At 37.4% G+C, this 144179-nt stretch overlaps 5 protein-coding genes and 1 pseudogene across 17 annotated transcripts in view; 2 read left to right on the forward strand and 4 right to left on the reverse strand.

Moving 5' to 3' along the window:
- The first annotated feature begins 7813 nt into the window (after positions 1-7813).
- On the forward strand, positions 7814-34264 carry LOC122316679 (SWI/SNF-related matrix-associated actin-dependent regulator of chromatin subfamily A-like protein 1). 3 transcript variants are annotated; one of them, XM_043133394.1, is made up of 24 exons: positions 7815-8198; positions 8462-8522; positions 8965-9053; positions 9134-9189; positions 9407-9482; positions 9799-9865; positions 10095-10161; positions 10312-10378; positions 10457-10540; positions 10623-10664; positions 10873-11028; positions 11242-11319; positions 17333-17401; positions 17504-17569; positions 17667-17795; positions 18801-18857; positions 23031-23120; positions 23319-23384; positions 23960-24028; positions 24102-24206; positions 24331-24456; positions 33196-33254; positions 33375-33411; positions 33736-34264. In XM_043133394.1, exons 1-24 carry the CDS (start codon positions 7914-7916, stop codon positions 33886-33888), a joined length of 2154 nt encoding a protein of 717 aa, XP_042989328.1. In that variant the 5' UTR covers positions 7815-7913; the 3' UTR covers positions 33889-34264. The 3 variants fall into 3 exon arrangements, with proteins under 3 accessions (XP_042989336.1, XP_042989344.1, XP_042989328.1); XM_043133402.1 differs by lacking the exons at positions 33196-33254; positions 33375-33411 and having other exon boundaries at positions 7814-8198; XM_043133410.1 differs by lacking the exons at positions 8965-9053; positions 9407-9482 and having other exon boundaries at positions 7814-8198.
- A 101-nt stretch (positions 34265-34365) lies between these two features.
- LOC122316696 (diacylglycerol O-acyltransferase 3) lies at positions 34366-46684 on the reverse strand. The gene is made up of 3 exons (XM_043133424.1): positions 46640-46684; positions 35931-36379; positions 34366-35277 (listed from the first exon to the last, which is right to left on the reverse strand). The coding sequence occupies exons 2-3, from the start codon at positions 36336-36338 to the stop codon at positions 34501-34503; spliced, it is 1185 nt and encodes a 394-aa protein (XP_042989358.1). The 5' UTR covers positions 36339-36379; positions 46640-46684; the 3' UTR covers positions 34366-34500.
- Positions 46685-54315: 7631 nt separating this feature from the next.
- On the reverse strand, positions 54316-65095 carry LOC122316704 (protein CHUP1, chloroplastic). Of its 3 annotated transcripts, XM_043133445.1 has the most exons (9): positions 64841-65095; positions 60769-60827; positions 59126-59716; positions 58485-58892; positions 58259-58390; positions 56760-56941; positions 56554-56665; positions 56176-56319; positions 54316-54932 (listed from the first exon to the last, which is right to left on the reverse strand). In XM_043133445.1, exons 3-9 carry the CDS (start codon positions 59684-59686, stop codon positions 54825-54827), a joined length of 1647 nt encoding a protein of 548 aa, XP_042989379.1. In that variant the 5' UTR covers positions 59687-59716; positions 60769-60827; positions 64841-65095; the 3' UTR covers positions 54316-54824. The 3 variants fall into 3 exon arrangements, with proteins under 3 accessions (XP_042989379.1, XP_042989370.1, XP_042989388.1); XM_043133436.1 differs by lacking the exon at positions 60769-60827; XM_043133454.1 differs by lacking the exons at positions 60769-60827; positions 64841-65095 and having other exon boundaries at positions 58485-58889; positions 59126-59855.
- Positions 65096-66580: 1485 nt separating this feature from the next.
- Positions 66581-74566, reverse strand: LOC122316720 (annotated as a pseudogene).
- Positions 74567-86085: 11519 nt separating this feature from the next.
- Positions 86086-106977, reverse strand: LOC122316729 (ABC transporter B family member 4-like). 8 transcript variants are annotated; one of them, XM_043133494.1, is made up of 14 exons: positions 106938-106977; positions 106563-106735; positions 105628-106038; positions 105257-105311; positions 104972-105147; positions 104640-104861; positions 104319-104557; positions 103254-103779; positions 102757-103030; positions 101555-102438; positions 100994-101260; positions 100613-100876; positions 100187-100480; positions 99536-100081 (listed from the first exon to the last, which is right to left on the reverse strand). In XM_043133494.1, exons 3-14 carry the CDS (start codon positions 105964-105966, stop codon positions 99731-99733), a joined length of 3891 nt encoding a protein of 1296 aa, XP_042989428.1. In that variant the 5' UTR covers positions 105967-106038; positions 106563-106735; positions 106938-106977; the 3' UTR covers positions 99536-99730. The 8 variants fall into 8 exon arrangements, with proteins under 8 accessions (XP_042989463.1, XP_042989428.1, XP_042989438.1 ...); XM_043133504.1 differs by having other exon boundaries at positions 106653-106735; positions 106938-106972; XM_043133486.1 differs by having other exon boundaries at positions 106625-106735; positions 106938-106968.
- Positions 106978-143071: 36094 nt separating this feature from the next.
- Positions 143072-144179, forward strand: part of LOC122316798 (protein TRIGALACTOSYLDIACYLGLYCEROL 4, chloroplastic-like) — a 3056-nt gene continuing 1948 nt past the window's right edge. Inside the window, exons 1-2 of one of the 2 annotated variants that reach the window (XM_043133591.1) lie at positions 143072-143847; positions 144029-144179. The exon at positions 144029-144179 is cut by the window's right edge and continues 207 nt beyond it. In XM_043133591.1, the coding sequence (XP_042989525.1) occupies positions 143305-143847; positions 144029-144179 (694 nt within the window). In that variant the 5' untranslated portion in view covers positions 143072-143304. The remainder of the gene's footprint in view (positions 143848-144028) is intronic. The other variant, XM_043133600.1, reaches the window with a different exon arrangement.

A 144179-nucleotide genomic window follows, 5' to 3' on the forward strand; every position in this document is an offset into this window, starting at 1 on the left:
TTCCTCCTACTAGCCGTGAAATGAGTGAGGAATAAGTAGGTTAATTCGTCGAAATTTTCAATGGAACCAGGTGCCAAAGAACCGAACCACGTCCTCGCTAGCCTCTTTAAAGTTAATGGGAAGGTTTTGTGTGACGCCCCCAAATTCCGTTTGGGATCGGACGGACATTTGAAGCGTCGAGACATGCAACACAAGGTTACCTGCCCCCGTTCATAACATATAAGATGCAATGTTCCTAACATGCATCTAACATTATTTAATATTCGCATCGGATAATTTTTTTTCTTTAGCAATACTATGCACCAAATTGAAAATATCTCAAATGCTTAAAACATACTTTATACATAAAGACCCATTGAATAGATCACAACACTAGTCCAAAATGGTTATGATCCAAAAAGTACTAAAGATGCAACTTCATTGTACAAGTAGTAATTTACGTTAACTACTATATTAACATTGACGTCGCACCGTCGCTTAGTCAACTGTGTCTAGTTGATCAGCTCCTGATTCTCCTTCAGGTCCTGTAACAAGATCTACCATTTGGGGGGAATGGTAGTTGGGACTACCAAAGTGAGATTTGATTACAAATGTCAGTAAGTTAACAAAAAAACTTCCACACAAGCTAATGATGCATGCATGACAGTAAAAGCATAAATGCATAATCAAATTCATAAGTAATTAAAACATAACTTGGCGTACAACATAGCATAATTGACATAACTTAAATTGAAACATGAACTGAACTTAACTTGACATGAACTTGATCTGAAACTTGACTTAACATGAAAAATACATACTCCACAGTTGTTGTGGCCCCATGTATTCTACGTGTAAATACATACTCCACAGTTATTGTGACTCCATGTATTCTACACAAACTTGACTTAACATGAAAAATACATACTCCACAGTTGTTGTGGCCCTATGTATTCTACGTGTAAATACATACTCCACAGTTGTTGTGGCCCCATGTATTCTACACAAACTTGACTTAACATGAAAAATACATACTCCACAGTTATTGTGGCCCCATGTATTCTACGTGTAAATACATACTCCACAGTTGTTGTGGCCCCATGTATTCTACGGAAACTTATTCTTTAACTGCTTAAATACATACTCCACAGTTGTTGTGGCCCCATGTATTCTACGTGTCACAATTGCTGTGTTTCACGTAGTGTATGCGTCAAAATTGCTGTGACCCCATACATAAGTAATCAAGATGAAACGTGACTGGAATACGAAATGACTGAAACTCTGACATAACATAACGTGACTTGAATATAACTTGAAATACATGACCAACTTGAGATAGAAATATTTCGTAACATTGCATAACATATAATAGACAACATATTTAATATGACATACTTGCAACAGTGAATATTACATGACTTAACATACATGTAATAGATGACATACTTAGCATGACGTACTTGTAAGGTACAGTAATACATGACAGAATATATTATGTAACAGATAAAAATTGACGATAGAATAAATTCTGTATAATAGACAATTACGTGATAACTTGGCATGGCATGACATATATGATAACACACATACATACACTGTAGTTCCTTTACTTAGCACACATACACAGTAGACTGCTAGTAAGTTAAAAACTAACTTACCTCGATCTCCACGTTTCTTATAAAACTTCAAGTGCGACCACGAGGAACTGTAATTAGTTATTCTAAAAGTTAGAACTAAATCACTAATAATTTGAAATATGGAAAATACTAACTTAAAGAATAAAATTTTTATTTTACTCTCTACATGTGGGAAAATGACCGTTTTACCCATAACTTAAGGATTTTGCATACTAACTCCAAAAGTTTCCAAAATTTACATTCCTCATATAAATTTTGTCCTAAACTTAAATATCAACTCAGAAAAATTTAAAATAAAACACAATTATGAAGAACACACTATGGCCGAAACATCCATAGGCCATTTCCCTTGATTTTTGTTACAATTCCTTCCAACTTCAAAACTCATGCTTAAACCAAAATTTTGCAACAAATATCTTCCAATCCTAAGTTCAAAACCATACTTAAAACATCCATTTAGAAAAAGCTAATAATTAACACCAAACTTTTTTTTTTGTAAAAAGATCCAAGCACTTGAATCACAAGTTTTGACCTTAAATCAAAACATCTTCAAGAATTTCAAAAATCAAATCTTACTTCTAACATATTCATAATATCATCTTAACATTAACCATGATTTAAATCATCAAACTAAAGTCACAAAAATCACAAAATAACATTTGGAGTTTTTGGTTTTACACTCAGTCCAAAAACAGAAACTTTTTCCTAAACTAGTTTTGATAAATCTCTTGATCTATGACTTATAAATATATTATCTTCAAACCAAACCATCACATGGTTTAAAAAGATGTCCTAAAACATATATAAGCTTCTAATTCAAGATCACATGGTTAGAAATTAACCAAAACATAAATTTAGCCAAGAATATCCACACTTTGGCTTATTTGAATATCTCTTTGCATAAAATTTCATATCTTTGAAACTAATATCAAATATCTTCAAAATAATAATATAACATGTATATAAGATACTTAGGATCCTCCAATAAAATTATTAAAGTCATTAGAATAGGTTTAGACCACCAAAGAGTTAAACTTTCTCAAAACAGAAACTGTTTTTCTTTTTCCAGTTTCTAAGTTTCTAAATCTAAGAAAATCTTTCATCAAAACCTTTAATCATGCAAAAATCCTCAACCAATAGTCACATATACATGTTAACAATACTCCATAAAAATTTCGGACCAATATCTATCCATTAGCTTGGTCAAAAACTCCAAACTATAACATATTCTTCAGTTTATCTCCCAGAATGATCTTTCTATAGTTTACACAATATTTGACTGACCAAATGATCTTCAAATGAGGAAAATAAGATATCCATGTAAACTAGACTAAAAAAGGAACAACTTATATGAAGGAGACTTTATGATAAAACACTTACAAAAGCTTCGAAATGGGTGTGCAAAAGACCTCCTAAAAGCTGTCCGAGAGAGAGTGTTTGATATTTTTTCAATGGAAAGTGTAAATGAAGATAATTTCATGGAGAGAGGTGGCTGGAGATACTTATGGATGAGATATGGAAGAGATGAGGCTGGAGTTGAGAGTTGAGTGTAGTTTTCTCCTACCCAAAATATCTATAAAAGATTATCTCATAATATTCTATCCAATAGTATCTACAAAAAATCAACTTAAGATATTTTTATCTAATAATATCTACAAAAATCAACTCAAAATATTTTTACCCAATAATATTCATGAAAATTACCTCAAGATATTTCTTTTTATCCAATAATATCTACAGTTTTGAACAGACGTTTTGTCCGAAAATATGAAAAAATGTTATTGCGCCATAAGACTTTAAATAACCCTCCGAGTCTAATGGCACAAACCATAATACATTTTGACACTTCTAACTATCTCCAATAATCAAAAACACACTTCTGATACCATAGTAAATAATAACACTAACTATTTAGTTAGACAAAAACCTATACGGTTAATGGATTCGTGAAAACTTATGGGGTTTTCACGAGGTTCCTAAAGTTAATAGAAATTTCACAATTGAATTTCTAGCGGGCTGTTACACTTTGTAAGCCACCCTCTTAAGGAATCCATGGAGTGTCGTGTGGGCTTTTAAAGTTTCAAAGTGCTCCATGGAATCTCAAGTTCCATCATATACCTCCATAGGGGGGACTCGGAATTTTGGTGGTAATGGAACTGCCACTACCTTTGTGCTATTAGGTAAACCCGTGCTAACGAGTAGCTAGTCTACCGTAGACAAGCTCCCCATCTTTCTCATCATTTTCTCGTACTTCCTTTGAGGTTACGTAGCTTGTCTTGTATGCACTTTCTCTCCTCTTGATCATTGTCACCTTTCTCTTCCTGGCTGGACTTTTGGTGCTTGTTGGCACTTGGGTCCCCCTAGTGTGCTGAGTCTTCATTGTTGTCCTTGAGGGCTCAGTTATCCTTGCGGAGAACATTCATCTTGTTGGTAAGTTGATCAATGAGTTGTTCCATGGCTGTTAACCTAGCTTCCATATTGACTGAGGCTTGTTCTACCTAATCTCGCACCAACTGAGAACGTATTCTCGCAGGTATACAAAAGACATGTTTTTTAGAGACTATCGAATCTCACAAACAGTGCCACTATAGACGACATGTTTCTTACGCTTTTGGATTGGGTTTTCAGCGGTCCAGGTTTTCGTGTTCTTGGGCTTGTAATAAGTAAGAGAGAAAGTAGGAACGGTGGCCCTGGGGTGACCCGGAAACCCTCTAATGCCTAAGTTAGTGATGATCATTTCATGTTTTGGAAAACAAAGGATTTAGGAATGAGAATACTTAGTAAGGAGAATCAGGTCAGTGAGAGAAGCCGATCCATTTACCCAAAGGTCGATGGACCTTATATACCCAGCCCCAGGGGTCAGAAGGCCATATCCTGCGACATGGGGGGAAGGGAAATCCTCTCGGAGCTCCATTTGCTATATTGTCATTAATACGGTGTGACCCTATGGGCTTAGTCATTAATATGGTCTGATTTTCTGGTGAACTTGTTAATGCGGCGTGATTTCCCCATGCTGTTTTGGAGTCTCGTCCATTCTCTTTGGCGTGACTCCTTCCCATTCCTTTGGTTTGACTTCCCTCGCTCTATGCAACATCCGACGCAGACGGGCATACCCGATCTCTGTGGGTCGCGGGTCCCATTCAAGTTGTTGAGAGATCCTGTGGATTTGGGCCAGGCCTCTCGAACCCTCTAGGGTGTGGGAGACTTGCCTTATGTTGGGTCTGAGCTGGTCTTGGCCTTAGGCCCTTGGCAAAAATCTCCCAAACAAGTACTGCTTGTAGGAATTAATATAAATGCACTCAATTACAAAGACAACCCAATTAAGGATGACAACCGTAGTCCTCATTATCAAGATAAGAGAGTAAAGAGTTCTACTTAGACACAAGAACACGTACAAGCATGCATGATGAAATAAGTTACGTTTAAATGTTGAGGTGATCTCATATGATTAATAAATAGTAGTAAAAAATAGTGAATAATTTGTGAAAAATAATAAATAGTAATAAGATAATTTGAGGTGATCTCGTACCACCTTATTAACCAAACATAGCCAACTTACATTAGCTGTCAACTTGTATCTTGGTACAATTCTTTCCCCTCTTATCCCGATGATTACGGTTATCATCCCTAATTGGGTTGATGTCTTTGTAATTAAGACATGCCAATGGTTACATAGATGAAATAAAATGAAATAAAAAAAAATTTGTTAATAGTAGTGGAATAATTTGTAAATAATAATGAAATGATTTAACTGAGATATTTTATAAAGCTTTGACAAATAAGAGAGAAAAAATTGAATAAAAATATTATAAAATTAAAATATTATTATAATATAATTTTTTAATATATTATTACTTTAAAATTTGAAAAAGTTAAATTGATTTTTATGTTTTGTTTAGAAGTTTATGAAAATTGTAATGATTAAGTAATGATTAAATGAAAAATTAAAAATTAGAAATTAAAAATTAAAAAATGCTTGTATTTGAATGATATTTAGATGTTGAGATGATATTAGATGAAATGATATGTGTTGAGACCATCTATAAAAATTATATTTGAATGATATATACAATTTTTCCAGGGACATTTTGCACTACTCCCTACTATGGACGGTGGGGCATGCCTTTCATAATATTCACTCTAATTAATTATATATAAGAAAATGCTACTCTTGCCTACCAAACTTATCAACAAAATCTACCAATTGAGTTTTTATTTTTACTTAACGGTTAAAAAAGTAATTGTTAATAAATTTATGATTATTTTAAAAATGTTTATAGGGTTTAAAAAAAGTTTGAAAAATAAGTAAAAAAAAAAAAAAAAAAAACTGTTCGGTGAGAATTTTCTGTGGGTATAGTATCACCCTTATATATATAGTTTTCAATATATATATATACACATATTTATATATATAAATAAATATATATTACCAAAAATTTATATATATAAATATATATTACAAAAAAAAAAAAACACTTATGACTATTTATTTATAACGGAAATTATGATTATTACTTTTATTAAAATGAGGTCATTTTCATTACAAATAGTTATTTTCGTTATTAATAATTGGTAATAAATAATTTTTTTTGCATTAAAAAAGTAATAGTATTCGTCGTGTACAGTGTAATTACATTTTTTCCAAAACTTAAACAGCTTGCATGTGATGTTGGCCATCCATATGATTAGAATTAAATAAATAAAAAGATATTCGATTTACACTCTTAATTTATTAAAAAAAATATCTTTCTAATTTTTCAATTTTCACATTTTCATTTTTTAAATTTCTTGCATTAATCTAGTTGCAAGGCTCGTTAAAATTTATTGCGATGCAATTGTTGCCACGTGACATTAGTACCACGTTTGAATTACAAAAGCAGACGACAAATCACCCCCTAGAAAAATTTAGGAGAGGTTTGAAAGTAGAGATAAAAATTTTAAATTTAAAATGAAAGTTTAAAATATTATTTTTTAGTATTATAATTATTTTGAGATTTGAAAAAATTGAATTGAGATTTGAAAAAGTTAAATTATTTACTATATTTTTTGTGAGAATTTGAGAAAATTATAATGATAAAATGAAAATTTTGAGTTTGAAATGAGATTTTGAGTATTATAATTATTAGTCTATATATAATTTTTATTCAGAGGCTGCTCATTCAAGTTTACGTAAATATGTTTAAAAAAATTTTAAAATCATAATAATATATTTTTTTAAATAATATTTTTTCTCTTTTTATGCTTATTTATCAATTATTAATAAAACTATATACGCAATCTTTCACTCAAGACTACAAATAGAATTTGATTAGAAATATAAATAAAAACAGTTTTTAAATTAAAAATTTTATTGATAATCATTTTTAATATTTTTTTTTAAATAAAAATCTATTATGGTCATTTTAAAAATTATAAAAAAATTAAAAAATGCTAAAAGTATATAAAATATAATCATGTCTTACGGGCTACCAAGGCGAAGGCAAGAGCAGGACGCATAGGGAGAATAATTCTAGTCATTATTTCTTTATTATTTTTTTAATAAATTTATAGTATAAAAATGATGAATTCTTAATTAATTTAACAAAAATATAAATAAAACATCAAGAATGTGCGATAGACATCTGGATAAACAGTAAAAGCACCCCGAGAAGAAATGGGCCAGAAAATCAGATCTGCTGCAATTGCGAATTAAATAAGTATATATCAATTTTAAAATTTAAAAAATCGATATTATATCGATTATATTTTTAAATTATTATTTTCATTTTTATAAATTTTGATTCGATTTGATCTGATTTTTTTTAATATTATATAATATACATAATATAATATATATAATATTAATATAGTAATTGATTATAGTGATAATATATAATTATTTATAAAGACATTAAAATTTAATATTATATTAATTAATAATTTATCATATAATATAAAATTATTTCATATATAATTATATATAAAAATTATATATAATACAAAAAATATTTTACAGAATCGGTTCGGTATTATATATATTATATATAAAAATTATATATAAGATAAAAAATTGCATAATAGAAATTTTATAAAATAGAAAAAATCAATTATATTATATATAACTTTGATTTTGATCGGTTTTGAATCGGTCCGACTCGGTTTACTTGTTGTCCGGATTTTTTAAATTAATTTACTATTTTATTTTTTTCTTTTCAGTTCAAGGAGTTTGCCCCCCGAAAGCCGAAAAGGACCGAACAATCAAAAAGCAAGTGGTAAGCCAACGTACTTGCTTACTGGAGAAGTAAAGCGCGCGCAGAAATGGAATTGGACGACGATGACTGGGGTTTGAGTGTGGAAGAACTGGATTCTCTTGAAAGAGACGCTTTCCAGAAGATCGCTCAACTGGAACGCTACAATCTCAATCCCAGTTCTTCTTCTTCTTCTTCTTCTTCTTCTGCTTCTTCTTTCTTCTCTTCCTCTTCTTCGCTCGCTTGTTCATCCCATACTAGCGTTAAACAACCACCCCCACCGTCACAACATCAGCAAGAGCACCAACAACGGTCTTTTCCATCCAGACCCACCAATGATCCTTCTCCGAAAAAGGTCTTGAAGCCCACATTGGTGGATTTTGTTAAAATCTTTTACTGGTTTCTTTTCTTCGAGTTTCTAGGGTCCAATTCAATACTCGTTGTGAGAAAATATTAAAACTCATATCTGTACCGAGGCTTGACTATGTTTAAATTTCTGTTTTCCTTTAATTAATTGTTTGGATGTCTCTTTGGAAGTTTTTTCCCCTTTATACTTGGCATTGAAACCTATACTCGTGTGTACAAATCATGTGATATATCTTTAACATTGCATTTCAGGTTGAAGTTTTGTCTCCTGGGTCCAGGGGATTACCCTCATCAATCACATCCAAAGACACTGGTTATCTACTCTATTTCTCATCCATACTTTTAATTTGCTTGCTTTATTTTGTTATGTTCCATTTATTTATCTGGCTTTCATTTTCTACAATTTATATGTTTTCCGCCTCCCAGCGGTACTTACTCTTCATGGACCGACTCTGCCTCTCTTTCTCTTGTGTTCAAATTCAAAAAGAGTTTTTTCCAATCACTAAGATATAAACCCAGATCTACTTGTGAAAAAAATATATAAACACAGATTAGAAATTCCTTTTCATATTTGACAACATTGAAATATTGAATTTCTTCTACATTCCAGCCCCCGTCTTAACTGTCTCTTCCTAGTAAATCAAATGGTCTTATTGCCAACTCGGTCACATCTTTATTGTCTTAGTTCATGATTATGATGATTCCAAGTCCATTACTATCTGACTTCCTGAATATGTTACTTGCTGTGCTCAAAGTTAAACCATCAAAGGAACAACCTAAGCTGTCTGTCAAATTTTTTCTTCATGCCAGCGGAAACATTGCATCAAAATTTTTGTATGACCAGGTATTACCTGTATCCACTTGCAGAATATTTTTTCATGTATATGAGTTATTAGGCCTGTGCCATGATGTTTTATTTTGTAGGTACTAGTCTCTGCTTTCCGAAAAATCCCCAAAGCTACTTGGAATGCAAAAGAAAGGTCTCTCTCTCTCTCTCTCTCTCTCTCTCTCTCTCTCTCTCTCTCTCTCTCTCTCTCTCTCTCTCTCTCTCTCTCTCTCTCTCTTTCACGCACAACACACACCCCTTGCATGCATACACGTACACACACTAGCTTTGTAGTTATAATGTTATATCTTATATCATGTCATACCTATGATTGCTTGTTCTGCACATTTGCTTGAACTTTGAATCTGTAGGCTGTGGATGTTCCCAATATCATTTTTGTCAATGGCAGAAAAAGTCCTTGGTGAGATATCTGGTTACAGTGTTGAGGTGATAACTTGTACCCTTTTGAAATAATGTAGAGTTGGGCTGCTGTATTAATGGTTTTTCTAGATCAATATGAATTGTTTTCCTTTTAATTGTATACTCTATAGGCATTTAAAAAAATCCATAACATATAATTATTATTATTATTATAGTTGTAACAACAACAACAACAATAATAATAATTTCCATGTTTTACCTTTTTCGTAACTATCAATGTTTATCGCTTGTTGCGAATATGCTGTTTGTGTTCTTCTATTTTTTGTTTGTGGTTGATACATTGGGTTGTCTTTTTACGTGTGTTAGTGATCTTTTCTCCTAGGTGGAGAAGTTAGATCAGTTGGTACATCGTGCTATTGTTGCTGCCTCTGCTGTTCCAGATCTTCGAGGTAAGCTTAATGTGCATGTATAAAATTGACTTTAAATTTTAAAAGTAGGCAGTGTGTAATAGATGGAATGGTATATAACATTAGCATTCAGAATTTTAGATGTGACGTAATTTTCTTTCAGATCCATAATCTGTATTCTTGTACTTTACTATCATCAATTTCAGTTGAATGTTCATTTCTAACAGTTTCTGAATAGATTCTCTGTTTTTTTTCGGTGCATGATTTCAAGACCTATATGACAGGATGCCTAACCATATTGAATCTAAGCTTTTGCCATTTCAGCGTGATGGAGTTAGGTATGCCGGAGCTGTGGATATTTTTCCTCAATAGACTACTGTTTTTTGACATGCATTGGTTATTTTTTCCAGTAACATGAAGAAGTTTCTCTGTACCTTTGTTATCACTGAACTATGGTTTTGAAACTAATATGCATTTTAATTTCTCAGGTTTATCTTGCAGCATGGAGGGCGTGCTCTTCTTGCTGATGAAATGGGACTGGGAAAGACTTTACAGGTAATTGATTCTCAGTGAACTATTTTGAGTTTTTGATGTGCTATAGTCATGTATATTGACTTCATATGGTTTTTGCAGGCGATTGCTGTAAGTGCCTGTATCCAGGACTCATGGCCTGTTCTTATTCTTACACCTTCTTCCTTACGTCTGCATTGGGCTTCAGTAAGGGTTTTGTTGACTTCACATTTCAGATTAAGAATGTAGCTTTATTCAAAATTGCATTTAATTTTTTCTCTTCTTGCAGATGATTCAGCAATGGCTTGATATTCCTCCATCAGATATTCTTGTATGTTGTCTGAAGTCCCTTTCTAAAATTTTCTGGTTATGTTTTTCTTTTTGTTTTTGCAGCTGCTGCATTTTTTTAGCACTTTTTCCTCCGTTTATGCCCTTTATTTCTGAGAATTTAAATATTGGTTCTTTTCTTCCAGGTTGGCAATTTCTTTATTTTTATCTAAATTATATGTTCTTTTTTTATCAAACGAGTTACTCTCTAGGTTCTTCTACCTCAATGTGGTGGATCAAACAGAGCTGGGTACACGATAGTATCCTCAAATTCAAAGGGCAGCATTCAACTTGATGGTCTATTCAACATCATCTCCTATGACATAGTCCCGAAGCTACAGAATCTACTAATGGCATTAGAGTTTAAGGTATGCGTGATTTATGATTTCCACATCTTCAGTGTTTTTCTTCTTTAATTCATTCTATTTTAGATATTTCCTTATCTTTGATCTTCATAAGTAGGGGACTCTTGGCAATGATATGTTTGTAGCTTGTTCTTGATATCTTCAAGAAATGATCATATGTTTGTGGCATTGCTTCATATGCTCTTGGAAATGATACATATATTCATTTTCATTCAGGTTGTGATTGCAGATGAGTCACATTTTCTGAAAAATGCTCAAGCAAAGAGGACAACTGCTACCCTTCCTGTCATAAAGGTCTTTCTCTATTGATAAAAGATGATTGTATCTTGCACCTGCTAATGCATTCATTGACTATGTTCATGCAAAAATATAAATGATAGTTCCTGCACATTTTTTTGGGAATGCATGACTCTCCTTGAACATCTTCATACTGCTTGTAGATGAGATTTGATGAAATAATACTCTGTTCTTTTATTCATAGTGTACACACAAGTATATATATATACCCTAAATAGAAGAGACCCATATACCCTTATACAAACACATTATAGACAATATATTCTAACACTCCCCCTCAAGCTGGGGCATATACATCATATAAACCCAGCTTGAAACAAATAGGTTTTAATCGACTCCAACACAAGGATTTAGTAAACACATCTGCGAGTTGATCTGCAGACTTCACAAAAGGTGTAGCAATGTCACCACTTAGTATCTTATCTCGAATGAAGTGACAATCAATATCTATATGTTTAGTCCTCTCATGAAACACAGGGTTAGAGGCAATATGCAGTGCAACTTGATTATCACAAAATAGCTGGAGAGGGATAGGAGCTGGAAACCCAATCTCTTGAAAAAAGTGTTGTAACCATGTCAGCTCACTAGTAGTATGTGCCATTGCCCTGTATTAAGCTTCTGCACTAGAATGAGCTACTACTGTTTGTTTATTACTCTTCCATGTAACCAAGTTATCTCCTACAAAGGTACAATATCCCGTAGTAGATCTTCTATCTAAAGGAGATCCTGCTCAATCAGCATCTGAAAATGTTTCAACTCTTGAAAATGCTTCAACTCTAAGATGTCCATTTGGTCGATATAGTATTCCAAGGCCAGGTGCTCGCTTGAGATAACGAAGAATATGAATTACAACATCCAAATGTGAGATCCTAGGTGTTTGTAAAAATTGACTCAGTACATTCACTGAATAAGAGATGTCTGGTCTAGTGATGGTAAGATAGTTCAATTTCCCAACAAGTCTTTGATACATACTTGGATCTCTAAACAACTCTCATTCTTCTTTCAAGAATTTACGATTTGGATCCATAGGGGTGTCAATAGGTCGTGCACCCAACATGTCGATTTCTTCCAAAAGATCAAGTACATATTTCCTCTGAGATAGGTTGATGCTCTCTTTAGATCTACTGACTTCAATTCCAAGGAAATATCTAAGCTTGCCCAAGTCTTTCGTCTGAAACTGATCATGTAAAAATTGTTTTAGTCTAATAATTCCAGCAGTCACTCCCAGTAATTACAATATCATCCACGTATACAACCAACAAAATGTGACCTGCATCACTATGCAAGTGAAATACCGAGTGATCTGTTTGGCATCTGTGAAGACCAAATGTCAATACAGCATCAGAGAACCTTCCAAACCATGCTCGAGGAGATTGTTTCAAACCGTATAATGCCTTTTTCAACCTGCATACAGTACCTCGATACTCCCCCTGAGCAACAAACCCAGGTGGTTGCTCCATATAAACTTTCTCATGCAAGTCGCCATAGAGGAATGCATTTTTTACATCCAACTGAAATAAGGGCCAGTCTAAATTAGCAGCAAGAGAGATTAGCACTCGAACAGAAGAGATTTTGGCAACTGGAGAGAATCTCTCTTCGTAGTCAATGCCATAGGTTTGAGTGTAGCCCTTTGCAACCAAGCGGGCTTTCAGACGTTCTACAGAACCATTAGGATGAAATTTGATAGTGTATACCCATTTACAACCAACAAGTTGTTTACTAGGTGGTAGTGGAATAAGATCCCATGTACCGTTATGATGAAGAGCATCCATTTCATTTTCCATAGCTGTCCTCCATCCCGAATCAGATAATGCATCCTGAAGTGTCTTAGGAATAGAGAGTTTTGAAACTTGAGATGTAAAACATGAGAATGAAGGGGATAAGGCATGATATGAAACAAATTGACTAATAGGATGTTGAGTAACACAAAAACGATTACCTTTGCGAAGAGCAATAGGTAGAGAGTCCGAAGTATTGGGCAACTCAGGATCTGAAGATGGAGGCACGACTAGTTGGGGCATGGGAGCCGGCGACTGCAAGCGACGTGAGTAAACCTATAAAGGAACTGGGGAAGGTTGGGTAAGGTTGGGTGAGTGTGAGGGAGATAATGTAAGAGTAGGTGATGGTAGAGGATCACACTCAACACTCAAAGATATATTTGAAAAATAGGGTATGGACTCAAAGAAGGTAACATCAGCACTCGTGAAATAGCGTCTAAGAGCAGGACTATAGCAGCGATATCCTTTTTGAGTCCGGGAATAACCAACAAAGAGACACTTGGTAGAACGGGGGTCAAGTTTATCAAAGCCTGGACCAAGGTTATGAACAAAGCAAACACATCTAAAGATTTTTGGCGGAAGAGAAAAAGGTGAAGATGATTGAAACAAAACGGAGAAGGGAGATGAACCATTAAGAACTGATGAATGCATACGATTAATAAGATGACAAGTAGTAAGAACACCATCACTCCAAAACCATTTAGGAACATGCATATGTAGCAATAGTGCTCGGGTTACATCTAACAAATGCCGGTTTTTGCATTCAGCCACCCCATTCTGTTGGGGTGTATATGAACATGATGTTTGATGAACAATTCATCTGTCACTTAGGTAAGTAGCAAAGGCACTAGATAGATATTTACTAGCATTATCAAAATGCAAAATCTGAACCTTTTTGTTAAATTGAGTTTTAATTTGTTTCCATAACACTTGAAATATGGAAAGAAGTTCAGATCTGGCCTTTATAAAAAACAACCATGTCACACGAGAGTAGTCATCAACAAATGTAACAAAATATTGAAACTTGTTTGATTCAATGTTGATTGGTCCCCATATATCAGAATGAACCAATTCAAAAGGACTCGATGCTCGTTTATCAATACGAGGAACAAAAGACACACGATGGTGTTTACTAAGTTGACACGCTTCACAAGAAAAGGGAGACACACTTCCCAAGTTCCTAATTTGACACTTCAAAAGAGAAAGTGAGGGGTGACCCAGGCGACAATGCCATTCAAAAGCAGATGATGAGGGGGTTGTAAGGGCTCGAGTGGGTGACTGTTGAACATCAAGGTAATACAGACCACTAGCTTCATGTCCCGTACCAATCTTATTCCCCGTCTTGAGATCCTGAAAAACACATGAAGAGGGATAAAAAGTCACTGAACATTGTAGATTTTGAATAATCTTACTAATAGACAGCAAACTAAAAGGAAAACTCGGAGCATGTAGGACAGATGACAAGGATATGAAGTCAGTGAGTTTAGTGGATCCAATGCATGTAACTTTAGCAAGAGAACCATTAGCAAGAGTGACACTTTTTACAGATGGTACAGTATTTAACTTAGACAGGGCAGAAGACAAATCGGTCAAATGTTTATTAGCTCCTGAATCAATGATCCATGGACCTTGAGTGGATGAGACAAGACATGTGGATGCTATACCTGAGTGGGTAAGAGTAGCTGTGGAAGATGAAGCCCCTGTGTGACCCAAAAACCGCTCATACTCATCCTTTGATATACTAATCATATCTGAAGATGGGTTGGAGCTCGTTGACTGTGGATCATCTTGGAAAGTGGCTTGATTAGCAGACCCAGATGGTCTACCATGTAGATTCCAATAATAATCTACTGAGTGGTTAGTGCGACCACAATGGGTGCACTTACGAGATTCACGACTTCGAGTGATTATCTCTGGTATCACGTCCCCCACGTGCACCTCCACGTGCACCTCTACCACTCCGACTTCCACGCCCAGCAAGAGCAACATAGGAAGCAGTTAAAGCAGATCTCTCATTACTCTAATCAGAAGACAATGTAGCTCGCTGAAGTCGGGAGAATACATCAGGAAATGAGGGAAGCTGTGGACTTGCCAAAATTTGAGAATACACTGACTCATACTCCGATTTTAAGCCAACAAGAAGGCGAACAATATTAAAATCTTCTCATTGTTTTAGCATACTTGGAATATCAGAAGTGATGGGTTGATACATTTTGAGTTCTTCACATATGCCCATCACTTGAGAATAATATTCTTCCAAACCCAAAGCATTCTGTTCCAACACGAAGAATTGTTTACACAACTCATAAATACGAGTTATGTTTCCAGCACCTGAATACATCAGTTTGAGATGTCCCCACACCTCTTGAGTAGTGTCAAAATGTATTAAACTTGAGCAGATACTAGGTTCAATACTAGTCAACATCAGAGATAATATTTGAGCATCTTCCTGCTCCCATCGAGCAAATGTAGAACTAGTCGAAACAGGAATTGGATCAATCAGATGAGTACGACGAAGACCCTTGCCTTTCAAAAACATTTCAACGGATCTTGACCACAACATGTAATTCTTTCCATTTAACTTCACCGAAGTCATAGGCATACTAATATTTGGTGCAAGTGACATTGACTCAAATTTAGTTGCCATGGAAAAGATACCAAGATATCACAACAATCCACTTAGAAACAAAGATTTCACACAAAAAACATGAAATATGGATGAAAAACTGGAAAATACAATCTGGAAAAGTAGAAATCCAGATTAAAAACCCAAATCTCGGGCCTGTATCGGGTGAAACAAGTTTGAACCGGTCAAAAAAGTGTTTTACCGGTTTGGAACCGGAATATATTGGCCTGAAAGTGGCCGGAACCGGACTGTATCAGCTGAAATCGGCTCTGTATCGGCCGGTATATGGCCGATATGGGCTTGTCTCTGATCGGGTCCGGGTCTAGCTCGTTTGGATTTGTCTTGGATAAGCCTATCCTAACCCAGGATAGGTTTAAGCTATCCGTGTTACCAAATGGGTTTTATTCCAACCTGGAATAAAACCTTATACAGGTTCGTGGTTATGCCTACTCCAGAACTGGAATACGAGCTTACCTGCAACCAAACGGTGCTGGATCGGCCACGGTGACCCCTTCCGGCGGTTGAAGACAATGGCAACCAGGCTCGGTACCCACAGAAACTGCAGGCGAGTTCACCCCTGGTGTCCAGTACCGGAGATGATGCCGAAAAGTGGCCGGAAAGCGCTTCAAACCACCACAAGCTGTAGACGAGCACCCAAACCACACGGAAACCACACGGAAACACGCCGGGGAACACGGTGAGCTCACAAACTACACCCGAAAAACACTCTCAAACCATATAGAACTCAGATTCGTGAGAATCGCGCTCTGATACCATGTAGACGAGATTTGATGAAATAATACTCTGTTCTTTTATTCACAGTGTATACACAAGTATATATATACCCTAAATACAAGAGACCCATATACCCTTATACAAACACATTATAGACAATATATTCTAACACATCCTCCATGTTGGATGCTTAGGTTCTGAACTGCTCTGCAGGTACCTTTCTTCCACTTATTGAAGATGTAATCTCCGCGTTCAATTGAGAATGATTTAGTGGCTTTTAAAGTAATCTTTACGGTCTATTTGAATGATTTTTATTCTCCTTCTAAGGAAGCATTTGAAGTTTAAATATGCTGTCTGGCAATTTGTTGTCTATTATATATTTATGTTTCCATGGGACCATGTCCCAAGTACTTGTATGGGTCCGTCCATAACTGTGGAAACAGGTCTTACCGCTTTAGTATATTACTTCAGCAATTGTCTCCGAACACATTGAATTGGCAACTTCACGATGCTCTTGAAGTACATCACATTATAAATCTGGTGCCTATGTAATCTTTCACCAGATGTTCTTCAACTACCTCAACTAGACATGTTTAATAGATATAGCAGATGAACAAACAGCATAGACAATAATATCCATTTTTGATTTGACTTTTTTGAAGTCATCCATCAAAGCTGCAAATAAATTAGGTAGACTCAAACCAAGGGGAAAAATGATAATAGCATACAAACACAATCAGCATACTGCATGTTTTTGTTCATTCTCTTTAATTTGTATTTTGGTCAAAGAATGTGAATAGGGGCAATCAGATGCATCTCTCTGTCTCTCTCTTTCTCTCTTTCGGTGAACTTACCATATCAATGATTTCAGAAAGCACAATATGCAATACTCCTTAGTGGAACTCCTGCTTTATCCCGACCAATTGAGCTATTTAAGCAGGTACTTTTGCATGTCACTTTATAAGTTATATGTCACCGTCAAAAAAGAACAATTGGAAGTTGTATGCTAATCATTCTGTACAAATTGTGCTACATTTCACAGCTGGAAGCATTGTATCCTGATGTATATAAGAATGTTCATGAATATGGTAACCGATATTGCAAAGGTGTAAGTGAAAAGTCCCTTTGAATTAATAACCTGTATTGTATAGTTATTTAGTGTACAGAGGTTATATGCAATGCTGCTTCTTTCATTGATTTTTCAGGGGATCTTTGGAGTTTATCAGGGTGCAAGTAACCATGAAGAATTGCACAATTTGATGAAGGCAACTGTGATGATCCGCAGACTTAAAAAAAATGTTCTTTCTGAGCTTCCTGTGAAGCGCAGGCAGCATGTAGTTTTCTTGTCTTTTATGCACATCTGTGGCTGGCCTTTTTTTCATATGTGGAACTCTACATTTAACCTTTTCCGTTTAGATTGTAGTATGCTAGTATATGATTGCTCTTTTCCCTTGTAGTTACTGAGTGCTTTGAATTTGCTCCAAGAATTTAAAAGAAAAGAAAAAAGGAAGTTTGATCTGGAGCATCAATGGGATGCAAGAACTTGGTCTGAAGTTATAATTTTGGATTTTTTTTTTTAGCAAAATTTTTGGGGCATGTAGTAAGTGAAATGCTGTCTAATTTTTTAGAATTTTTGGAAAAAAAACTTGAGATATGCTTTTTATTGGGTTTTGTGAAAGTGGTTAGGAAGAATAAACACTTGTTCGCATAATAATTTTTTAATGTCTTTTGTATTGGTTTTGTGAAAGTGGTTAGGAAGAATGAACACTTGTTCGCATAATAATTTTTTAATGTCTTTTGTATTGGTTTTGTGAAAGTGGTTAGGAAGAATAAACACTTGTTTGCATAATAATTTTTTAATGTCTTTTGTATTGGTTTTGTGAAAGTGTGTAGGAAGAATGAAAAGCTGTTTGGTTAAAAAAATTTAGATGTTTGTTGAATTGGTTTTGTGAAAGTTGTTTGGATTTTTGTTTTGTTTAACAAAAACTGAGGCAAATGATTGGATGAAGAAAAAAGTGAGGGATGAGTTAAAAGATGTTTGGATTGAAAGGGAAAAATATCTTTAATTATTTAAAAAAAAAACCTTAAATCAATCATACCCTTAGTAATGCTCAATCAGAGTATTTCTCTCTCTACTTGTGTGTGGTGTCTCCTGTGTCCATGGGAGGACGTGTTTGAACAGGTGCACTTGAATGCAATGGTCACACTTAAGTATGTATGTTTTTATGCATTTTGCGAGTACTTGTCCTCGAGATCGTTGTATGGGTGACAAGATGGAAAATGCTCATCTTTGTGGTTCCTGTGTAAGATTTTACCACATCTTCTTAATTGATTATCAGGTCTTCCTTGACGTGGCTGAGAAGGACATGAGACAAATCAATGCTTTATTTCGTGAGGTAATTGAGCTCATTGATGGTTTGGTTTTAACTTGAAATTGATCACTTATGAGTAGCACTGTGGCTGGTTTTGGAAATTTGGTTGATTTTTGCCTAATAGCTACGTTTCACCAGTTGCATGGTAGATGTCAAACAAGTGGAACCAGTTTCAGTAGTTTTTTATTACATTTTCCAGGATCAATTTGATTTATCCAATTTATCTGTTTGCTTCTGGGTTGAGGATACTTTATTTTTGATAAGTAAAAAGATATTTTATTGATATCAAAATAGGCATAGCCCAAGTACACAGGAAGAATACATGTGATTACACCTAGTGAGGAACTAGAAACGGATACAAGGAAACAGATATGCTACACCTAGTTACCCATAAAAAAGATCCATTACGAGCTCTCTCTCCTCCCTCCCCCCCCCCCCCCTTTCTCTCTCTTCAATGATATGTTATCTATAGGAGCTGCTCTCACATGGATACCTATGGGGGTAAGAGTCGACAAAGCTGGTGACTTTCACCATTTTTAAGAGCTTAGGTGAAGGATGGGGTATTTGAAGGTTGTGCTCGTTGAATAAAAAAATATTTGAGATTTCAATTGAAAGTGCTCATTATTACGCGTTATAGAGAGATGTAGGAAGGTGACTAAAGAACTTTTACTGGGCAGACCAATTGTATCCTGGTTGCAGAAACATTAGAACAATGTTCCAGGTCGGATGGTGATAAGGAGTTAATAAGAACATCCAACTTAGGCAGCAGCGCTTTTCTTGTACAGAGATCCTCCAATGCATTTGGTAGATACTTGACTATAGTCGAGAATAGAGGTGGTGGGAGAAACAACCTTATCATCATCCCTGAAGAAGTGGAAGGCAAGGGATGGAGGAAGATGGCTATGGAACTGCGTGGGCTATGTGGCAGTGCACATGCTGTGCAAAAATGAAGCGAAGGAATAAGGAGGGGCTGATATGTCCAAAAGGCAAATGAGTAAGGGGACATGTAGGGGGTTGATGACTAAAACATATGCAGAGGCTGTCTCATACTCAGTGCCAGTCATCAACGGCGACGCATTAAAAATTGAGACATCACACTGAGAAGGGATGAAGCGCCAGGGGAGGAAGTGCAGTATAGGTATATCCAGGAAGGACAAAGATACCGTTGGTGAGACTTGCATAGATAGCACTTTGGCGTCGACAACCACTAGAGGTTATGCAAGAAGGGATGGTGACCCTCCGACAAAGGGGTGCAACGTAGAAAGAGTCACTCTGCACAAACTTAGAACAGAGTTGATAGAATTGAGAGAGACGGTTAGTGACGGGTAAACAAGGAATGGGTTAGGTTATGGGCTGGGGCCAAAGTTTTAAATTTCATACCGTACCTACTGCTATAGCCGGTATTTTTTGTACTAGAATAGTGACCGGTACAGAAAATGCATTTGTTTCGTGCCAGGTCAAATACCGGCGGTATCGGTGCATTTCTGTCAATACCGGCCGGTTTTCAACGTACCGGCCTGTACCGGTATTGGCCGAAATTCTGATTTTTTTCATAATTCTCACTCCAATTCTCACATCTGAAGACTATTTTCTTTACCTTTTTTTTAATTACTTTTTCTTGAGGACTAAAAATCAAATCCCTACTTACCTTTTCGTGATAAAGATGAGTATTTTCTTTAAATAGTTGGATTGAGAACTTACAAGTATTATTGAGTTTTATAAATGTGTTTTAACTTTTTAAAACTTGTATTGATATTATCTTGAAATATAATTTATACATATATAATTAATTTATTATATATAGACTATCTTGAAATGGTACTCGAAACGATATCGGTATCGAAATATTTCGTTCTAGTGCCTTAACCGAAACGACCACTGAGATGGTATTCAAAACTTTGGCCTGGGCTCAAAGCAAGGGAAAAAATTGAAGGAAACTGTGGGAAAGAAATTTGTGGGCCTTGGTGGTACAAGGCCCTCGTGGGTTGAAAAGGGAAGTGGCAAGCCCAAAGTCCTAGGGGCCTTTTGACCCAAAACTTACCAACAGATCTAAGGCCCAAAACTTAAAGGGCCTTAGTGACACAAGACGTTGTGGGCATTTCTTGCTTCGAACCAGGATCATTGTCTGGCGTAGCACACCAAATATCAGAGAAACAGAACTCACCTACGGGGACTATATAGAACTAGGGGTGGCAAATCGTGTTAACGAGTCGTGTCAAGTCCAGTATATTATACGATATGGGTTAACCTGAACACGACCCGTTAAGCTTAACGAGTCAGATTTCTAAATTGTAACACGACCCATTAAAATAACAAGTTGACACAACACGATCAATTTTGACCTATTATGAATTAATTAAAAATATATCGGCACAACACAACCTATTTATGTAAATAGGTTGAATTAACCCAAATAATCCATTTGATCTAATTAACATAATTTCACATAAAAGTTAAAATCACAATATTTTCCAAATATATAAAACTAGCTACATAAGTCCAAGATTACAATCCAAACAATAACACCAAAATTACAATCTAGAGTAAGTGTAGGAGGTGGTCACTTGAAAGAATTAGCTCAACTGAGAATTGAGAGAGAGTGAGGGTCGGTGAGAGAGTTAGGAAATACAAAATAGGGTTAGGGTATTTTTGTTTTTAGGTTAAAAAGGATATAATTATAATTGAGTAAAAAACTTACTGGGTTTAGATGGGTCACTAAGGGGGTCAAGCGGGTTGACTTGTTAGTGACATGTTAATGAATCGTGTCTTAATGTGTCAACTCATTTTGACTAGAACTTGTTAACATCAAACTTAACCCCGCTAATTTTGTATCATATTCGTGTTGAGTTAACAAGTTGTGTCACATATTGCCACCCCTATATAGAACCCACCAATGGATGAAGGCGAGTTGAGGGGTAGTGTCCTGACGACGAAATGGCGGCACCGGCGACAAAACATAATGATGGTGGGGGCTATGGAGCAAAACATAATGACGGTATTTGAAGCAGAAAGTTAAGCTTGGGAGCCGTAGATGGTGAAGAACACCATGAAAATATCGCCGGCAAGTGAAAATATGGGTGTATACAACTCTTAACTCAGACTTGGTTTCTATGATCTGCATGTGAACAACTAGACTCCCACTCTCCAAGGTGTCACAGACTTGTTTGCCGGATGCTATAGAGTCCTTTACTGTCATCACTCCGATGAAAGTGTTGCTGGAGAGCGAGAATGAGGAAGATTTTTCATGGGGAATGCGTGAGGAAGCTAGATTCCAGTTGGATTTCACACTCTTACCAATGGTGATTCCTTGCCATTTTACTCCTTCAATTAGCTTATGGGTTGAGGATACTTACTATATAAAACTACCCATTAGGCTTGGGCCCACAAGGGTAACAAGCGACAAATCCGCTCGTTACCCCGGTCGCGCGGGCGGGTTTCAGTTTAAAATTATTGAAAGCCCAAACTGCCCACCTGCTTATCACCCTAGATACACACCCAAATACACACATGCACACTTAGTAAACAGCCCTAAAGTTCTAAGCTTCAACTGGAATGGGCACTAGAACGGAATTCAAAACTTTGATCCCTACTACCCATTACTTATTTGATAATGTTGAAAAGTGGATTCAAAGACCTTAGAAGACTGAGCGAGCAGAACATTTTATCCTATAATTTTTTTTTTCAGTTCACTTGTTTTCTCCTCAAATATTTAAGAGGTTATGTATTATTTTCTTCTTCTTCTTCTTCTTCTTTTTTTTTTTCACAAATAGACATAGCTTGAGTACACGGGACATATACAAGAGCAACACGTAGGCATGATTGACTAGGGATATTATGTTGGGGAGAAAAAATGAAACTTCTGAAATTTTGTTGTTTGATTTTCACAGTTTGGTTTTCCCTTGCTTGCATGCTTGTTCTTATAAATGGCTCCCATTTTTCTTGAAGTTCTATTAGTATTTAGGATCTGGCTCTAATGGCTAATGTCTTTGCCATATTGTTACACAATAGTATTTTCTGTTTTTCCCTATATATATATATATATATATATTACTATCTCCTAGAGGCAAAGTAACGAAGTATATGCATGGTCTTCATTTATAGTAAGTGGTTTCTTAAGTTACCTTGAAGCTGTAGTTTGTTTGCTGAAGGGAAAAAAGGACAGCAGAACACCACTTGTGTTGACGTTTTGTTTTGTAGCTGGAGGTGCTAAAAGGCAAAATTAAGGCCTGCAAATCACAAGAGGAGGTTGAACCCCTTAAATTTGCTGAGAAGAATCTTATTAACAAGGTATTCATCTCAGATTTGACTGTCACTTAGTTGCGGGGGATAATATGTTGAAAAGGTTGCTAGTATCATATACTTTTATTTTCTTAATTATATGCAAAGGGTGTATCTTTATCTCAATTCTGATCAAATCGTAGTGGCATTTTTTTAATATTTGAATTATCTACTTCTTACATCTGTCACTCTTTTATCGGATTCTAGATATATACTGATTCTGCTGAAGCCAAAATTCCTGCGGTCCTAGATTACCTGGGAACTGTCATTGAGGTACTTATACCTTGACACCGCCCCTTCCTCTATTCACTCGTCTTCTTCCTTTGATTAAAAGTATTTAACTGCATAAATCTAGGAGGATTGAATTTACTCAATGATGACCTAGAAATGGAAGATAGGATCAGATTCTGGTGGCATGGTTAGTCTATGCATGTGTTTTACCTAAATACCAGCGACCTTTTAACATATTATGGTAAATATATTGAAAAGGTCGCTAGTATCATATATTTACCTAGAAAAGGTAAATATGTTGAAAGGGCCTGCATAATATGTTGACTGTCAGTTGCGGGGCATAATATCAGATTTGACTCTCTCTCTCTCTCTCTCTCTCTCTCTCTCTCTCTCTCTCTCTCTCTCTCTCATCAAGTTGTGTAACTGCATGCTTTTAACATGTCTGGCATTCGTACTGAAGTCTATGGGACATATTTGTGCAATTCGTCTTTGCCTGTTTCGCATTTCACTACTTGTGGGAAAGTGCTACAAACAAATGTGGGATTAAGTATTTATCTTATAATTCAGTGAAGGGTATCTTATTATGTGTTTTAACCTTGTCATATAATGACTTGCAGGCAGGGTGTAAGTTCCTAATATTTGCACACCATCAGCCAATGATTGACTCTATACATCAGTTTCTTCTTGTAAGACCACTTATAATTTTATTAAACTTCCCCCATGATTGATCAAGGCTCATAAAATTTGCAAAAACTACAGAAAAAGAAAGTGGGTTGCATTCGAATTGATGGCAGCACCCCCCCAGCATCAAGGCAAGCTTTGGTTACAGATTTTCAGGAGAAAGAGGCTACCAAAGCAGCAGTAGTACGACAATTTGCTTCATTTATTTGTTGAATGTTTTCTCTCTTCAATCTTCTGTTGACATGCAATCTGGTATTAAAGCTATATTTTGATTCCGAAGTTTGAATCTTTAATTACCATTGTGCAGCTATCCATCAGAGCTGGAGGTGTTGGGCTAACTTTGACAGCTGCAAGCACCGTTATTTTTGCAGAGTTGTCTTGGACTCCAGGTGATCTGATTCAAGCTGAAGATCGTGCTCACAGGATTGGCCAGGTAAACTACAGCGAATTGACTCTTAAGAAGCTTTATGCACATTATTTCAGACTTATCATTTGTATATGCTGTGTGTAGTTCAATACAGTTTTTGCTAGACAGGGTGTAAGAATCTCCAGGGGTCCATAAAAATGTGAGGATTATAAGCTCTGTACTGGGAACCAGGATGATATCATATGTCTGTCAATAATGGGCTTATGTTAGTTTTGGTCATTCTGATATTTTTTTTATTTTTTTATTTTTATTTTTTTTATGTCTGGGAACCTCTCCAAGGTAGGGTAAACCGGGGTCCCATACACCACACCCTCAGAAGTTTTCCTACACGGAACTGGTTAAATCACTGGCTTTTCACCTGGGGGTGTGGTTCCAAAGGATTGTTTGCACCCATGAGGTGTTGAAGCTTGGACCTTGAAGGGAGTGAGACCCCAAGACCAAGGCATTCACTACTTGGGCCAACCCTTTGAGGTTATTATAAGAAAGACTAGACATTAGCTCTGAAGAAAAAGTATCATGATTGGATTGTTCTTGTCAATTTGTGCTTAATGGCGCTAATTAAACAGCAGCACTTGCTTCTAATTTAGCAATCCTCCTAGAGCTGTTGCATCCATTGGTGAAATCCAGGATTCAGTTTACAGACATTATGATAGGTGGCTGTGAAACAATGTTGATCAGAACTATTTCTAGGGTTGGGCTTTGACTCTGGCAGGGTCGGAATCCACAACTCTGATCTCCGATTCCGTTTGAAGTCAGAGTCAAGTTTGGACTTCAACTCCACTAGGCATCAGAGTTGGGGTTAGTTCTGTCTTATTGGAGTCGGGCCAACATTGTAGTCCAGCACTGCAGTTGGAAAATGCAAGATCCAAAAAAACCGATCATGGGTAAGTCAAACTCACCCATGGAATCCAAAAACTCATTCATCAGTCTAATTGAGTACTTGAATTACCAAATAGAATACAAATAAAAACCCAATATTCAAGATTTCCTCCAAAGTCTTACAACTGATAAATAAAAACATTACCAAAGAAACTACAAAACCAAACACCAACCTCAATCAAAATCTCCTCTAGAGTTTCACAACTAACAAGTGTAAAAATTTATCAAACCTAAGTGAATAAATAAAAAAAAAAAACTTGAATCGTAACTCAATAGAGCTTTAATCCAAGTTCAAAATCACGAAAATCTAGAAAAATAAAATTGAAAAAAAAAAAAAAAAAAAAAAAAAAACTGAAAAGCTTACAAATCAAGTGGGTGAATGGGTCGGTTCGGCTTTCTTGGCTAGCTTCTTCCTGATCATGAAGGTTTTATGATGGCATTTTCACTGTAGGAAGTGATGGCTGAGATTCATTGGGAGTTCTAGAATAGAGATTTAAAGTAGGACAATGGAGAGATAAGTGAGGCAAATACGTGTTTCCTCTGATTTAGTATTTACACATGCGCAAGTGCAAATATCCAACAACACTTGCTTGATAGTCTCTCGCTTTCCAGATGGAACAGGAAGCATCTTGAGTGTTGGAATTGTGGTCATAGTGCTAATTTTAATTTTTTTTTTTCTCGTGTATTTGATGTTCTCTTTTGATTGTTGTAACACCCGGCTCTCTAGGTTTAAGAATAAAATCATGTTTAAAAATTCTCGGGAGAATGCTCTACTGAATTTTGACTTAAAAATATTTTCTTTTATTATAAAGGAAGCACCAGATACAAAGATTTTATAAATAAAATAATTCTTTATTAAAATATTGAGATCATAAAAGAGAGAGTGTGGAAGCATTTATTAAAATTTCTCAAAATTCGTGCCATAAAAATCATAACTTAAAATCTTTGTACATGGTCTAGGCTACTATGAAGCCTCCCTAGACTTAGTCTTATCCTGTAGCTCTATCGTCATAATTATCCGAACTTAGGGTGGTTTAAAAACATAAAAACAAAATAAAATGAGTCGATGACTCAGTAAGAAATTCATCATAACGTAAACATACTTAACATAAGATTTTTTCATATAACATTTAACGCTGAACTTAAAATCATAATAATTCATGTTGATGCTTATGCTATGTATATGATTGATTTATCTGAATTAACTGAATGATCTGACTTATATAGTTGGCCAACACACTTAACCCTATGTGCAAGGTTGTACACTAACTTCCCCTGTTGCAGTAAAGAAAGCCAACTGTGCAGTACTCTGACGTATTACGGTGGACCACGCTTGAGTCCGTGGCTTGCACGCCCGTCCTAAAACTGCATTGGTACCATACATTTGAATGACCATCTGATTAACTATTTTGAGCTTATCTTACACTTGATTTTATGAAAGCTTACGTGTCTTATGCAACATGATATGCATAATACATACATAACTATAATAAGCAGAATGAAACATGATGAATGACTTTCTTGAAAATATCACATGTATGGTACATAAATATTGGCTCCGAAAGAATTGGCTTTAATAATATCATATACAACTAGCTAACATATGTTAATCTTAATTTATGATCAAACTACTTACCTTGTAGTGTTGCTTCCAAAACTTTCCAACACAATTGACCACGGTGTTGGATTGGAAGGTTTATGGTTATTTTTTTTCAAATAACATGGGGTAAGGTGATAGCTCCTGCTTTAGAACAATGGTCACACTAAGCAGTATTCTCTTCAGGTGAGAATAAACCACAATTGGATAACTGATTTCGATGCCCTTCATTGATAATTCTTGGCTACTTAAATAAGCAAAGCCACGTACAAGAATGCCGAAATAAATGACACATGCAACTGCTAATAGCTAGTAACCGAAAACCCATTACAAGCACAAAGACACTTAACAACAAAAAAATAGAGCATACTAAAATAACGTGCAGAAAATAGAGTACACAAACTAACGAACAAAACAAATATGCAGAGAACATCTAACTGCCGCTAACCCAGTCCATGCAGCATGCATGCGAAATCCTTACATCCAACGATCCTCACGTCCAACCTCATCCCTGATATTTGGGATTTGGCTTTAGGCCTCTCTTCGAACGATGTGGCGTATCAATAACAGCCCCCCCCCCCCCCCCCCCCCCCCCCCCCCCCAACCCAAAAAAAAAAAAAAAAAATCAAGTGGACTCTTGTCCTCAAGGTCCACAGATGGAAATTGCTCATGCAACAGCTGGTTTGTCTCCCAGGTGGCCTCTTTTGCTGGTAGATGCTTCCACTGAACCAAGCTCTCTTCTTCAAATTTATTTCCCCGTTTGACCTAGCGAGTGTCCAATATGTCTTGAGGTTCCAGTATAATTATACCGTCATCTTTCATTGGTGGCAGTTCTTTAGAAGGCACCACCAGATCTCCCATGAATGTTTTTAGCAGTGAAACGTGGAAGACCGGATGAATTCGAGCTCCTTTCGGCAGCTGAAGCTTGTATGCAACCGCTTTGATTTTTTGCACTATTGGATATGGCCCATAAAATCGACTAGCAAGCTTCTAGTGGACTCGTTTGAAAATTGATTGCTGCCTATAGGGATTCAACTTGAGAAACACCATATCACCCACTTCGAAAGTCACATCCCTCTTTTGATCCGCTGTCTGCTTCATGCGATTAATGGTAGTCTCCAAATTCGCTTTTAGTTGACGCAACAACTCATCTCTGGACACGAGACTCTGATCTACCTCATGCATCGAAGAATAACTACTATGGTAATTGGGAAGGAGAGGAGGCAAACGACCATACAATGCTTGGAATGGAGTCATTCCAGTAGATGCATGGTATGTTGTATTATACCATAGTTCAACCCAGGGAATGTAGGTGCTCCATTTGCGTAGCCATTGATGAACAAAGGATCGAAGATATTTCTCGACACAATGATTGACCACTTCCGTTTGTCCATCGATTTGCGGATGATAGGCGGAGTTGAGTTTCAATTGAGTACCTGACATTTGAAAAAATTCCTGCCAAAATCAACTAACAAAGATTGGATCCCGATCACTAACGATCGATTTAGAAAGGCTATGCAACTTGATAACCCCTTCCACAAATTTTTCAGCCATGCCCTTAGCAGTAAATGGATGGGTTAAAGTTAAGAAATGTGCAAATTTACTTAACCTATCAACGACTACTAAGATTGTATCCTTGCTGTGGGATGCCGGCAAACCTTCAACGAAGTTAAGAGTAATATCATCCCAAACTTGGCATGGAATGGGCAAAGGTTGTAGGTATCCAGCAGGAGAAAGTGTCTTAGACTTCATTTTTTGGCATTCCTCACAGTGCTTGACATACTCTTGGACAGCTTGGTGCATTTTAGGCCAATAAAATTGCCGAGCTAGGAATTTGAATGTCCGTAATACTTTTGAGTGCCCCCCAATTTTGGTGTTGTGTGCCTCATGCAGCAACATAGTGCGCAGCGTCTCACATGAAGGGATCACCACCCTTTCTTTAAACATCCAAAGTCCTTGGCGCTGTGAATATGGTCCTTTAGGTTGAGACATGGCCATCCGATCTATAGATTGAATATAAGAATCCCCTTCGTAAGCATCTTTGATCTCATCCCACAAGGTTACAATGGCTATGTGTAGATGATGAAGTATTGGACTGTTTGGCTTGTGTGAGAGGGCGTCTGCAGCTGAGTTCTCGTGGCCCGGGCAGTAAATAATTTCATAGTCGTAGCCCATTAATTTGGCTACCCACTTTTGCTGCTCCGGCGTCGCCACACGTTGATCCAGAAAATACTTCAAGCTGCGCTAGTTGGTTTGGATGAAGAATATCCTTCCCAATAAATAAGGTTGCCACAAGTGTATGGCCTCCACAATTGCAAGCATTTCCTTGGTGTAGGTTGACCACGATTTTTTTGTAACTCCAAGTGAATGACTCATATAGGCAATGGGCTTCCCTTGTTGAGTTAAGACTGCGCCAATCCCCTTTCCTGATGCATCGGTTTCAATGGTGAAAGAATCATTCAAATTAGGCATAGCCATGGTTGGAGTAGTGGTCATTGCTTGCTTAAGAGTCGAGAAGCTCCGAACTTTCCCTTTTTGAGTAGGTTGGTGAGGGGTCGAGCGATGATGTCTTAATTTTGAACGAACTTCCTGTAGTATCCTATTAAGCCTAAAAAACCACATAATTCAGCAATATTGTCATCAACCTTCACCCCTTGAGGCGTGATGATATGCCCCAAGTACTCCAGTTCTTGCTGATCGAAAACACACTTGCTTCCCTTAGCAAAAAATTTATGCTTCCTCAAAATCTCCAAAGTTTGTTCAACGTGCCTCACATGCTTATCCCAAGTAGAACTATATATGAGAATATTGTCAAAGAAAACCAAAATGAACTTTCGAAGGTGAGGTCGGAATATGGAATTCATGATGGCCTGGAATGTAGAGGGTGCATTACAAAGGCCAAAAGGCATTATGAGGTATTCGTAATGGTCATTATGAGTACGAAAAGCAGTTTTAGAAATATCGGGAGAATTTACTCTTGGTGATATCCGGCCTGCAACTCCAGTTTCGTAAAGTATGTGGCACCATATAATTCATCCAACATGTCATCTGCTGTCGGAATGGGGAAACGATCCTTGATGGTGGCATTATTAAGCGAGTGGTAGTCCGTGCAAAATTGCCAACTACCATCTTCTTTTTTTTAACAATTAGTACTGGTGAAGAAAATGGACTAGTGCTAGCATGAATATGCTCGGAATCCAGCATCTCCTTAACCTGCCTTTCGATTTCTTCTTTTTGGAAATGGACATATCTATTGGGGTGTACATTAATTGGTTCGGTGCCTTCTTTAAGTGTAATGCAGTGATCTACCTCGCGCATAGGTGGTACACACGAGGGTTCTTAGAACACTTCCTCGTACTTCTGCAATACCCGTTGCATGTCTTGATGCTTTACGTCAAAAAACTACACTCAGTGAGGTGTCCTCCGTGGTCGACGGAAAGCATACCATAAACAACGTATGGCCCCGTCGGCAATCCTTTGAGATCTCTTTTAACGTAGCCTCCTGAATAGCTTGCTCACCCAGTCCTTGCACCCTTCGGGCTTGATTATTCCAGATGAAGTCCATGGTTAATTGCTTCCAATTATAAACCACGGAACCCAGCATTTCCAACCATTGGATGTCCAGCACTAAATCAAGACCTGATGAGGGCAGAGAGAAGAGGGTGAGGTAAAACTCATTGCCTTGTAAACTAACCAGTACCTTATTAAATCGCCCTTGACACTTCAGCCGTTCGCCATTAGCCACCAAAACAATGAGCGGTTCCGTTGGTACTATTGGTAAACACAGCGTGCTTGCCAAGTGTTCATTGATGAAGTTGTGTGTAGATCCACTGTCAATCAACACCATCACCTCGTGAGAGCCCATCGTTGCTGTCATACGCATTGTTCTCGGGGCAGTCCATCCTGTCGGTGCGTGTAAAGTGATTTCGGGCTCCATTTCAGGTTCTTGCACCGCTCCTGTGTTTCCTTCTTGGTCAAACTCCACTTTTGTTGATCAGCGACGTCCTCACAGACCACATTACCAGCACCTGCGTAACCCTCCAAGAGTAATAGTTGAGGCTTTTGGCATCGATGCCCAGTTGTAAATTGTTCATTGCGGTTAAAGCAGAGGCCTTGCACTCTTCTCCTCTGCATCTCCTCCCAAGATAAACGCTTGATTGGGGCGGTAGGTGTAGCAAGAGTGACACAAGTGGCTTGTGGAAGAGCTAGAGGAGCTCTTGCCAGTGGTGGCCACATGAACCTCCACTGGTGTGTGAGCTGATCATCTCGCATCCTAGCCAAGTTAATGGCATCCTTGAGGGATTGCGGTTTAAACATCCAAATCCCATCATCAATTTTAGTCTTTAGGCCTCCCATGTATGTCCCCTCTAACGCCTTGTGTGTCCATCCTTGAACCCTGTTGCCGAGCTTTTCAAACTCGTGCTGATAGTCTCTCGAGGTTCCTAGTTGCCTGACCTGGGAAAGAGCTTCGTCGAAATCTTCACACTCTAAAGGCCCAAAGCGAGCCCAGAGTTTGTCTTCAAAATTTTCCCACGAGAGTATGCGTCCATCATCTCGAAATGTTCGGCGTATCCACTACCACCATTGGTTGGCCTCTCCTTCTAAGTGGTAAGAGGCCAGTGAAACTTTCTGAGCTTCAGGAGTACCTTGGAACTCGAAAAATTGGTTCACATGATTGAACCACTCCGTCGAATCATCTCCTGAGAATTTAGGAAACTCAAGCTTTGCTGTTTTGGATGGGACAATCTGCTGCCCCCCATTGTGGCCATCATGTTGATGATTGTTGTGGCTTGAAGATTCCTAGTTTGAAAGCAAGACATCAGAGAGGCGATTGAGAGTTTCTTCCAAGTGATGAAGCCTGTTAGTCATGCCTGTGCAATCCATCCTGCACTCCACCAAGCCCTGTCTCCAACTGCTCAATACGCTCCTTATTGGTTCCCATAACCTGGCTCTGAGGCCATTTATAGGTCCCGCTTCAGAACAATGGTCACACTAAGAAGTATTCTCTTCGGGTGAGAATAAACCACAATTGGATAACTGATTTCGATGCCCTTCATTGATAATTCTTGGCTGCTTAAATAAGCAAAGTCACGTACAAGAATGCCGAAATAAATGACACATGCAACTGCTAATAGCTAGTAACCAAAAACCCATTACAAGCACAAAGACACGTAACAACAGAAAAACAGAGCATACTAAAATAGCGTGCAGAAAATAGAGTAGACGAACTAACGAACAAAACAAATATGCAGAAAACATCTAACTGCCGCTGACCCAGTCCACGCAGCATGCATGTGAAATCCTTATGTCCAACGATCCTCACGTCCAACCTCATCCTTGATATTTGGGATTTGGCTTTAGGCCTCTCTTCGAATGACGTGGCGTATCATAAGGAGATATTTATAGAGAGATTTGGGAGAGGGTGACGACCAGTTTGAGTTGGACTCAGTTAAAGAGTTTTAACTTGAAAAATGACTTGTAAAGTTGTAGTCCTGTTGGATTAGGATGCCGATAAGTTCGAGTTCGAGTTGGACTCAGTCACGCTCATTCAAGAAGAGAGTTTGAATTTAAAAACTTGATCTAGTAGTTCATTCAATGTACGATTGGCAATGACTGAACTGGGTAGAGGAGTTCTATTAGTGATAATTTTAAATTGAAATAAATTTCTAATAGCTAATCTTTAAATTCTAAAAGGAGTAACTCGTTTAATAAATAATAAATGAGATTTAACCTAGTTATTTAGTCTAATTAAAACTCCTAATCAACCTCAATAATTTTTCGCTTGTGAGCTTATCGAATATGGCCCATTAAATATAATTTAGACCCAATAAAAATTATTACTATCTCGACCTTATAATTATTGGGCTAGGTCGTTATAGTTGTTTTGTGTATTTCTTATATATTTGTTCATTATTCAGTAACCTAAGAAGTCCTGTGCTACTCATGTTACATTAAGTCGTGTATTACTGAAGTAGGGTGGGTCTTTTTACTTTTGTTTCACCATGACTCTTTTCATCTTTAAGCCTATTAGCAGCACTTCTTTCAGGAAAATAGTATGAAATATGAATAGTTTCCCAGAGTTTGGACTCTCTTTCTGTTCTGAGGCTGATTGGGTTGGCCACTCCGTATAAACACGTGCACCTTGGCATTCCTCTGCATATGCAAGCTGTTTCTCCATTTTGTCATCAGCACTTGCCATTCTTTTGTTTCTGAAAAGGTCCAGCCAGTGTTTGCATTGTTCTTTGACATTTTTTTTTAAATGTTTCTAGGTGTCGTCAGTCAATGTATACTACCTGCTAGCAAATGACACAGTTGATGACATCATTTGGTATGTTCATTTGCAATTTTCCTTACAATGACTTCATTTCTATCTTTGTTGGAGTTTAATGGTCGAACAATGGCGATGAGTATGATCACTTAGTAACTTTGATCTATTAATTTTCCTCAGGGATGTTGTTCAGAGCAAGTTGGAAAATTTAGGACAGGTAATTTTCCCAAGAGCTCTGAGATTTTTTTTTACTGAATGTAGTAATAATAACAAATATTAGTAATAACAATAACATATGCAGTCACGGTACCGTGCTCTGACATGGAGAGGAATGAAGCAGCTCCATTCCTCTCCAGTAGTATTGGCTTGAAGTCATTAAAAAGCTTTAGAGGTCTTTTAGATTTCTAACTCTACCAGTAGTAATAAAGCAGGAGAGAGTGAGGCATATCTTTTGTGATCCGCAGTTGGGGATTAAGTTTAGTACTGGTTTATATAATACCCATATAATATATAAACTGATTTCAGTTCTTTAACAAATTAGATGCTCGATGGCCATGAGAAGACCTTGGAAGTTTCATCCAGCCAACCAAGAAGCAGCCCTGCAAAGCAGAAAACACTAGACTCTTTCATGAAGCGCTGTAATAGCACGGATGACGTGGAGGACTGGTCCAAGCTCAAACGTCCCCGGCACTAAGCTACAAGGCCTTTTTAATCGTGCCAATGTATCCTTGGAAGAACATGCACAGCATCAGATGTATAGGCACGTGCATATCGTCTTTCTGCAATTGCGGCGGTACGGTTCAGTTATCCCTAATGCTTTTGAGGTTGGGGATTACTACTTTTTGGTTCCCTAAAGGAAGAGGAACCCTCAAATTAGATTTAGGAGTCAATTACCAAAGCCATTGACCCGAGGCATGTAGATTTATTTAGTAGAAGCCTCTAAACAGATCAGAGGGTCTTGAAACGATCCTGGGCAGCTTTGTCTTCCATTTTTGTTGTAACTTTATTACGAAAGACTTAAGTATTGCTGATGTGAACATTGTTATTAGTAGTAGTCTATTTGCAGACAAGTATGGTTGTGAATTCTCTTTTATTGCAGACATGCATTTTAACAGAGTTCCACAAGGCAACATTTATAAGAGAATAATGCAAAAGAAAATATTGGAGAAAATTTAATGTCAAATAAACTTCATCACAACTGCAATCTAAGTATTTAGATTTAAACTATAGTATAAAAAGATCTCTATGAATTCAAGTCACAATGCAAACTTGCCATCGCATGCAACTGAATAAATACACACATCACTTATAAAAAGTTCTGTGAAGATGCTGCCGCAACCGCTGCCGGACCAGAGTCTTTCTGTTCATCCCCAAAGAAGTTAGCCACAATCACACCCACATCCTCCAATCCAACTCCGATACACAAGGGATTCAATGAAGTCCTAACAGAAACATCTGCCCCCTCGGCTTCACTGCCATAATCGCTGTTCAAAACCCTCACATTAGGGCCATCTCTACACTTGCCCAAGCATTTACAACCAACAGCAGCACCTTCAACACCGATTACCTTTCCAAATTCTTCCAACAATGCAGCAGCTCCTGATTTTTTACATTTATTACCCATGCAAACCTCAATCCTCTTTGCCGATGATCCAGTCACTGAGCTACATCTGTCATTATGGCCAAAGCTATTGCTGCTAGAACTGGCACCAATTCCAGTGCAGGGTTCTACTTCATTCTCTGATCTGAGATCCCCCAAACCATCTGACAGAACTGCGCTCCCTTCTTGGGTCAGCCTGCTAGGAAGGGTCAACGTTGTTCCATTTTCTTGAGAAACTAATTGAATTTCATCTAATACTGGTAGTGTTGCTTGTGCAAGAGGTTCACTTCTCAGGAAGCTCATGTCAATCACGTCCTCACATTCGCTGTCGCTTGATTCGGATGAAGATGATGATGATTCACAATCAAGCATAATATTCATTTGTCTGTCTTTAAGCTTGGCATTCTCTTGTTTCCTCCTTTCGTTCAATTCTTCCGCCGCTCTCAGATGTTGCAGTTGACTCATCAATACCTCTACTGCATCCTGAATAACACAAAATGGACATCTAAATTATAAAGCCGGTAGGTACAATTATCAGCAACACAAACTATATATTTCCTCTCAGCCCTGTGCAAGAAAAGCCAGATCATCTGGACATTGTTTGTGTGATTCTTCAGTTCCACCAAAACATACATACACAACACCATCGAAAAACGCAGGGGAAAAAAAGCTACTTCCTCCAAAAAAAGAACAAAATAGTTCCAAGAACCATGCCATTAAATTCACTATTAAAAAAAAAAAAAACCCTTAATTTATTTTCTTTTAAGATGTAACCAGTTTAAAATACTTTAAATAATGTAAAGCGGGGCAACCAGTACAACCAATTTGTATGATCAAAGCCGTAATGGAGGACAAGAGTCATAGTTATTAGTTAATTTGTTATAATTTAATCGAGCCGGATAAACTTATGTAAATGCCTCATCACTGAAAGGGATTGACATAAAACTGACGCAAATTCCGGATCAATCAGCAAGTAGCTCATGGGCTTCAAAATATCTCGTCGTACTTCGAGCTAATTAAACATAGAACCACCAAAAATACGATCGCAAAAGATTAAACAGAAGAAATCCCCAAGAAACAGTTCGAATCTAAACACCCAAATAATAAAAAATTAATATGTTATAAAAAATACATACCGCGATGACTTTCTGTTGAACATCAGCAGCCAACCCGTCGTGAGCATCCAAACCAAAGCCCATATCAGAAAACTTAGCCAGGTCCTCGGCCAGCCCCTTGAACAATTTCAACTTTTTCTTAGCAGCGAGCGAAGAACACGAATTCACACTCTTCTCCTTCTTCCCAGAACACATGGGGCTCACGTAATAGTATCGCATATGCCCGTTATCGCAGAACCCAGAATTCATGATCATAGCCCCATGCGCCTTTCTGGGTCTGACGCGAGCTCTAGACTGTTGAAAACCCAGAACCCGAAGCTTCCTGGAACCGACAGAGACGCAGGAGATAGACGGCTTGGAAGAGCGGGTATCGGTCTTACCGCCGGATAAGCACGGAATCCGCCGGAAAGATAAGCCGGAGACCTCCATCGCTTTGGCGGTGTAATCGCAGAGAGAGAGAGAGAGAGAGAGTTTGGAATTTGGAAGGACAAACTTGCGAACGGTGTCCAGTTGGTTTATACGAGTGGGGGAACGTGCGAATATGTTGCAAACGTGGGTGTTTTCTATTGGACAGATAATGACGCGGTTTCGCAATTGGAGGCTTGTGACAATTTTATGTTCGCCACGCCCTTTCGTCGTTTGGATTATGAACGCGGCCAACCTTTCACGTCGTGTAATTCTGTAAGCAAACCCGACGGTTCAGATGTGATCCAAGTGGTGCCACGCGTGGTGCCATGTAGGCACTTGAAAGTTTTGAAGAGGTGAATGGCATAAAGACGGAAATACACTCACCAAAACAGAAAAAAACTATTCATCATTTTCCTTTTTCTCGTCCTTTCAGTGATATTAGATAATAAATTTTTAAATAAAATATAATAATTAATTTCTAATTATCTAATATTATATTACGAGATTATAAAATTTACTCAACTCAAAATAATGAGTCATTTTATTTGTTATTGATAAATTTCAAATGAAAATCCTAGATTTTCATTCACATTCATTTAATTAATATATGATTTATGTTAACGGCCTATGGCTTGGTGTTACAAGAGTTATATCTCCTTAATAGAGATCATGGGTTTGCCCTCATCTCCCAATATATAAAAAAATATATATGTGATTTATTATTGAGCTATTTTATTCAGCATTCTTATACCATATATTACACATAATTTTTAATTTTTTCTATTTTATTTTTGATAAACTAAATGAATTTTTCTACTCATCATCCATACACCATACATTTGATAAGGAAAAAAAATTATATATAGTATATAGTGTAGGGATGGTAACTATAACTTTTCTTTGTTATTTTTATCCTTTTATTTTAATACTTAAATATATGTATATTTAAATAGAAGAGAAAAAAATTAATAAATTATATATTAATTTGATAGAACTGTGTGGTGTTAAGACTTCATCCTAGTATCCCTCTTTGGTCCACTAGAAGTATCAAATAAGAATGAGGGAAAGTCAATCCCCTTCCACGGTTTCAACTGTATTTCCTTGTTATTAAATGTGCAACTGTATTTCATAGTTAGTTGGTATCCACCGTTCAAATCTGTGAACAATTTGTTCACATCTAGGAGTATGACCTCCTATTTAATAAGGTTGGTTGCATATTCTTTCTCAATTATAAAAGCATAGACTTTAATTATAGAGGTGTAAAAAAATATTGGTCAACAGATAAATCGGACAGGACTTAATTGAACCGGTGTGTTTGGTCCAATATTGAGTTTGGTTTAAGTTTAATACTGGTTTTATTTTTTTTTAAATCGGTCAAAATGGGTCCGGTTCCGATTTTTCTTTTTCTAAAATCAGAAAAGATTAGACCAAACCGGCTCATATATATATTTTAATTTTTTATATTATATATAATTTTTATATATAATATATAATTATATATAAAATAGTTTTGTATTATATGATAAATTACTAATTAATATAATATTAAATTTTAAAATCTTATATCACTATAGTTTATTGTATTAATAGTTATACTAATATTATATAGTGCATATCAAAGGTTATATTAATACTATATCAATATATATTATAATATACTATAATATATCACTATAATCCATAATACAATTATAATATATATTATAATATACTACAATATATAATCACTATAGTATTATATACTATAATATAATAAATTAAAACTGAAAAACTAGACTGAAACGGACCGGAACTGGTAAAATCGGAAGAATCGGTTTAGGATGATAATTGGTGCGAAATTAGTTTTTGAAAATGTAAAATCGGTTTATACCGGTTCGGTCCCAAATTTGATCTAAAGTCGGACTAAACCGGACCGGTTACACCCTTATTTAATTGGATTTTTTCTTATGATGCTAATTACATTTATTAATGATACAAAAATTCTATGTGTAGTCACTTTTGCGTACTCTTTTGTGCACTCTACTAATGTGATTTGTTGCACATTTTTTTAATAAAAAATAATTGTTTTGGTCAATCATATCAGTAGAATGTGCAAAGAGTACGTAAAAGTGAGTGTATGTAGCAAAACTTTAACTGATATATAAAATTTTGAGATGTTGTCTATTCAAATGGCAAATATATGACATTGCTTAAAAATTTTCGATTGAAAATAACATAATCGAGAATAAATTCTAACATTACTCATTTTTTAAGAAGTGATACTACTATAATTATTTCACAACTCTATAATAATATTTTTAAAATTTAAAAATATCAAGTCAAAAGTAAAATTCAAAAAATTTTTTTATAAAAAAAATATTTTTATTGTATAGTTGTGTAATAGTAGTAACTTCATTTTCGTATTGTTTTTATTATACTTAAAATGGTTTGGATATCATGTTATTTTACTAATTATTTCATAAGTTTCAAACTGATAATACAAAGTAAGCTTCAGTAAACATGAAGCGGAGACTGAAGTACACTCCCACCGGACATTCTTTGGAGAGAAATACATGATTTACAAAAAATAAATATTATAAAAATAAAATTTACAAAGTAATGTAATTTGATATGGTAAGTTGATCGTAAATTTTTTTTATTGCCAAGTATATTTAATGTATCACACTAAATCACGTCAGTTTGTAAACTTTATTTTATACAATCTTTTTATAGGTTTAACACTTTATTTAAAGCAATAGTTATTTCAGGTAAAAGCTTTCGTTATATAAGGGTACTTATGCATGTGCCAATAATAGCTATGGGTCGTAGTCCCCATTAATTCAATGCAACAATAACTTTCTTTTTTCAACAAACTCACATCGAAATTAAAAGAGAGAATATAAGAGTTGAGATTGGGAGACCTTGAAAACCATTTTTACTGAAATTGCAATACATACAAAAAAAAAAAAAAAAAAAAAAAATTAAATGGGCAATGGGAAAATAAATTGGGTCCAGGCACTTTTTCCTAGGCCAAACCAAGGAGGGGCAACTATAATAGTGGTTATAAAATTCAACTGGTGGATTTGCCAAATGGTGAAAGAGGCACTATAACTATCAAGTCTAGAGTCGTTGAAGAAGATCTTCATGTCCTTTTATCCTAATTTCTCGATTAGGGAAATTTGAAACATAACCAGATAGTTAGAATCGAACTATCAAGGTTGTTGACGGAGTTTTAGAGGAATTCTTGGCAAAGTTAGCATCTGAGCTATACTCACTGATGGAGATAGGGCAAAGGGACCAAGACTTGAAGGATTCAGCAGTGGGGAACTTAGCTGTGCTGCACGTGTGGTAGTCGGAGGCCAAAAAATACATCGACGCGTCAAAAAGTCCCACATCTAGGTGGCGCATGCAATCACGCGACGATCATTTTGCAACTCCACTGGTGTTTTGAAGATCGACGATTGACAAACATAGTGGAAGGCGCATGTGTGGCAATCCTCAAGCTAGAATGCGATGGATCAATCATTTCCAATCTGGTAGAAAGAGAGAAAAAACCAGAGGTAAACTGAAGAGAGAGAAAAAAAAATAATTGGAAAAGGTACTGTAGAGATTGAGGAGAAGAGGGAGGAGCCGTGCTTGTCCCTCGGTGAATGTGTTGGAGACCTCGGTCAAGCCTCCAAACACTAAGGGTTCGATCATCGCTTTGTTGCTCCTTTAGTGACCGATGAGACTCCTTTATTTGGTGTAGATCACGTGTAGCCCAATGGGAGCTTGGGTGAAGTGAGGCTAGGGTTTAATGGTGAAAAGTATGGATGGTGTTTGGGCTAGGTGATCACGGTTTGGGTGATGATGGCGCACGGCTAGTGACCTTGGGTGTGCTAGGCGCCACTTGTGTGCTAAGATTGGATGAAGGGTGATCTTGACTAGGGTTTAGAACTGAGTGAGTGGGGCTAGGTTGGATGAGGGGTTCGGCCAAGGCTTATGGGAGTGTGTTCGGCTAGGGCAAATGGGGTTTGTGAGATCCTAAAAGGTAGGAATTGTGAAATTTCTAAAGAATAGGATTTGAGATCTAGAGATCTAGGATTGCAAGGGTTGGCCGAAAATGGGTAGGATGGATAGAGAAAATGTGTTTTGGTGGGACTATGAGATTTGAGTGAGCCAATTAAGGAAATTGACCAATCAAATGATGAAGGGAAAAATGGAAGTGCGAAATTATAGGATCTAGGGTTTCGGCTAAGCCAAGGAGGCTATGGCCGAATTATGGGATGTGAGATCTAGGGTTTTTGTGGTTTTCTTAGCTATGGGAATTGATGTGGGGCGTGTAAGGCTTGATGGGAGGCTAGGGTTTTATGATTTGAGGCAATTGAAGGTAATGGAAAAGGCAAAGGGATAGACTGGCCGAAATTGATGTTTGAGAGATGGGATTCTTCAAATAACTTCCAAGAAATCTTATGAACATGTGAGAAATCACATGAATACAAGAGATCTAGCAGAACACCACAAATCCGAATTCCCCGATGGAGGATTTGGCCTCCACACTCCAAATCAAGCAACAAAATCTACAAGAATACAAAAAGAGAAAATGAAAATAACAAAGGAACCAAACAATTCTTGATTCATGAATTGCACAAGAAATTGAAAGGAAACCTCAATATATTAAAGGTTAGAATGAACCAACACTGATTCACGAATTGCATGGTGAAGATCTTCTCCTTTGGGATTCACGAATTGCATAGTGAAGATCTTCTCCTTGGGGATTCACGAATTGTATCCCAAAAGAGCCCAAGTGCGTGAAGCACCGAAAATGAAAATTCTCCAACCCTATGGTCGACCACTCAATAATCAAAATGCTAAAAGATCTTAATGAAATGTCTAAAGATCCTATTTATAGAGTTTACAAAGTGGAAACTCCCAAAAGGTCCCTAGGCAAAATAAAATAAAATAAATAAACAAATGAAATAATAATTAATCAAGTCTTTAAATAAAATAAATAAAAATAATAAAAATGATAATTTAGCCATGGTGGTCGTGGCATGCATGGCCCATGGTGGGCTAAGGTGGTGCATGGTCCATGGCTAGGCTAGTCATGGTCTGGTCCGCGACTTGTTGCATGGCGTGGCATAGTGCCATGTGTTGGTTTGGTGGTGGGTACGGCATGGCGCTGTGCATGGCCTGCTAGTGGAGGGCATGGCATGGTGCCAAGCCTAGGCCTGATGATGGGCACAAGGTGATGCCGTGTTGCTGTTGTGGTGCCCAGTCAAGTGGCTTGGGCGGTGGTCTTGCATGGTTCGGGTTGGTGGCCTGGGTGATGAGCATGCATGGCCCAAGCTGACGGTCTGGGCTATGGGGTCACAAGGCACGGGCTGGAGCCGTTCGTTGGTTGGCATTCCTGGTGGGTATGCCACTAGCCTCGCCTGCAACACACGGGCTAGAGCCATGCACTGGATGACATGCCTGTGAGGGCTCGCCACTAGCCTTATCTGCAAAGTACGGGTTGGTGCCTTGCGTTGGATGGCATACCTGTGGGGGCACGCCACTAGCTTTGCTAAGTGATGCAGGGGCACGTATGCATGCGCGCAGGTGCACGCTCAAGGCCACGCGCAAGCCTGCACACATGGTTTGCACACGCCCAGTAGCCTCCACGGTTGCCCGCTGCGTGTCATGGTCTAAGCCAAGGCATGCAAGCAAGCTAGTCATGTGACTTTCTTAACTCTTCATGAGTCGTGTCAAGGTGTGGTCCTGGGCAAATCTCCTGGGGGTTGTGATAGAATGTTTAGGGTGGATGTTGGTTAAAGATGTAGGTTGGGGTCTCAAGCTCTCTCTCTCTCTCTCTCTCTCTCTCTCTCACTCTCTCTCACTTCTTTAATCGCAATAACTGTAATTTATAGTAACCGATTTATACCATCTAGGCACTAGATGGTATAATGCAATAATAACTTCTTTGTTTTCTAAGCAAGTTTGCATATCAAAGATAAAGAAAACAATACAAACGTCTAAGGAGGGTCTTTTTCACTATCAATATACATAATACTAGTCTAAAATAATGCTACCAAACAAAGAGCTGGTAGCGGCCCATTGCACTACTAAGTGCACGAATCGATTTTGGAATCAATCAATTTTTTTGAAACTCCAATCTTTGTGAAATTTCAAAGAGTTTGCAATGTCTTTAGAGATTGGGGAGATTTTCCAAACAGCTTTCTCTTCATAGATAGAAGAAATAACTAACTAAGAGTCTCCGACTAATGAGATGGAAGGAGAATTTAGTTGCTTCACCATTTTGAAAGCCAACTTTGCTGCTAAAACTTCTGCAAACATTGGGGTTGTGGTAGGATTTTTCTCAATCCAAATTTCTATAACCTCCCATTTTGAGTTTCTACTCATTGCTGAAGTCGTTGAGAATGAATTTCTGACAGCAACATCGAAAGATATACAAATTTGATTTGTGAATGGTTTTTGTCATTTTTTCTCAACTTTAGTGTTGATCTTTTCTTGCCATGCCTGTAGATTTTTTTGGTATGAGAGGTTTAACTACTGCAATGCTTTGTGGCGAGAGAGCTTCGTTTGATTATGGACTAGATCGTTCCAGAGCCGCCATATAAAATCTAAAATCAAAACTGCAAAAATTTTGAAAGGTTGTTCTTCTTGGGAACTAAGGCTGAGATTTAGCTTTGGATTTAATATGAAAGGAAACCAGCCATTCATTGAATTTACAGCCAAGGAAGAGAGATTTAATGACCATCTACTTTGGCTCTACAAAATTCTAGTTATAGGGCACTCAATAAAGAGGTGTAGACGGGTATCTTCCTTTTCATCACAAAGAGGGCAATTAAATGAATGGATGCTTGAAATAAATCTTTTTAATCTCTCTCTTGTTGGAAGAATGTCCCAAAAGATTTTCCATAAAAAGAGCTTATGGCAGTCATGGATTCTAAGTTTCCATATCTTTCTCCATGGGATATTTGGAATGGCTATCTAGCTAGTGTTTGCAATATTGGAGGCAAGGTGGTGAGTAGATTTGACTAAGAATCTCCCATTTTGAGTTTTGGTCTAGATGGGACAATCCGATCTTTGAATTGAATGGGGTAAAGGTATTTTTAGAATTTCTTTGATGCTATCTTGTTGGAAAAGAGATAGTAATTTTGGAAGATTCCAAGAACTATTAGCCTAATTAATTAGATATGAGATTTTGAGAGTTGGCAAGATATCAGCTATATGTTTTAGGGGAAGAGGCTTGAAGTTTTTCAGAGTAGGTATCCAGGGATCGAGTCAAGCTCTCACAGACAAGCCATTTGTAATTTGGAAGCACATACCTATTTCCAGCAAGGGTCGGGTCTTAAGAATTCCTTTCAAAGGTTTGAGTCAGTGGCCTTTATAACTGCATTTGCAAAGGCACTTGTATTAAGATATTTCCTTTATAAAAACTTGTGCCAAATACCAGAATATGGTTGCCTAATTTCCCATCCCGTCTTAGCTAACAAAGCTACATTCATGTTTTCCATTAGTCGTAATCCCAAACTACTATCTTTTTTTGGTTGGCAAATAGTTTTCCAGGATTTCAGACAAAACTTGTACTTTTGGTCTTTCAAAGTTCCCCACCAAAAATTCTTGAAACTAGTATTCAGAGACTTATAAATTGACTTTAGAAGCATATGCGTTGACATTTGATATGTGAGAATGGAGCTTGTTACAGTTCTGATGAGCATAGTTCTACAAGATTGAGAGAGCATTTTTGATTTCCAACCTTTAAGTCTTTCGTTTATTTTTCTTAGCATCTCTTTGTAGTCCTATTTTTTGGATCGACTAAAACTTGTCAGAATCCCCAGATATATCATTTTAGATGTCGATTCTTTGTATGATAGATTTGCCAAGATTACCATTATTGTTGCATGACTAGTATTTTGAGTAATGAAAATTGAGGATTTACTTTGGTTTATGCGTTGACTTGACCAAGCTTGATATTTCTCTAAATTATTGTTGATGGCTTGAATCTACTTTTCCTTTACTTTTTCAAAGATAATTAAATCATATGCAAAGAGAAGATGAGAAATTGGAAAACAATCTTTGCTAATTTTAATACCCTCCAATTGTTGTGAAGCTTCTGATCAAGCTAGTAGTATTGAAAGGACCTCCATACACATGATGAAGAGAAAATGTGAAATAGGGTCACCTTGCTGAAAGTCTTTTGGAGCTTTGAAGAGACCTATTGGGGATCCATTAATAAGAATAAAGAAAAAAGCCGTCGATATGCATTCCTTTATGAAATTTATCTCGGTTGAGTTAAAGCCCAAGACTTTCATAACAACAAAAAGAAAGTTCCATTTGATAAACTCGAAAGTTTTTTCCATGTCTAGTTTTAAAGCCACCTGACCCTTTTTCTCTTTGTGATGCTTTAGATGATGGAACATCTCATGGGCGATTATGGAGTTTTCTTTAATATTTCAACCTAGCACAAAGGCTGTTTGAAAAAGGGGAAATAATGCTTGGAAGGGTTTTCTTTAAACGGTTTACAAGGATCTCTGTAATGACTTTATACATCACATTGGTTAGACTTATTGGTTGGAAATTTTGAGGGGAGCTTGGGTTTACTATTTATGGAATGAGAGCAATGTGGGTATGGTTAATTTGTTTCAAAAGTTTTTTGCTTCTAAAAAAAATTTGGACTGATACAATCACATCTCTTTTGATAATTGGCCAGTAATGTTTAAAAAAAGGGTTGTCATTCCACTAGGACTTGGAGCTTTATGGTTTGAGATTTGCTTAAGAGCTCCATAAATCTCAACTTCTGAAGGCAAAGCAGTTAGGAATTCATTTTCGTCCCCTAAGATATGATTCTCAAAAAGATCCTCAAGATTCTTCAAGAATATAAATGGATCTAAAATAGTTTATGAAAGAAGATTCAGTAATATCCTGATCCATTGTCTAGTTACTTGGACTCAGTTTGATGGAATCGATCCAGTTGCTTCTTCGGCGGATTGTCATTGACAAATGGTAGAACTTTATATTCAAATCTGCTGTGGTGAGCCAGTTTATTCTTGACTTTTGCCTCCAAAGAGTTTCCTCATGATTAAGTTGTTCTTGGAGTTTGAGATGAAGGGATTTCTCTCTTTGTAAACTCCATAGGTTGGTGAATTACTCTGAAGTTGGCTTAGCTCCATCTCAATATGCTGGATGTTCGTTTGTATTCTCCCAAAATGGATTTTGTTCCAAAACTTGAGTGCCTTTTTTGTTTCATTGATCTTGCTATAGAGAATAAAGGCAGGATTCTCATTGAATTGTTGGTGCCATGCATCTTAGATTATAACATTGCTGAGAGGTTCTCGATTCCATAATTCTTCAAATTTAAAGGGAGAAGCGTTCTTACTTATCTTCATAGTGTTGAGCAATGGAGGATTATGGTCTGAGGTCAATGATATTATGTACTAAATAGAGGCATCTGGAAAAAATAGGCACCAATGTGCATTTACTATTCCATGGTCCAAACGTTCTCTAATTACTGCACTTACATGACGATTATTTGTCCAAGTGAGAATGGATCTCGAAAAACCAATATCAATGAGCTTCTGTGAATCCATTAAGCATTTTAATCCATTGATGGATGAGAAGGTGACTAGCAGGCCCCCAGCTTTATCTTGTTGGCTTAACAAGTCATTGAAATCGCCAATACAAAGCCATGGGCTTGGAAAGGAACGGTGAGTTGAATCCAAAAGAGTCCAAAAATTTGCTTTGTGTTGCCCTTGAACTGGGGTATAGATGAAAGTAGCTAACCAAAGATGATTAGGGGGATCAGAGTAGACCAAAATAGAAATACCATTAGTATTAGCATGGACCGGTTCAATATCCACTAGGGGTGAAAACTGATCATCACGGTTCGGTTTCGGTCCAAAACTGAAACCTAGCCGACATGATTTTTAGGGGAGGATACCGACCGAAACCGATCGATAAAAAGTGGGAAAACTAGCCGGTGTAGTTTCGGTTGGTTTCCTTCGGTTCATCAGCATTCCATCGGTTCTCAATATTCAACAATAAAATTCAACAAATTTCTTCAATCGGATCAACAAATTTCAGGCAAACAATCGAGAGTCTATGTGTGCATTGTGTGGTGTTATGAACCCTAGAAGGAGATTGGGAATGACGATGGGAACTAAAGGGTAGTGGGAGTGTGGAATTGAAGAAGTGAAATTTGAAATTTTGAAGGCTTATGTTAGAAGTGAAACTTGTCGATGAGAGTGGAGGAGATGGTGGCTGGCAGCGACAAGTGACATTGAGGAGGAGCCGAGAAGGACGTGAGTCCGTGACGATGGTGAGAGAGAACACGAGTTTGCAAGCATAAATGACTACGACATGAGAGAGAGAGAGAGAGAGAGAGAGAGAGAGAGAGAGAGAGAGAGAGAGAGAGAGAGAGAGAGAGAGAGAGAGAGAATGGGGGGCGGCAGAAGAGAGAAAAGGGAAAAGGAGGGGGGGAACTGGGAAGGGGAAGGTAACCCTAACCCCATTCCCAACAAAACAACACCGTTTGGTTGAGACCAAACAATGTCGTTGGCTTTAATTTTGTTTTGCTCACACATTTAAACAAAACGACGCCATTTTATATAAGGTATATAATATATATATATATATATATATATATATATATTAGGTCGGTCGGTTTACTAGTTTTCTGGGTAGTTGAACCAGGACCGAGCCAATTGAAGTCGGTTTTCATTAATTTCTACCGCCAGCTGACCGGTTCTTCGCCGGTTCCGGCTTTCGACGGTTGGTTGCCGTCGGTGGAGGTCAGTTCGCCGATTCTCAATACACCCCTAATATCCACTCCCGGTGGCCATAATAACAAAAGGCCTTCATTTTTTTTTCAAGGCAGGGACATTTATAAAATGGTAGAAATTTAGTCTATTTACAATAGTAGGGGTACTTACATTAGACACCATGGTTTCCAACAAAAAAATAATATCTGGATTATACTTTTTAATAAAGGCCCTTATATTTTTTATTGCATTGGGGTGGGTTAGTCCATTGCAATTCCATACCAAAGACTTCATGGGAAATTTGGAAGCATGTTAGAGCCTATCTCTTCAGCTTTCTTGAGTTTTCCAATCGACGATACCTTTGGTGTTGCCTTGCTATATGGTTTGGATCTTGTAGCTTCCTTAGATTTTTTGACTTTCCCCAAGGGCTTTGAATTGATAAATAAAAGCATGAGAGCTGCCTCTTTCTCTTCATTGTAGATCTCTTGAGCAATAGATGCTAATTGTGGGTTGATTTCCTCTGAAATTTTCTGCATTTTTTGTTTTGGTGGAGCTTCAATGTTTGATAGAGGAACTAGAGTCACCGAACTCTTTGATGGGGTTGGTACTGCAGAATGGGCTTGAAACCCATCCGGGCTAGAGGATTTGTACGTGGCCACGTATCGGATGGTGGGCCCAGGCTTCTTTGTCGATAGAGGTTCGAATTAAGGTTGAGGGCCCGACTTGGGCGAGATCAGGTGGACCATCTGATACAAGATAGTGAGGAGGAGATTTAGGTCATTTTGCTTTTTGTGCGTGTGGATGTGGGCATTGAAAGGAGAGCTGCATTTCCATTGGGTTTGCTGTGCTTGAGCATTCATTTGGGATTGACCAGCTGGTGGGCCATGAGATCCAGTGGGCTTTGTGAAAATATCAAGGTTAGCTAGTAGGGTGGGTCAATGGCCCCTATTGAGAAGGCCCAACCTTTTGCCACTGTAGTGCTTTGAAGCCCATTATCGCCCCTTGGATCTTCATCCTTCGAGAAGACAATGCCTCTGTATTTAAAGCTAAGGGGAAGGTGAAGAGAGGCTGTGTTGTCATCAATTGGGAGATGTGATGATTTTGAGTGACTGATGGGAAAAAGTTTGGTGGGAAGGAGTTAATGCTCAGATTGAATGGGGCTTCTCTGGTAGGTGGTGGGCCATTAATATCTGAAAGGCTACAGTAATCCATAGTGGGCAGCGGGGCCCTGCACCCTGTTGCCCCGCCCCCGCATTGTGGGGCGAGCAATCCTGCACCGTATGGGCAGGGATGGGGACGGTCCAACCCTGCCCCTCACCCCTTATATATTATATATATAAACATAAATATATATATATAATTATATTTTACAAATTGTGTATATGTAAACATATATTATAATTTGTTAGACTTGTTCATAAAGTATGCATTAGCAAATTTAAAATTATATAATTTTTAAATTTAGTCATATTTAGGGCTGAAAGGCGGTCGGTCCGGACTGACTGTTTCGGTCCGGACCGACTGTTTCGGTCCGGACCGACGGACCGACCTTAGAGTCAGTTAGTCTCGATCAATAATGGAAATTTGGTTTTCAGTCCAGTCTCAGTCCGTGGCTTTCCCTGACCGGACCGACCGAATAGATAAATGTGTCTTTTTTTTTATTTTATAAATATATTATATATATTATTTCATATAATAATTGTATAATTAATTATGTAATTTTCATATAAACTATTACCATTAACAATATAAAATTTTAAATTTAAATTAATATTCTAGTAATTAACTAATGTATATTAATTATTATCAATTAATGCAATTCACCATTAACTAATTAGTAGGTGAATTAACTAATTAGTAATTACTAATATCTACATCTATGATCTAATTAAAGTTATTAGATAAATTTTTTTTATACCTAAGTTGTAACTTGTAACTTACTAACTTGTAATTAAATATAAACCAATTATTATTAATGTAAATTTTAATTAACTAATATATGATATCAATTAATCAACCTATCAACAATTCACCATTCACAAATTATTAACATTTGTATATATGATCTAATTAAAATTACTAGATTAAGTATTTGTAAAATATCTAAGTTGTAACTTATAAGTAAATATAAATCAATTATAAATATTAATGTAAATTTTAATTAACTAATATATGATATCAATTAACTAACCTATCACCAATTCACCATTAACTATATTACTATTAATTTTTAACATATACAAGACTACATCTATGATCTAATATTTAAAGTTACTAGATAAATTTTTTGTAAAATACCTAAGTTGAAACTTGTAAGCAAATATAAAGCAATTATAAATATTAATATAAATATATGATATCAATTAACTAACCTATCATCAATTCACCATTAACTGATTATAGTTTATTAACATCTACATCTATGAATCATGTTTCATGATCATATAAAATAATTTGCATGTAAAAGTTTAATATAGCTTATTAATACATTGATATACTATAAGTCTATGTCTCTAAGTTAGTAATAAATTAGCAATTAACATCATCAATATAAGTTTAATTAATTTTTTTAATGAGTTAATGAAATAATCCACATTAATTAGTTTATTTAACCTTAATTTTATTAATTTACATATTTTTTTAAATTTATATACCAAAAAGAAAAGAATTGGAATCATATATTAGGCATTATAGAAAATATCGCCGTTTAGGTCCAGTGGGAAGCAATTATAAAACTGGACTGGTTCGTTGAAGGGGAGGGTTTCAGAAGTTTATGCTTATTATTTGCCCTAAGTGGGTAGGGATTCCACCTCGTATTACAGTTGTGAATGACTATTTTAGTGTGTATATGAGGGAAAAAAAATAAGTTGAGAAGTGCTTTTCAAGGGTAATATATTTCCCTCACCACGGATATATGGATATCCGTATAAAATTTTAATTATATGTGTCTCACTGCACATTTCATTGATGATGGTTGGAATCTACATAAGATAATTCTTTCTTTTTGTTTGGTTGAGAATCATAAGGATGATGCACTTAGTAGGGCCATAGAGATGTGTTTGCATGATTGGGGGCGATCAAAAGTACTTGCAATCACACTTGATAATGCAAGTTTTAATAACAGAGCAATTTCTTATTTGAAGGAAAAAACCAAGTATAAGAGGGATATTATTTTGGAACATGAATTTCTGCATGTTCGATGTAGTGTTCACATTCTAAACTTAATCATCCGTGAGGGGTTGAGGGATTTTGATGAGTCTATTGCGAAGGTAAGAGGTGTTGTGAAATATGTTAAGTCTTCACCTCAAAGGTGGACTACATTTATGAAATGTGTTGGGTTAAAAGAGATTATATGCAAAAGTGGCCTATGCTTAGATGTACTGACTAGGTGGAACTCCACCTATCTTATGTTGGAGAGGGTTTTAAAATTTTAAAAAGCTTTTGAACAGTTGAAAGAAGAAGATTCGGGCTTCCTTAATAGTATTGGAGACGATGATAACGATGATATGGTGAGTAGGAGAACATAAAAAAAATTAGGGCCTCCCAATAATAGCGATTGGGAGAAGGTGATGTTGTTTGTAAGGTTTTTTCAATTATTTTATGATGCAACTTTGAAATTTTGGGGGGGTCAATATGTAACTTGCAACTCCTTTTGTTTGTAGTTAATTACAATAGCCGATGCGATTAATTTGGTGTGTGAAGAAGGAAACCCCATGGTGGGATTAATGACCACAAATATGATAAATAAGTTTGAAAAATATTGGGGTGACATGGATAATATGAATATGTTATTATTTGTTAGGATTATTCTTGATCCTCAGTACAAGATGTGATATTTTGACTTTTCATTAGAATGTATGTATGTCTATGATCCCACAAAAGTGGTTGATTTGAGTTGGAAGTTGAAAAATGTTTTAACCCGCATGTCTGAGGCATACTCTGAAAATGAAGAAGGGAGCAATTCTGGTCTACAACAGTAGCACACAAGTTCCCTACGTGAAGAGTTAAATATTATAGATATTAATAGAGTTAAGGATAGGATAGCACAAAGAATGGCCCGACTTAAGCAACGGTTATAGTTAGAAAACTCTTTGGAAAGTAAGAGTGAGGTTAATAGATACCTAACTGAAAGTTGTGAGAAAGATAATGCAAGTTTTGACATTCTTATTTGGTGGAAGGTTAATTCACCTAGATATCGAATGCTTTCATAAGTTGCACGCGATGTACTGGCAATACCGGTATCTACAGTGGCCTCTAAATTTACATTTAGCATGGCGGGTCGTGTACTTAATCCTTTCCGAAATTGTTTATTTCCGATGATGGTTGAGGGTCTCATTTGTGTACAGAATTGGCTGCGTTCTTCTTCCACTCCAATCAGCCTTAGGACTTTAATGGATGAGGTGGAGGATTTTGAGAGACAGTTTGATATGAGTATATTTCTTATTTATTTAATTTTATAATTTTTATGATCTATAATATTATATGTTATGTAAATTATAATAAAAAGTTTTGTTTCTTTATCATATAGAACTTGTTCGAGAGGGTGAAAATTCTATGGAGGCGTAAAATACAAAGTTTACAACCAGTGCAAGTAAATGAGGTGAATCTGCTTTAGTTTGTTAGTTTTTAGTTTGTGTCTTTCTCTCAAATAGTTTTAAGTTTTTGTTTATGTCCTCACCTCAATTTAATGCATTTTAGTTTTGCATTATGAATTTATAGCTATTTTAGTTTTAACACAGTTATGGAACTTTAGCTCACTACATATAATTCTTTTTTTTTAAATGAATTACTTCAGTTTGCTATTTGCTTTAAGTCTTTGGTGTATTCATGTATATATAACAATTGTGGTGTTAAACTGTGTTTTATTATAGATTAAGTGCATTCTTCACTCTTAAGTCTTAAGTATTTCATCTCTTCAAGCTTACCTTGCTAGAAAAGAAAAAGGTTCTTTGCCTTTTCCCCATAATTTTGTTTTACATATAGAAATGTGACTTTTTAGTTGTATTATAATAATTCCTTTATTTACACTTTACAGAGTATTGTCAAAACTGAAAAGTATGCCAAGATAAAAGACTAAAAAATATGTTAAGATAAAAGATGTAGGAGCTGCCAGCCTGCCAGGAGGATAATTATATAATTTGTATTGATGCAATTTATCATGTAAATGTTTTATGCTACAACTTACAGTTGCTACTTGCTACTATTATTTCATATTTGAGAGCTATGGCTTTTTTTAGAGCTTTTGATGTAAATTATTAAATATCACTTCTAGTCTTCTTGTGTTATTTTTTTTAGACTTTCTTTTAATTTTAAGCTTTTGAGACATGCATAATTTCATTATCTATGCTTGGAAAGTTGGGAATGGTTTTTTTTTTCTGTTTCTTTTTTGAAGGCAAATTTGATTCTCTTAGACTGTTAGTATGTTGCTTAGAGTTAGTAACATATTTATTTTAGAATTAGAGTTAGTAATTACAATTTTATTTTTATTCTGTTGGTGTTGTTTGTTTTATAAGAATATTTTGATATTTTCACTTCTTGCAGTTGATTATAGAATGAATGTTTCTCCAGTGTCTAAATTGAACTTTATTACTTAAGTTGTCACTCCTCCATTAATTATTAGCACTATCTTACATTGATACTCATTCAGCCATGTTCATTTATCATGTTCATTGATACTCTAGGCATGTTCTTTATCATCCAACTATTAGTGTGTTTGGAAATTGGTGTCTAACTTAATGATTTAGTTGATATTAGCCATACTTTAAAATTTTCTATTTATTTGTATGTGCTTAGAATGGCCAATTAGGATTATTGGGCGCTAAAGCATTGCTTTTATAATGTGGTAATCGTGCAACTGGATGATCTATTTGTCAATATTCTAAGAATGTTTATCTAACTGCTTGTGAAGTGATGGCTTCCTATAATATAATATCCTCCATACAAACTACTTTTGGGTCCATTGAATTTATTTATTTTGATTTTAGGCATTATATCTTTTGTTACTTCATGTTAATTGTTGTTATGGACATGTTTGTATCTATACATCTCTTCTAGCTTTTGCTTATTAGTTATTGTATATATAGAGATGCTTATTGTTGTCATGTCAATGTGCTTCATTGTTCATTCTTCTCATTTTAAGTTTTTGATTGATAAACTTGTTTAAATTGTTTGGATGGATATAAAAAAATTTTATTTTTTGTAATAAAATCTTTTATTCAAATTCATTGTAAATTTGTATATAGATAAATTATTTTTTATGATTATTTTTATTTTTCTTTCAAATTCTTTTTTGGTATTTTTTGGCTTAAAATTGGATGGACTTTTACTGTTTAGAAGAAACACATAGATTGGACCATTGGCCCATATGGTACAAAGTTGGACCGATCGGACCTGAATGGGACTGGACCAAACTGGTCCTTATAGTTTTCGGTCAGGTCCAGGGTGGGAAAGCCCTGGATCGAATTGGTCCAGTCTGGTCCATAAAACCTCCTATGGACCAACCGAACCAGACCGAATTCAGCCTTAGTCATATTTATGAAATTTAAATTTACGATTTAAGTCTAAAAATGTATTTTTGATCACTTTTGAAACTATGAATAATTTTTAAACTTAGTGAAATGTGATTTTTTTTTTTTTTTAAGTGGATATGAGGTAGAGCAGCTTGGGAATCCGACTTGCCCCCCGCCTTGCGGGGCAGGGTACCTCACCATGGGATGCGGGGGCAGGAGTGAAAACCCCACTCCCCGCCCTATGTAGGGCGGGGTGTAGGAAACCCCTTAAAGTTTCATAGAATTTGGTTCAATATTCTCTATTTATCACTAGCATTCTAAAACGTAAAGAGAAAAATGTTTACATCTACGTCTTCAATGTGAAACTTTCAGATAAAGTTCCAAGCTGCCCTAAAAGAAGCATGTAAGGAAATCCTGTTGAGAGGTTGAGTTGCAATTATTGTACTAATCAGTGCTAACTCTGAGTTTTTATTTGTTGATTCATTTGCACAAGAAAGATTTAAGTCCTCCCAAGATAGGGCTTTAGTATGGTGGATCAGCTTTTCCATATCCATAGAAGAATAAAAGTACTGGCTGGCAATGTGCTTATTTTATAAAAAAACAGAAGGAATGTAGAAAGAAAAAAGGGGAAGGGTGGCAGGATGAGTGTGTGGTTTTTTTATGGAAATGTGGTAGTTGTATGAGTGGGGTGGAAATCGGCCTTCACTACTAGAAGCTGCAGAGGAGAACTCATGGAGAGAGAGAGAGAGAGCTGGCCGTAGGAGGAGATAAACATCAAGTAGGAAGAAATTAGTTATTCTTAATGCAATAATAACTTGTTTATACCATCTAAGGTCTAATTCTCCCTGAAATTATTGTTGGGTTGGGAGACAGCCTTTAGTCAGAACAAACTTGTGGGCACATCTAATTAAAGTAAGCAGTCCTAATAGGGCTATTAAATGTGTATATATACCCCCCTAGTAACATCAGCCGGACATCTTTTACAGAATTCAGAATTACATCAGTCAGTAAAATGGAGCTTTGAAAGATGAAGAGCCCGTGTTATCTCCAATTTGAACTACCCTCATCTGCTAGAGTATTGCACAAAATTCCTGTGAACATTTCATTCGCTACCAGTTTTTGCGTGTTCGGAACTCGATCTCTTTTCAGCCAGAGGATCCATGGTTTAGTTGTAGCTATTGAAAACGTTCGTGCAAGCATCAACTTGAATTACGAAGGGAAAAAATGCTAATTCTCCTGAGAACTGCACGTGGCAGTATTCCCACAGCTTGTTACGATCAAGGCACACCGGCTAACAATTCTTGAGACCCTCTAAAATGTCTTGGTACTTGCTGCCTTATCTCTTCAAAAGCGCACAATGTTTCTGAATCAAGACCTCCAGCAAACTGCAGACATGCATGCAACAGAACTGAATGAGGAAAGCACTTCCACATCACTAGCCAACATTATAAAAGCATAATTTATGCAGTAAAGTTGGTCAACATTTCAAGCTGAATGGAGATGTTGGAAAAAAATATACGTATGCTTGCAATACAAAGACCCAACTGTGTCTTGTTTTTTTATTTTTTTCACCCAACCCTGTCCTCATCAGCCATGAAAAATGGAACTTGAAATATTAGGAGGGCAGGAACGGATGTTCCCGCATCCATGCAAGCAAACGGATGCATGCTCAATCCGTTGAGATATACTATATCCTTGAGCCCAGCGAATATGCTAGCACAAATTGTGATTTCAAACATTTCAAACGTGGGCTTTGAGAGCTTCCATAAGTTGGATCCATATGGCTTTTCTGGCATCCCTGCCACATTAATGTGGAGATCCTCCATGAAACTAACTGCAGTGTTCATGCCCTAGAGAAGGAACTTACTTGCAAGGGATTGGCATGTTGAGGTCTGACATGTCAACTGGTAAGTAAACAGTTGTGCCTATGGCTAAAGAGGGTGGAGACTTGAGAAAACCTAAGCAAGTGCATTTACAATATCATACTCCTGTGAGATGACATGCAAATGGGAGTGAGCACATAACTGAAACTAAGCGAGTGTATTATTAATGCCCAGCTTTTTGCATCATAATCATTTGGGGGATGAGATGCAAGTGGTGGTGTATAAAATTTGGTATGCCAAGATAATAAAACTTCCCACTTACCACTTTCATCTAAAACAAAAACAATCATAACAGAATACAGCGTCACTTCATAGTTGGTTTTATTATTTTGTGTTTGGTTTCTTACCCAATTTTCAATTCCTACTTTTTAAGAGAAGATTTTAGAGTTATATTCATGTCTTAAAATAAGTGAAAAATAACAAAATATAAAGATAAAAATGAAGGCAGATATCCCAACCCGGTAGAGTTCACCATGCAAAAGATTTCTTCTGTATGGGAAACTAAAATTTGACTTTATAGACAGCCAACCAACTGCAATATAGTAAGGTCTGCTCACCATTCTTTGAGGTATACACCATGTTTCCCAAGTCCGCAAGAAAATCCACAATTAAGAAACACCATCCAATTAGACAGACCTCATTGCCTCACTCATGGGATTACTATGTTTCCCTTTTCGTGCTGAGATGTTACCATTTTACATTTCAAATCATGGAGATCATAGAAACTGATGAACTTGAGGATTACCTGGTGAGCTCTATATGCAAAATGCACGCCCTGGAGCAGAAGAGATTCTTGATTACTTTCCCTATCTGAATTCCGAATGGACTCAAGCTCTAATGTCACTCTTTTCATGTAGATCTTAGCCAAATTCATAGAAGCCTGCTTTATCTGTGCAAAATTTCAAATAAAAATTCAACAAGCCATAATTAGAATCCAAGACGGGCATTACTGTCATATTAAGTGCCGAATGCATAGAGATTTTTTTTTTTTTCAATTTTCTTGGATAATAGGTAAGCATAGAGATAGTAATAATAGCTTCCAAATTTCCCACTTTCTATAGTTGCAAGCAATTAAATACAAAAGAGCACACCTAAAGAAAAGGATGCGTGCCAAAGAGCATACCTTACTCACAATTCCGGAATCAAGCATCCAATCAGTTGGAATTCTAAAGTTCTCATAAGAACGCATAACTGAATTTCGCAGCTTGATCAACCTTTCTATTCTCTGCTCGGACCTTTCAAAATCATAAGAGATTGGAAAAATCAACACAGTGACCAGATAAAAAGGTACCTTCCAAATAATAAGGATGTATTTAACATATTTCTTACTTGTCTAATAAGCTGGCCATCTTCTTTAAGGCAGCTCCACATGGAATGTTCGGGTCATCTTCATAAGAAGAAATATCATTTTCAAACAGTTTAAGGTCACGATATTCAATTGCAGCCTCTCGCATGGCATCAGCTTTCCTCTCAGGCCAGTTAAAATGTTTTAACACAGCCCGCTCATCAGCCTGTAGAAGCAGGATGAGGGACAAATATAGAAAACAGAGAAGGAAGACAGTAAGAGTCAACGACACTACCAATGTAAAATTTTCTCACAATCCCAGAGCACTGCCATAATATCTCCTATAAACCATGCAAATTATTTCATCTATAAAGAGAACTATTTTAGCATTATTCAATTGAAAATAAAAACAAAAAAATTTATCTACCTCCAATAAAGTTTTTTTTGACCATGTCACTAAAATAAAGGAAGCAATCCCACTAATTATATCCTACAATAGCATATCCCATCTGGTTCGACTTGCACAACTAGATCAGCAAACTAGGTTCAACCTAAATGCACCATATCCATCATAAACGGATAAAAAAGATGGATAGCGTACAGAAGCAGTCCTTACAGCCTACAATCAGCACATCCCCATCCTACTGGCTCTGATAAGCATTTCAAGCTTTAAGGAGGAGAATATTAGCTTACAGTTAGTTTGCTTCTAAAATTGGATGAACCACTAAAACTAGCCAAATTAGTATCAATATGTGCCTCCACATAAAATGTCACTTGGATCTAGCACCGTCAATTCCACTTAAGATGATCAAATTGACAACAAATGATCATCACAGAAAGATGTTAAACATTGTCCTTGCACCTATGATATGATTATAATCATATAGTAATATGTCCACAGGGACCACAAAACTAAAGGTTAAAATGCTGATCAGATACATTATGCATGTGCCAATGCACAACAATATATGACGATAACAAAGCAAAAAAGTCAGAATAAATGAGATGCAAATATATAAGTATTGTAACTAAAAATGTAATTGCTTCAAGGATGCCTTCAATAAAGACTAAAAATGCAACAAAACCTAGTAGGGGTGATAACCGCACCATGTAGGGGAAGGGTTTTCAACCTAAAGTGTGGGCCCTCGCTGCCCCACTCCTAGAACCTAGTCTAGACCTAAAATTCTTTAATCAAGTACTCCTAAGGCACGAACCAAACCTGAAGTGTAAAATTATTAATTTCAAGAGAATGATAGATCAACATCTAGAAGTGCCAACATGGCCAGGCATGATGCAAGGTGAGCCTAAAATAGGATGAGACTACCACCCTCATGCTTGGACTTTGGACAAAAGTTTTCTTCATCCAGTTATTTAGAAAATGACTAGCTATCATTTCGATAGCTATTGTGGCAATGGCATCTAAGATAGCTTCAGAATTTAGAGATGGAGTTGTCAGGCATTATAACTAATTTAAGACCAAATATCAATGGTTCTTCTATGATTAAGCAAAATCCTAATTACTAGTAAAATATTTAGAAATTACCAAAGAAGATAGTTCATTGTCAAGCCAGTCAATGAACTTCAGGACATCTTCTATATTTGTATAAGCTGCATCGAGCACCTTCTGGATAAGGCTGTTGATGAACTCGCCTTTAGTTTCAATGTCCGACTTTATCTGGGAAAAACAATCAGTTGTTCATGGTTCAAACCGAGGCAGTATTAGCAGAAATAAATCATCAGTTTATAAGTCATGAAATTCAAATGCTTACAGATAACAAATGAGCCGAACGATTTTGAATTTCTCCAACTATGCTACTATGTACATTAGTAGCTGCTGATTTAGGATGATTTCCAGATCCTGGAGAATCCCTCCTCCTCCCCTCTTGCCTTGATAATAAGTGATAAAATTCTACAAGTGTTGGAGCCCTTTGAGTGGTAGTAGACACTCTGGCTGAGGGCAGAGGTGGTGGTGGTGGTGGAGGTGGGGGCCAGGATGAACAGACTGGAGACTTTCTTTCTACACCTGTGAACTTGGGAACTGGACGTTTTGGTAGTGGTGGTGCTGTTTGAATAGTACTTGCCTCATTGATTGGCTCCTTTTTTACAGTTGAGTATTCCAACTTGCCGGTAATGAGTTTCTGAATATCTCTAAATTTAGGGCTCTGGTACTCCTCCTTCTAATAAAAAAAGAATTAAAAAAAAAAAAAATTGTTAGATTAAATTGATAGCAAGACTCGAACTTCAAAACTTGATTTTGTGTGTGTGTGTGAAACGGGCACCGGATTAACTTCTTTATTTCGTATTCTAATTGATATGTAAAAAATTCACTTATAGGACAAATCCAGTCCACTAGAGCCGTAAAATTATAAATTTCTCGTATAATCTGCGAGATGCTATCAATAACCCTCACCTGGCGGTCACGACAGCTAAGAGCTGCTATCTTTGCTTCCGCAGCTGCAAGATCATGTGTGAGCTTCTTATTCTGCAACTGCAACTCCGCGTTCAAACTCTGCGCCCTATCCAACTCTGCCTTCAAGGCCAACACCTCAGACTGCGAATTCTGCATCGAAGTCTCGCTCTGCAGCAACTCCTTCCTCTTCCCCCCATCTGGGTCATCCTCGTTTTTGTTACTTCTACAGTCGGGATCAGAGGACCGCCGCGGCCGCGGCCGAACAAACTGCTCTACAACCTGGCGGTTGTTTCCGGTCCGACCCACAACAACTTCCTCTCCGGATTTGGATATTTTCAACACAGAATTCCTCCTTGCAGATGTTGATGCTGACTTTGATGCTGCTCTTGCCGAAGATGTACGGTTAGTTTTTTCTTCCGGTGTCGACTTAGGAGAGTTCTTATTGGGTTTAGGGGAAGTTCTGAGGCGAGACGGTGTTGTGGACATGGACATTGCAGTAGGCTTGCACTCGTTTTTTCTTGCTGGCGTTGGTGGCGGTGGCGGTGGCGTCCCTTGCTTCATCGTGGCGAGTATATCAACAAGGGCCTACAACTGTAAGTAAAGCAACGGAGAATTAAATTCTCGAGAGTTTCACAGAGAGAGAGAGAGAGAGAGAGAGAGAGAGAGGCTAGAGGAGAGGGTTTGCGAGTGCTGCACGATCATTGCCTGAAAGACAGAACGAGATCACCTGCACTATAAATTTCTATTATTTATAATGTGCACTGAGTGGGAGTGGTAAATTGGTAATTGTCTGTTGTTAATGCGGGATGAGTTTCATCCAGTCTGTTTCAATTAATCCATTTGTTTCAGATTAACTAATGTTTTTGCTTTTGGGAAGGGCGCAATAGGCATTCAGCAGATAATATATAAATAAATAATTATTAATTAATTTATAAATAACAGTAAAATCATTTAAATTAATAAATTTTATGAAATTTTGAAAAAGAAAAAAAAAAGTTCAATAAAAATATTATAAAGATAAGATTTTGTTATAATATAATTTTTATTTTAGAATTTAAAAAAGTTGATTTAATTTTTGTATTTTATTTAAAAATTTAAAAAATTGTAATGATTAAATAAAAAATTGAATATCTGAAGTTGAATATTTGAAATTGAATATTGTCTGTGAGATTTGTAGTATTTAGATATTAAGATGTAATAGAGTAAGATAATATAAGATGAGATTAATTGAAATGAAATGACTTTACCATCTAAACCAAACTCAAACTTCGACTATACGTTATCCATTTTGAATGGTGCGTGCAACATTAATCAAAAGCTTACAAATAAAAGTGTATAAACTATCCTGATCTTGTATGGTTTGATTATAACTAGATCGAGTTCTTTTGTTAGAAAATACATTTGACATGATATCATAATACGTCACTTGAATTTATAAACTTAATTTTTATTATACTCAACCCTTCTCATCATGTATTGATCTGATCAGGTAGTATTTATTGGGTCTAAGTATTTGAATCATACAAAAGAAGATTTTAGAGATTCTTCAACCCCACAAATAATTATCAGTTACATCGATTGATATGATGCATTTTAATAACTTTTTATGTCAATCACTTAAATAATAAAGTTGCTTCACATACTTCACATCCATCAGCACTGTAATTGAGGATATTGACACATCGTGATGAACAAAATTTTCCTGTGACATAATAGGACCACATGAGAGAACGTGCAATAAACAATCATACAGTAGTTATAGTTATTATTTTGCTTAACGAATGATTTATTTTAGAACAAAATAAAAGGAAAATGCTGCATTTTTCCGTACTAGCTAGCTACTACAAACTCGATCATTAGTTTTTGTTTTTTGGGTGAAACTCGTGAGCTCATTTTCAACGGTTCGTTGGGTCATTTTCAACCTTTCTGTTGCCAAAGGGTGTCCTAAAAGCACCTTATGTTTTTCTATATATTGTCGATGTTGTTCTCATCACAATCATAATCAAATGGTCGGTCAGATGGGCAGCCACACGGCCAATAATATTGAGATGCATGGGTCCATGCTAGCTAGCTATGTATAGATCAAAGACAAATATATATTAATAGAGTTGAGAATGATTGAAGAGATGAGAACCAACTTTAGGTACCGGTACTAGAGCTTTAATTAATGTTTTTGAATATATAGACAGACAGCATACTCCGAAGTTGTTTTCTTAAGCTAGCAAGCCTAATCATTGCTCTCTCTAACAAAAGGATTTTGGACTCTAATAAGTTGTCATGCACAACCAGGCCAAATGGTTGTCTCAAAGTCACGTTAATGAACCCTCAAAAGGCTTTTACTAAGAACAAACTCTCATAGAGTACTATAAGTAGTTGCTAGTGGTGGGCCTCCTCCTCTTGAATGTGATCATGTATCATGTTCAATAATATTGTATACCTCTTAAATAACTAGGAGGTGCTCGGGCAAGGGAGTTACTAAAAAACTACTTCATTTAAGTGAACCGCGCACGCATGCCCTCCCATGGATTAAGTTTGGCATGGGAAGACAGTCGGGGGAGCGGAGCACGCGTGGCCTAGATGGATACCATCCGTATCTAGACATTTTCTTCCTCTACATATACAGGAAAACCTACAAAAGAATAACCACACACTAAAAAGCTATATTTCCTATATATATACACAGAGAACTTGTCAGCTAGTGATCAAGGAGGTCAACTAGAACGTGGGAGGCTCTCTCTCTCCTTCCCTCCACCCCAATTAACAGTTGACCAGAAGTGAGGACAAAAGGCTAGGCTAGGCTAGCTTTTTGGAAAGGGCATTGATAATTTGACAGTGTGCCGCCGAGTTTTAACTGTTGGTTGTCTCAATTAGGATAATTTTTTTCTTTATTTTTTATATATTTTAACATATTTAAATTTTTTAAAAACTAAAAAAATTATATCAACACATAAAAAGTCACTTCCTTAATTATTAAATAAAAAAAATTAAATACATGAAAGGTGAAAATGAGATGACAAATTTAAGAGACATACTAACATTTTCTTTTTAAAACTAAAAAAGTGAAACTCCATAATTTGAAAATTATACAAGTAATAATAGATAGCGATAATAATATATATATATATATATATGTGTGTGTGTGTGTATTTAGGATAGGAAACTTTGCCAGTTGCAATATTCAAACAGTTATAACAATTAAAAAAATTTTATTATCAAGCCAATGTCTAAATCAATACACATAGTAAATATTTATATAATATAATATATTTGATTTAAAAGATAAATTTTAATTTTTTTTAAAAGAATAATACTTCTTATTCATTCAAATCATAACAGGATGAATACAATGAAGAATTTCCTCCAAAGTAATGCTCTTCTCAGAGAGTTTGAAAGCATCCCGTGTAAGATTATGTGCCAATGAATTACAAGATCTAGGAATAAAATTGACAGACCAGCTAGACATCTTCGAAAATAGCTCCTTTATATCCTTCACAATCATACTAGCTGAATTTCAACTCTCTTGATTGCATTGGATAAATTTTAAAATTTGAATCTTATAAATTAAATATCATCATTTTAGTGATATAGATGGTGTGCTGATCTATAGATCGGTAATAGCTAATTATAACAATTAATAATGGGTTCCATGATTTTGATATATATATATATATATTAAATTTCTCAATTAAAAAAAAAAAAAGGTCATATGCTTTTGCACATGGGAGATTAAATAAGCATTAAGATCTAATGGGGCCTGCGTGGATGTAGACCCTCAAACTGTATAAAGAACAAATTAACCATGAAAACACGCCAACAAAATAACAAGAACATGAAAGAAAGGGAGACAAACATTTTGTTGGACAATGATTAATATCTAGCAAACATAAATTCATGTTTGGGGGTTAGAGGATTTCTTGCATCTTACCTAACAATATTCCCATGCAGACACACCAGAAAGTTGGCAACGGCCCGCCATGCATCCTATATAATTATTTACATATACAGTAGAGATCGAAAAAGGACATTCCAAAACGAAATTTCCTGATCACCCTAATTAAAGAAGTTGCCAAGTCATGGAAATAATCCATGCATGCATCATCCAAAGGCAGATCATGGCACGTCCCATGCACATGCATGATCAGCAATTTATACACACACAAACTATATACGTACGTACACAAAAAAAAAAAAAAAAAAAAAGAAAAAAAAAAAGAGAAACTAGATAACGTACGTACTGCGCTCGCTCTGATCAATCCTAGTACCGTAAACGGCAAAGGAATAATACAGTTAGGTAAAACTGAGTTTAAAACACAACAGCTCATGTTGGAATTTGTAATGGAGAAATGATATTATTACTCGTGAAATACCTGAAAAAAATTATTATTTTTATAATAATAGACCTTACTCTATTTCAAAAGAATTATACTGTAACGTTTATGTATTTCATGACTGTAAACAACATCTGTCGTTATAATGTACCGTAAATTTAGAGAGGGGATGTGGTAAACCTTATTAGATAGAGAATTAATAGTTGGTGGTTTGGCTGTGAGAGACATATATATTTGGTATCCAAATTTTACATTTTTTTTTTTTATTATGAATAGTTAATAGACTTAGAAAGGTAAGTCTCCTTATCAGAATAGGATTATCAATCAAATTCAACCATAAAGTAGGACTCTTTATTACAGTATCTTGATAAAAACGTATCCACTAGAATATAATATATAAAAAATATTATTTATACTTATAATTTTATTTATAGAACTCTATGTGTTAATGTGTCAGATATTGAAAATTGTGAAAATTTTAAAACTCATAATTTGAACTTTAAATTAAAAAAAATATTGATAAAATAAGATTATTACTATATATATATAATATTATACATAAAATTATACGTATATATAGTACTACTCATAATATACATACACACACTTAAGAGTCTAACTCCCTCCCTTAACTTTGATTTAAAAAAGCTGTGACTCATATTTATTGGGCTTTAATGTTGGAATATTCATAATTATGGGCTGAAATGGGGCAACTTGAAACTCGGTCTTCGAATACATGGACCACAGATAGGCCCTGAAAGTGAAAGGAGATGATTTTTTCTTATAAAATCTAAGAACCAACAAAACTGAAGTTTTATAATTTTCCCCAAGGCATTGGCTCGACTAAATACGTACGGGTGATCAGCTCAATTCGATTTGAAGTGAGAGGTAGCTTTTGAGAAGCTCGATCGATCGGGTTGCCTGCCTGCGGCATGAAAATGACGCTAGCTAATATGTTCACTATAATCATTTTCGGCCTTTGTAAGAGTTTACAAAAGCCCACACAATTAGAATATCCTACTGGAATCACATGTTATTCATTTCTTGTCGGATGGTCGTAATATATAACAAGCTAGCTAGGTACGTAGCATATATATGTGTGTGTGTGTGTGTGTGTGTGAAGCAAACGTGCTAGTTGTTGGCCTTCAACCATCGGCGGCCGGCCGTGTCATTCAGCGTGTAGACATGTTAAAATTCACATATATATGCAGTCGGTAAATAGTCAGTCAATCTTGTTTTTCTCGTTTTGTATACTTTTAGTAATATTTTTTCCTCCGGATGATCAATCAACCGAGTGCAATTAATCTCCTCATTTTCAGCTGATTCGTTCCTATATAGAAGCTGCTGCTACTTAAAAATAACAGAAAAGGTACAAGATAAGCCATACCTGAAAACACGAACCCGAAATACTACAATCTTCTGCAGAAATATATATAGGTGCGGATTCCTACTGCCCGATGCATCGCCTTCTAGCCGGCCTTTTGCAAAGCACAAGTACAAGCTGCAACATCATTCATTACATGAATGCAAAGTGCTGCAGAAACTAGCAGAAGATTTTAAAGCATCAAAATATGGTAGAAAAGAGAAGGGGGACGGGTGGATATGATGCAGCATGCACCTTGAAATCTTAACATTGAACATAAGTTTATTGTCATATATATATATACATGTTGTATTTTATATAAATATATATATATATATATATATATATATATATATATAAGTGTATGCGTTTTGTATGTGAAAGACTGGTTGATAAGTCTGCAGGTTGGAAAAGAAATTAGATTTGGGGGGTGAGGATTCCCTTTGAAGGAAGCTACTGCTAGCTGGGTTGGTTGCAACTTCACATCATGAAGTTGCGATTTAAAGAGTCGTTGAATTAATATTCTTTAATTGGATATGTCGTAAACACCATCTTCCACTCAATTTCACGTGCTTAAAAAAATCTATTACTTTTATAATGCGCAAAGGTTAATTCACATCCACTTTTCTTTTCAATTTTGAGGTGCCTTCACATAACTGTAGTACTGTTCAAGTGCTTAATTATCCAACTTGTGTGCTAATAAATTCTACCCACTTGCAAGCAAACCTAAGCACAGAAACTACAAATCATGCAGGCATATATATTCTACCACGAATTATTTAAGAGTAAAATGTACTCTACCATCCTCATAAAATGTAAGTCATTATCAATAGTGTATTAATTGTGTCTCAGATTTGTATGTGAATAGTGTATTAATTGTTTGAGATTTCCATATATAATTCTTTTTTTTTTCATTATTAAAACTAATAAGAAAGTGAAGGAAATTAAGAGTTCGCTTGAATTTAGAGAGTGTTTTATCTCATCTCATATAATCATTATAACTTTTCTAAATTCTGATACAAAATATAATAAACAATTCAATTTTTTAAAATTTTAAAATAATAATAATATTAAAAAATTATATTCTAATAATATTTTATTTAATTTTTAATTTTTATTTAAAATTATCTTATCTCATCAAAAAATCTAAATCAGGTTTCTTAATAATAATAATAATAATAATAAAATAAAATGTTGCTGGCGGCGGCGGTGGGATGTCTAGCTAGCCCAATTGGCATCCCCACAAGGGTCTGGATCAAGTACGGCACATCATGATAAGTTCCATTCGTAGACACCTGAAATAAAAATTCTGGATTTTGGGGTGCATTCATTTTGAGAGTTTTTAATGGGTGGTGGGTCTAATCATGATGAGTCAGCTAATTGATCTTTGACGCCAATGGCAGTCCTCATGCTGTGTAAATGGAGAAAGAAGTGGAGTTTAAAATGTTCAAAAAACTTTGATGTGGGCTTGCAAATCAAGAAAGTAGGATTTTTCTTGTATGATTGTTGGAGTAATCTGCACTTCTGATCATCTTTTTGTTATTATGTGAGCCAAAAAAATATATGGTTGTTGAGATGTCAAGGCATTAACGTCTCCTATTCTTTAGTGATCTTTGCAATGTTAAACACAATTAACGAAGTGATGGATCGAGGCCTTCATCTGATTTTGCTGCAACCATATATATCAGATATCTGTAATTCCATCATGCAGATCATGACTAGCAAGTTGGTTCTTTTTTTTTTTTTTTGATAACAAGCCGTAAAGATCATAGAGTATTTTCAACTCTTACATTCTGGCTATCAAGCCAATAAACCTGAGACAAAAAAGCAGGAACTGATCCCATCCAAAGTTCTACATCCGGGATAGACCATGCATGTTTAGCTAGAGTGTGGGCCACCTGATTTCCACTTCTACAAACGTGTTGCACCTTCTTATCTTCAAAACAGTTCATCATGTTCTTAACTTCCTTCAGCAAGTTGGTTCTTAAACTGTCTGGAAAGTTACAAAACCAGTCCACTTTTTTACGACTCACTTATATTCAAAACCTCTTCCAAAATTAGGTAGATTTCTTGTGAAGGGTACGTTTAACAATATATTACAGCTACCCAATCATGCATTTTTTCTGTTCATGTCTGATTGCTCACAAAGACATCATCAGCCTGTACTGTTGGGAAGAAAGAAACAAGTTCAAATGAGAAGTTGGAATTTAATAGCATTTGAAACTTGATATGAAAGTGAGAATCTAATCATGCAAATTTACCTGACATTGAGACTGAATGTCTCCAATTTAAATCCATCCACCGATTCAGAAAGACCCATTAAATACGATATCAACGACCGTTCATATTATGAAGAAGAAACACATTTCTCAACAACTTCATGTAATTCAGGGAGATAGATGCAACATGTATACTTTACAATATTTAATGATGGGGTTTACGCTACTCGTGAGTAACATTAAATGTTGTAGGACCCATATATTGTGTTTAATGAATGTGTAATCACGAGATTAGTTGATCATCACTTAACTTATATACTACGAATTTAAAGCTACTACAACCCCTTTCTTTTTTATAGATGTTTTACAAATTGACATGATGAAAATCTGGCACTTTTCATGAACTGGGAATGGAAGTTTCAACCAACGAGCAGAACAAGCCTTCATTCTTTCTTGCTATTTGCCAAGATTAAGAATCTTTAACATGTAATGCTACCAAGGAAGCATAAATGCCGTCCTTGATATTGATCAAAGTTTGATGTTTTCCTTTTCTGCCACCACCCCATCTTTGAGCACCACAATCAAATCTGCTCCCTTAATTGTAGACAAACCATGAGCCACCACCACCGTGGTCCGGTGTGCCATAACTCGTTCCAATGCATCTTGAACTAGCTGTTCAGACTCAGCATCAAGAGCACTGGTGGCTTCAGCTAGCAGTAATATTTTGGGAGCCTTCAAAGTTGCTCGAGCTATCGCCACTCGTTGTTTTTGTCCCCCAGACAGTTGGACCCCTCGCTCACCCACTGTAGTATCATACCCCTACATTCTCCATTTAAAATCCCACTAACAGTAAATCATCTTGACTGTGCATGGGAATTTGTGATGAAGTATAATGGCAAGCAGTTGCAAACCAGTTTTTCTTGTTGATTCAACTAAGAAATTGTTAGATTCTCCTAAAATAGGGATGACATGGTACTCTCATCCTATCACAATTTTATTTGTATTGCTTATGTAAGCACTAGGTATTAATGATACAGCATACTTATACGATAGGATGAAGGTACCACGTGCCTGTATTCCTAGAAAATCTACTAATTACTATTGATCATATTTCTTTTTTACCTGTTGCAAATTACAAATAAACTCGTTGGCATTTGCTAATTCTGCTACAGCTAAAATTTCTGCTTCTGCTGCATTTCCTTCCTTTCCATAGGCAATGTTGGTCCGGATGGTGTCATTAAATAACACAGGATCCTGACTCACCAATTCCATTTGCTGCCTTAGCCACTTCAGTTGTAGCTTTTGGAGTTCAATTCCATCCAGTGTAATAGGACCAGAATCAGGTTCATAGAACCTCTGCAACAAGGAGATCACTGTTGATTTTCCGCTCCCACTTTCACCAACCAAAGCAACCGTCTAATTAACAATATACATCGACTTTCAGTTTGTGATAATCAATATTAGACAAAGGTAAATAAGCTTTTGCATGGCTTTTTATATTGTACAATATGAGAATGAAACTTGATGCCTACTCCTAACAAATTTACCTTGCCAGAATTAATAGTCAAGCAAAGATCCCGGAATATCTGAACATCAGGTCTCGTGGGATACCTGAAGCTGACATGGTAGATCTCAATATCTCCCTTTAAATTTTCTATCGTCGTTCCAGTGGTATCACTAGAATCTACCTATGATTTCCTGCTAAGAATTGCAAATATAGAAGCAGCAGAACTCTTTGCTTTACTTGCATCAGGGGCCAGGGAACCCGACTACGAAATTCCCTCAGCCATTATGGTGAGAGCAAAGAAAACCTGTAATTCAGTGGACAAAAACATTCAACCAGAGATAACAAACAAAGCAATTTATCTTTAAAAGTCGTGAAAAGTTAGTTAAATACATGTCTAGGTGAACAATTAGACAGGAGGAACTTACACGAGAAAATTCCGAGAACGTTGTCTTGCCATCCTCAACAAGTCGGGCTCCAACATAAAAACTGCATGCATATACTGAAAACAGCAAAAATAAAGACAACCCAAATAATACTCCGTTGATTAACCCTTGCCTTATACCTATCTTAATAGGGCCTTCACATTTTATACAGTACAATTCCATCACCTTCTCTTCGGCACAGAATGAAGAAACTGTTCTTATACTCCTCCCTACTGCATCATTTGCAACTTGACTGGCTTCTTCATACATTTTCTGCAACCATTTAGTCTTTTCAACCAAGCTCGAATGGGGTCATTTTGGTCCATATGTAGTTCATTTGAGATGGTTAAAAGCTATGAACTCCATTAGTGGTTGGGATTATTTTGATTGGTTAAGTTGGGGGAGGGGGAAGAAAAGACAAAAGTGTTTCCATCCATTCACATAGAATCAAAATGGTGACCACCCCCCCCCCCCCCCCCCCAAAAAAAAAAAAAATCGAGTTTGGAACAAACCTTTGCATCTGCACTGAATCCTTTCATAAACTCCATTTGAAGGTATCCATTTACTCCTACGAGAGGCAGCAAAACAAGTATTATCAGAGCCAGTATCCAATTTGCTGTGAAAGCAATAACCAAGCCTGCAATAGCAGTCGCAAGATTTTCAACAAGCAAAGCAAGTGCATCTCCAACTAGGCCTCGCACAGATCTGCAGAGAGTCTTGCACCTAGTGCACCACTTGAGTGCTCAGCTCCATCAAACCAACTTACTTCCATATAAACCACTTTCTCGAAGCACATTAGTCGGATCCGTCTGATCAACTTACATCCCACAACAGCAAAGAAGTATGTTTTTGAAGGTTGAGCCAATAGAGATGCCACACCGAGTAAAACTAAGATTAATGCCCAAAATTGTGAGTTTTACGGAGCTCATCTCCTCGCCTATAGAAAGTGTTGATTATGTGAGAAATTACTATCCTGAAAGAAGGTAAAATTACCCCACTGGCTGCAGCAGCTGTGGTGCCTAGCAGTAATACTGGGACCTCTGGCTTATTAAGATAAGCCAGATGGCAAAGTGAGACTTCAAGAGGCAGTTGGGCTGGTGCTGAAGCAGGAGTACTAGTTTTTCCAGCTTCTGTTTCCAGCACACTTGTTGCAGTGGGCACACCAAATGGAGTTGAGAATGAGTGACAACTCCTATTTCCAATTGCAGGTGATTCCCGACTTATGGATCCTAACAAAGAAAATTGAGGACTTGAAATTCTTCCAGAATTCAAAACAACTTCTGGCCTATCCAGGTCATTTAAAGCATTTTGTTCTGACATTGTGCTAAGATTTTGCAACCGTTTAAGCTGGCTATATGGTCCTTCAGGATCTTTAATCATCTCAGAATGTGTACCTGATTAGTCAGAAGGAATAATTATACCGTATTATGTGTATCCTAAGAATGATGAGATGGCTTTAGGGAGGTCTAATCGTCATAATGGTAAATTAGTGCTTGAATTTGGTATTTAGCTGCAAAAGATTATATCAAGAAAGAATGGACATTCAATAAAAAGATCAAGCAGCATGCAATGGGTGGAGAGATACCATTTCATTTTAAACAAATTAGGAAAACTATACAACTTAAAATAATCCTTAAAAAATGTCCCTTTTCAACAATTTTCCCTTCATGTATGACAGCAATCATATCGGCATTCCTCACTGTACTCAAGCGATGAGAATAATTATGGTTGTTTGGTTGGTCATAATTCTATCCAACGCTTCCTGCACAATTCTCTCAGATTCTGCATCGAGAGCCGTTGTGGCTTCGTCTAGTAATAGAATTCTGGGGTCTTTTAGAATAGCCCTGGCTAAAGCAATTCTCTGTTTTTGACCCTAGACAACTGAGTTCCATTCTCACCAACCCTCGTGTCTAGTCCCTAATTTTATCAGAACACAAAACCACAAAGTAGGAGGTTAGTTATGAAGAAAAGAAATATCGATTACCAGATTACAAAATGCCTTGTATAAAATGAAATGTTAATGCAAATGTGTTCATATCTCAACAAGCAGAGGAACAAAGAGCATAAAAATACAATCATGTATTTCTCAAGACCATTCTGTCATTAGAGTAACATTTTACAGTTCTAAAAGGAGATGCAGAAAAGAAATCATCATAAAACCTGTGGCAGTTTATCAATGAATTTAGCAGCATTGGCCAGCTCAGCAGCAGCTCTTATCTCTTCAGTAGTTGCCCCATCCTTACCATAAGCAATATTATCTTTAATGCTAGAGGTAAACAACAGAGGTTCCTGGCTGACAAGCCCATTTTTTGTCTGATCCATTTTAGTTGGAACTCTCTAAGATTAATGTTGTCAATAAGAACCTCACCAGCTTGTGGATCATAAAATCTTTCAATCAAATTGATAACTGTTGATTTCCAACTTCCACTCTGCCCGACCAAAGTGGCAGTAGTACCACTGGGTATTGAAAATGAAAATCCAGTGAATATATGTTCTTCAGGTCTTGTAGGATAACTAAAATATACATCCCTTAGTTCTATATCTCCACGAATATCATCTAATTGCAGTCCATTAGTGTTGCAAGCATCCATCTGTGGCTTATTGTTAATCATCTCAAACATCTTAAAGGCTGCAGCTTGTCCAGCAGCAAAAGTTCTCATGCATGGAGATGCATGCCCAAGCGATCTGAAATTAATGTTATCAAATTAAATATAAACAAATTATTCTTTTGTATGAAAATCATTACTTATGATGGGGTAGGAGGAGATAATATATTATTAGTATTGGAAACAAGCAGAAACAGACAACAAATAGATTTGGGATCAGGAGTATCACAATATTATAAGATGAGCAAACATATATGTTTTATGGATGATAAATCAAGCAGATTGCAACTTACACGGATCCACTAAGAATAGCAATAACTACATTAATGACACGCCTCCCGTACATGCCTTCTCAAGAATCATTTTCCCACCAAACCACACTGCCAAAGCATAACTGCAACATATAATAAACATAGCTGCACCATGTCCCAACCCAGCAACCAAGCCCTCTTGGACACCAGACACGTAAGCATTGGTTAAAGATTTATTGTACTTAGTTACAGCTTCCCTCTCCCCTGTATAGGATGCAACCTGTATGGGAAATGGTCTGGATGGATATTATTCTACAATAAAAGAATATGAAAATTAGAGATTCCTTATGCCATGTATGCATACAGTTCTGATGGAACCAATTGTTTGCTCTACTACAGTTTCTGCTACTGAATAAGCAGTTTGCCCATTGGATGCCATCTTTCCTATAATTATACTCATGGCAGCAGCAGAGATGACAAGAAGTGGAAAAGAAGATAGCATGACAAGGGCAAGAAGCAATCCCTTGACAAATGCTATAACAAAGCCTCCTATGAATGTTCCTACCAATTGTATGAACTTTCCAACCTGCAGATTCAAACAATAACGAAATGCATGAGTAGGAGTGCTTCTTCAATTCCAATTTTGGATAATTGGAGGAATCAGTCATGGTTTCAGGTTTCTTCATGGTGCATCATTACCTTCTTGCCCAATGCATTCTGAATAAGTACAATGTCTCCAGACATCCTCCCAGCTATTTCCCCTGTTTTAATTTCCTTACCAAAGAAGCTAATATCTTGCCTCAAAATCGTTTTTAAGTATAAACTTCTTATTCTTGCAGCCTGCCTCTCCCCAGTCACCGTCCAACAAGCCACCTCTGGCACATAGCAAATGAGAGTAATTGGGCATCTCAGGTTCAAATAAACCACACAGTTAATGTGTTATCTCAGCAAGAAGGCTCGTATACTTACGAAGAAATGATGCAACACTAGATCCCAAAGCCAAGTATACAAACTTTATAAAGAACACCTGAGAATTGAAGTAATCAAGTCATCACTAATTGTAAAAATTTATTGGGTTAAAGCGTGCCATCATGTTAAGCATAGCATGATGCAACCAACAAGAACTTGACAGAATTTTTTTTCTGGAGTCACTGTGGTTGAGCAAGTATGCTAGGCAGCAGATGACCACTTTAGAACTGTTGAAACATAAAATGGAATCCAAATTTCTGACAAAATCAGATAAAACATAGTATGGAGTAGAATTTTCTTCTCTTCATGTTGCATAGTAAAGACAATCTTAAACTCGAGAAATCCAGCATAGATTTTGCACAAACAAAGATGATTTACAACCTGGTTTTAGTTGCAAAATACCTTGGAAACCTCATGAACTAAGTCTTTTTCTTTTTCCAAAGAATCAGCCGTATCTCTAAAGATTATGGTCATGAAAGGCATAGAGCTTCCACTTCCAACAGCAGCTACTGTGCCCACAAACATTAGTAGATAATCCAGGAAGTCAGCAAAGGAGAAAAGCTTGTAATATGGTACTGTATTGCTTGCCTATTTCTCCTGGGTCATGTTTGAATTTTGCTGATTGTCCGTACTTTCTTTATATTTTCCGGAATCGACCACTTTAATGCTTGTCCATGTTGTGGCCTGTTCCAAGGTTATTTGTCCATGTGAAGTATTTTCCTCAGCCATGTTGCCTTGAGAAATACTTATTTTCTGTATTTTCCGTAATCACCTCGAACAACTTAGGCTATTGGACCAAAGCTGGAAGACAAACGTCACTCGTTTAGATTAGGAACCCCATGGTTGAGGCTGAATGGATGAGTGAAGTTCGACATAATAATGTGAAACAAGATCAGAGAATAATTTCAAGGCTTTTCTCTACATAAGAACAGATCTTTTAAGAAATTGAATGAACATATATATGAAACACCATCATGTTAGCTGGCTTAACGGAGCCTCCAGTGGACTGACTCCAAGGCGAGTTTCACGAACAAAAGTAGGAAAATAAGTAAGAACATTAACAGCTCAATGAATTCTGTACGAGAACGTACATCTCAATACATGCAACAACCAAATCAAGCAGAGAGAGATAAAATAAGGAATGAAGGGAAGCAGTAGGTACCAGAAAAGCCCAAGAATCCTTAGAATTAAGGTGGTGGTGGTACAAAGCCAAAGGACCAACCTATCAAAAACAAGCGTCTTCCTTACCAATGTTGTCATTAGAATAAGAACAAATATTCTGAAGCCTATGCAGAAATTGGGGAAAATAAACTATTCCCGCATTTTCAAATTAAAGATCTAGCATATGTAATAACAATGCAGCAAAGAAACGAACAACGTCTAGAAAACCAAGTTGCCATCTTAGATAAAACTAACTCCTTTAATCTTGATGGATAACGTAAAGAAAGAACGGAATTTAGACCAACAAAGGATTGGAAGGAACATTAAAACCAAAGTGATGAAAGAAAAGCACCCAGAAAGTTACCGCTGTTTAGATACTGAGTTAATGTGGCCGTTGAACTTGAAAGGACAAGCCTTGATTTATTACGGAGTGTAAGATTAGTCAAAATAAATACAACATTGAAATCTAAGCCCAAAACATTGAATTATAATCCATCCTGCTTTCGTTTTCGAGAACGTCCGTAAGTACGTTACTTAAGACCACTAAAGAAGCAAAAGGGGTAAATGCCGCTGTTCTATTTTCATCATCGAAGTTGAGCATTTATCTCTCTCGATCGAGCATGCACTACCATTGCTAAATCAACGAAAAAAACACTTCTTTACCGGTTTCATTTGTCTAGAGCGATTAAAATAACAAGCTCATTTTGGGTTGTACGAGGTCGCTTCCTTAAAAAATTGAGACATTGATTTTGGCAGGTAATGTTTTAATATGAGTCGCTATTTCCAAAATGAAAATGAAAGGCATGGAGAAGGAGGGCAACTTGCATGGACCAATTAATATAAAGGGAAACAACTTTCAAAACCAATCAAATGAGCAATTTCGACCATGTATCAAGTTTTCCCATTGTTAGCCTCGCAACTTTTGGATGTAATTGATTGATTTTGATAACAACAGGCTGCCAAAGCTTTAAGAATATTTGAGGCAATCAGATGTTTTCTTTCATATATATTTTTGAACCAGATCATGTTAGACCTTTGGTTTTTCTGGAAAACCTGTCTTTCCTAAGGTGGTTCACTTCATCTAAGATGATACACTTCATCTATCAAGTATAGGTAATTGACATTCATAAATAAAGTGGTAACCCTTGCTATTTTTTTATGGATGAAATAATGTGGGTAGCCTAAAGGTTGTATGAGTAATAAATGAGGGTCCCTAGTCTTGCCTATATAAAAGAGTTTGTGTTTTCCATTAGAACCACCTATAAAGTTCTAAGGCAAAGGCTAGAAGTCCCTTCCCTACAAAATCTCTAATCTCTTTTGTAGATTTGAAACTTTCCAGTTATCAAGCACAAATGGCTGGAGGTAAAAGATCCTATAGATATTTTTATTCATTAAAGTTATTTTCTTATATTTGGTATCAAAGCAGTTGCATTTCAGCTTTGTGTTTGAATTATTAGCATTTCATTTATTTCATAGAGTGGGCTTTTGAAATCCAGTTTTGTTCTTTGTTTTATTCTCTTGGCATGATCAATGAATTTTGTCATAATCTATGACGTGAGAGAAAAGCCGGGTCATGATTTCAAATATTTGTGGGCTTAATTTCAAGTTTTATTCATATTGTTGGGCCTTTGGACTAATTTACAGTTAATTTTTTTAAGGAGATATCCAGTTGTATTTTTTTTAATAATGAAGGTAATGCTATAGCATCCTTATTATTTAAAAGAATACATAAAAAAAAAATTAGAATCTCATTGTAATTAAATCATAGGTTTTAAGGATTTATGTCTATAGGAAAATCTTTAATTTTTGTGATTTAATTAGTATAAGAAAATGATTTTCGGTATTGACAGTAAAATTTATCTTCTGCCTACAGGAGTGGATAGTTTTATTTGTTAATATTTGGAATAATTTATCTTATAAATAAAGATAAGTAAATTTATGCTGTTATGCAACCTTTTTCTACAAGAAGGTTAAAATTTACTTGAATTCATAGCATTAAAGTTTTTCTTGATTTTGCAGCTGTTATATCATAATCCTTAGCTGATGGTGTTTATTTTATTCCAATGCTTTATGGCACTAATTTTTCTGACTGGAAAGATTCTATTTAATTTACCTTGGGGTATATGGATCTTGACTATGCACTCCGTGTGGAGCAACCACCTGCTGTCACGGATACGGACGCACAGGAAGTTATTGAAAATCGCCAGTGGTGGAAGCAATCTAATTGCTTAAGTCTAATGCTCATAAAGTCTTGCATGAGTAAGAGCATTAGAGGTTCTATTGGTGATTGTGCTACAATTAAGGAATTAATGCAGGCAATTGAGGAACAGTTTGTTCTCTCTGATAAGGCTTTAGCTAGCACTCTTATAAGGCAATTCACTATTAAAACCTTTGACAGTTCTAAGGGTATGCGTGCATACATTACAGAAATGAGAGACATTGTTTCTCAACTTAAGGGCTTAAAGATAGAGATATCTGAGCCATTCTTGGTCCATTTCATCATTGACTCACTGCCATCTGAGTATGGACCTTTCAAGATCTCTTATAACACACATAAAGAAAACTGGTCAGTTACGGATCTTCTGACCATGCGTGTGCAAGAAGAGGAAATGATGAGGCATGATCGGCCTAAAAGTGCAAAATATGGTCGTGAATGATAACTGACTTCAAGAATTGTGTGGACTGCATAAAGGGTAAGTAGACCATAAATAATTCTAAAGGTTCAAGAAGGAGCTCAAGTGTTCTTGAGATTATACACACAGCTATCTGTGGACCATTTTCTACCCCTTGCCTAAATGGTCAAAGATATTTTCTCATTTATTGATGACTATTCTAGGTATATGTATCTTTATCTTCTAAATGAGAATGCTCAAACACTAGATGTTTTCAAAGCCTATAAAGTAGAAGTAGAGAATCAAAGTGAAAAAAAAAAAAAATCAAGATCATAAGATCTGATAGAAGAGGGGAATATTATGGTAGGTATACAGAACATGGACAAATTAAGGGTCCATTTGCAAATTTCCTTTAGGAAGAAGGCATTGTTACCCAATATTCAATGCCTGGCACACCACCACAAAATGATGTTGCAGAAAGAAGGAATAGTACGCTAATGGATATGGTAAGGAGCATGATTAGTAAATCTAATATGAAACTTTCCTTGTGAAGTGAAGCTCTTAAAACTGCAGTGTATATATTGAATAGGGTTCCATCCAAATTTGTCTCTAAGATACCTTTCGAGTTGTGGAAAGGGTAGAAGCCTAGTTTAAATTATATACATATATGGGATTGTCCTTCTGAAGTTAGGATTTATAATCCTAACAAAAAGAAATTAGATCCAAGGACAACTAGCGGTTTCTTTATTAGGTATTCAAAAAACTCCAAAGGATATAGATTTTATTGTCCCAATAATAGCCCTCGAATTGTCGAATCTAAAAATGTAAAATTTCTTGAGGATGTTGAACCTAGTGGGAGTGTGAATCCTCAAGAGGTCACTTTTGAGGAAACACCTGAACATGCTACTTTGCCTTCTTTTGGAGAAAGAATGGTTGTCTTAATGCAATAGATCGCAAGATCATGTAATGACACCAATTCAAGTACAACATGTTCCTGTAAATGAGGTTCAATCTGAAGTTATTCCGCATTTACAGTCTAAGCCAATTGATGAAGTAATGGCTCTAAGAAGATCCTCAAGAATACGTAGGCCTGCTATTCCAGATGATTACATTGTATACCTAACTGAGTCTGATTTTGACATTGGACTTCCGGAAGACCCAATTACATTTTCATAAGCCATGAGTGGAGATAAATCTACATTTTGGTTGGGTGTCATGAAAAATGAATTAGAATCCATTTATAAGAACCAAGTCTGGGATCTCGTCAAATTACCAGAAGGGGCGGCAACAGTTGGCTGCAAATGGGTTTATAAAACCAAACGAGATTCTTTTGGTAATGTCGAACGATATAAGGCTAGACTTGTCGCTAAAAGATTCACTCAGAAGGAAGACATTGATAATTATGAAACCTTCTCTTCGGTTTCTAAGAAGGATTCGTTGAGGATAATCATGACTTTAGTAGCTCATTTTGATTTAGAGTTACATTAAATGGATGTGAAAACAACGTTTTTTAATGAGGATCCTGATGAAGTGGTATATATGAAACAACCTGAAGGTTTCAGTGACGACAGTCAGAAAGTATGTAAATTGAAGAAGCCTCTTTATGGACTAAAACAAGCTTCCCGTCAATGGTATTTAAAGTTTCACAAGATTATTTTCTCATACAGTTTTATCGAGAATCTTGTTGATTAATTTATATACCTTAAAGTCAGTGGGAGCAAATACATTTTCTTAGTCCTATATGTAGACGATATTCTTCTTACAAGCAATGATTTGGGATTGTTATAGGAGATTAAATAATTTCTCTTCCAAAACTTTAAAATGAAGGATATGGGTGAAGCCTCTTATGTCATTGGTATAGAGATTCACTGAGACAGGAAACAAAGAGTCTTAGAACTGTCTCAAAAGGCCTACATTGAAATTTTTTTATAGAGATTCGGTATGAAAGATTGTAAAGCCTCTTTAGCTCCCATAATCAAAGGTGATAAATTTTATAAAGGACAATCACCTGAAAATGCATTGGAACAAGAGCAGATGAAAAGTGTGCCTTATGCATCTACAGTGGGTAGCTTGATGTATGCTCAAGTTTGTACCCATCTAGACATATGTCTAGCAGTTGGATTATTGGGTCGCTATCAAAGTAACTCAGGACTTCAACATTGGATAGCTGCAAAGAAGGTGATGCAGTATTTGTAAGGAACCAAGAATTACATGCTAACCTACAGGCATACAGAAAATTTGCAAGTGGTTGGCTATTCAGATTCAGATTTTGCCAGTTGTGTAGACACCAGAAAGTCTACTTCTGGGTATATCTTTCTTCTTGCTGAAGGAGCTATATCTTGGAAAGCAATCTATAATTGCTACGTCTACTATGGAGGCAGAATTTATTGCGTGCTATGAAGCAACGACACAAGCCATATGGTTGAAGAATTTTATTTCTAGTCTTAAAATTATCGATTTCATTCAAAGACCAATAAAGATTCTTTGTGATAATACCGCTGCAGTGTTCTTCTCAAAGAATAATAAGAGCGGAAGCAGAAGCAGGCATATCGACATAAAGTATTTAAGTGTGAGAGAGAGCATCAAATATAATGTGGTGTATATTGAGTATACTAGTACATATTTGATGTTAGCTGATCCAATGACCAAAGGTTTACAGGTAAAACAACTTCAGAGTCATGTGGATCGTATGGGCCTAACTAAAGTGTAATCTCTCATGTTATTGTATATTTCACAAAGAATAAAGTTGAATTCAGTTTCAATTTTGCGCATAAAGTAACGAATTCGTCATATCCATTGGGTGATTAAGTTGGACCCGAATGACTTTTAATAGTTGTTCATAAAGTATTTTAAGAGATAGTATGTATTGTGACACATGGAAGGAAAATGCTCACTATAAAGAGCAATACCACCATAGTTTATATATAGGATACCTTGACAGAATTAATGGCATTATTTTGGCCATTTTAGTTTTACCTATTAAGTGAATCAAGTGGAAAAATGTTAGACCTTTAGTTTTCCTAGAAAACTTTTGTCTTCCCTAAGGTAGTTCACTTCATCTAAGATGATATACTTCATCTATCAAGTATAGGTAATTGCCATTCATAAATAAAGTGATGACCCTTGCTATTTTTTTATAAATGAAATAATAAGGATAGCGTAAAAGTTGTAGGAGTAATAAATGAGGGTCCCTAGTCTTGCCTATATAAAGGGGCTTGTGTTTTCCATTAGAACCACCCATAAAGTTCTAAGGCAAAGGTTAAAAGTCCCTTCCTTACAAAATCTTTACTATCTTTTGTAGATTTGAAAGTTTCCAGTTATCAAGCACAAATGGCTGGAGGTAAAAGATCCTATATATCTTTTTATTCATTAAAGTTATTTTCTTACATTTGAAATAAAAGATCCTATAGATCTTTTTATTCATTAAAGTTATTTTCTTACAGATCAATCATCTTACCAATCTATAGAATGGTAGGGTCATTTGGAAGCCAAATAAATTATTAATATTGATTACTAATAAGGAAACTGTTACTATATCACAGCCCAAGAATCACGCAATGGCAATAGGCACCCAATCCTTTCTTGTAATGTAATCATTTACGTAAATCTCACACTAGGCTGTTAATGGACTTACCATGTATAGCTAGACCGCCTACTGTAGTTTATGGTCTTACCTTATGTAGCTAGACCACTTGCTGTATATATATATATATATATATATATTCATGTAAAGCTACCTTGTAAAGTGTGAGAAATTATTTTATTCAGATCTCTGTATGGTATTAGAGACAGGTTCGATCCTGTGACCTTTGGGTTATTTGCTTTGTTGCTGAACCTTATAAATCATTTCATCATGCTTCTTATTTCCTACAAAATGTTGTGTTAGTGCAAACGGACTGCAAAAGAAGAAAATAGTTTGCTTCAAGTGCGTTATAATGTCGTTTTCTGGTATGCATATAGATTACAAGCGAATTTGCCTCCATGATATAATGAACAATGAAGCCCAAAAGAAATCTGTTTGTCTAACTTCATTATGCACATACGAAATTAGACTTAAATTCTTTTAGATTTTACTATTCAACCAATAGATTATAAATTTGTTTTCTACAAAATAAACAGATTCTAGTAACAAGTGATTAAAGAAATAAAATATTTTTTGGAGAGAAAGAATTTCCAAATTATATTCTTGACTGTGTTAATTTATAAGCCATTGATTCTATTTACAGATGACTAAAGGATGTAAACAAAAAGTTAAAACTTTTCATTAAACTAAAATATGTTCCAAATAGGTACCTATACCACATCCCTTGATCCCCTTTCAACCATCTATGTATTTTTCGGCTAAACCCATCACATTATCACTAGCTACCCATGGCCCAATGCAAATATTTTCATGGATTTATTTTGTTTCGTTTATACCACAACCCCCATGCTAATGGAGAAGAATCTCTCAACTTCTTCTTGTTAAATAAATTTAATTCGAATTACCTTAAGCAATGTAGAATTCTCACAAGTCTAAATCTTTGCTCATTTTCAGCCCACACCAAAGTTTTGTAATTGTACCTCAGCGTCACTTAAGAGGCTACTAGAGTCTCTAAAAATAATTCCACACTTCAAGATCAAGAGCTTAAAATGGTTGCTTTGGGAGATTGAAGAGAGAAATGAGAGACCTTTGTTTATACATTCACTTTTTACAAAAATAACGTACATAAAACTCTCATTTTAAAGAGTTTTATGATGTGGCAATGTGATGAGGAGTTAATTAACTACTTGTGATGGAGAGTTGAGTTAATTAACTATTGCAATGGAGAGTTAATTAACTGATTATAACTTTTCTACCCATTAGGAGTTAATAGGTCATGAAGTGCCCATTTACTACATGGGAATGTTTTCACGTGAGAAATTGATCTTAAACTGTTACATGTCCCAGCAAAGTAAAATGATGTTTTGGTACTTTGAGGGACCAGTCTTCCACAATGCATGCAAACAAGTAAAAAGGGTTAAGATGATTTCGTTAAACGAAAACTGGATATTTCAATACATGGACTCCACAATAATTAGACTAAAAGAACAAAATTATAACCATGGCCCACTAATTAAGGAACACTAACCCACTACAGATTAGACTTAATAGCAAACCTATACCCTTGGGCCACTAAGTCCTTTTACTCCTAAAGACTAGGACAACAACCCCAAATAGATCCACGTCTGCCAAACCACTAATAACTAACAATACATGGACTAATAAACAAAGAGATAAACAAGACATAAATTGGATCCCTTCCAAGCTAATTGTCATCTCACTTACTGCCCCTAGGAAATCAGACACATTATGGCTTTAAGAGTATACCAACTAAGCTATTGGATTTCTTGGGCAGTTGAGATGGTCCCATGTGCGCAAGGGTCATGATAGACCCCCTTTTTCAAGAACCTTGTATACAAAGGTTCCTTAATTTCTTTCCCTAAAATGGGACAAGTCTTCCCACAATTCATCCTCCATACTCATGCCTACCCATTTGACCAAGACCTTTGTAACCGCCCTATTGTTGCATTGCCTAAGCATTCTCTGCAAGATCTTCTCCTATGTGCCGTGGATTGAATCGTCAGTGTTCATGGGGGCAATTGTTATTATGGATAAACATAACTAGTTAGATATTAATTATTTATAAATTTTTACAGTTTTCTAATTTAATAGAGGTTCTACTTGTTAGTTACAATTTTCATAAGTTGGAATCTTAGCTCACTGAGCCAAGCTCAAATAAAGACTATATAAAAACTCGAGCTTGGGTCGAGCTTGGCAATCCAAAGACCGGATCGACTTGATTACAACCCTACTTATACAACTTGGATTGGGTTTTGTCTAGTGTGTTTTGAAAGAAACGTGGGGGAGGAAACCCGTACACTGCTTCAAATGTAGTTGTTTGGTTGAATAATGTTCACTAGTATTGTACCAAAACTCAATTAACGACAATCACTTGCTCCATTCCTTGGGCTTTTCTCTGGTGAAGCATCGTAGGTACCATTCTAAACTCTGATTGATGACTTTTGTTTGTCCATCTGTTTGAGGATAGTAGGCTGTACTAAGATTTAACTGAGTTCCTTGTAAGTGAAATAGTTTAGACCAAATCTGAGACGTGAAAACTGCATCACGATCATTCATGATGAACTTGGGCATTTATAGAGTCGGACAATGCCTTTCAAAAATTACTTGTAGAGTAAGGGTGGTGGAGGGGAATAAAATGTGAGTATTTGATGATGCGATCGACCACAACTAGGATGACGCTTTTGCTATGTAAGATAGGGAGGCCCTCCACAAAGTCCATACTGAATGCCCAGCTAGTCGAGCCATGGTGTTGCTGGTTGGGAGATTATTGTAGCATAGAGTGGTCCTTCTTTGGTGTTGATTTACAAGTGGGAATTAGCAGCTTTCTTTTCACAACCTGCTTTATATTCCAATGTAAACTCATACCCAATTAATTTAGAAATCTACTTATGTTGGGTAGGTGTGCCAATCCATTGTTCAACTAGATATTTGAGTGCTTGTTAGTCTATAAGAATTTGGAATTTCTAACTCAGTAGATAAGCATGCCATTTTTTTATAGCCATCATAAGAGCAAGAAGCTCATTTTCGTGGGTAGAGAGGTGGAGGTTCTTCCCTCTAGGTCCCTAACTTAGATATGTAGAGGTTGTTCCTTTTGCATAAGTACAACACCAATGCCTTCTTCAGAGGCATCACATTCAATGACAAATGTCTTGGAAAAATTTGGGAGCCCTAAAATAAGAGGTGTAGCCATAGCTTACTTAAGTTTGTTAAATGCTTCAGTAGCTATGTGATTCCAGTGAAAAACATCCTTGCATAGTAGCATTGTGAGGGAGTAGCAATGCATCCATAATATATTATAAACTTGTGGCAGTAGCGAGTGAGACCCAAAAAACCCTCCAAAACCTTGATAGAGGTAGGAACTGACCACCGTAGCATTCTGGAAATCTTGGTAGAATCAGCTTGAACTCCCTGTGAAGAGATAACATGTCCCAAATATTCTATCTCATAACATCCAAACTTACACTTAGTTATTTTGGCATACAAGTGGTGTTGTTGGAGTAGTTTAAGCACAATTTCCAAGTATAAGAGATGATCATTCATGCATTTGTTATAAACTAGGATATCATCAAAAAATACTAGGACAAATATGGGCAAATAATAATATACACAAAGCGTTGGAAGGTTGAGGGTGTGTTAGTGAGGCCAAAGGCATAACTAAAAACTCATAGTGACCTTTGTGCATTTGGAAAGCTGTTTTTGGCGAATCCTTGGGATACATCCGAATATGGTGATACCCCAACCTTAGATCCAATTTAGAAAATATGGAAGTTCCACCTAACTCATCTAAAAATTCATCAATGATAGGAATATGATACTTATCTCTAATGATCACTTGGTTAAGTGCTTGGTAGTCTATACATATGCCAACTACCATCAGCCTTGTGTACTAAGAGTACTGGAGATAAATAAGTGTCTTGACTGAGGCAAATGACACAATTTTCCAGCAACTCATTTACTATACTCTCAATTTCATCCATTTGATAGTAAGGATAAAGGCAAGGCATGATGCTAACAGGCTTGCCTCTATCCATTAAGGGAGTGTTGTGGTCATGACTTTTGTGAGAAGGAAAACCTTGTGGCTCCTTAAAAATTTAGTTGAATTGCTCTAACAATAGTGCAACTCCTTAGGAATGGTAGTTGAGAAACTACCATTAGAAGCATCCATTAATTTCAGAACAAGCCCTTCATGATTCTCCTTAGATTGTAAATAAAAACTTTCAGCAGCTTCCATAGTGAGGTTTGAGGGACTAAGCCTTTGAAGCTGAGTTGCTTGGCCATGTTAGTTAAACTTCATGGTGAGCTAGGTAAAATTCCAGAGAATTGGTCCTTGTAGATAGATCTAATTCACACCTAGAATAAGATCGCATTCCAAAGGCAGTAGGTACATAGTAGTAGAGAAAAAGTAACGTTGTAAATGAAAAGGGACTACCTCACAACAACCAAAATAAGGTAACCAATCCTCATTAGCCACCATCACCATTAGGTTGTGGCTTCCCGTAGTGTATAGCTTAGCCCCTCTTTCCGCAATCAAATCTATAAAGATGTGAGTGCTTCCCCTATCAATTAGGATGACAACTGATTGTTTCCCTAATACGCCCAACAATTGCATCGTTTGAGGGGTTGAGGTTCCTAAAATAGCATCTAGAGAAATTTCCAGCAACTCTCCTTCTTTGGGTGCACTTTGAACCTCTCCCATATCTAGTCCATTGGAAACTTCCTCAAAAATTTATTTTCTATCTCTGGTTCTTCCCTTGAACAATTGTGCTCAACACTTATACCTAGAAGCCCATTTGTATCTAGGCAGTTGTGATATGTTGAACAAAAAGGTTGGTTTTGGGGTTGTTGGTTTGTTGTGGGCATGGGGAAGGGTTATGGGTTGGTGGCCCCATTAGACAATGAGGAGTAATTATGTTAGGTGCTGAGAGTCTAGGAAAATTATTTCTGGGAAGGAGTTGTGAGATTGGGCAAATTAGAAGACCTTTAGAATTTGCACCATACCTCTTCTTCATACAATTGAGCTAGCCTAAAAGCCGTAGGTAGGGTAGTGGGTCAAAAAATAGTGGCTATAATACGGATTTCATTCCTCAACCTGCTAAGAAATGTGCTAATCCTGAAGTCATCCGAGAGACTTGGGATGCAGTTGGAGAGAATCTCAAAGTGTGTTTGGTATTGCTCCACCATAGACATCTATCTTAGCTTAGTGAATTTAGCCATTGGGTCATCAAAGGGTGTGGGTGCAAAGCGTATTTGCAATGGGTGCAAAGTGTATTTGCAAAGCCTGCACAATCTTAGACCAAATGGAAATGGGATGGGAATCGAACAACTGGTAACAAGTTAAAGCCTTGCCCTATATATGGAATGAGGCTAGTCGATTTTTTTAGGTGTTTGGAGTATTATAATATGCAAAGAATTGCTAGGCCCAAAAGACCTAACCGGTGGGATCAGATCCATCAAGTTTGAGAGAGTCAAGTTGCATGGTATGACTATGAATTCTCTTTTGTGCTTCAAAAACAGATTTGACATGGTGGTGGGCTAATCTAGATTGGCTATGTTGATAAGATCAATATTTTGGGTATTTGAAGACTCGTATGGTGAATGGGTTATGGTATGGGAAAGGGATGTGTAGCTAGTAGCAAGATTGCCAACTTGTTGGATGAGTTCTTCTAACAACGTTTACAGTCAGGCCTGAGCATCATTTAAGCCAACATTTTCAGTTTTCAACTAGGTAATAACCTTAGAGAGCTGAGATAGTCAAGTCCCTTCTGCCATGAAACTGGCCTGGCTTTGGATACGAATGGTTACATGTCCCAACCAAAATAAAATGATGTTTTAGTACTTCAGGTGACTAGTCCTCCACAGTGCACGCAAGGCAAAGAAAATGGATTAAGATGATTTTATTAAACGGAAACTAGATATTTAAATACATGGACTCCACAATAACTAGACTAAAATAACAAAATGATAACCATAATTCACTAATTAAGGGACACTGTCACACTAAGCCACTACAAATTGATCTTGATGACAAACCTATCCCCTTTGGCCACTGAGCCCTTTTACTCCTAAAGACTAGGAAAATACCACAAACAGACCCATTCTGCCGGACCACTAATAACAAACAGTACATGAACTAATAAACAATGAAATAAACATGACATAAATCGGATCCCTTCTAAGCTAGTTGCCATCTGACTTGTTGCCCTTGGGAAATTCAGACACATGATGTCTTAAGTGTATACCAACTGAGCAGTTGGATTTCTTGGACAGTTGAGATAGCCCCACGTGCGCAAGGATCATGACGTAAACATTTCATAGCATCTAATGAAAAATCTGAAATTCAAACAATCATGGCATATCATCAATTACGTGTGTTTAAACACATTCCAAAGCATCAACAACATGTGACCATATTAATAGAGGTGAAAATAAGCAGCATAGACTCACAAACCAATCTTATATAAGATTAATTCAAGTTACCTCAAGCAGAGCATAATTCTTACAAGTCTAGATTTTTGCTCGTCTTACAGCCTACTTCAAATTGTTTTGATTGTACCTCTACATCACTTAGGAGGCAAATAGATTCTTCTAAAATAATTTCATACTTCAAGATTAAAAGCTTAAGATAGTTGCTCTAGGAAAGTGTAGAGAGAGAGGAGAGGCATTTGTTTTTATGTTCACAAAACTAACATACTTAAAACTCTCTTTTTAAATAGTTTCTTGATGGGGTGATTAATTAATTTGCCTAAAAGTTAATTAACCGATAGTGGTAGAGAGTTAATTGACTACTTGTAGTGGGGAGTTAACTAACTGCTTGTAACTTCCCCACCTATTTAGACACTACATGGGTTGTAGGGTACCTGTTTACTAACACTTTTGATAAGTATAATGCTTTATCACCCTTGAAATCTACTCAAAACTTCTTTCGTTTTCATCATTTGGAGGCTTTAGTATCTTAGAACTGGATTATCATGGGACAGTAGTAAAGCGCATGTGATACCATATTCCTTACTTGTCTTGCATAAAACTTTAAACTATTCAGATTCCATAACCATTTCCCAAACCTTCTCTTTTCTTCCTTGTTGGAGAATTCGTACTCTACCTTCTCAGGTTTTCTCTTAGTAGTCTGTATGCACTTTTAACATTATATTGTTCATTGCATCCAAATCCTGTGTTTGTTCACAAGATCAAGCATGAGAAAAGTAAGAATTTGCAAATGATCCTAGATAAATAAGAGCTATGTTAGGACATAAGGCAAATAAAGAGAAGACATCTATGGTGTTTAGTCAAAATGTAGATAGAAAATAGCAAGAAGGTTTAATGGTAGTATAGGGGTGAAAAAAGTCCAAAAGTATAAGAAATGCTTGAGATTACCACCTTTCATAAGGAGATCAAAGAACATGAACTTTTTGGAGATTAAGCACAAAGTGTGGAAAAAGCTTTGAAGTTGGAAGTAAAAGATACTCTCAAGCAAGCAAGGACATACTGGTTAAAGCTGTAGCTCTTGCTATTCCTACATATACCATGAGTGTTTTTAAATTGTCATCAAGCTTATGTCACGAATTGGAGATCATGATGGCCAGATTTTGGTAGAGACAAAATGTAGGTGACAAGAATACACTGTGTGAGTTGGGATAAAATGGGTGACTCTAAATTTCAAGAGGGTATTTGCTTCAAAGACCTATGGATTTTCAATGTGGCTCTCCCAGGCTAACAAGGATGGAGAATCATGCAAGAGAGAGAACTTCTATAGTACAAACTTTATAAATCTAGATACTATCCTAAAGAAGAGTTCTTTGAAGCAAAAAATAGGGAAGAATCATCTTATGCATGGAGAGGCATATGAGAAGCAAGGAAAGGACTTCAATTGGGTTGCAGATGAAGGGTTGGAAATGACAGAGACATCAAAGTGTGGACTGGTAACTAGATAACGGTGCACGACAGCAAGTCCTTGAGTGTTACAAACTCAAAGACAGTGGAGTAGGCATTTTTGGCAAATCACAAGATTTTCAAAATTTCTCATAACTTCATTTTAATTTTTCAAACATCACTGAAACACAAAGAGCTTTTTTATTTCAAAACTTCAACTTTTTTTTCTAATCATTACTCAAACACAAAAATCAATACAACTTTTATAAACTTCAAAACAAAAATAATATTAAAATTTATATTCAAACAAATTTTTAACTTTCTTTATCTACTTTCACAAACTGATCTAATACAATACTTATTTTAAAAAATATGTTTATTAAGTTTTTTTCTTTTTCCTTTCTCAAAACCTAATCTCAAACAAATTCTCACAATTCTCAAATATTTCTAAACATTGTTAATATCCAAACATGTCCATGAGACATCAAATGGTGCGATGTAGCCATAAAGTGAGGGCTACCTTTCCTTAAGATCATCTCTTTTGAGTACAAAGGAAATGCTGAAGTTTCTCCAAAAAGAAAAGGTCAGCACCAGAGGAAAATTTATGAGAAATCTTTAGATTTTATAGTTAGTATAGTGTTCTCTTATCCCAAGAGACTTGCTTGGAATTCATTGCTATTGAAAATTATTTTGTACCTAAGACGTACACTAATCCATTTAGTTTTGTTCATTACATCTTTATATACTCAGTGTTGGGGGTATTTTTCCCAGGGCCCTAGGCCCACGAGGACCAGCCAGATCAAGCATCAAAAGGATCCCCCACAGCCAAGAAGGCCTAAAAAGTTGGGTCCTAGCCCACAAATTCCCTTAGCAACCCGACCACGACCAACAACCCATATAAGACGAGTATACAAATCTAGGTCAGGATAAGACATTACATAAGAAGCTTGGAAAGCTGAACCAACGAAAAGGGATTGAAGCACACCAGAGGGAGGGGACTAGACCGAAAGAGCAATACCAGGAGATCACGCCACATTAATTACTTAATCCAAAGGGCCATGCTGCATTAAAGGAAGCATGACGGAGGGGACTCTGGAAGGACATCACTCCACCCAAGCCGTAGGGTATGGTCGTTTGTGGGGTATAAAGAGTCCCCTGGACATCAGGTAAAGCGATTGAGTTCTCAACTAAGAAACTGCTTGCTACATTCTCACTCTCCATATCATCTGAAGGTGACCATTAACTTAGGCATCGGAAGCTTCCCAAGCCACCCTTTGTCAAACTCGATTTCTTAATTACTTGCCTGGACCGCTGAGAGCCTGGCTCTTAGGTATATGAAACATATCGTCAACGGTGGCGGTGCTATATGTAGGATAAAATGTTTTTTAACATGTCCTTCATGACCTATTCTCAATAGGTGTGGGACTAAGAAAAGGCTGCATCAGTGAATATGGAGACTAGAATAGTGGCAATGGAACAACTTGTGAAAAAATTCACCAACGAGGTGAATTTTATCTGTGAGGAAAACCAGGCCCTCAAGGGTGACAATCAAGATTCAGCACACCATGGGGATCTTAGCGCTAGCAAGCACCAAGAATACAGATAGGAAGAAGGAGATGGTAATGAACAAAAGGAAAAGAAGAACATGCAAGACAAGCTCTACAACCTTAAGGGGAAATATGATGAGATGATGAGGAGAATGGGTAGCTTGTCATTGGTGGATCAGTTGCTCATCGGCATGGGCTTGCCATACAGCACGAATGTAATGGCGGTTCCACTACTACCGAAGTTTTGGGTTCCCCCCATGGACGTATATGATAGGACCTGAGAGCCAGTGAAGCATTTCAAAGCTTTCAAGGCTCACATGACCCTGCACAGGTTTTTTGGGGGAGGTGGCTTGCAGGGCCTTCCCATTAACTTTTAGCAGAGCAGCAAGGATATGGTTTAGCTCCTTGATACAAGGCTCCATAGAAAACTTCGATGAGTTGGCCCGCTTGTTCCTTACCCATTTTATGGCCAGCACGAGGAGGAGACGTCCTCCAACATTCCTCCTCACCATCAAGCAAAGGGAAGACAAGAGTCTGAAAGCCTACCTAGCTCAATTCAATAAAGAGGAATGACAGCAGAGGACCAGAATGAGAAAATTACCCTGACAACACTCATGGGAAGAGTATGGCTTCAGTTCGCGTTCATGTCAGAACTGGCAAAGAAAATCCCCTGACACTCTGGGAATTCATGGACCAGGCCAACAACTTTATTAATGTAGAGGACACCCTCCATGTCCTGGCCAAATCGAGAAAAAAAGAGCTAGAGCGAGTGGACCGAAAGGGGAAAGCGCCAACATAAGGTCATGCTCGCGAAAAAGTTGAACGAAAGCCACGAAAAGCAAGGAAGGAGGAGTCTACCTCAAGGAATACTTCATACTGGCACGACTAGTTGAAGTTCACCATCTAAAAGGAAGAGAGACAACCGACCTCGGAGGAATGTCGCTACTGCACCTACCACCAATTAACCACCCACAACATCGATAATTGCCGTTCACACTAGGGGATTGCACGGAACCTAGACACCCCTCATTTTGACAAAAGAAAGACCGTGGAGGGGGTGTTCTCAGAAGAGGAGCCTCGACAGAGGATATCAATAGAGGAGAGCAGAAAGCCCAAGGAGAAGGGAGATCGAACAAGACCCTCCATGCTCTCTCACAAAACCAGCACCAAGAGGCACCCCCATTGGGAGAAGTTCAAACTATAGCGGGGGGCTTGACTAGCGAGGGGGAAACTTCGTCTTAAAGGAAACTACATGCTAGGGAGGCTTGATAGTGGGAAGTCTACTCAGTCTCTTACTGCCCCACCAAGTATAGAAGGGGGGAGCCTACCCCCGTGATTTCCTTCGGAGACACCAACAAGGAAGAAGTCCTCTATCCATATGACGATGCATTGGTGGTAACCATGCAGATCGCCAACTTCACCACAAGGAGGATTCTCATCGACAACTACAGTTTGACTGGCATTTTGTTATGAGAGGCATTTGCCCTTATGGAAATAGACGCAACTTGGCTCCTACTAGCCCCAATGCCACTCAAAAGCTTATTGAGGGAGACAGTTCAACCGACTGGAATGATCACCTTGTCAATCTTTGTACGCAATGCCCCTGTAATGGTCGACTTTTTGGTGGTAAGAGCACCTTCCTTGTACAATGCAGTCATCATCCGACCAACTCTCAACAAGTTAAAGGCAATCACCTCCATCTACCATTTGAAAATGAAATTTTCGATTGAAAGGATAGGGGAAATCTGAGGGGAGTAAGCCTCAGAACGTAAATGTTACATGCAGGAGCTGAAGCCAAAGACATATAGAATGACCCGCAGCGTGAATATGCACCTCTCATGAAGCCTTGACAAGCTCTTGTAAAAAATGCAAACTATCCCAACTGAAAGGTGAAGAGGGGCACATATAAAGAAAATGAAAAGCAATCCGGTTCCTCAAGTAATTATGTAAATTTCATTCCCTACTATATAAACCCTATATTAATGAAAAATGCTAGTCTTTTTCAGGAAAATTAGTGAACATATCTCCATCAACAAAAATCCTCCTCCAACGTCCGAGTTTCACCAACTAATTACCTCCTTGCAAGATAACAAAGGGATGAGTGTAATGCTAAAGATTGCTTTATTCCTCCCACAATAGAGTACAGGCCTATCCTTAAATAGCCCGACACATCTTACATTCCTCGTGGGCGTCAACTGACGACGGTGGATTCAGTCTGACATATTGCTCGAACAGCTTGCCTCCCTCTAGGGTACCAAAGGACTAGATGAGCCAGAGGCTGTCCTGACCCTCCCACAGGGGAGAGTGGGCCCAGCCTTGAGGATGCCAGAACATTACTCCGTTCTATCATGACAAAGAGTGGACATGGCACTATCTCGGCCCTCACCTACCTTCCCTGTAGTATCAACGGATGTGAGCGGGTCCGGTCAGATATATTGTTCGAACAAACTACCTCCACATGAGGGTCAACAGGCGAGACTAGCCTTGGACTAGCCCAGCCTCCCCCATAGAGGAGAGCGGGACCAGCCCTGAGGCTACCAGAATAGATTATCCCATCTTGTCGGGATGAAGCATAATCCAGTTTTAAGGCCATCGACTAATTACCTCCCCCGAAGAATGAATAGGAAGAAAGCAGTTTGAGGCACCTATACCCCTCCCTTGGCAGAGTGCAGACCTGTACTCAACAGCCCGACACACCTTACTTTCATCATGGGCGTCAATCAATGGGAGCGAGTTTAGTTAGACATACTACTTGAACAACTTACCTTCCTCTTGGGTACCAAAGAGCAACATGAGCTAGAGGCGATCCTAACCCTCCTGCGGGAGAGAGCAGGTCCAACCCTGAGGTTGCCCAAACATTATCCCATTCTACCATGAAGAAGAGTGGGCATGGCACCAGCCCTACCTTCCCTGCCGTATCAATGGATGGGAGCGCATTCAATCAGACATACTGCTCAAATAGACTACCTTCATGTGATGGTCAACAGGAGGAAGTAGCCACTAGCTAGCTCGATCTCCCCTGTGGATGAGAGTGGGACCAGCCGTAAGGCTACCCGAACAAATTACCCTATCCTACTACGGCGAAGCATATTTCGGCTTCAAGGCCATCGACTACTTACCTCTCCTTAGGGAATGAATAGGGAGAGAGCAGTTTAAGGAGCCTCTACCCCTCCCTCGGTAGAGTGCGGGTCTATCCTCAAAAGCCTGATGCACCTTACCTTCCTCAGGGGTGTTGACCAAAGGGAGCGGGTTCAGTCAGACATACTATCCGAACAGCTTACCTCCCTCTGGGTTACCAAAGGGTGAGATGAGCAAGAGGCCATCTCGAGCCTCTTGGGGGAAAGAGCGGGTCTAGGCCCAAGGTTGCCCAAACATTACCCCATTCCGTCATGACGAAGAGTGGGCATAACACTAGCTCTGCCCTTACTTACTTTCCTTGTGGTATAAATGGATAAGAGTGGGTTTAGTTAGACATACTGCTCAAACATACTACCTTCATGTGAGGGTCAACGGGTGAGACTAGCCTCAGGCTTGCCCGGCCTCCCTCACGAAGGAGAGCGGGACCAGCCCTAAGACTACCTGAACATTACTCCATCCCACTGCGGCAGAGAGTAATCTGGCTCTAAGGCCATTGACTAATTACCTCCCTTGGGCAGATAAATGGGGAGAGAAGTGGTTTGAGGCGCCTCTACCCCCAACAGAGTGGGATAGTCCTAAGACTACCTGACACAACCTCAGAAGTGACATCCTTTTACGAACGGACAATGGCCTCGTGCTTCATCGCATCAGCCCTGCATGACAGGTTAGTGAAATTTAAGTGACAACCTGTATCATGGTTTGACTTTTGCAATGGGCACAAGAAAGCGGCCCCTCTCGCCAAGTAGAAGGGTGAACTAGGCAGGCCTGGTCTTACATACCGCCCGACCTCCGCAGAGGATTTCTGGGCGAGCCAGGCCTACGCACCACTCGTCCCCCTCTTGCCAAGTGCGAGGGTCAATGAGGCAAGCCCAATCTTACATGCTGCTCGACCTTCGTAGAGGATTTCTAGGTGAGCCAGGCTTACACATCGCTCAACCCCCTTTTGCCAAGCGCGAGAGTCAATAAGGCGAACCCAGTCATACATATTGCTCGACCTCCTCTAAGAATTTATGCGAATATGTGGGCTAGGCTTACGTGCCCCTCAGCCTATTCTCGCCATGTACAAGGGGCAGGGCAAGTTCAGCCTAAGTGTTGCTCGACCCCTACAAAGATTTTTGCAAAGAGTTCAGCCCATATGCAGCCTAACCTCTATGAACTAAGTAATGATCAAACAAACAAAAATTAATGGGCAGAGGAGCCATTCAGCTTGGCAGGGTATCGTGTGCCATCACAACGTGGGAAATTATTTGCACAAGGAAGAGGAATAGTGCCAAGCCTCAGTGAAAAAAAAAAATCAACACATTACAACCCACAAAGGGCTCACACATAATATGGGCAAGCAAAGCTAAAAGGAACAACAATGGTAAAGTCATAAACAAAAAACATTTTATTCATCAACTATCAAAGTCCTTACAAAGAGGAAGCTTACAACATATTTGTAAAGAGACTAACAAAGAGAAAGAAGTAAAAAACTATCCGTAAGCAGGGTCGAACGCACTAGTGCACTACAGCACCGTTGGCGGGAAAGGCAACATCGGCGGGGTCACCAGAGAGGCACCATCCTAGACGTATGGGGGAGGTGAAGAAAAAATGGTGAGAGGTGAAGACAGAAGCGCGAGACCAACCCAAGCACCTGAAACCCACAACCGTCGAGGACAACCATCAGGAAAACTAACCTCATTCAAAACCATCCCCACACGGGCCGGGGCACCATGTGGAAGTAGCAAATAGAGGCTTCACCCCAATGGTCATCGGCTGAGCTGAAAGGGACAAGGCAGTGAGAAGCTTGAATTGAAAGAAGCCACTCACCAGGGTAAGGGCCCCCTCTTTCTCCTCCCTTGGCCGAAGAGGATGCGCTTGAACTAGAACAGGTTCAGACTATCAGAAATCCCCGTCACCCACTAGGACTGGGTGGGAAGCCCAGCTCCATCTTAGTCACGGAAATGAATCAAGATGTAAGGATATAACATGGACTACACAATGAGTCTTGAGATACGGAATATGATTGAACAGAGTGGCTACAAAGCTCAGCATACACCACCTTCACAACACATCTTACGGCAACAAGAGGTAACACGATCTCCGTAAAAGACTCCTTGAAAGCCATAAAAGATCACCAATCACCCGCTTCAACACAAGTCAACGATGGAACACTACATGGAAAGCTTGGCCCTAAGCCAGAAGGAACATCAAAGTTTGAATTGTCCAATGGAACCCAACACCAAGCAAGAGGAAGGCTTAGAGCGCTTGAAGAGCAAGAAAGGAGATTTGATGGCAAATGGCATGGAAGGTAGGGCTTTTATAGGTGAGGAGCGACGGTTAATCCCTCAAGATTTGGGTTGTACGTATCCCATTGCCGGCACGAATCTCGCGGATGGCTCAAAACGAATCCCGTGACACACGTAACGAATACCCTATAGCGCCCTTGATTTGTGGGAAGCGAAACGGATGGGCATTAATGGCCAACTACCCAAATCCCTCGGAGGTTAATGAACGGCACATTAAACTCCAAATTGCTTTTGTTGGGAAACCAAGGAGTGAAGCATCACGACTCTTCCCTCAAGTTAAACAGTATAATGCATCACAACTCTCCACTCAAGAAAAGCAATATAAAGCATCACGAATAACCCTAGCCAATGGGCAGCAAGATGAAAAGAAGTTAAGAATGCGAAGGGACAACCACGGCACAAAACAAGCATGCAGTTACATGGAAAAAGAACAAATGTACATGCAATTGCAAAATACTGGGCACCATAGTTTATGCAAACAAGGGACCAAGGACAAAGAATATACATTACCGAATATACAGAGAGAAGCAAATAAAATCAGTAGCAGGAGGCATTAGGGTCCATCTCAAAGTCGGTGGGGCTCGCCTTAGGGGCGCCTTGAAGTTGACTCCCCCTAGGTCAACACCCATGAAATCTCCAGGAGGACGGTCGGGAGGATCATCATCCTCCAACAAAAACGTGTCCGAAATCATTGTCCATCTAATCTCACCCACATGATTAAGAGCAGCCGGATCAGGCTCAAGCTCTTTAAGATCAATGGCCTGCAAGTGGGCCTCTAACGTCTCCAAACCTTCTTGTGGATTCAAGATCACTTATTCACGCATCCTCTCAAAGCCTTTGAGATACCCGTAGGACCAAGCGTCATCTTGAACATAGAGGGCCCTCCCCAGCTGTTCACTTGAGCGGGCGGCGACCTCTTACACCTGGGACAAGTCGCTCCGTAGATCGCGGATAACCACGTCCTAGGTAGTTATCCTCTTTTGGGCCACTCGTAGTTCAGTAAGCACCTCCTCCTCCCTAATCCTAGCTGTAGACAGCAAGGCTTCCCGATCCTCTACAATGGCCAACAAGGTCCAATGCTCCTTTTCCAGCATCTTGAGCTACTGAGTGTCAAAGTCCTTAAGGCCCTTCAGCCTTTCATTCTCTACTTGCGATAGATCCAACGACTCTTGGAGCTCGCTCAGTGACTCTGCCTTCATGGCCCACTATGGCCATCTCCGCCTCCAAGAGTTTCTCTCCCCTCTCTCCCGGTTGGCATAATGAAGAGTCGTCATCACCATGGACCGAAGCTCCAGGTTTTCCCTCTCAACCGCCTTGTGGCCACTCACAATATGCTCAGCCAGTCATTCAACCCCCTGTAGACTCCGCAACTACAAGAAAGAAGGTGAGAATAAAAGAGAAAGGGAAGAAGTTTAGTTAAGAAAAGAACATGGAATGAGAAAAGAACATGGAATGAGAAAAGACCTCATAGAGAATTCTCCACAACGACTTAGATGCCCACTCTAGGGCCTCCGTTCGCCAAGTTCTGCCCTCAAGGTGGGGAGAAGCACCTGTGATCTCATTCGAATCTTCCGAGAGAGGCGATTTCACCCTAGCCCCATTAGCTTCACTTGGATCCACCTTGTTCTACCTACGACTGGAAGAAGTAAGAGTGCCCTCAGTTGCCAACAGGAGAGCTACTGCAAAGGATGGCAACCCTTATTCTCCACCAGGATTATGCCAACTCCTATCCGGACGTCCAGCAACCCCCACTGTTTCCCCAAGACTTGGCGGGGTGGAAATAGTAGGATCGACAACCACAGTCTCCCTAAGACTTGGCAGGGTGGGAACAATAGGATTGACCGCTGCAGTCTCTCCAAAACTCGACGTGGCAGGAACAATAGGCTCTACCACCAACTAGTCACCTTCGATAGCACTAGCAGACACATCCGCCGATAGGCTGGTAATGGTAGCAATGGACGAGACACCACCAACAAAGACTTCCCTTCGAAAGGGACCTTCGAATTGAAGTGCCCCCCTTGGAGGACTCCACCTCCATCGCAAGATTGCCAATGACTTCCTCAGACTCAAGATCCTAGGTCGAGGATCGAGTGGTGGACACTGACGAAGGAGACATCACCATGTTCATCTTTGGGGGCAATTACACCACCTGGGATTGGCGAGGCGCCCTATCTAGGAGGGCTTCCTAGAAGTGCATTTCAACTAGATTCCCTTTTCGGGAAAAGCATCCAAAGGAGATGGCTCAACAACTAAGGCTACGGAAGAAAGGGACATGGCAAACGTACCAAGATCACAAGACTCTCTCTCCCCAAGACCCCAAGCTGGATTTGTAGGGAGTGCAGATGGAACAAAAGGATGCATAGGCACTAAGAAACCAGGACACTCAGCATCGACTACCCTTGAAGCTGAGGTCATGGGGAACGTAAGGTCTTTCCCATCCCCACTCGGCTCTGAGCGAGCTTTCTTCCCTTTAGCCTCAAGGGGAAAGCTCAGGGCCAGTTTCCTCAACAACTAAAAAGATGGGCAGATGGAGAAGCCACGGGCGGAAGCCATGACATGACTTATCGGAGGGAGGAACACAACATGGTTATCCTCCCCAAGAAGAACCTCTGAGTGGATGAGAAAAGGATGCTAGGTCACCTAATCTCGAACAATCGCGATATGATGCAGCTCGTCAAATGTGGTAGTTGGGCACACGACCCTATCATTGGGAAAAACTCCCTACAAAGCCCTTATCGGGAACTTGGCACGACCAATCCGACCAACCGAGAACTCCTAGCCATGGCCAAACACGAAAAAGAACTTACCAAATCCATTCCAAGACCTTATGGTACCACGGCTTTAGCACATGAGGCTGCTCATTCATCTAAAACTACAGATATCCCCGGCACACCTCTTCAAGTTGTGAGTTAGGAGAAACTCACAATAAGTCAAATCAGGATGCTTTGGATAGGACTTCAGCAGCGCCTGCCACCACAAGATGCAATAACAGATCAGGATCCGTCAGGCATTTGGATGGAGTTGGGCTGGGGCCAACTCGAGGTTGTATAAGACTTCATGGACTGGGAGAGGGAATGGCAGTCTCCGCCCACATGAGAATATACTAGGAAAGAGGATGACCCGAGATGCTAAGCCATCAAGACCGACAGCCATCTCGTAAGATGCCAAGGCCTCAAAAGCCACTATGTCAAGAATGTGATAGGTCGAGACCAGCAATTGGAGGAACTCAGGGGAGGCCTCTGAATGCCAAAAGTGACCAACATAACCTGGCTCCGAGGCGCCTGCCTCAGGATGGCCCTTGAAACTCACAGGTTCGGCAGATCTCTAGGTGGCCATTTGGAGAGTAGGAGCGCAATGAGAAATAAAGAGTAGGGAAAGGTAAAGGAAGAACGAATGAAGTGAGAAGAGAATGGCAAGAGTATGGCAGAAGTTATGTGAGTGACAAACAGTACTCAGTATGCATGAGGTACAAAAGGAAAGAGCTATTTAAAGTCCTGCGCATGCAACACAACCACGAAAGAAAGAAAAATAGCTATCATTGAAAAGATGGAATGATCTTTATTGGGTACCGAGATAAAATCCCTAGAAAGCGCATTACGAATGATTAAGGGAAGGCCGAGATCTTACACGTTGAATAATCATACGACAAGTGTTTTCGCTCAGCCAGCCGGATAGACGCGACAAGTGGCAACATTAGGTAGAAACAAGATAATTCCCATTAGCCTAGTCCAATAAGGACCAGTTCAGGTGTAACTATTGGGGGTATTTTTCCCTTTTTCCCAATGCCCTAGTCCCACGAGGACTAGTTCAAATCAAGCATTAGAGAGATCCCTATACCTCCATAAGGCCTGGAATGCCGGGTCCAGGCCCACAGATTCCTTTAGCGACCCGACCAAGTCCCACATCCCATATAAGATGGGCATACAGATCCAGGTCAAGATGGGACATTACGTAGGGAGCTCAGAAAGTCAAGCCAACGAAAAGGAAGGGAAGCACACTAGAGGGAGAGGACTAAACCGAAAAGCAACACCAGGAGATTATGTCGCATTAAATGAACTCACCTGGAAATCATGCAGCATTAACTACTTCATCCAGAAGGCCACGCCGCATTAAAGGAAGCATGACAGAGGGAACTCCGAGAGGACATCACCCAGACCACAGGGTATGGTAGTCTAACCCTATGGGCTGGGTATAAAGAGTCCCCCAAACATCAGGTAAAGGGATCAAGTTCTCAACTAAGAAACTACTTGCTACATTCCCACTCTCCATATCATCTGAAGATGATCATTGACTTAGGCATCAGAGGCTTCCTAGGCCACCCTAGGGCCGCTCTTTGCCAAACTCTCTCTCTCTTTGTGATTGTAGGCCTACGACACTGAAGACCTGAACTGCTGAGAGCCCGAACCTCAGGTCTATGAAACATGTCGTCAAAACTCAGGCAATGTGTTGCAAATCTAATTCTTTGTAGTTTCAAATTCCATATTCTCTAAGTCCATTCATTGTACTATATAAGCCTTTAAGATCAACTCTTCGTGATAAATGGCTTCACTCATTCATACAACAAATATTCAATGTTGAGTAGCATGACTCATGTTACATAACAAAGGATTGAGACACGACATATAAGGTGCTCTGGTATACATAATTTGCAATAATGATCGGAACTAGGAATATCAACTAACAATTGTGGAAGGATAGATAAATGAAGCCTTCATTCTTCCTTGCTAAGAACCTTTTGTATGTAATGCTACCAAGGAAGCATAAATACCATCCTTGATATTGAGCAAAGTTTGATGTTTTCCTTTCTCCACTACCATCCCATCTTTGAGCACCACAATCAAATCTGCTCCCGTAATTGTAGACAAACGATGAGCCACCACCACCGTTGTCCGGTGTACCATAACTTGTTCCAATGCATCTTGAACCACTTGTTCAGAATCAGCATCAAGAGCACTAGTGGCTTCATCGAGTAGTAATATTTTGGGAGCCTTCAAAGTTGCTCGAGCTATTGCCACTCGTTGTTTTTGTCCCCCAGACAATTGGACCCCACGCTCACCTACTGTTGTATTATACCCCTACATTTTTTATTGGTCATCTTGAATGACATAATTCATAATAGTGTAATGACAAGCAGTTGCAAAGTACTCTTTCTCATTGTTTCAATTAGATTCCCTTTTTACCTGTTGCAAACTACAAATAAACTTGTGGGCGTTTGCTAATTCTGCTGCGGCTAAAATTTCTGCATCTGTTGCATCTCCTTCCTTTCCATAGGCAATGTTGGCCCAGATGGTGTCATTAAATAACACAGGCTCCTGACTCACCAAGCCCATTTGCTGCCTTAGCCACTTTAGCTGTAGCCTTTGAATTTCAATTCCATCCAGTGTAATATGACCAGAATCAGGTTCATAGAACCTTTGCAACAAGGAGATCATTGTTGACTTTCCGCTCCCACTTTCGCCAACCAAAGCAACCATCTAATTAACAATATACATCGATTTTTAACTTTGTGATAATCAATATCAGACAAAGGTAAATAAGCTTTTGTATGGATTTTTTTATTGTAGAATATGAAAATGAAACTTGATGCCTAGTCCTAACAAATTTACCTTGCCAAAATGAATAGCCAAGCAAAGATCCCTGAATATCTGAACTTCAGGTCTCATGGGATACCTGAAGCTGACATGGTGGAGTTCAATATCTCCCTTTAAATTTTCTATCGTCGTCCCAGAGGTATCACTAGAATTTGTCTTTGATTTCCTGTCAAGAATTGCAAATATAGAAGCAGCAGAACTCTTTGCTTTACTTGCATCAGGGGCTAGGGAACTTGATTGAGCAATTCCCACGGCAGCCATTGTAAGAGTAAAGAAAACCTGTAATTTAATGAACAAAGCATTTAACCACCGATAACCAAGAAAGCAATTTATCTTTGGAAGTCATGAAAATTTGGTTAAGTGCTTGTCTAGGTGGAGATGGCAAGAGGAACTTACTCGAAAAACTTCTGAGAATGTTGTCTTGCCATCCTCAACAAGTCGGGCTCCAACATAAAAACTACATGCATATACTGCAAACAGCAAGAAGAATGATAGCCCAAAGCCTACTCCACTGATTAACCCTTGCCTTATACCAGTCTTAATTGGGCCTTCACATTTTCTATGGTACAATTCCATCACCTTCTCTTCAGCACAGAAAGAAGAAACTATTCTTATACTCCCCACTGCATCATTTGCAACTTGACTTGCTTCTTCATACATTTTCTATAACCATTTATGATTTTTAGTCACATTCAAATGGGATCATTTGATTCATATGGGGCTCATTTGATAGGATTAAAAGCTCTTAACTTCATTACTGGTTGGACTTTTTCCCAATAAGTTAAATGGGGGAGGGGGAAGAAAAGAAAAGGCATATTTCCATCCATTCATATGGAATCAAAATGCCCCCCCCCCCCCCCCCCCCCCCCCCCCCCCCCCCCCCAAAAAAAAAAATCAATTAAATGTTTTTCATGCATTGAAGCTAGTTGAATATAATTTATGAAGGTTGGAAATCACCTTTGCATTTGCACTAAATCCTTTCATGAACTCCATTCGAAGGTATCCACTTACTCCAATGAGAGGTAGCAAAACAAAGATTATCAAAGCCAGTATCCAATTTGTTGTGAAAGCAATAACCAAACCAGCAATAGCACTCGCAATATTTTGAACAAGCAAAGCAAGTGCATCTCCAACTAGACCTCGCATAGACTCTGCATCTGCAGAGAGTCTTGCACCTAGTGCACCACTCGAGTGCTCAGGTTCGTCAAACCAACTTACTTCCATATAAACCACTTTCTTGAAGCACATTAATCGGATCCGCCTTATCAACTTACATCCCGCAACAGCAAAGAAGTATGATTTTGAAGGTTGGGCCAATAGAGATGCCACACCAAGTAAAACAAAGATTAATGCCCAAAATTTTGAGTCCTTACGGAGCTCATCTCTTGGTTCATAAAAAGTTTTGATCATTCCGGAGATTACTATCCCTAAAACAGGAAAAATTACCCCATTGGCTACTGCAGCTATACTGCCAAGAAGTAACACTATGATCTCTGGCTTGTTAAGATAAGCAAGACGGCAAAGTGACACTTCTGGAGGTAGTTGGGATGGTGCTAAAGCTTGAGCATTACTTTCTATAGGTTCTGTTTCCAGCATACTTGTAGTTGGCACACCAAATGTAATTGAGAATGAGTGACGACTGCTATTTCCAATTTCAGATGATTTTTGACTTATGGATCGTAACAAAGAAAATTGTTGACTCAAATTTTTCACGGAATTCATAGGTTCTAGCATGTCCTGGTCATCTAAAGCATTTTGTTCTGACACTGTGCTAAGATCTTGCAATCGTATAAGCTGGCTATATGGTCCTTCAGGCTCTTTAGTAAGCTCAGAGTGTGTACCTAATTAGTCACAAGGAATAACAATGCAGTTATATGTGTATCCCAAGAATGATGAAATTGCTTTAGATAGATCTAGATCAACCAAAACTTTATGGTTTCAAGTGAGAGAGGGATAAAGTCATAAAATGGGCACTAGCATTACAACATCTATTGCTGCCCATGGCCCTTTCACTTAGGCCCTCAAGTTCAAGCAAAAACTTGAATTTGATATTTAGCCACAAAATATTATATTTAGAAACAATGGGAATTCAATTAAATAGGACCAATCAGCATGCCATCATTACAGATGTATAACTTGAAATAACCCTAAAAACGTACCCTTTTCAACAATTTTCCCTTGATGTATAACTGCAATCATATCAGCATTCCTCACTGTACTCAAGCGATGAGCAATAATAATGGTTGTTCGATTGGTCATAATTCTATCCAATGCTTCCTGCACAATTCTCTCAGATTCTGCATCGAGAGCACTTGTGGCTTCATCTAGTAGTAGAATTCTTGGGTCTTTTAGAATGGCTCTGGCTATAGCAACTCTCTGCTTTTGACCCCCAGATAACTGAGTTCCATGCTCACCAACCATCGTGTCTAGTCCCTAAATTTTTCAAGACATAACCGCAAAGCAGGACGTCAGTCAACAAGAAAAGAAATCTCGATTACAAGATTAAAAACTACCTTGGACAATGTGAAATCTTAATGCAAATATGTTCGTATCTCTACATACAGGGGAACAAGAGCATATAAGCATATAATCGAGGATTTCTCTAGAGGGTTCTGCCGTACGAGAAACAATTTAAAGTTATGAAAAAATCATAAACCTGAGGGAGTTTATCAATGAATTTAGCAGCATTGGCCAGCTCAACAGCAGCTCTTATCTCTTCCGTAGTTGCCCCATCCTTACCATAAGCAATATTGTCTTTAATGCTAGAAGTAAACAACACAGGTTCTTGGCTGACAAGGCCAATTTTCTTTCTGATCCACTTTAGTTGGAACTCTCTAAGATTAATGTTGTCAATAAGAACCTCACCAGCTTGTGGATCATAAAATCTCTCAATCAAATTGATTACTGTTGATTTCCCACTTCCACTCTGCCCAACCAAAGCAGCTGTTGTACCACTAGGTATTGAAAGAGAAAATCCACTGAATATTTGTTCTTCAGGTCTTGCAGGATAACTAAAATGCACATCCCTTAGTTCTATATCTCCACGAATATCATCTAATTGTAGTCCCTCAGTGTTGTAAGCATCTATCTTTGGCTTCCTGTTAATTGTCTCAAACATCTTAAAGGCTGCAGCTTGTCCAGCAGCAAATGCGCTCATGCATGGAGAGGCCTGACCAAGCGATCTAAAAATAAAATTTGTGAGGCATATTTCTTATAAATCCCACGCCCAAAAAGGGCCCATCGAAAAGGAGATCTGAAAGGAGGAATATTATGAATGGCAGATCCATTACCCTCATGATCATACAACTGCTCGACACCATTAAAAATACCCACTACAAACAAACAGGTCACTTGCTTAGAAGGCATATAAAAAGGAAACCCATAACAGGGAAAAGGTCTTTTGGTACTTGTTTTGTTTTGCTCTCTTGCTATCAATCTACCAAAAAGAACTAACTTGACTGTCGGACTGTCCCCCACAGGGCAGTCTCTGGCAAGGATTATTTGGTTCAATTTGTAGTGCAGGTCTAGGTCGTTAGCTTGGTTATGTGGTGTTTTGGAGAAGCGACGTCAGCAAAATTAATTCAAATTGAATATAACAACCTAATCTTTTGGACAAGAATTAAAAGGGTACCTAGTTTTGGGATAAGGAGTATGACAGATTATAATATGAGCACAATGTATAAGTTTTTATGGAGGATGAATGAAACTGATTGCAACTTACACGGAGCCAGTCAGAACAGCAAAAAGTACATTAATGACATCCCCTCCCGTATATCCCTTCTCAAGAATCATTTTCCCACCAAACCATATCGCCAAAGCATAACTGCAGAACATAATAAACGTAGCTGCACCAAGTCCCAACCCAGCAGCCAAGCCCTCTTGGATACCAGACTTGTAAGCTTTGGTTAAAGACTTTTTGTACTTAGTTATGGCTTCCTTTTCCCCTGTATAGGATGCAACCTGTATGGAAAATGACCAAGATTGATATTATTCTATAATAAAAGAACATGAAAATCAGAGATTCCTTATGCCATATGCATACAGTTCTTATGGAACCAATCGTCTGCTCTACCACGGTCGCTGCCACTGAATAAGCAGTTTGCCCTTGGGATGCCATCTTTCCAATAATGATGCTCATGGCAGCAGCAGAGATGACAAGAGGTGGAAAGGAAGATAGCAAGACAAGGGCAAGAAGCCATCCCTTGACAAATGCTATAACAAAGCCTCCTACGAATGTTGCTACCAACTGTATGAACTTTCCAACCTGGAGATTGCAACAGTAAGAAAATGCATGAATAGGAGAGCATCTTAAACTCCAAATTCAGAAGCTTGGAGGAAATGTTATGGTTAGAGGTTTGAATGGTGGATCAATACCTTCTCGCCCAATGCATCTTGAATAAGTACAGTGTCTCCCGACATCCTCCCAACTATTTCTCCTGTTTTAGCTTCCTTATCAAAGAAGCCAATATCTTGCCTCAAAATAGTTTTCAAGTATAAACTTCTTATACGTGCAGCCTGCCTCTCCCCGGTCACCATCCAACAAGCCATCTCTGGCACATAGCATACAAGCGTAATTGGGCATCTCAGGTTCAAATAAACCAAACTTTTTTATAAGCCAAACTGTATGTGTTATCTCAGCAAGGAGGCTCATGTACTTACGAAAAAACGATGCAACGCCAGATCCCAAAGCCAAGTATACAAAGTTTAGGGACATCTGAGAATTAAATTGATCATGTCATCACAACTTATAGTGTTCTTTCAGGAAAAACATACCATCATGTTAACCATAGCAGCATACAACAAACAACTTTTTTTTTTGGTAGACTTGTCGTTGAGCAAGCATGCTAGACTGGAGAGGACCACTTTAGAACAGCCGTTGAAACATAAATGGAATCCAAGGATTAAACATGGTATGGACTAGAATTTTGTTCCCTTCATATTGCATAATGGAGACAATCTCAAACGAGAAATTCAGCATAGATTTTGCACAAACATAGACAATTTAACACCCAGTTTTAGTTGAAAAATACCTTGGAAACCTTGTGAACTACATCTTTGGTATTTACTGTTCCTCCAAAAGAATCAATCGTATCTCCAAAGATTATGGTCATGAAAGGCATAGATATTCCACTTCCAACAGCAGCAACTGTGCCAACAAACATTAGCAGATAATCCAGGGAGTCAGCAAAGGAGAAAAGTTTATAATATGGTACTCTATTAATGCTTTCCTCTTTCCCCTGGTTCTTGTTTGAATGTTGCTGGTTGTCCGTGATTTCTTGATTTTTTCCTAAATCTATGACTATATTGCTTGTCCATGCTGTGGACTGCTCTGTGATTATTTCTCCAAGGGAAGTATTTTCTTCAGCCATGTTGTCTGGAGAAATACTTATTTCCACTATTTTTCGTAATCACTTCGAACAACCTAAACTATACGACGATAGCTGCAAGACAAACATCATTCTTTTGAATTAGCAACCCCATCGTTAAGGCTGGATGGATGAGTGAGGTTCGACATAATAATCTGAAACATGATCACAGAATAATTTCTAGGCTTTCCTCTATATCAGGTCATAGGAATATTTGCAGTGATTGACAAAGAACCCAAAGAACGGATCTTTTATTATCTTTATTTTTAAATCAAACGTGAACGTTCAGACAACCAATAAAAAAATCTAATCAAATTTTCTTTTCAATCCATGTTGTCAACACCGATAAGTTCTAAGGCAGTTAAGAAATTGAATCAACATATGAAACACCATTAAGGTAGCTGTTTAACCGACCCCCCTTTGAGTTTGCACCAATAGGAAATTTCACAGACAGAACTAGTAAAATAAATAAGAACATCAATTGCTCAATGAATTCAGTACGAGAACATTAATTTCAATACAGGCACCAACAAAATCAAGCAAATAGAGATTAAAAAAAAAAAAAATGAATGAATGAATGAATGGGAAACAGCAGTTACTAGAAAAGCCAAAGAATCCTCAGAAGGTGGTACCAAGACAGTATGTGGGGAGAATGACCAACCTATCAAAAAAGAATTGCCGGAAAATACCTCTTCCTTACTAATGTCGTTATCAGAATAAGAAAAAGTTCTGAAAACATATTCATGCAAACCTCGGGCAAAAGAAGCTTTTCCTGCATTTACAAAAAGACATTATATTTAACAGCAGCAATGCAACAAAGAAACGAACAACATAAAACTAAGTTGCCAACTTAGACAAACCAACACCTCTTCTTTGATCATCATAAAGAAAGTAAAGAAAGAACAGAACTGTAATAACAAATAATTCGAAGGAATATTAAAACCAAAAAAAAAAAAAAGCAGCTAGAAGATCACCTCTGTTTAGATGCTGGGTTAATGTGCCAGTTGAACTGAAAGGACGAGCCTTGCTTTATAAGCAACAGGGTGCAAAATTAGTCAAAAAGTAAAATAGGAATCAGCATCTACTTTTTAGTAATCTAAACCCAAAATTTTGAAACCCAATCCATCCTTGTTTGATTTCATTTATTTCGAGAATCATGTTCCAAACAATTCAGTCATGGAAAATGACAGGTAATATTTTTATATTTATTATGAATGTGGGTCCCGAAACTACATGGAATCTGACATAACTCAAGCCAAAGGCAAACATCTCCTCTGCAGATGTCTGTAGCTTAAACTAAGTTCTTATTTTTTGTCTGTACTGATTCCATATTGTCTGCATTTGGATTGCTGGAAGAAGGGAAAGGTCTAGGCTTGCCAAAGTCCTGCATCAGCAAGTAGTACTTGATAGAGACAAAGGTAAATGACAAGAAAAGAATGCAAAAACTATAACTTGTTAGGTTGCTAGGGATTTATTATATATATATATATATAGGATGAATTCCTACAGTGATTACAGGAGTTTTATTGAATTTCAAATTCTTCGGGGAAAAAGTAAGCATAATCTCATAAAGCTTTAATTTATTAAGGAAAATGTTGATGCACTCGCTTTTCACTTCAAGACTAGATACAACAAGACGTGTTAAAAGTGTTAGAACAAGAATAAAACAACTAGAACGTAAGAGTAGGTTTAGGTGATGAGATCGTGATGAGAAATTATTATAATTCATCTTAATTTTTTTTAAACATCATTTAAATATAATATTTTTTAATTTTAAATTTTTAACTTTTTTATCTAATTCTTACCATTTTTACAAAATTTAAAATAAAACAAATAATCAATACTAACTTTTTCAAGCTTCAAAAACAAAAATAAAATAAAAATTTATATTCAAATATAAAAAAAATATTCACATACAATTTCACTACTATTCACATAACCCTAGATTTTCTTTTGAAAATAAAATAAAATTAGAAAACATAACACTTGAAAAGTGGTATAAAAATAAAAACTTTAACAGAAATAATTTTAGTGACCTATAAAAACTAAAACGAGACAAAAAAAAATATATTTAAATTAGTATAAAAAAATTATAAATTAAAAAATTGGGACTTAAAAAAGTTAAACCATAAACCTATAAAAAAATTTTAAATATAAGATAATTGTTTATATTTTAAAAACTAAAATCTAAAATAAAATAAAATTTAAAACTAAACTTAAAATTAAAAAAAAAAAAAAAAAAAAATTGAAACCGTAAGGAACAAAAAAGTTTCTTTAAGCGGGGATTTCTATTCCCATGAAAACCGTGTTACCGTAGCCCGTAGGGTAGCTCGCAATTCGTTCCCCTGGCCTTCACGGGTGGCTGCTCCCTACGCATCCTGCGTTATTTTTATAAAAAAATTTAATTATAAGTATAATTATGTATTAATATATATATTAATTTATTATAATCAGATAAAATATAAATTTTATTAAATATAGTATTAATTTAAAATTTAAGTATGAAAGAATCAGTATTAATATATAAATTAGAACGTGACTTTGCTTATATGTAACAAAATTCTATTTTTATTTTTCTAATACTTGTATTATTGCACTTACTTGAGTTTAGTTTGAGAATAAATGAGTGCGGGACTATACAAAATTATTTCTACAAATTAACATACTGTAATGTACTTCCTTAATCCTCAACTTCTGTTACGATCAGAATCCTAATCTCTGTTAGAAAAAAGGTCCAAAATGCAATCACTCACAATCATGAACAGACTCGATCACGGAAGAAGAACTCAGACTAGAATCACAAGCTTCTATATTATTCGGAAGAGATTTTCGAGCAATCCCCAAGCTCCTTACAAATCAATATCACAAGTAAAATAGTTGATCCCTTTCTACAACCCTAACTGACTCTATTTATAGGAAGAAGTAACAGAACTAACTAATAGACTACAAAGCTTCCCTAAAATGTAAAACATAAAACGGTGTCGTAATGGCTTATTCCACATAACAATGCAAAACGAATCGTTTTATTAAACTCAACCAATTAATTCGTACGGCAATGCTTTTCCCCCCTGTGCACCATTTCATTAACTCCCATCCCTTGCTGCACACCATTTCACCATATCCAAACACATCATATCACAGTCTATTAAAAATCATTGCCTGCTGATTGTATCTTCAACCCAGATCCACACATAACAATCTCCCCCTCTTAAAGGACTTGCCAACAAGGCCTTCAACCCAGATCCACACATCTACAAGATAGTCCCAACCAAGTGGGAATATAACTGCCTCAATTTCCACAAACACTCCCAAGAGGAATCTTCAGGAGCAAGCCCCACCCAACTCACTAAGACCTCAGTTACAACATGGTTACCTCTCCTTTGCATCCTCCTGTCAAGGATCTCTTGTGGCTCAAGTTGCAATTGGTCATTAGAACCAGTTGGAGGTAAGGTGGGTAAAGGAATGACATGCTGCCCCAGCTTCTTCTTTAAGCAAGAGACATGGAAGATAGGATGGATCTTGGAAGATGATGGCAAATCAAGTTTATAAGCCACTGACCCCACTTTCTGCAGCACTAGAAATGGGCCATAAAACTTTGGAGCTAATTTCATGTTATGACGCATAGCCATTGTCTTCTGCCTATAAGACTGTACTCTTAAGAAGATCCAGTCACCTACCTGAAAAGATCTATCTGTTCTACCCCTATCAGCAAAAAATTTCATCCTGTGCTATGTTATCCCTCAACAACCTTAGTAATTCATCCCTTATTTTTAATTGTTGATCAACAGCATCATTCAAGGAAATGCCAGGCACATAAGAAAGAAGTTAAGGGGGACCATAACCATAAAGGGCTTCAAATGGAGTCATTTTGATGGAAGAGTGTAGAGTAGTGTTGTAACACCACTCAGCCATAGCCAACCATGAAGTCCACTGCTTTGGTTGTTGACTACAATAACATCTCAAATATCCCTCCAAGCATTTATTTAATGCCTCTGTTTGGCCATCAGATTGAGGATGGTATGAAGAAGTAAAATCCAAGGAAACACCTTGTAAGTGAAACAACTGTTTCCAGAAAGAGCTAGTGAAGACTGTATCTCTGTCTGAAACTATTGATCGAGGCAAGCCATGCAATTTCAAGACCCCATTGAAAAAGAATTGAGCTACCTTAACAACTGTGTAGGGATGTGAAAGTGGAAAGAAATGAGCAAATTTAGTCAATCTATCCACCACAGAAAACACTATAGAAAACCCATTATAAAGGGATAACCCTTCAATAAAATCCATGGATATATCCAGCCAAGGGGAATCAAGGACTACTAAAGGTTGTAAGAGGCCAGGGTACTTCACATTTTCACTCATACTGACCAAACAGGTTTCACATTTCTTAACCAACTTCCTGACATCTTTCCTCATACCAGGCCACCAGAAATCTCTTCGAGCCATTTGAAGTGGTTTATGATAACCCACATGACCAGCTTGTGGATTGTCATGGATATATTGCAGTATTTTGGATAAAATAGATGAAGAAGGAACTATCACCAACCTGCTCTTTCTGAGTAACAACCCTTGTTGAGTAGAAAAATGTTTTGGACCTTGCTGACCTTGCTGTAATTTAGGAACCAAATCCACATATTTTGGGCAGAAGGAATAACTATGCTTAAGTTCTTCAATCCACAAAGGAGTGGGAAAAGAAATTATAGCAATTAGAGCTTGTTCTTCTTCATCCTTCCTTGAAAGAGCATCGGTAACCAGATTCTCTTTGCCCTTTTTATAGTCTATTGTGAATTTGTGAAATCATAACCAATGAGCTTGGACACCCATTTGTGTTGTGCCTCCGTACCAATTTTCTGTTCCACCAAGAACTTTAAATCCTACTAATCAGTCTTGATTTTAAAGGGATGGTCCAACAGATAAGGTCTCTATCTCTGAACAGCAGAAACCAAGGCCAACAGCTCCTTTTCATAGGTTGATAATAGCAAAGCTTTTCCCTTCAAAGCTTTACTATAAAAGGCTATTGGTTGAGACACTTGCATCAAGACTGCTTTAAGACCTACCCTATAAGCATCACATTCTATGGTGAAAATTTTAGTGAAATCTGGCAACCTCAACATGGAGGACTGCTAACAGCACTTTTTAATAATTCAAATGCCATAGTAGCCTTATCATTCCAGCAAAAAGAATTTTTTCTTTTAATAAATCTATCAAAGGAGCTGCTATAGAACTATACCCTCGGATGAACTTCCTGTAGTAGCCTGTCAACCCCAAAAAACCTCTCAAAAACTTCAAGGTTTTAGGAACAGGCCAATTAAGCATAGCTGCAGTCTTTGTTGGATCTATTTGTACTTCTTTCCCAGATATAATGTGGCCCAAATACTCAATCTCAAGTACACCAAACTTGCACTTTGACATTTTGGCATACAGAGTATGTTGTTTCAATGTACTCAAAACAGTCTTTACATGCAACAAATGGTCAATAACATTTTTACTATATATGAGGATATCATTAAAAAAAAATAAAAAATAAAAAAAAACCTTTTAAAAAAAGGCTTGAAAATATGATTAATTAAACCTTGAAATGTGGTAGGCGCATCAATGAGTCCAAATGGCATCACTAGAAATTCATAATGGCTCTCATGAGTTCGGAAAGCTGTCTTTGGAATATCCTCATCCCTCACATGAATATGGTGGTAACTAGCTCTTAAATCCAGCTTTGAAAAGATTCTAGTCCCAAACAATTCATAAAGTAATTTATCTATCACAGGAATTAGAAATTTATCTTTTATGGTTTCATGGTTTAGGGATCTATAATCTATGCACATACGCCAAGTGCCATCAGCCTTTTTAACCAACAACACAGGTGAGGAAAATGGACTCTGGCTAGGTCTAACTACACCAGAATGCAACAATTCATGGACAATCTTCTCAATCTCAGATTTCTAGTAATGAGGGTACCTGTATGGCCTTATTGAAACAGGAGAAGCCCCTTCCCTGAGATTAATTGGGTGATTAAAAGCTCTCCTTGGAGGCAGCCTAACAAGTTCAGCAAATACATCACTAAATTGCTTAAGTAAGTCAGCCATTGGACCTTCCACAGAAACTTCAACAGGTTGCTGTTCAACAGGCATCATCTGTAAAAACCAGCCTTGTTTATTCACAAATTGTGACTTAAAGCCCTTAACACCAGACATCATATGTATACTGGCAAAAGTTAAGCCTTGCAAGCTCACCATCTGACCACCCCACTCAAACTGCATAGACATATCTACAAAGTTCCAAGTGATAGAGCCCAAAGTTTTTAACCATTGAACCCCGAGGACTACATCACAACCTCCCAAAGCTAACACATGGAAGGAAATAGAAAACCTCTACCCCACTGCCTTGACTCAAAAGTTTTCCCCATTGGCTACTCTAACTTGCAAACTAGAGTCTTTGTGAACAGTCAATTTATCATCCTGGACCACTAAAGGATCCACAAAATTATGTGTGCACCCAGAATCTACTTGGATTTCAACAGCACAAGAGCCTTCACAACCATGCAATCTCATAGCATTTACACTGATAGACCCAGAAATAGCATTGACAATCACTTCCAAAGTATCAACCTCTATAGGAACAGATTGGCTATCCTCAATACACAAAGGGTCTTCATTATCTGATTTGTCTAATTCCTCAGAATCAGCTTGAATGAAATACACTTTGGTTTTTTCACAAGTGTGATTTGGGTTCCATTTCTCCTCACAATGAAAACATAAACCCTTCCTCATCTTCTCATCAATCTGAGAAGAATTCACCCTCTTTAAGAGAGGAAAATTCTTATTGCCTTCATCAGTGAAATCTTTAAGTCCAACTTGATAAATTGGCCACTTATCAGCATAATGACCATTGGTCCTCTAAGACTTCCTTGAAGATAAAACATACTCTTCTTGCAACTTGGCCAAGCCAAAGGTAGCCCCTAAGTTCAAAGGATTAAACATTTTTATAGGAATTTTTATGTCATCTTTCAACCCACTGATAAAATAGCTCATTTTATTTCTTTCGGACAAGCCTTTTAACCTATTAGACAATGCCTCAAACTGTGTGGTATACAACCCAATAGAACTAGTCTGTTTCAATCTTGTCAAGGCCTCCATTGGATCATCAAATACCGATGGTCCAAATCTATTTTGCATTGTCACCACTAAGGTCTCACACGAATTAAATTTTCCAGAATTCAAGGCATTTTGGTACCAAACCAATGCCTCACCATCCATATGGTGTGATGCCACCATTAATTTTTGATGAAATGGCAAAAGCAATCAAAATATTGATTAGCCCTAAAGATCCATCCCGCAGGATCAGTACCACTGAAATGTGGAAATTTCAACCTAAAACTCTTCTGAAAACCACCTCTATCCTCATGATTTCTAGGCACATGATCTCTTTCTCTAGACACCTCCCTATCATTTCGATATAAAGCATTCACAATCTCAACAACATATCTCAACATGTCAGAAACTTGATCTAACCTTTCTGTTATTCCTGTAATAGTGTGTTGATGATGTTCAAGTTGTTTCTGCACCATCTCTTGGTGTTTCTGAGAGGCATCTTGTTGGCCTTTAAGTGCTCCACGCGTACCTTCAGCCATTACACTTTCTGTGGTAAGGATCACCTACTACTGATACCAATTGTAATGTACCTCCTTAATCCTCAACTTCTGTTACGATTAGAATCCTGATCTCTGCTAGAATAAAGGTTCAGAACACAGTCACTCACAATCATGGAAGAAGAACTTAGACTAGAATCACAAGCTTCTATATTATTCGGAAGAGATTTTCGAGCAATCTCCAAGCTCCTTACAAATCAATATCACAAGTAAAATGGTCGATCTCTTTCTGCAACCATGACTAACTCTATTTATAGGAAGAAGTAACAGAATTAACTAACAGACTACAAAGCTTCCCTAAAACGTAAAACATAAAACGGTGTCGTAATGGCTTATTCCACATAACAATGCAAAACAAATCGTTTTATTAAACTCAACCAATTAATTCGCACGACAATACTTTTCCCCACTGCACACCGTTTCATTACTCCCATCCCTTGCTGCACATCATTTCACCATATCAAAACACACCGTATCACAGTCTGTTAAAAACCATTGCCTGCTGATTGTATCTTCAACCCAGATCCACACATAACACATGCTTTTATATAATCCGTCAGATCTATTTTACAATAAAAATAACTTTATAATTTCTACAAACAACATGTTTTTAAAGTGTACCATGAGTCTTCTCTCTAGTTTCTCTCAAAGTTTCTGTCTTGTGAGAATTTAGAGGTGGTGTGCAATCCTTGCAGGGTTTTTTTGTTTTCACCCTCAGGGGTTTTCATCTATGATGGAAGGGTTGCAACATTTGTGGAGTAATCTTCGATTGAGTGAAGAAGAAGATGCCTCTATTGTGCTGGAGGAGGTGGATGTCTTTGTGGTGAAGAGTAAGGATGATTTGAGTTTGATTGGAAAAACTTGGTGTGATCGACAGTTGGGAAAGCAGGTTGTTGAATAGACTATGGCAAGAATTTGGCACCTTAGTAAACCTATTGTGTTAAAGGAGGTTAGAAGGAATGTGTTTGTGATGAGTTTTGCAACTCATGCCGATATGGAAAGAATAGAAGTAGGAAGGCCATGGTTTTTTTATGGTCAATTATTTGTGATTATTTCATTTGATGGCATTACTCCAGTTCATGCATTGAAGTTTGATGTGGCACCTTTTTGGGTGCAATTCCATAATCTTCCTTTCTTTGGTATAAATAGGGATTATGGTATCAAGTTGGGTGGTTCCATTGGTGAGGTACTGGAAGTGGATGTCGATACTGATAAGGTTGGCTGGGGTAGCTGTCACAGAGTTAAAAAATTATGATTGACTTGAAGAAGCCACTTGCTTGAGGAAGGACATTCACTGTGCAGGGTGCTAAGGTTTGGTGTCCTGTACAATTTGAGAATCTCCCTCATTTCTATTTTACATGTGGTAGAATTATTCATGAAAGTGCTAGTTGCCAAATGGAACCTCAATCTTCACCTCAATTTGGTGCTTGGCTGCAAGCAGAGTCAAATTTTAAAAGGAGTGGGAGCTATCGCATGATCAAAGTTCAAAAGTTGGTGCAGGAGCAGAACATGGTGGCAGTTGGTGGTGCTAAGCACATTAAGATCATAAATGCAACGTATGTCCCTCTTCAATGCTCAATTATGAGGATAGCATACCTTCAGGCACATCTACAACTGTAACTCACGACAGTTTTCAGAATGTATCAGTTACTAACTGTTATGGACAGCAAGGAGTTCCTCATGTTGTAATGGCTGTAATTGATAATATTGGAGCTAAAGGAGTGGTGGAGGTACACGTGAAAAAAAGTGGTGATCTTGGGCTTGATGGACCATCTCATATTGGGCATGTTGTTAGGCCTACTCCTGGGCTTTCTGAGGTTATCGAATGAGCTATTGCTAAGCCTATTCATGGAAATGAAGCTCAGCTGGATGATGTCGTACCTGTACAAACTAAGTCTTTGCAGAGAAGGTACACTAGAAGTATTTGGAAGAAAAGAGCTAGAGCATCCTCCTATGATATACTGGTACAGTCTTCTGTGCAAGTTGATGAGGATGTTAAGAGGAAGAGATCCGTGAAGGAGAGTGCTGGTGGTACTCTACATGTTGGTGAGAATAAAAAGTGTAAGTTGTCAATTTTATCTAATGATGTTGGTGTGCATGTTGAAAAGGAACCTCAAAATAGGAGGGGTAATAAGCAATTGAGATCGACAGTGGTCAATGAGTTTTATAAGCTAGAATTCTTGTGGGCTTGGGAACTCACTGGGAATTCAGATCCTATCTGACTTGGTCAGAAAAGAAGCACCTAAGATTTTATTTTTACAAGAAATAAGGTTACATTCTCGAGCAATAGAAAGATTGAAGTATAAGCTGGCTTTTTTTTGCTGTTTAGCTGTTAGTTGTGATGGGAGGAGTGGGGGGATAGCATTGTATTGGAAGAAGCAATATAGAGTAGAAGTTCAAAGTTTCTCTAAGTCTCATGTTCATGCTAAAGTGATTGAGGAAGGTGTAAATGGTGACTCATGGTGGTTGACTGGGTTTTATGGTCAACCAGAGGTGAGTGAAGAAGTGAATCATGGTATTTGTTGAGGTCTCTAAAGGTTCCTCCTAATATAGGATGGGTTCTTTTGAGAGATTTCAATGAGATTATGAGTAATGATGAAAAGAGTGGTAAAAGAGCTAAACCAGACAGACAACTGAAGGCCTTTCGATATGTCATTGAAGAATGTCAATTGGATGATTTGGGGTTTAGAGGTAATCCATTTACATGGTGTAATGGAAGGGAAGAGAGCCATACGATTAGTGAAAGGCTAGACAGATGCTTTCCTAATTTGTAGTGGCATTCTTTTTATCCAATGGTTATGGTTATCTATGGGGTAGTTGCTCATTCTGACCATATGCCTATAATTTTAAAATTGTCTGAAGAGGTGCAAAAGGGACCAAGAAGGAAATTGTTTCATTTTGAGGCAATGTGGGTGGAAGCTTCTGGCTGTAAACAAGTTGTTGATGAAGCCTGGAAGGAAGTTGAAGGAAGGAGGGAACTGAATACTATAATGAGGAAGATTGAGCTGTAGTGAAAAATTGTCAGTGTGGAATAGATCCAACTTTGGTAATGTGCAGAGGAATCTACATACGGCTAAGGAAAAGCTCAGATTAGCTCATCAGGCTGATCCTCTTTCTCTTAATAGGCAACAAATTCAAATGGCACGACAAAAGGTTCAACAATGGTTGCAAAGAAGTGAGACCATGTGGAAACAAAGATCAAAGGTTCTGTGGTTAGCTGAGGGAGATAAGAATTCATGTTTCTTCCATCATAAAGCATCTCAAAGGAAGAAGAAGAATTAGATAAAAGGGATCAAGGACTCAACTGGAAGATGGCAAACTGATGATGCAAGAGATAGGGTCATTACTGAGTACTTTCAGACTCTTTTTACTACTGCTGGGGAGTTAAGGCAATATGGATTTTCTGTAAGATCCAAATGATAGAGTAGATACCCAAATGTTGGAATAGTTTGATGCAACTTTTACAACTGATGAGGTGAAGAGAGCACTAGATGAAATGCATCCAACAAAATCACCTGGACCAGATGGTATGACCCCTATTTTTTATCAAAAATCCTGGTCTGTTGTTGGAGTTGATGTCACTGACGCAGTGTTGAATGCCCTTAACAGTGGTTCCTTTCCTATGGAGATTAATCATACCTTTGTTACTTTGATTCCTAAAAAGAAAATGACTGAGTTTGTTTCTGATTATAGGCCTATTAGCTTGTATAATGTCATTTATAAGTTGATCTCCAAGGTTTTAGCTAATAGAAGCTATTTTTACTTGCTGTTATTTCACCATCATAAACAGCTTTTGTTCCAAGTAAATTAATTACGGATAATGTATTAGTAGCCTATGAAACGGTGCATTTTCTAAGAAGGAAGAGAAGGGGAAAAGATGGTTTTATGTCTTTGAAGTTAGATATGAGCAAGGCTTATGATAGAATTGAGTGAGAGTTTCTTGAAATGGTGATGTTGCATATGGGTTTCAGTTCAAGGTGGATTCAGTTGGTGATGTTTTGTGTCACAACTGTCTCTTTTTTAATTCTTGTGAATGGTGAGCCTAAGGGACCAACTGTCCCAACTCGTGGATTGAGACAAGGAGATCCCATTTCTCCCTATCTCTTTTTACTGTGTACTGAGGGCCTTATAACATTGCTGGATAAGGAAAATGTGCATCAACAAATTGAAGGAGTTTAAGTATGTAGAGGGGCTCCTAAGCTAAATCATCTCTTGTTTGCAGATGATAGTGTTTTGTTTTGTAGAGCTACTATGCAATTTTGTTTAACCTTGCAACATAGACTTGATATCTATGAGAAAGCCTCTGGATAGAAGATTAATGGAGAAAAGACTTTTATGATGTTTAGTCATAATGTGCCCTCAGCTCAAAGAATGGAGATCATGCAGTTTTGGGGTGTTACTCATTTCCAGCAATATGATAAATACTTAGGGTTGCCACCTATGGTTGGAAGAGGTAAATATCGAGCATTCTATGTTTTAAAACATAGAGTTTGGTCTAAATTATAAGGCTGGAAATAAAAACTCTTATCACAAGGAGGGAAAGAAGTTTTGTTGAAAGTTGTGGCCCTTTCCATTCTTACTTATACTATGAGTTGCTTTAAATTACCTAAGTCACTATGTTTAGATCTCAAATGATTGATGGCTAGTTTCTGGTGGGGTCAAAGAAAAGAAGAGATAAAATTAAGTTGGGTCAATTGGAGGAAGCTATGTGAGCCAAAACTGGATAGAGGAGTGGGATTCAAATGTATTCAAACTTTCAATAAGGCTCTTCTAGCTAAGCAGGGTTGGAGGATAATGAATGAGGATTCCACCCTTCTTCATAAGGTTTTTAAAGCTAGATATTTTCCAACATCTAGTTTTATAGAATCTAGAATGAGTGCTAATCCTTCTTATGTGTGGAGAAGCATATGGGAAACAAAGCATAGTTTATTAAAAGGCTGTAGATGGAGGGTTGGCAATGGTCTGTCTATCAATATATGGATTTATTATTAGCTTCCAAACCATAAGCTGCTAGCTAATTTGGTCAACATACCTCCTACAACTGATTTACAGATGGTGGCATCTCTTATCAAGGAGGATCAAAGCAGCTAGGATATTGAAAAGGTAAGAAGTGTGCTGCCAGCAAGAGAGGCAAATGAAGTGCTAAGTATAAGATTGCCATAAGATAATATGCTTGACTTACTTATATGGGAGCATGAGAAGAGTGGGGTTTTCAATGTAAAAAGTGCTTATGTTTTTTTCAGTTCTTTGGAGCAAACTAGAAAGAAGGCCAAAAGTTCAAGTGTTGCAGATGACAAACTGTTATGGAAGCACCTTTGAAAAATGCATGCTCCTCAAAGAATCAAGGTGTTTGCATGGAGAGTGTGTAAAAATATCCTTCCAACCTTTAAGAATCTAAAGACTAGAAGAGTAATAAAAGAGGCTAGATGTCATTGGTGTCAAGCAGTTTTTTCCTTCAAAGAAAGAAGCAACAACTAGGATGCAGTTTACACACATGGCTATATCTGTTATCAAAAGAAGAACAGCAGGAGAATTGGAGAGGTTGTTCCTTCTAGCTTGGGGACTTTGGTATAGAAGAAATCAAAGAATATATGCAAGAAATATTCTATCAACTCAGTAAGTCATGGACCATGCTTTTACTCTCTACTAGGAACATAATGCAACATCAGAGGCTATAAAGACTAAACAGAAATACAAGTGCAATTGGCAACCTCCCCCTACAGGTGTGTTGAAACTCAATGTTGATGGCGCTTTATTTAGTGTTCAATGTAAGTCTGGTGTTGGTGCTATGATGTGTGATCATGAAGGGAATGTCCTATTTGCTACTAGTAAATCAGAACTTGCTATGGACGATCCATTGGAGATTGAATTTCTAGCTATCTTAAGGGCTTGCAACTGTGTATACTTCTTGGAATTACAGAACTAAGAGTAGACTCTGATGCCTTGTTAGCAGTCCAAGAATTGGAAATGGAAGGATATTCTACAACTTTGTGGGGGTGGCTTGGTTCAAGAGATAAAAAACTTGTTTCAAAGGTATCCAACTTGGTCTCTTCATCATAAGGGACAGGAAGCTAATGGAGTTGCTCATGCATTGGCTTCGTTTGCATGGAACCTTGATGATCTTATTATTTGGTGGGACTCAAATCCGGAATGTATTTCCCAATCTATTTGGATTGATTCAAATTTGTAATGTTTGAGTTTGATGAATAAAAAATCCTTTTTGTTTAAAATAAAAAAAAAAAATTAAAAACAAATTTATAATATAACAAACCATATCAAGTTATATAAGTTTATGAGATTATTTTTATGTAAATTTTTGTGATTAAAATATTTCTCATATTTATATATATACACCCACGTAATTATCAGTCTCTCTCCCTTTATGTAAAGAAAAATTTGTAAGGTTTTCCATTAGTAAGATAAAAAAACAGTGGAAAAAAAAAAAAGAGGAAAGAAAATGAGGTATTTAATCAAAATTTGAAGATTAAGGAGTTAGCATTGAATTATCAATCTCTTGGCTTGATTTTTGGAATTATCTCGAGGCTAAATTATTGGCCACTAATTTGACCCCTACAGATTAAGAGATAAGGCTAAGAAGGGATAAGTAAAGATACTCAGATTCCTAAAGGGAGAAAGACTCAAACTCTTGAAAGAAAAGAAACTTAGACTTCTAAAAGGAAAATATTTTCTAAGGTAAGTTGAACTTAATCACTCAAAGTAAATAGACCTCTATATAAGATGAAGACACTCCACAAACCCTCTACATAATGTCTCTGCATAGGTTCTCCACAGAAACTCCCTACGCTTAGACTCACCACAACTTCTCTACGCATAAACTAAATTTCTCTATCGTATTGTAAGATATACGAGGCTATAAGAGATTGTAAAATCACCCATTATAGTGAATTTTATCCCAACAACCTATGGACATAAGCATTATACCGAACCAAATAAATATTTGTGTCACTCTTTATTTATTTTTATTTGCTTATTGATTATTTATTTCATGAATAAACGTGAAGAGCATCGTATCGAAACCTTAATCATCAACATGGGCCGAGGATCATTCTTTTCTCCATTCTAGTTTTTTGTGCAAATTTATCTATTAACAGTTGGCACCATTTATGAGATACAACTTTTCATTATTTCCTGTAACAGTAGGAGGATGATTCTCCGACTCACGAGATCTTCTCCAAAAAACATGAGATAACTTCCTCGACCCTTCAACTATTATTTTATTTCATCAATTTTGTTAGCACAAATTATATAATATATATATATATATATGGAAGGACCCAAAGCCTGGTTATACACTGTGCACTTTGCACTTAAAATGCACAATGCACTAAGGGGCATCTCCACCATGCATGGCATGCATGCTGCATACTGGATGCACACAGAGCACCGAAGAGGGCCACTCTGCCCAGCCTAGGGGTTGGAAAAATTTCCGAGCTCCGAACTCTGGCCGAATTCCGACAAGGCTCCAACTCCGACAGAGTCAGAATTTTCGGAAGTCGGAGTCGGAGCCTTAGTCGGAATCCGGAGTCCATATTGGCTCCGAGCTCCGACTCTGAATTCTGACACTTAGACTTAATATATTTAATATTGTAACATAAGTAACAAGTAGTTGAGTGGCCTAATGGTGCGATGCAGTGTTTTGCCAACTAACTGACCAGCATTCGAGCCTCCCCATGTACAAGATGGTGTATTTTGCCAAGTTTCTTTTATAAAAACCCTCAAAAGTTCAAGACGACTTCATTTCAGCCTCCTATATATTTATCTCTTCAGCCTTCAGGAATCAGGTCGAAACCCTACACCGTTTCTCACCTCTTCCATCATTTTCTTAGAACCGAAAGCCTATCTTTTCTCTCTTGCCATTTTTTCTCACTTCCTCATTTGTTTTCTCACAAATTCCCTAAGTCAACTAAAATCTTCAATTCAGTTTTGAATATGCTCAAGTTCCACTACACATGGGTTAGGGTTTCATTCTTAACCTATTCCCGTCGCTTCTCACGATCAGTAGCCCTCTCTTCTCCACCGCATTAAGGAGCTACCAGGGTGGACTTGTTACACTACGCTTGTCTTCCTCTATAGTCTGTTGTAATAAAAAACCCTAGGATGCGAAAATCTTCTGTGAATCTGTTTCTATTATTTTTTATAATTTATGTTATTTTTTATAATTTCTGTTATTTGTTAGGATGCGAAAATCTATTTTTTGTGAAATGTTCTTTGTTCGGAGATTTTGACATTGGGTTGCAAAAGAGAAAACAAGTTGTGAATTGTGGAATGTTCTTTGTTGGGATTTTCATCTGTTCTGTTTTTTTTTTTTTTTTTTGTTCTTTCATTCAACTCCTATTAGAGCTCTGACCCTCTACTTCGACTCTGACAACTCCAATCGGAGTCGGAATCTACTCTAATTTAGAGTCAAAGTCAGATCCCAACTTGATCTTCGACTTTGGTCAGAGTCGGAGGTCGGAGTTGGGCTTTCCGACTCCGACAGAGTCGGAGCCCAGCCCTAGCCTAACCCACTGTGGGCCTAACAGAGGCATTGACAACCACCATGCTGGCCATTGGAGACCTCTACATCTACTAGGGTGGTCGTCGACCCACACACCCCCATCCCCTGATTGCAACGACCGTGCTCATCTAACATGCAAACCATTGGGGCTTCCTTGCCACTCACCAAGGGACCAGAAAAGGTCTGGGCGGCCACCAAGTGGATTGTTGGAGTCTTCTATCTCCACCTCAACTATCCCTAACCGCTACGGTCATGCAAGGCGGTGTCTTGGCCTGGGAGGCCATGCACATAACGTGCATTCGTAAGACTCATGGCAACTAGCCATGAGTTAATTAGGGGTCTCAATGGTCACCACTTGGACATGCGGTGCCACCGAAATGGTCCTCGACCATGGAGGCAACGTTCACTGCACGAACCATGTGCATGGAGTGTGCACACGATTGAGTCCCACCTTGCCCACTCATTGTGGGCTGGCGGGCCCACTAGTAGTAGACCCTACGATCATAAGTGAGATGTCTTTTGGCCACAAAGTCTCATCATAGTGGCGAGCGCCATATCTCATTGTGCACATAGGTGGCAGAAAGTTGCACAGCCACCCTTCTCAACCATGGGTGAAACATGGGGTGTGCCCCCTCAACACCCTCCTCGGTCACAATGGTGGTCTACTAGACCACCTACTTGCCACGATGACCTACTTTACCAGCCACCTCGACCCCATAGTGGGCAATAGTCCCTCCTAGGCACTGCCCAGGGTGGGCAATGACAACTAGTTGTAGCAGACTTGTGGGCAAGCTCAAGCTCCTTTACCCGCCCACTATGACTCACTTCTCTCGTGATAGATTACTACTTTGCTATGTATGCATCCACAAGAACAAAATTGATCTGGTTCCTTGTAAAACTCCTCAACATTCCATGAGAATCCTAGTGGCTACACGACCTAAGAATATACTTCATAGGAAATCACTTGCATGAAATGGAATACCACATATGAAGCCCCTTTTGGGCATTTTAATCTGTCTTCACTATAATATATTGCTCAATATCATGAGCACCCCCAAGCCTTCATCATGCTTTAGCGAAATGGCTCAAGTTCACAAATTTCAAACTTGCAATTTGTATTATACTAACATATTTGGTTTTTGGTGAAAACCTCTCAGAGCGGTCGAACTCAACCTCCAGCCACAATAGTGCGGTCGAAGATCCTCCCAAACACCAAAGTTGAGTTCCAAAACTCGCGATGACCAAATGGTCGCGCAAGTCAAAAGACTCCATGGCCCCCCAAACACTAAAATCGAGTCCTAAGACTCGCAATGACCAAATGGTCATGTAGGTCAAAAAACCTTGCGACCCCCCAAATACCAAAACCGAGTTCCAAGACTCGCGGTGACCAAATGGGTGCACATTTCAAAAGACCCCATGACCTCCCAAACACTAAAACTGAGTCCCAAGACTTGCAGTGACCAAATGGGCGTGCATGTCAAAAGACTCCATGACCCCCCCCCCCCCCAAAACACTAAAGTAGAGTCTCAAGACTCACGGTGACCAAATGGGTGTGCAGGTCAAAAGACCCCATGACCCCCCAAACACCAAAGTCATGTTCCAAGATTTGCGATGATCAAATGGGCACTCAAGTCAAAAGACCCCACGACCCCCCAACCACCAAATACGAGTCCAAAGACTCATGGTGAAAAGAGCGCGTAAGTCACAAGATCCCACAACCCTTGCCATCAAAACATGCGGAAAATGTCAGGGACCGCCCGACCCCACTCACACCTCACTGAGAGTCAACAGGCGGGACATGTCATCAGACTGCCCAACCACTCTCGTGATGAGCCAACAGGTAGGAAAGGTCAAGGATCGCCTGACCTCCCAAGATCCCAATAGGCAGGCAACTCCTTGGACTACCCGACCTCTCTCTCCTAGCCATCAATACAAGCACAACATCTTCTCTAGCAAATGCCGAATGTTTATACTCACGCCACAATCGCCACTAGTGGTTACCTTCAGGGACGAGCCACTGAGCTCCATAATGGCTTCACATAGATTTCTTTCGAGAAAAAATCGATGGGCTCGACTACCACCTAATGTGGACCGAGAGAGTCGATGGGCTTCCTAACCACTTAAGCGCAGGTCACTACAAATAAGCTCTAGCTTCAATTCCAAAATGGGAACATCGAACAACAATTTACACCAAGGGGCAGAAAATCTACTACTACCAACAATAGCAAAAACAATAATGGAAATACATACAAAAAACCAATCATGAAAATATGCATTCTTTGTCGACAATAAACAATCTCTCAGGCTAACATCCACACATATAAACAAAATCAAAACCGAGTTTCGAGCTCGCCCTGATACAGTCGAGTACATCTCTCACCCAAGCTGAGCTCTGTGCTTGCAACTACTACGATCGAGTACATCTCCTGCTAAAGTAGAGCTCCACGCTAGCAACTTCCTATGTCAAGTAAATCTCCCACCCAAGTAGAGCTCCACGCTCACATCTAATGGGGTCAAGTACATCTCCCGCCAAAGTAAAGCTCTGTGCTTGCAACTAATACAATTAAGTACATCTCCCGCCTATCTCTCCAAACTGAACTCTTCATTGCTTAGCACAAGACAAACAGGAAAACCAAAGACTAGTTTTCAAAATTTATTTTGCAAATTATAGACTTAAAGATTCTCAAGACCTTCTTGTTGAGCAAATTGACCTTAAGAATTACAGACATATGTAAGGGTCAAATCAGCAGCCTATAATTTAGCCTCGAGATATAACCGAAAATCAAACTAAGAGATAAGGGAGAGAGACTCAGACTCATGAAAGGAAAAAGACTCAGACTTCTAAAAGGAAAAAGATTCACAAGGCTAGTTGAACTCAATCACTCAAAGGAAATAGATCTCTATATAAGATGGAGACTCTCCACAAACCCTCTACACAGGTTCTTCCCACAAGATCTCTCTACAAGCTCTCTACAGAAGCTTCCTACGCCCAAACTCACCATAACTTCTCTACACTTATACTAAATTTCTCCATTGTATTGTGAGATATGTGAGACCATGAGAGATTGTAAAATCTTTCATTATAGTGGATTTCACCCCCAAACAACTTGTGAATGTAGGCATTATGCCGAAACACGTAAATCCTTGTATCTCTTTATTTATTTTTATTTGATTATTTATTATTTATTTAATAGACGAACGCAAAGAGTATCGTATCGAAGCCTAAATCATCAACGTAGGTCGGAGATCATTCTTTTCTCCCTTTTAGTCTATTGTGCAAATTTATGCATTAACAGTTATGATGTGGCAATTAGGTGCTATGTCAGCTTTTCCCATCATAAGGCTAACATATGGACCAATTCCCCCCACCCCCCCCCCCAAAAAAAACGACATGTTTAAAACTTTTTAAACCACAAGTATAAGACCTGTTTGGATTGCAAGATCCCCTCATCTAAGGCATCCAAACATCACATACACAAACACTTTTAATTTTAAATTTTCAACTTTTTTATTTAATTATTATCTAATCATTATAACTTTTTCAAACTTCCAAATTAAAAAAATAAATAAATAAAAATAAAAAACTCAAGCTCTTTCAAATTTCAAAACAAAAATTATATTAAAAAATAATATTATAACAATATTTTAACTTTATAATATTTTTATTCAACATTTTTCTTTCTCATTTATCATAATATCATAAAATATTTTAACTCAAATCATTTTACTTCTATTCATAAATCATTTTATTACTATTCACAGATCATCTCATTTCATCTCATATGACTATCCAAATGAGGTCTCAATCTATAAAAAATTAAGACTACAAGACCTAAACGGTAATTTGCCCAAAATAATTTCAATTGGGAAACTTTATATTCTACACTTTTATCTCACTTTCATTTCATTACAATGATGCTATCTATCAATTTTTATTTTGTATTTTTTAAAAATAAAGGATGATTTAGTTTGGTTACAATTCAAATGAGATGAGATGTTTTGTTGAAAGTTAAATAAAATATTGTTATAATATAATTATTTTAATATTAGTTTTGTTTTAAAATTTGAAAAAGTTGAATTAGTTATTATATTTTGTGTGAGAATTTAGAAAACTTGTAATGATTATATGAAATAAGATAAGATTAGATAGTTTATTTTTGTGTAACCAAACTAGTACTAATAGAGATAAAAGAGTCTAATTTATTACGGTGAAATAGAAGTATATCATTTATCTTTTTCAATTTTATATAACTAACTTACATCTAAGATACAATGTAAAATAATAGTTGTAATATAGAATATGATCTTAGAGAAATGCTACTCATCATTTTTACACCATATATTATTATGTGATTTGTCATTTTTATCCTTCTATTTAGAAAAATTCTATTCATCATCTCTACACACCACACTTTTTTATTATTTTTTTCTCTTACCAAATGTGTGGTACATGAATAATGAGTAGAAAAATTTAATTAATTTTAGAAAAGTAAAATTAAAAAAATAAAATAAAAAATGTAGCGTATAATTTGTGAAGATGATGATTCATCTTATATTTCCCTTTACGTAGTGTTAATGTCGTATTTCGTACGCCCTTAGGCCGAGCTGCTTAGCGGTCTGGACATTCGCTCGATTGGTGTCCTACAATAGGGAAAAGAGTGGCTCTAGGTGGCCCGAGAAGCCTCCGATGCCTAAGTTAGTCTTATACTCTGGAAAATGCTTCCAAGAAAATACAGAAGTCTAATAACAAAAGTCTATCATGAATCAGTCCCCTTACCTCCTAATTCTGGACATCCTTTTATATTCGGCTCCTTAAGTCAAAAGGCCATACCCTGCATTCTAGGGAAGAGGGAAGCCTCTCCCGGAGCCTCTACCGCCATGTTGTCTTTAATACGGCGTAGTCTCTTAGTGTCAGTCGTTTAATGTGGCATGGTTGTCTATTATCTTTATTTAATGTGACGTGATTTTCTGGCATTATTGCCTAGTTACGTCCCTTCTTCTTGGCTCCCCTTTCATCCGATCAAGATTTTCCACGCTGTTTCAGCAATGTCTCATCTCTATGTGGGTGGTTGCCTTTGACCAGTACGGGTGAGGGGCCCACTCCCGAGCTGCTGGGGGGATCCCTCGAGGGCTGGGACCGGTGACATCTTGACTTATGGGGCCCACAGAAAGTGATGGGCTTGGACCTATCAACATGGGCTTTAAGCCCCTAATGAAAACTTCCCCTAATACATAGAATAAAGATTCGTTCATAACTTCGTAATGCTGACTTTTTGTGTTTGTGGGGTAATTTAAAGTTTTATTGTGACCAATCACTTATTAATTAAGGACAGATTTAGAGGTAGAGATGAGAATTTTAAGTTAAAAAAAAAGTTTAAAATATTATTTTTTAATATTATTATTTAGAATTTAAAAAAATTGAATTGTTTATTATATTTTATATAAAAATTTAAGAAAATTATAATGATAAGAAGATAATTTTGACTTTAAGACGAGAATTCTCATTTTTACCAAACTTTCTCTAAAGGTACTGGTTTGAGATATTTTTGTGGTCTATGCTCTCCCCTTTCAAGTTGTAGTCTCCCTCTGTGAAAAGTAGCTCTCCATTCTGCTTAGACTTTGAAGTGGCAAAAACCAAAGTCGTGTCCGCACCCGCACGGGGATCATAGACTCAAAGCACAGTTCCAAAAAAGTCGAAACCCGAACCTCTCCTTACAGCGTACGGAGAGAGAGACACACACACATATACACGCATTTATGCAGCTCAGGTTTTGGGCAAATTCCCAGTGTACAGGGAGACCTCTCTATCTGTATCAATGGCCTCGATCCAATGTCGCAGAAATTTCATTCTAACTAGCCCACTTACAGTTCATATCAATACGCATGTGATCTCCGGCAGAGCTCCAATGCCGCCGATGATGATGATGAGGTATCGCTGCAGCATGGAAGCCAAGTCCGTCGGTGGCGACTTGTTCTCGGTGACGTCTTCGAGTAAGTCCGACGTTGATTATCTGGGAGAGAGCACCAAGGGGGATTTCAATCTCGAGTCGGAACATCTTCAGAGTTTGGGTAAAAACTGTGTGCATGCTTTTTTCTGTCTTTTCTATTATTTTTATTGGTTTTCCTTGTCAGTCTCTATTGCTACTTGATGGCAAGCAGCCTTGTTTTCCCTTTGCACTTGTTCATTACAATTGCAAATAACCTCCCCGTCTATCTTGTTATTATGGGAGGAGGAATTGTCATTTAAACTACAGCTCATTCGCTCTCATAGCACTTAAACCATCTTGTTTTTCTTAGTAGTTGTCTCTTTGACCCAATGCACTTGGAACGTAGACAAATTCCTGGCGTACCCGAATAGTTTCGATTGCTGACTTCTTAGTACACCTTGATTTTTTGTCCTCTCTTCATGATTTCCTGGAATGCCGAATGCCCAACATGCTGGCATGCTGAGCCAAAAGCAGTAAAGCATGCATGACTTGTTCGTTGCATTATTAAGTTTTCCTACTAACAGCTGCCAAGCAAATGTATTAAGTTAGTAAGCCACGTGTAGAAGAGGTTTAGTTAAGTTAGTGTTAAGTTAGTTAGTTTGTATATAAATAGACTTGAACAGATTGTAACAGAGATTGTAACAGATCGTACCAGTTCCTTTGTTGAAGATTTCTCAAATCCTTATTTTCTCCATCATGGAGAAAGCCCTGGATCTGTTTTAGTTTCTCAACCTCTTAATGGTGAGAACTATTATACTTGGAGTAGGTCGATGGTAATGGCTCTCAATGCCAAGAACAAGACGGGTTTTATTGATGGAACTTTTTCTTGTCCTGCAAATCGATCTGATTCTGTTTATGTTCAATGGTTTAGATGCAACAATATGGTTCTTTCTTGGATTTTAAACTCTCTTACGCAAGAGATTGCTGCAAGTGTCATCAGTTCCTCTATTGCTGCAGAGGTCTGGAACAACTTAAAGACTAGGTTTACGCAAGGTAATGGCCCGAGTCTTTTTCAACTCAAGAAAGATCTTTCGTCCTTAATTCAAGATCAAAGTTCAGTTAGTTTGTATTACACAAAACTCAAAGCTTTATGGGATGAATTCTCCAATGTTAAGCCTATTCCCAGTTGTATTTGTCAACCAAGTTGTTCGTGTGGAGCTTTGAAGACAGTCATTGATCAACATAATAATGAATATGTTGTTCAATTTCTAATGGGCCTTAATGATTCTTTTACACACATTCAGGGTCAAATTCTCCTAATGGATCCAATTCCATCCATTGACAGAGTTCTATCTCTTACTCTTCAAGAAGAGAAACAAAGGAAAGTTGTTGGATCTTCAATCTTGTCTGAATCTGCTGCTTTGTGTAGCAAGAATGTGGCCCCTGCATCAACTTCCTCAACTAATGTCAAGAATTATCAAAAATCAAGATCACGATCAGTTTGCACTCATTGTGGTCTCATTGGACATACGGTTGATGGGTGCTATAAACTACATGGATATCCTCCAGGGTATCGACACAATGCAAAGCCAAGAACACCTTATGTTAATCAAGTTTCAGCATCTTCGAATGGCTTTGATGAAGCATCTAATGGTCCAAACTCCACTCCTCCATTCCCCTTTACTCAAGAACAATGTAATCAACTTCTCTCATTTCTTCAAAACTCCTCACAACAACCAACAGCAATGAATGCTATAGCAAATCCATTGAGTCTATCAGGTATAGTTAACTCACCTGATAATGTTCTCAAAAAGTCAAATTCTTGGATAGTTGATAGCGGTGCTACTGATCATATGGTCAGTTCCCTTTCGCATTTTACTACAACTATCTCTGTTGCAAATACTTCAGTAAAATTGCCTAATGGTGTATGTGTTCCAGTAACACACATTGGAACAGTCAAATTATCAGAATCATTGATTCTTGATAATGTTTTGTATGTACCTTCCTTTTCTTTTAACCTCATATTAGTCAAAAAGCTTACTGAAAATTCATGTTGTTTTGTTTTTCTTGCTGATTTCTGTTTCATACAGGACCAACACTCTTGGAAGACGATTGGAGTGGCTAAACAAGTGGCTGGGTTATATTTGTTTCAAACATCTGATATACATTCTGCTGCTAATTCTAGTAAAATTTCTGTTGTCAATTCTACTGTAAACAGCTCTTCTTTTGATCTATGGCATTTTAGGTTAGGCCATCCTTCCTTAAAAAGGATCCAAATAATTCACAAATTGTTTCCTGATGTCACTACTTGTTCCACTTTTGACTGTAATACTTGTCCATTGGCAAAACATAAAAGATTGCCATTTAATACGAGTGATTCTATCAGTAATAAAATTTTCGATTTGATTCATGTTGACATTTGGGGTCCCTTTGTTGTTGAATCTATCACTGGTTTCAGATACTTCCTTTCAATTGTTGATGATTGCTCACGATGTACTTGGGTATATCTAATGAAAAATAAATCTGACACTCAATTCCTTCTTCAGTCATTCTTTAATCTCATTGAGACTCAATTTGGTATTCATATCAAAGTCATTAGAACTGATAGGGGAAATGAGTTTCATATGTCAGATTTCTATGCTTCTAAAGGGGTAATTCATCAACAAACTTGTAGAGCTACACCTCAACAAAATGGTGTAGTTGAGCGTACAAATCAGCATTTACTCAATGTGGCACGATCCCTCAGATTTCATGCCAATTTACCTCTCAATTTCTGGAGTGAGTGCATTTTAACAGCAGCTCATTTGATCAATAGAACTCCATCACCTTTGTTGTCAAATAAAACACCATATGAAATTCTATTTTCTAAGCCACCAAATTACTCAAATCTTAGAGTATTTGGTTGCCTATGTTTTGCATCAACTCTATCTCATAATCGCTCAAAGTTTGCACCTAGAGCTCACCCTTGTGTGTTCATTGGATATCCATATGGAACAAAAGGGTATAAACTCTATGATTTAGAAACCAATGTTATTTTTTTGTCCAGAGATGTTATATTTCGAGAATCTGTTTTTCCATTCAAAACAGGTTATGATCTTTCTACAAAATCAATTGTTCTACCTATACCACAAACAGATAATGCAACTTTTGATTATCCTCAAACTCAGACTACTTCTCATTCAATTCCAGAAAATTCTGAGTCAGTTTCTGTTTCAATTCCAGTTTCTTCACCATCAAATCCTGAGATAATTCCCTCAACTAGAAAGTCTACTAGAATACATAAGCAGCCATCTTATCTTGCAGATTATCATTGCAGCTTAGCCAAAACTGCAGAAGCCACTTCATCATCTAACTCGAGTGAAGGTTCATCCTCAGGTATTCCATATCCACTTTCTTCTTTTATATCATATTCCAATCTGTCTACCTCACATAGAGCTTTCACACTTGCTATATCCTCACATAAAGAACCCAATTCCTTTAGAGAAGCCATTAAACACAATCAGTGGTGTGATGCCATGGCTGCTGAAATCAAAGCTTTAGAAGATAATAAAACTTGGACACTTACTCATTTACCTCCTAACAAACATGCTATTGGATGTAAATGGGTTTATAAGGTGAAATACAACTCTAATGGATCTGTTGAAAGGTATAAAGCTCGATTAGTTGCTAAGGGCTATACACAGCAAGAGGGATTGGATTACATGGAGACTTTTTCACCAGTTGCAAAACTGGTTACTGTCAGGGTACTCTTAGCTATAGCCGCATCTAAAAACTGGTCATTGCACCAATTAGATGTCAACAATGCATTTTTGCATGGAGACTTAGAAGAAGAAGTTTATATGTCTCTTCCTCAAGGTTTTTATTGTAATCAAAATAGTGTTGCAGCCAAGGGGGAGTTCATGCCCACTGTCAAGTCAGACTATGCTAACCAGCTTGTATGCAAACTCAACAAATCTTTATATGGCCTAAAACAGGCATCAAGGCAGTGGTTTTCTAAGTTTTCCACTGCTCTGTTGAAACATGGTTTTATCCAATCCTCAGCTGATCCAACTTTGTTTACAACACAGAAAAACAGTTCATTCATTGCTTTGTTGGTGTATGTCGATGATATCATCATCGCCAGCAATGATGATTCAGCAGTAAGTGACTTAAAGATTTTTCTTCATTCTCAATTCAAGCTCAAAGATCTTGGAGCTTTGAAGTACTTTCTTGGTCTTGAAATTGCAAGATCAACAAAAGGGATAGCTGTTTCACAGAGGAAGTATGTTTTAGAAATACTATCAGATTCAGGTTACCTAGCATCTAAACCTGCCTCATTTCCGATGGATCAAAATCTTAGACTCTCAAAAATAGAAGGAACACCTCTTGAAGATCCACTCTGTTACAGAAGATTAGTGGGTAGACTTGTTTATCTGACAATAACGAGACCAGATTTGTCATTTGCAGTTCAAATCTTAAGCCAGTATGTAGCAGCACCTACTGATGTTCATTTGGCAGCAGCTCATCGAGTGTTGAGATACATCAAACACAATCCTGGCCAAGGAATATTTTTCTCTTCATCAAGTGACTTGCAACTCAAGGCTTTTTGTGATGCAGACTGGGCTGCTTGCAGAGACACCAGGAAGTCAATCACTGGTTTTTGTATTTTCCTTGGACAATCACTTGTTTCATGGAAATCCAAGAAGCAGAACACGGTGTCTAGATCCACAGCAGAGGCTGAATATCGTGCGATGGCAACTACTACATGTGAAATAACATGGCTGCAACACTTGCTCAAAGATCTGTCTATTTTCCAAACCAAACCAGCTTTGCTTTTTTGTGATAATGAGGCTGCTGTCCACATATCTGCCAACCCTGTTTTTCATGAACGAACCAAACATATTGACATAGATTGTCACATTGTTCGGGAAAAACTCTTGGCAGGAACCATGAAGACTTTGCATGTTTCATCCATTCATCAATTAGCAGATATACTAACTAAGCCTCTCGGTTTTAATTCTTTTTCTAGTATTCTTTCCAAGATGGGTGTCATTGACATTTACACTCCATCTTGAGGGGGAGTATTAAGTTAGTAAGCCACGTGTAGAAGAGGTTTAGTTAAGTTAGTGTTAAGTTAGTTAGTTTGTATATAAATAGACTTGAACAGATTGTAACAGAGACGTAATTCATTTTTCAATACATTTTGGAATACATTTTTTCTTCCTTGCATATTCTGATAAAATGAGCCGGCGATATATCTTTATGATTTGTTTCAACTTTTGCTAATCACGTGCGTTTTGGTCTTCCTATGTAGGAATTGACGGTCAGGCAAGCTTAGAAGGTCCAATTGAGAAAGTGGCACAGGTGGAAGCTCAGGAAGCTGAGGTTTTGCTTAGAGACTTGGGTATCCCGGTGCAGTTCATTTCCTACATTTGGTCCCTGTCATTTTATAACTATTTGCTTTCAGTTGTGCTAAGAGGATGTTTCTCCTTTCTGGAGATCTTTGGTAACTCAATATCATGAAGCTATTTTCTGGTAGTCTTCAATGTGCTTCTCCAAATCTCTTTCTTGTCTCATCTAAGTTGTGTTAACCTCTTCCGCAACTGTTATTATAAATTTGACAATACCTCTTCATTAAGATCTCACATCTGAAATTATATTTAGTTATGTCAATATGATCCAAAGCTAGAAATTCAACTCGTTAATATCTCCTTATTAAGTCTATACATACTCCTTGCTTTGTTGTTGACGTACATTCATTTTTTCACTTTCCTTCCACAATTTTCATGTATACTTTCTTTCCCATCTTGATACGACCCCTAGCACTTTTAAGGAAAGAGACTACTTTTTTTTTCAATTTTCCTACATGACTTGAGCAATGTCGCTGATCTTTGAAATTTGAAGTTATTGGTCGTACTAAGTACTTGCATATTTCCCCCTTTTTTCTCCCCTTGCTCAATTGAAATACTTGTGAAAAGCAAAATATTCATTTTTTATTAGCTATTTCTTCCCCCTCCTCCTAACTTTGTTTGTTAACATGCAGAACCCTTCTTCGTCAAGAGATTCACCTCGTGGTATATTTTGCAGTCGTACTTTGAATCTTCGATCAATCAGTGCAATTGGATATGATATGGACTATACCCTGATGCATTATAATGTGATGGTATATATTTTTAGATTTATAGATATTGATATCATCATCTTCAAATTTACTTCTACTAAATGAGGCATGCAATTGGAGATAGCTATTCATTGAGTCTCCTTTTTTGGTTTTCTCACATTTTCTAGTTCTAATGTTTTAGCTTAGATGAAGACTGGTGAAGACTTTATTTTCTCTTTGTGAAAATTTGTATAAAGATCCCTATATGTTATACGTGTGATGCCAGAATTGGAGTTAGATGTTTAACTATATAACAAAAAGGGAATTGGAGTTAGATGTTGCTAGAATGTTTATTAGTAGGAATGAGGCTATTCACCTATCTAGAATGTTTATTAGTAGGAATGAGGCTATTCACCTAACTAGAATGTTTATTAGTAGGAATGAGGCTATTCACCTAACTCACATATTAGAAAAGGTTATTCACCTAATTCATATGCCAAAATATTTTTCATTTATAGAGTGGTAGTCTGCGTGTGTCATTGAACAACTGGAATTGTCCGTCATGCATCTGTTTTCTTGCAGGCTTGGGAAGGACGGGCATATGACTATTGTATGGAGAATTTAAAGAACATGGGTTTTCCTGTTGATGGACTTGCTTTTGACCCAGACTTGGTGACATCTTTATTTCTAAGCAATTTGAAGAGTCTATAGACAATCAAATTTGTTCCAAGTCCTGAGATTTGAACTTTCTTTCCTGTTTATAAGCACATACTGTTTGATTTTGTCATTTAGGTTATTAGAGGCCTTGTCATAGACAAAGAGAGAGGTAACTTGGTCAAGGCTGACCGATTTGGGTATGTAAAGAGGGCTATGCATGGCACCAAAATGCTTTCTACTCGAGCTGTAAGGTATGCTTTGAATCTGACATCTTGATCATGGACATTTATTTACGTGGAAGCTTGCCTATCCATTGTGTAAACTGTGGAACAATATTGAGTCTGATAGTGCTCATGCAAAGCATATACCAGGCTACTGATTAGGTTGAGCTTGTCTCTTTACACAAGGTTTATTATGATGCAAACTCTTGGGCCAAAATATTCAATCTTATAGGATTTCGTCCCACTATATTTTCTCCGTGTAGCTATGTAATGCTAATTAGTGCACTTATATCCCTGCATGTGAATTATATCAACTGCTTTGTCTCAAGGACCACCTCATTGCCTAGTACACACTGGTGGAGCCACGTTGTAAGGAGTTGGTGCAATTGCACCCATTTAAATTTTAAAATAATATTTGGACTGGTAAGATTTTATATATTTATAATATTTTTTTTATTACTGTAACGCCCACTAGAAGAGTTTATGGACTTAATTATTGTGTTTGTACGGTAATTGAACTTTCAGTACGAAATTGGTTTTGGTTTCTCTAAAAATAATTCGACTTTGATGTTCAATCAAGGTTGGTAGCTACTTATTTTGGCTTTATATATGTGACAACGGACTTTGATAAGCTAATAATTTCAGAAGTAATGTTACTCAGTAGTCAATATATGCTTTATATTCTTGGTGTTTGCTCCAATAACAACGAGGTTTCAAAACTCAAAGGGATAGGTGTCCTTACTAAGAAAATAGTCCAAACAAAAAAATATATATTGTTATAAATTGGTTTAATTGCATGTAAAGTTTGGATGATTTTCACCAATATCAATCGCAATTATAGAAATGTTATTTCTGCAATGAGTATTGTAAAGAATGACTGTGTAACTGAACGGGGGTGTTTTGATGAATGATTGCCTTATTATGTATATTAAGAGAGATGTTTTCTATAGCATCAGTGAGGAAAATTATACAATGTTTTCAAATATGAAAACTCATAAAGAACAATTGTAATTTAGTTCTTTATTAAAAATTCCGAAAAATAGTATCGTATCAATTATTTTACTTATTTATTTTAGTTCAATCACATACCCACTAAAATAAAATCCTGGCTCCACCACTGCTAGTACACATATTTTTTGGTTTTGTCAACCTGTAGTGTTTTGATGTATCACTTGTGAAAAAAATGGAATTATATTGTTTTATATTCTAAGCTTAACTTCTATGCATGCAAGTGAGATGTATGGGAGTTATTGAAAAATAGTGTGAACTTAACTTTCAATGTATGGAAGTGAGATGTATGGGAGAGAACTGGTGGATCTGCGGAAAGAGAGTCGATGGGAGTTCTTGAATACACTATTCTCAGTTTCAGAAGCTGTGGCTTATATGCAGGTAGCCTTGAACGTCTTAGTTGCCTTATATTGAATAATTTTGTTTTAGGCTTGACTTTTACCATTCCATGTTCACATTGCATTAATAATGATACGTTATCAATAGAAGGACACCTGATTGCCTCTAATTTCCCTCAATTTTCTTGTAGAGGTCCCTTGCAGTTTCGTTTACTTCTATTACTCCATTGATAGAATGCCCGCCCCCCCCCCCCCCCCCCCGCGGCAGCGGGGTGCTGCCAAAAAAAGAACTGTACCCTTCTTCCAGTTCATTAAAGCTTACATTAATGATGGCTGGTAGGGTTACCCTAATATTGATACCAATTGGCCTTTTGTTCTGAACCCATGCCATTGAGAGTTCAACAGAAAGCCATGGATTCAGGCTTTTTATATCAATGGAATTTAAATTTCTCTGAAATTGAAATGACAGGAAATTTTATATGGAGTATAAAATTTCTCAAATAAAATTTTAAAATTTAGAGAAAATGTGGAGATTTCTCAAATAAACAAGATCGTAGGAAAGAGAAATTTGAAACTAGACCTCCCAATGGGTTTGTAATAATTAGAACAAATAGAATTATTGGATACTTTGAGAGCAGATGGGTAATTAATTTGTTAATAACAGAGTCAAGTTAGAGCCAGACTGCAAGTTTTCTCATGGCAAAATTGTATACAAATGGGCCACTGACGTTCTGTTCATATCATCTGTCCTGATCTTGATATCTAGGAACCTTTGGATTCTATAGCACTTATCTATTGTGACTTATTTATTCACAAAGATTCTGAGTTTTGACCTGTCACTGTATGTCATTTCTTTTTTCCATTGCATAGTCAACAATTAAGGTCATGTCATTCCTTTCAGATGGTCGACAGATTGGACAAAGGTGCAATAGCTGCAGAACTTGGTCCACTTGATTATAAAGGGCTTTTCAAGGCAATATACTCACAGAATTTTTTTTAGACAGTGGTTTATTAGTACTAGTTATTTTTGTTTCTTTCCTAACTCTTGGGATGGTTTCAGGCTGTTGGAAGGGCTCTCTTTAGGGCACATGTTGAAGGTCAACTTAAGGTAACATAAAACCATGGATATAGATTATCTGGTGTTTAAATGTTTTAGTTCTTAAGCACCTATTAATTTGTGGCATTCATGCAGAGTGAGATAATGTCCAAGCCTGAACTGTTTGTTGAACCTGATCCAGAACTGCCTTTGGCACTTTTGGACCAAAAGGAGGTACTTTATTGTAAATTTTTAATTGGCATAGCATGTTAAATCATTTTGCTCCTTATTTAATTGGACATTTTCATATTTCAGGCTGGTAAAAAGCTTCTGCTTATTACCAACTCAGATTATCATTACACAGACAAAATGATGCAGCATTCCTTTAACAGATTTCTTCCTAACGATATGGGTTGGCGCGATCTATTTGACATTGTGAGTATACATCTTCTACTTCATGCTGCACTGACTAGTTAATATTCTCTTTGGTCTTTGCTAAGTGTTGCTAGACTATAAAAGGATAAGTGTCAATGAAGACTGCATTTTGAAGTGTGTTACGAAATCGTTGTTATCATTTTTTCCCTAGTCATGCCTGAAACATCATCCTCTCTCAAAATTGTCCGCCTTGCACCATTGCATTATTTTCTCCTTTCATTTTTAATGGCCAGTTTTTAATCTGGAATTGGAGCAATTGGATGTAAAGATGTCTTTCCTCCACGATAACTGAGCAAAGGAATTCTAAGTGCATTGATGAGTACTAAATATGATTTTTTTTTCCTTCCCTGTGTAGGTAATAGTCTCAGCAAGGAAGCCAGAATTCTTCCAAATGTCGCACCCGATGTACGAGGTGGTGACACGGGAGGGCCTTATGCGTCCATGCTTCAAGGCTCTCACAGGTAATTAATGTTTTAGTCCCTGAGCTTGTTAAATCATTTGCCCAGTAATAAATAACTAACAGGAGAAGATCATCAGAAATGATTTACATATACTGAAGGTTTTAGGAGTAGGCTTGGTGAGCAATAAATAAATCAGCACCTTCTCTCAACAAATTACACTTTAAATGTCAAAAGTGCAATGAATTTCGGGAAAATATCTCAATGTATATGGTCCAAAGCACACAACTAGTCAAATAATGGTAAGGGAAAAAATGGATTTAAGCAAGTTCCCATTCAGCTCTGTCATTGAAAACTTGATCATTTTCATTCCACCCCATATGACCACATAATGCAAAGAGGAACTGTGGCCAAATCTTACCTGCATTCTATCTTGTTTAGTTTGTACACTGTGAAAAGCTCTTTGGCTGGTAGATGATTGAGTAATGAATATAAACATCTGATGCAAGTAAAATCATTGCTTATTAAGCTAGCATGAGTGAATATGAAGTAATCACCAGACCATTGGGATGATTGTCTGTGTAGGTAAAGCTTCAGCTGAATGACTATATTCTTATGTTATTCAAATTTGCCATTTATGTTCTCAACCAACCTTTTTTAAAACTTCTCACAAATACTTTAAAGACATTTGAGTCTATATGAATGCCTTTTATGGTTGGCATTGGTCATTTATATTACTAATCTATTCTTTGACTTTGTCGACATTATTCAACATTCTCATGCACTTATTTTGCATTTCTACTATCTTCTTCTACAGGGGGCTTGTATTCAGGGGGAAGTGCCCAGATGGTTGAGAATTCACTAAATATCCATGGAGATGAGATATTGTATGTTGGTGACCATATTTACACTGACGTAAGTCAATCCAAAGTCCATCTGCGATGGCGAACGGCATTGATTTGCCGAGAACTGGAAGAAGAGGTTAGGGTAACTGAGATTTGCTTTATATGCTATAGGGGTAGGGAATCATACCTGTTTTTGAAACTTCAGAAATCTCTAAAGTTGTCTGTTGTAATGATGAGCACAGTAGGTCAGAAATAAGAATATGGAAACTAAAATTGAATCTAAGAGAACATTATCTGGCCCTAAATGCTGCTTTATACTGAACTGTCTCTATTCTACAGACTAAAACATGACCGATACCTTGTGCTAACAAGAGTATTTTGTGGTTAATGAAATATCGGAATTGCAGTATAGTGCTTTGATTCATAGCCAGGGTCATAGAGCATCACTGATAGAGCTTATAAATCAAAAGGAGGTAGTGGGAGAACTTTTTAACCAACTCCGGCTTTCTCTGCAAAGGCGAATAAAAGGACGTCCTGCTCAGGTGAGTTTTGTCTTGTTATATGAACTTACATTATTTATGAGTCTATCATTCACCCTGCCTTTCCATTGTGTCTTGTTATATGAACTTACATTATTTTTGAGTCTATCGTTCACCCTGCCTTTCCATTGCTGTCTTCTTTTTGTGATCATGCACAATGAATCATGTTTCGGTGTGCATGTCCTGCATGTACTTGGTCTTGTGATGAAATATATGGGTCATCTTTTGCCTTTCAAATGAATTGAGATCCTAACCAGATAAGTTTCGTGATCTCATAAATCATGTGAGATAGGCGAGGTATTTCTTGGTAATTCATATGAAATTCCCCCTGTACTTTCAGACCCTTGCTGCAACCAACATGGATGATCAAGAACTTGCAGAAAGCATGCAAAAGCTGCTTATTGTTATGCAAAGACTAGACGAAAAAATTGCTCCAATGCTAGAAGCGGATGGAGAGCTCTTCAACAGAAGGTAAGATGAGGTCTGCACACTCTTGGTTCATAACCACTTTCTCTCATTTACTTATCAAACCATCTGCATACTGTATGGATCATATTACTTTCATTAAATGTTTGTCAAAATGAGGTTACAGTTATTATTATCTGCTTCAGATGATGTTTAAAGTATAATTGGCAGTTATCATCAACTGCAGTTACATTGTAGCATTAGGTTTGGATAACGCATGCCAATTCTTTTAACTGCTTTACCTACCTGACTCATGAATCACGTTGCTGATTTTAATAAGTTTATTAAGCTGGTGCAGAATATCTCTTATAAGGAATCAATGAAGTTCGCATTTTCTTAATATGTTCTGTTTTCTTTTTTCTTTTTCTTAGCATCAAATGAAACATGTTGCATGAAGGATTGAATAAAAAATGAAACTGAAATGTAAAACTGCCACGGAAGATTACTGTTTATATTTAATACAGCTAGCTTTCAAATAGTTTCTTTGCATGAAACTTTTATCTAAATCAGAATTGAAGCAACCCTCTTCAATACCTTGTAAAACTTGCAAATTGTTTTCAATGTCTCGACCTACTTTTCAAGATAGAAAAGGTTGGAGAGAGTGACTGGTGGGGTTACAGATTATGTTGGGGCATATCATTATTGCTGAACCCAATGCCTTCATTTTAAATGAACAAATATGCGGAGTTTAATTTTGGTTTGATACAAGTACATGGGTTTACTCTGAATAGAGAGTAGATTTTTCTTGTGATGTGTGACTCAGATTTAATGCATTGTGAACCTAACATGCTTCAGATTTAATGCATTGTGAACCTAACATGCAGTGTCTGTCCTGCATTAGGTGGGGATTCCTTTCACGTGCAGGTCTGTGGGATAAAAGCCATTTGATGAGACAAATCGAGAAGTATGCATGCTCTCTTTTCTTCAACTTACGTAGAATTCTGCTCAAGTCTGTTTTTGAATTAGTGAATTTTGGTCATATCTGTAACTGAAGGTCAATTATAATTTTGAATATTCTCTTAAAGAATGGTCATCTTAATATCTTTATAATGCAGATATGCTGATATATATACCTCCAGGGTCTCAAATTTCTTGCATTATACGCCCTTCATGTATTTCCGTTCACAGGAACAGGTATTTGGAGTATCAGGCTTACTGAATTGGGTTAGAATTGCTTTATTAAATGGTTTGGTTGATAGATTTGAGTTTGATATTATGCATTCTCTTGTGCAGACGCTTGCTCATGATTCACATTCGTATTACCAATCCCAGTTCAATGGGACTGCTGTTGAGAACTAACCCTAACATTTGTGTTGTAAATTAACAGAATTTTTTATCGGTAACATTGTTACTCATGACAGTGACGGTCATGTAGAGCATCATTTTATGTGTATTTCATGACGATGTTGACCAAACAGTGTTCTGTACAAGTGTATAATGGTAACAGCCTAACACGGCATAATGAAACAAACTAAATAATTGGATAGATACCCTGAATTAGCCATTTGAGGGTTGTAAAAACATAACTTTGTATCATTTCTCTTAATAATTGGACGATATTCTTGATTTTGGCATGGTCAAAGTTCTGGTCTTAGAATCTGAAATTAGATTCAGATGGTATGATGACGAGTTCTAAAATTATTTCTAGATTATGAGTGATTATTATGATATTTATTGGATTTGCGTCGAGCTGTATATGATTCTTGAAGAGAAATGCTGTTTTCATCTGAAATTTTGACTTCTTTATTCACATTTAACACACGGCTTTGTTTGGATTCATAACTCAATTCATCTTATCTTATATTATTTTATATAATCTTTTCAATTCCTAAACAAAATATGATAAACAATTTAATTTTTTCAAATCTCAAAATAAAATTAAAATTAAAAAATAATATTTTAATAATATTTTATTCAACTTTTATTTCAACTCATTATCTAGACCTTTCATCAATTTATGTGAACTTAGAACTCATCTCGTCTTATATAATCACTATAATTTTTTTAAATGTTTAAATAAAATACAATAAGTGTCTAACTATCGGCATTACTGTCCAAAGTTTTAAATACCATTCCGATAACCGTTTCGGTTAAGTACTGAAACAAAATATTTAGGTACCGATACCGTTTCGATGTACCATTTCAGGATTAATTATATATCATATATAAATATTTATATGAATATATAAACTAACAACTAATAGAATAAAAAATAATGCTACTCATCATCCTAATTCTCATCATTTTATGATCTGGTATTAAATTATTAGATATTATTTATTATTTTTCACTTATGAACTAATCATCTAATGTCATATTATAGAATAATGAGAGAATGTTAAGAATTGGAATGATGAATAAATTTGTTAAAAATGAATATATATTGAAAAAATCACAAACTTGAGTTGAGAAAAAAAAGAGAGAGATAAATTATTAAAAATAATGATATTTAAAAAAAAAAAAAGGAATAAGGTGAAATATTTAAAGTTATAAAAAAATTAAAATTATATAAATATATTTTATATTTTAGAATTAATTAAATATAATTTAGATTTAAAATTTACAAAAATACTATCTAAATATAAAAAAAATTACAAAACCAACCCAAAACAAAATAGGGACTAAAACGCCCAATTTCTACCAAAATGGCCGGAATTTGATCAGAATGACAAAAACGGGACCAAAATGACCGAAATTTAAAACGAAACAAAATGAAGTGATAGAATATACCGAACACCACACCGGAACAACAAATTTTTGCCAGAATGGAACGAAAATTAAAACCTTGCTACTGCCACTACATTAACAAAATTCAAGATAAAAGACTAGGCCCTATTTGGATAGTAAAAATATTTCATTTTATCTTATTATTATAATTTTATTTAAATTTTAACACAAAATATAATAAATAATTAAACTTTTTTAAAATCTAAAATAATAATAATACTAAAAAATAATATTACGATAATATTTTATTTATATTTCATCTCAAACGGTAGCTAAAATCGCTGAGCTCTTTGTAGCTAGAGAGGCGAAGCGTCTGTAATTGGCTATGGCGCCTTCAAAGGCCTTGAACTCCAATACCCTCCCTTTGATATACTTCTTACTGTGGGTGGTGGCAAGCAAAGTGCAAGTATTGGAAGAATTTTGAAAATCTTTTGCTAGGGGTGTATTTCAGTTTAGGTTGAGCATAGTTTCAGAAAATCGAATAGCTTTGGAAGGAAGGGGAAAGGATGAAGAAACTGAGATGGGCAATGGACGGAGGCTTTTGGGACCTCGACGTCTGCACGCCCAGGACCCTTGACGGGTTGGCCCGTCCCGTTCCGGGTGATCCAATTCCGCTGGGAGTCTCGAGAGGCACCAGGCTCTCAAGGGCCAAGCAGTTGCACTTCATGCAGCGCTTTATGGCCGCGCCATTTGTCCCCTCTTACGCCGCTGCTTCCAACGGCTTCGCTCTCCATCGCGTCCTCACTATTCCCTTCTCTGAAAACTGGTTTTTTACTTTGTTGGGTCAGTTCAATTTGCAGAAGTTAGTGTCCTCCTTGATGAAGGAGAGTGGGGAAAGACCAGCACCACCACCAAACTCGGCATCCTCATTGCTGCAACAATTTGAAAGCGTTGGGAGACACCTTCTGGACAAATCCTTATACGCCTTTGGTTTCTCTTCCGAACTATTGTTAACTCCCGATGATACTCTGCTTCTTAGCACAGATTCCCATTCACATTCTCATGCCGATAAGAAGACACCTCGGAAGAAATCAGTCTTTCATCACAAGGTAACCCTTCTACTATTACCAGGTATTCTCTGTGTTGTGATGTGTTGTGTTACATTCACTATTTATTCTCAGCTTGTTGTTCTCGTACTGTGAGTTGTGTTTTGCCATTCTCGTAAAGAAAAGGATTCTTCTGGTTGGGGATTATGTCATTTGGTTCTGAGGTATATGCGTATTTTTGAAGTTCCCCAATCACAACTTAACGGTGGAAGCAGTTTCACCAGCACTTTTTGTTGACAAATCTGGTAATTATTGGGACGTACCATTTTCCATGGCCATTGATCTGGCTTCTCTCTCTCCTGACTCTGGTGCCAGTTATCATATATGTATGCACC

Source organism: Carya illinoinensis, chromosome 1, assembly GCF_018687715.1.
Source record: "Carya illinoinensis cultivar Pawnee chromosome 1, C.illinoinensisPawnee_v1, whole genome shotgun sequence".
Taxonomy (NCBI): domain Eukaryota; kingdom Viridiplantae; phylum Streptophyta; class Magnoliopsida; order Fagales; family Juglandaceae; genus Carya; species Carya illinoinensis.

Excerpts from the sequence above, each read along its gene's own strand:
- LOC122316696 (XM_043133424.1), bottom strand. The coding sequence starts at position 36,338 with ATGGAGGTCTCCGGCTTATCTTTCCGGCGGATTCCGTGCTTATCCGGC. Across the intron at positions 35,278-35,930 it reads TTCAACAGAAAGTCATCGCG|GATGCAGTAGAGGTATTGAT; the intron begins GTATGTATTTTT and ends TGTGTTATTCAG.
- LOC122316729 (XM_043133494.1), bottom strand. The coding sequence starts at position 105,966 with ATGGCTGAAGAAAATACTTCCCTTGGAGAAATAATCACAGAGCAGTCC. Across the intron at positions 102,439-102,756 it reads AGGGAAAATTGTTGAAAAGG|GTACACACTCTGAGCTTACT; the intron begins GTACGTTTTTAG and ends GTGACTAATTAG. Across the intron at positions 100,877-100,993 it reads CATTCTCAGAAGTTTTTCGA|GTTTTCTTTACTCTTACAAT; the intron begins GTAAGTTCCTCT and ends ATTAAATTACAG.
- LOC122316679 (XM_043133394.1), top strand. The coding sequence starts at position 7,914 with ATGGAATTGGACGACGATGACTGGGGTTTGAGTGTGGAAGAACTGGAT. Across the intron at positions 17,796-18,800 it reads CTGTGAAGCGCAGGCAGCAT|GTCTTCCTTGACGTGGCTGA; the intron begins GTAGTTTTCTTG and ends ATTGATTATCAG. Across the intron at positions 23,121-23,318 it reads AGAAGAATCTTATTAACAAG|ATATATACTGATTCTGCTGA; the intron begins GTATTCATCTCA and ends ATCGGATTCTAG.
- LOC122316704 (XM_043133436.1), bottom strand. The coding sequence starts at position 59,686 with ATGAAGCAAGGGACGCCACCGCCACCGCCACCAACGCCAGCAAGAAAA. Across the intron at positions 56,942-58,258 it reads ACAATGAACTATCTTCTTTG|GCTGATGAGCGGGCTGTGTT; the intron begins GTAATTTCTAAA and ends CTGCTTCTACAG. Across the intron at positions 56,320-56,553 it reads ATTCCGGAATTGTGAGTAAG|ATAAAGCAGGCTTCTATGAA; the intron begins GTATGCTCTTTG and ends AATTTTGCACAG.